Source organism: Tinamus guttatus, unplaced genomic scaffold (genome assembly GCF_059628265.1).
Source record: "Tinamus guttatus ecotype Peru unplaced genomic scaffold, ASM5962826v1 Tinamus_guttatus_pri_ptg000208l, whole genome shotgun sequence".
NCBI lineage: Eukaryota > Metazoa > Chordata > Aves > Tinamiformes > Tinamidae > Tinamus > Tinamus guttatus.
Window position 1 is genome coordinate 9,778,180 of NW_028288742.1, and position 116,052 is coordinate 9,894,231.

A 116,052-nucleotide genomic window follows, 5' to 3' on the forward strand; every position below is an offset into this window, starting at 1 on the left:
TAATGTATCCCAAAATAAATGTTTGTTTTTGTTGCAACGGCAGCGTACCTTACACTCATGTTTATTATACGATCCACTCTAATTCCTCCAGATCCTCTTTGTGCAAGTACTGCTGCTTAGCCAATTATTCCATGTCGTGCATTTGTGAATTTCTCCTTCCCAAACGTAGTGCTTTGCTTGTGTTTTTCTTGAATTCTATCCAGTTGATTTTAAGCAGCTTTTGCAATTTATTGAGATTACTTGTAATAATAATGTGCAGATTAATTGTTCAGAAAACCCTATGCACAAGCCCATGCCTGCACCCATAACTGGTTCCAGAGCTCAGTGTTTCTGTCTCAAAAACAAAGGCCTATAGCATTTGATGGCATTCTTGCAATATTCAGCTGAAATGTCAGGATGAAGCCTGGCAAGGCTGTGAGTTTTGGAAGGCTCTTTCAAAGAAAAAAAAAAAGAACAAGAGCATCTGTTCATCTGGCAGTGCCTTTTGGTCTCTGATCATCCAGTGTTGGTTTGAAACAGGGGTATTTTCTGTTATTGTTACTGGTCTGGTCTTCAAAGCATTCAGGCCCCTGGAAATATGCGAGCTTGACATCGGTTTCTGACTGTGAAGTAGGATACTGAGTTGTGGTTGTGCAGTAGTACAACCAGATCACTGAGGCTTGTTAAAGTAGTTGCTAGCAGATGTTGGGTGCATAGACCAGTTGACTTGTTTAATTAGATGTATTCCTCCCCCTCCTGCATAACAAGAAAGTGTAGATCATGTCTGCCAAGGAGGATTTGTGGTAGGACTGTGCCAACAGATCTATCTTCTTTCCTTCCTCCTCGTGGTCTTGTTGTGTAGCTGTGTCCACACACAGGTTTCCTGCTTCTACAGAAATTTCATCAAGGAACCCGAGGGCTTCCCCTCCTACGGATAGCTACAGGGCCCATGCCATAAAATTAGCTGAAGGGTCCCTGTTGAGTTTCGATTTAGACTGTTTTCGGGAGCGAAAATGTAGTAGGAATTTGGTGTCCTCTGGTGGCAACTATGAGAGTTACATCTGGAAAAAGCAAGTGTGACCCCTCTAAATTGAAATTGTTAGTCTAAAGAGCAGCCTTTACCTAGGCCGTGTGCTCTGTGTAGAGCCTAGATATTCCTTTGCAGCCTGCACTGTAAGTATTTTCATTCCAGTTAGGCTTCTCATGTTCCTGTACAGTCACTGCTCCTATTTATTTTAGGCCTTGGAAGCCACTCCCATTTCTGAAGTGCTGCCGTATGTGTGATTGTGAGTTTGGGGTTGACGTGATGGTGTCCACTTGCTTTTCAACTGCAAAAACTCACTTTTTCAACTTTTCAAACTTTTTTTGTCCAAACAAGAGAGAGAGAAAAAAAAAAAAAAAAAGGAAAGCTTCTGTATATACCTCGGCACACTAAATGAAAGCCTTTGCTACCTGCTCTTACATGATTCCCAAGCAAAATACTTGTGCCTATCTCCAAAGGCCTTTTAACTCATTTCTCTGCAGGTACTCCACTATCCCCAGGCTTGCTTGAATGCAGTTCCACTCACTCAGTAGGGAAACTTGTGAGCAAGAAGACACAAAGCACTCAGATGGCCCATGTTTGGTTCTGTTAGCCACAAAATAGGTGAGAGCAGCTTGGAACATTGCATAGGCAGTGAACACCATGGTGGATGTGTTTGCCACAACTTGTAGTGTATAAAGCAGGTAAAGAGAGCATGCTGAGTGTAAGCCCCTGGCTCCAGAGTCCGCTGCCAGGAATGGACAAAAAATGATCAGCCTCAGGGACTTTGGAGGAGAGGATCTATAATTGTTTGGTGCAACTGCAGCCAAAGGATCAAAAGGCTTCATCCCTTACAAAAGAAAAGTGGCCTTTCTTTCTTTCCTTATCCCATCCACTATGTTATTTGCCAGTTTCCTCTTTTCTAAGATGCAAGACGAATATGGCACATCTGGGGCTGGCTCATCGAGGTCAAGGGATATGTTTTCCAACATGTACGGGCAGGCTGAGGAGCAAACTGCTGTGCGGGGGAGTCAGGTAAACAGAGGATTTTTGAGGTGTGCGCAGACGGGTTAGCAAGTCTGGGACAAGGTGGCAGCCAGCCAGGCTGACCCCATGGAGTCTGTGGGTCTTACCTTCATGTGGGGAGAGCTTCAGGGAGCTCAGAAGAAGCAGGGCCTTCCCACACCGTTGCTACAGTTACAGCTGTGCTCAAAGGCCTTGGGTGAAAACAAATCTGCTTTGTGGTGTGAGCACAAATAGTGAACGGTGGGCACTGCTTTGGGAATTTTGTAGTTTCATGGGAGAAAGGAAATACTCATGTTTCCATCTTACAGAGAATCACAGCACTTTGAGATGTAGGCTTAAATTCATTACTTTTCATTAAAATCTTTGAAAAGTAGGTACTCTGGATTTAAGAGTCGGTTAATGTGCACAGAGACTCACAGGAAGAGAATCTGTATTTTGAGGTCCCTACTCTTAACACTGTCACTGCATATATCGGAGGAAGATTGCTTTCCTTTCCTATATGCCCCCTACCACTGCTGCTCCCTCATGACTCTTTAGCACTGGCTGCCTCTCCCAAGACTGTGGCTGCAAACAAGACTCTGTGGACATGAGTATTAGCTCCTGATATCTGAGAGGCCATCTAAAGAAGAGGCCATAGGAAGTACCTGCTGCCTAGCTCCTTGCTCCCTACAGACCCAAACATATCTTTATGCTGCAGTAAAGTGAGTAAAGAGCTTTTGCTGAGGATCTCTGAACCTTGGGGTCTGCTGTTCTCAGGGTGTTCGAGCCCTCAGATGGCTTGCAGCCCTCGCACCGTTCGGCTCCGACTGGCCCGCAGAAAGGCAGTGACCAGTGGGATGGCAGCCCACCCGCCTTGTTCCCCTCTTTCTTCTCCCTGATCCCTCCTTGGGATCAGAACACGGGAAAGGATTCATATTACCTGCTGAGTGAGATGCCCAGGCCTCGCCTTCCTTGTGAGCACAGTGACAACCTTTCCGGACTGACAGCTGGGAGGGGGACACAGTAGCTCTTCATATACCTCCTTACTTCAAGTCTCAAACTTTTCTCCTGGGCCAGCTGCCTCAGTCTTTCTGGATGTGAAGTTTGGTTTTCAGCCATTTATTGACCTTGGACTAAATGAAAGGCCCAGAACCCGCTACAGGAGGCAGTGAGAAGCAACTCCAGCTCTCCAGCTTTTGCTAGACATTCTTTGTGACAGAGGACAGGGACAGCCGCCTCCCAGGCAGGGCCCTGTGCTGGCTCCGCACGCTGGGATAGCGCCAGCCTTCATGCAGGGCCTGGCACAGCCCGTGGCGAGAGCGCGTGTGTGATCCCTTGCTGCCAGCCTCAGGTCAGCGTCTAAGGGGCCTGGGTCCTTGCCAGGCACTGAGACACAATCTGTGTGGGAGGCTGTGCCCTCCTGCAGGCACATGGAAAAAAACTTTGACTTTGACTTATTAGCGTTGGACCGGAGGTATCACTGCAATATTGCTGCCTGCAGCAACTGCTGGGTGGCTGCTACTTCATAGCTTAGCCAAAACATGGGCAGAGCTTCAGGGGTGAGCTGGCTTAGTTACTTATTTATTGCCACAGCTCAAGTCTCCCAGCAGCTCTGCCAACACCAGATATCCAAGGGAAGAGTCTGGTGCTCCAGTAATGTGATGAGTTCAGAAAAATACACTGTAAAGTGCATTCATAGCTTTGTGTTTGGAGTTTGCTTTTGAAAGGCATTTTATAAACAGCTATAATCCTCCTATAATCACCGACTCCAGAAGCCTGTTTTGTTTTTTAAAAAGGAACCAAGGCCATTTGACTTCAACCTCATCCAGAGTGGCAGTATTCAGCTCCTGCACAAAATGACTTAACCAGCGCTCGTTTCTCCCTTCCCACTGAATATTTGCATTCTCTCCAGCAGGTGGTAGCAATCTCCTGCAGCAGCTTTCCTGCCTGCAGCTGCAAAATTCCTGTGCTAGGATAAATGTCCCTGGCTGCCCTTGGTCTCACATCATCCTCTACCCTGCTGCTGTATGCCAGAATCTGCTCACGAAGAAAGAAATGCTGCTTAGGGCCCAGGCGAGCGCTAAATTTACCGTCAGTGTGAAGTGTAGAAACAGGAGGCAATGGCATAACTGCACAAGGGAAGGGGAAGATCTCACTGTTGTAATATGATTCTTACACTGTTTCATGGTGCTGTGCTGTAGTGTCCTTCTCTTTCTGCTTGGTGCTATAATAGCTGGAACAATGCAGGAATGTGCTGCCTAAATAATAATAATAATAAAAAAGCCAAGATCTAAGACCTTGTCTAGGTAGTAGGATTAGCTGAAGCATTCCCAGAGACACCCTGTATCTTCCAAGGAGCTGGAGAATTGGTCTGCTTTATATTTTAGCAGTAATCCTCTGCTATGCCAGTGTAATAGGATAGTTTGGTGGGTGCCAAAACATTATCCTCTGATATATCGCCTCCGCTTGTTAGCAGCTGAAAGAACTGCTTCCTCAGTGTACATGGGAAAGGGTTTGCTCTTCTGGCAGGTTTAGTAATAAATGGCTGAGTGCTAAGGGATCTTTTTTAATGTACAACTATAGATCCTTTACTTTTTATTGTAAAACATTAGTCCCATAGTTGAAGACATAAATTGGTTGTCAGAGTTACTGTTTTTCAATATTCTGTAAAAGTAGAAGAAATGCAAAAAAAAAAAAAAAAAAAAAAAAAAAGCTCTCCTGAAGTGAGCAGCTGAGGGGAAACTTGAAGACGAAAAGGAGAATCCATGGGCTTTCCCAACTATAGCTGTGATACTTAGTGACGGACTGGTGTATTACCAGTTACCTAGAAAGGCAGTAATGAGTCAGGCAGTGTGGCTAACATGGTTGAGTGCATGTAACTGAATATGTGTTTGGGTGTCCCTTCCTTCAGAGCTGACAGAGCGCGCTGAGTTTTGCTTTCTGCGGTGTAACGCTCTGTTGGGCCTAGACACTTGAGCCGGGGATGTGGTCACATTCACTTAAGAATATACAAAGGCACCAGACTGCTGTTCTTCGCCACCACCTTCCAGGCAGAGTCCTTCTGCATTGGGTGCCTTGTCAGCTTTGTCTGTCCGGGGTGGATGGCAAAGGAAATCACAGGAGCCAGGTGGGATAGGACACCAGGTCAAGCTACTGCCATGTCCTGCCTGGGCAGCACTGGTGGCTCAGGGAAGGCAGAGGACATCCTGTGCAAATCATTATCCCGTAAGCTGCATGGCTGCGATTCCCCAGGGTGCTCGTTCCTGAATAGACAGCTGGGAACTGTCTCAGGAAGTGGAGTTTTAAGGCAAAAGTCTTGATCCACCTCTGATACCTTCTGCATTGAAGATTTTTTATCATCTGATTTTCCCTGATGATTTTTTATCATCTTCTATTTGCAAACTTTTTTTTTTTTCATTTTCCTTTCTACCTGCCATGTGCTACTTGGTGGAGGAGCTGTTTTGACACTTGAGCACTGGGAAGGTGTGTTGATTTACAGGCCTTGCTGTTAGTGCCGCTTCCCTTCTGGAGCAGGTCACAGGCCCATTAAGGCCTTTGTGGCTGAACAGATCCTCTTGGAGCTGTGGTTTATTGCAAATGTATGAATTCTACCTTCCCCTCTTTCCCACCCTTTGCCTGATGTACAGTGAGTAGAGGAGCTTTCTCTCTGGGATTTGGGGCACTTCCAGTTCCCTAAGGAGACTGTTTCGCAGACACCCTGATAACTAGAGATTTCTCTGGAGGAGTAACATAGGGGAGTCATGGGCACTTGCATGTAATGACAGAAAAACACTAAAAAGTAATATCTTTTTACAACGAGAGTGCATAACACTGCATCAAGAGCCCCAAAGTTGAATGTTCAGGCTCTGCCCCAGCCCCCTCTTGTCCCTGCTGCCCTTGGGGTCTCCCCACCACCCCAGGCTGCATGTCTACCCAGTCCAGGGATGGAGCCTGGCACCACTTAGAGCATCATGGCCAGGACCCCCAACTCCAACTGGGGCAACTGCCCAGCCCCACCACACTGGTGCCTGACACTGGCCCTGCCACAGGCAGCCCCTGGCCTCATGGCACTGGGAAGCAGCTGCTTGCAGTGATGAGGCCTACACTGTGCTTTGCCTGGGATGCAACTAGAGACTTGGGAAGTAGAGGAAGTTTTTCCATTATTTTGACAGGTCGCTGCTTAAATGTTACCCTAAATAATATTTAGGCATGTTCACAATCAATGTTGCATTCTCATTTGTCAAAAGTTAATTCAGCATAAAGTCAATCTCCAATGCATTCCCTTAAACAATGAATTTCAGTCAAGAAACAACAAAAAGCCAGGAGAATCAGCCCTTTGAAGGGTGGATTAGATTTTCTGAGTCACCAGCTGTCAGAGGTTTAGTTAAGCACTTGAAGTTGTTTATTTAAGTCATCACCAAAAACCTGTGAAGGAACTTCAGAAGGGTATCAGTAGGCTCAGAAGAAAGGAAGGACATTACAAGACTTTATGTGAGGGCAGCAGGGTGTTTTTCAGAGGCTTGATGTTAGTGTTGTAATGGAGTTGTAGTGTTGTAGTGGAGTTGTAGTGTTGTAGTGGAGTTGTAGTGTTGTAGTGGAGTTGTAGTGTTGTAGTGGAGTTGTAGTGTTGTAGTGGAGTTTCACTTGAGGGTGTTATGTTACAGTCTCCCTAGCATTTGTGTAGACTTTTTCTATCTGCAGAAGTGACTAGGCTATTGTTGCAGCAATGTAACTGGGATTTTGGAGATCTAGGCATGCTGCTATGTACAAGCAACATGTGCAATTTTACCTATGGACTTGCTCAGTGCATATGCAGGAACTCTTACGCACTGCTTGCTGTGACTATGATGTCCTGTAATCTTAGTAAGTCCTCAGCTACACTTACTGAGATTTTACTGAGAGGCTGTGGAGCTGGTTTTGTCTGCAGAAACTTTACCATGAGTGTGATAATCTCAGGCTTTAAAACTGTACTAACTTATGGTCAGTTTAGGATGAAAGTTGGTATTTGTAGAAAATTCTCTGGTAGAATGGAGACAAAGTTACTTGCCCTACTTCTGGGCAGGTAGTCTATCTTTAAAATGATTTGTGAGGAATGCCTCACTATAGAAAAATTCTCCAGAACCAGATCTGCTCATCTCTCATGGGCTGTACCTTCACCTGGAGCTACTGAAGTCATGTTTAATTTGCTGGGACTGGTGGCCCTTGGGGCTTTGTGCTACTTTTCTCAGTACCTCGTTGTTTCTTCTCCCACAATTGAGAATCATGTGGGCTCAGGATATTTCTAGGAGCTTTAAATTTCCTCTTCACATCAGATAGTGATAGAAAGGTAACCTTCTGCCCTGCTTTCTAGGGCTTTCTTCTATGTGATTGCTGGTGCTTGCTCTGCTGGTTCCAGTGGTACAGATAACCCTAGGGGATCACTGAGCAGAGAAGCACCTCTAGGCTCTTTAGGAGTGGTAATGCATCCCTAAATAAGTTCTTGGCCTCAATTTTGAGAGAGGTATTTATACTGTCTTGCTCTAGAGCAAGGTTTCATAGTACAGGGTAGAGTAGCACTGCCTTGCACAACAGCTGACTTAAGCTCTGGCAGGAGGGCTTATTCATGAGCTTTCTATGCTCACCTGTGCTGAATCTGATGTGCTTCACACCTCTCTGGAAGTCAGTTAAACTTAGCTTTTGCAGCTTCAGTGAATTCAATCAATTCTTAAATGGATCTGGTGGCTCTGGAACTGATGGAGGAGAGACTAGCATACCATTGCATGAAGGTGAGGAAGGAGCAGAGGCAGGAAAGGAGAGAAGAGGAGGAGCAGAACCTTCCCCTTTTAGGTGGATGCAGGTTGTTTCAAAAGGCTCAGCTACCCCTGTAACCTCAAGAGCAGAGTCTCCTTCCATGGCTAATAGCGAAAGACTGCTGCCAACCTTGGGTGTAATACATGGCCTGGAGGAGCCTTCACTGTGCTGGAAAATGACTTACTGATGTGGGTGCTTGTATTTGGTGATCCTACCCCTGTGAAGTGGCCAACTGTCTCTGAAAACAAGGCAAATTCTCAGCAGGACACCTGATTTCATTATTTTCCCATGAGAGAGTTTGTATGGTATGTGTCATGTGATACAAGAAAACTGAAAGTGTAGACTAGGGTAGCATACACTTACACTGAGCATTTGCTTTACTAAGAGTTCATGTGTTGCATGAGCAATAAAACACACCTGCTATGCTTGTCATGTTCTGGAGTTTTTTTTAACGAAAAACTCCAGAGGCAGCAGCCCTCAAACTACTGCTACATTCAGTTGTGACCACAGCATAACTTGCTCAATAAACAACGTGGCTCATTTCTCATTGATACATGCAGGAAGGATGAGCAGAATGGGAAAGAAAGTGCATAGCAGAGGGCAAAGGTGGGAGAAGCTGTGCCAGTTCTGCTCCTCTGACCTGGCAATGTATAAACTTGGTTACACATCTTTGGAAACAAGGTATGAAAATGTTATCACTGTCAATTTGCTTTCTCAAGGTGAAGAGGCTAATAAAATTTATGGCTGCTGAGTTATCAACCTGGTAAAATATAAAGGAGGGAAAAAAAGTTCTTTGCAAACAGTAATAGAGCTTAAGGAACAGCACGCTAAGCTTATCAATTCATAGAGGCACTAATCATGAAGCTACTGTTAAGCCTGTTTTTCCTTCAGTTTCTCTCCTCAGAAGGTAAGATTTGAACGGTTCTTTGAAACTTTTCATGTTTCAATGTACCTAACACATACCAGTTACATGGTATGTAGGAAACTATGTATGCTATGTATGTATTTTTGAAGGGTAGTGTATATCAGAAATCTTAGAAGTGGGATGAAGAAAATCTGTGAGTAAAACTGATCTTATATGTTGCTTTGGTTACGGTTGTTCAGTTTAGGTACAAATACGTGCATTGAATTGTGTTGCTGTGGGGACTGATTTCACCTAAGGCAGGCACTAACCTTTTCTGTGGAGAAAAATATCAAATAATCTAGTAATAAGGTATGTCCCAAAATGGGACAGAGGAATAAGCTAGTGCTGGAGATCTCTGAATTCCTGTGTTATGACCATTTGTTTTTTCAGTTATGGAAGACTTTAAATAGGTTAGACAGTATCCTGGCATTCAGGGCATCTTGAGTCCTGCCTTCCCCTGGATTTTCTGTATGCTTTGAGCAAATTACTGTAGCCAAACAAAAATTATATTACCCATACTGTTTATTTTACCCTTTGGAGCAAGATGCTGACTTTGTAGGTGCTGTAGTACTGAAGATGCTTATTGGCTCTGTGCTTCACCCTCCATCTGTGAGAAAGCGATATGCAATAGTAGTTGATTATCTCACCAGTAGCTTGTGAGGATAAATATCTTCAGAGGATTATAAAGTCTTACGATAAAAAACTGTTAAGAGGTTCTAATTTAATTTGAGGAAAAAAATACGTGGTGACTGGCGGGGCTGTGAAAACTTGATTCGTGAAAAACCTGTGACTACTAGCAGCCTTATAGTTCTTATTTCTTGCTATAAGAGTAAGGGAGGGAAGAGAGCAAGAATTTTTCTCTATTCTTTCAGAAAAATTATCAGAGAAATACATTTATTGGGGAATAGTCAAGAAAATCAAAAGCTGGAAGAATTATTAGACTGTAGAGTAAGGGAGTAACTGTCATTCTGGGATCAGTAGAAGTTAAACGATATCCTATGGAAAACATAAATCCTGACTAAACAAGAAAAGCTGAAGAATATGTGCTCTGGTAAGTTAACTATACTCAGGCAAGCCAAAGAAATAGTCTGAGTGAAAGAACGAATCATTGCTGAAGGAATGAAAGCTAATCCTTTTTCAAATACACAATGGGCAATCCATAGGATGAATGAAGTATAAAAGAAAGCCCAAGCCCAGCAGAAAACTTTTTTTTAGAGTCCTCTGCAAATAAGTTCGAAACAGGCTTTGCACTTGGAATCTTTCTGTGTAGGGGACAAGCGTGAGAAAGAGTGAAATCCTTGAACAGATTGATAACACAGGAGGAAAAAGACTGCCAGGACTAGGTGACATTTACTCAAGAGCGCATGTCAAACTGTTAGCTCCGTTGCAAACTATTTCTTGAATGAGTGTTATTACCAGGAGAGGAAGATGGCAAATGGAAAACCAGTGTTTAAACTTGCCGCCACTTTAGGGGAACTGCAGTGGTAGTTGTGCACTAGTAAGGTTGACTTCTGCACAAGGCAAATTGGTGATACTAAAGAAGAGCATGAGCTCGCTGAGGGTAGGTATGATAGAGTGGGAAAGCTTAGTTGTGGAATTGAAGAAGAGAACACATGACTGTGGACACGTGTCCCTGGATAGTTCAGCTGAGGTTTGGTTTTAAAAATTCTTTTGACCAGAAACTTTTAAAGAAGCTAGACCCTAATGGGATGAGGGTGATGGGGACTTTTATGGGGCCCTAGTTTAAGGATGGGGGAATTAAAAATCAGACTAGCATGTAAGTTTTCAAACAGGAAAAAAGACAGGGGAGAGAATCAGCAAAGTCTTGTAGTAATCTGTGCTGGGACACAGATTTTCAGAAAGGATCCAGATAAGGGGGCAAACATGCATGCTGGTGCAAAATTATCCAGGATATTCAAAATAAAAACTCAGAAGTAATGTATATGGGGAAAAATTGTGTGTTGACAATTTCATGAACCAAGGGAAAAAACAGAGAACACTAAAATGTAATTCTCATTCTGTGTGTAAGTCTACAGTTCAACCCTGTTGTACCTAGTCTTTTCACCTTGAAAAAAAAATAACTGAGAGAAGGTTAAAGGAAAAGTTGCCTCATAACTTTGATCTCTTAACGTGAGGCAAGATTCAATAGGTTGATTGACTCTTCAACCTTGAAGAAAGACGGATGAGGCTGATAGAGGCATACAGAAGTATGCCACATCATGGGTTCTGTGGAAATGAGAATGACTACTCCATGAAAGTTCAACCAAGCACCAAATCAAAGTACTGACCAATAAGGAGTAATATTTTTTTCTCAGCATGTAATTTAATTCTGAAGATCCTTGGCTACAGGATTGAGGGGATGTCTCATGTGAATGAACTGGTAAGCAAATAGGGAATTTCACAGAAGAAAGATCTAGTGAAGGTTCTTCAACACAAACTGATTGCTTGCTCAGGAAGACCCAGGAGCGAAGCTAGTTGGGACGTGAGAGGATATAGCATCAAACTATATTTTTCTTATTAGTTCCTTGAGCATCAGTTCTGGCTGTTGTCCAAGATAGAGGCCCAGGTCAGATGGTCCTGAAGCCTGACATAGAACAGCCGTTCTTGTCTATTTGAAATATTAAGAAAGGCACAGTCTTTTCTTTTTTCTTAATCCTAGAACTTGGGCATGGACCCTCTTTCTCTCCCACTGTAACCCATGCATCTCCCAACAGATATGGTTGAAGTTTGTGTTAATCGGTGTTAAATGTCTTGGAGGTGCTGAGTTTTTATGACAAGTTAGCAGAATGCACATCTGCCTATCATGTACTTTCAGCATCTCGGGCAACAGAGCTGGGATTCTGGTTATTGTCCAAAATTGACTATCATCTAAAACCACAGTTAATATAAACATGCACTGGATAAAATATTACACAGCCTGGCAGTGGCAGTCTCTGTCCATCAAGTACAGTAAAAATAATAAAAATTCTCAAATAGCTCTCAGCTGAAACCTAAGGTGTGTGGGGGGGGAATTCATAGAAGTTACTGGCATTGAGCAAAATCATGCAATAGGGCTCGCGTATTTGGGCAGTGTCACGGCAGGACAAAGCTGCAGCAAGGGGAGGTGGGAAGGCCATGGGGCCGCTCAGGAAAGCGGCCCTGGTGCCTTGGTAGAGCCGCCACGGTGTGTGCGCTTTCTGGTACGTGAGGGGGAAGGTGCTGGTGGGCTGTGGAATAAAGCCTTGCGGCTCTGACTGCTTTGTATATGCCAAAAAAAAAAAAAAAAAGAGAATAACTAGCTCAAATAGCTGCAGGCTTGGCTTCTGGCTCCATGGGCTCTTTTATCTGTCAGCTCTCATCAAGAGATGAAAATGCAGCAGTTGCTGTATGGCCTCAGCAAGCTCTCACAACGTTGATATTGCTCACTGTCTGTGGAAGACGTAGACTAATATGAATTGCTCCTTTCCAGTGAGCTCTACCATGTATAGGTTTAAATCGTTCTATTTTTTTTTTATAGAATAAGCCTAGAGTGCACTCTTAATGCCTAAAAATTTAGGTCTGACTCATGCAGATATTTGTTGCTGATTGCAAAATCTCCTTTTGTTAATTGGAAGTTACACATTCATTTGCTGCCCTAAGTATATTGTCTTCACATAACAAATAGGTCACTATCTCTGAGAAACATAATTAAATTCAGTCATAACACAACAGAAAAGCTGTGTGCTGAAGAGGAAAGTGGATACAAAACTGAAAGCTTTTTTTAGGCCTGTGGCATATGTGGTTGGTAGATGATGCACAAGTGGTCCTTCACCCGTGTGTGTAGCTGTGTTCTATTCCACTCATTTCAGCAGACCTCATCGGCTTATAACAACCAGAAGTTTATTCCAGTAAACTAAAAACTGCCGAAATAGATTTGTTGGAATAAGCATCACTTTTGGAAAGTAGGGTAGAGGAGAAGGGTTACCTGCTTTTCAGTACTGTGTATTTGTAGGGGTGTTGTGTCTTCTGAAATATTTTTCTAAGGTAAGGAAAAAGTGCAATTCATTCTTTTATTTATTTATCTAAGGTAATGCAGATCAACTCCAGGAAGAACAGAAGCCTTTGAAGGTAAAGTATGAGGATGTCTTTAACTTTTTTCTTTATTTCGGTATTTATCAGCCTCTGTCTAGCTGTAACTTCCTCTGAGACAAATGAGAGAAAAATAGAGTTCCATGGTCTAAACTGTTTAGTTCTGCAAAAAGAAATACTAAGCAAATGAGTCAGCAATGTAACATTGTTGTTGCAAGACAACCCAATTGAATCAGGGAAATAAAGGTTTCTCTGAGCAACGTTTGTTTTTAGGTTGCGTATCCTGTACACAGACCTACTGCTGTTAGCGCTTGTTCTTGGACAGCCCTTTTTTAGAAAGGCAAGATTAAACTCATCCATGTGCTATAACAGTGCAAAGTGTGGACACCACTGAAGTCCTCCAAAGGAGGAGTAGTGTAGGAACTGTGGTGGCTCTTGACACAGTGCAAATTGTAGCGTACCTTCCAGTGACAGCCAACTGGCCACACTTGGTTATATTGCTGAGAAAAGCCTCAGGAAAGTTTCCCAGGTGACAAAGGAAGCTTCTGCGAGAGTGACAGGCCAAAGGAATAAAATGACCAGTGGCAGAGTGCACCTAAACCACTCCATTCAGATCACTCATGTCCTTGCATCAACCCAACTCATTTTAGCTTCTTTCCACCCCGCTCCTTTAGTGCATTCTATCATTACACAGAAATTCTGCCTGTTGCCAAGGTCCCAGAGTGCAGCTGATGCTTTAGGCTTGTTCTGCCTTGCCTGCTGCATATTGGACTTGTGGCTTTTCTTTTTATGCTTTGTGCCTTGTAGCATGTCAAGATGCAGGGAGTAGATATTCTTGTGAACTCTTCCAGATTAAGTATTCACTGTCTGCAACAATGAACATAACAGTAAAATGTGCTGAATGTGAACTGCTTCCATCCCAATTCTATGGGCATTCTATGAATCCCCATTCAAGCATTCTATGAATGCTTGAGAAAGGTGTACACTTTTGGAAGAGTTGGATGTGAAAATGCAGCCGTCATCTGCATTCCTATGTTTTTCTAGCAGAGGTTTAACTGCTGCTGCTGCCCCTGCTATGACCCTGCTTGTGAACAGAGACCCCGTCTTAGGCTCCTCAGTTTAGCACCTGTATGAACTCCAAATTTCCTTGTTACAATTAAGCAATCAACATTTTTGTTTTATGTCAAAGGATCTAAGAAGTTTCAAGTTTTCGTGTCAGCAGGCAACGTCACCTGGGACCCCATCGACTCCATCTTCAGGTTTGTGTCCAACATTACCCTTATATCAACTTTCTATCTCAAAACTATTGAGAACAGGAGGGCAGGGAGCAGCTGTTGAGGGGATGTATATGGGTGGGAGTTAGCTGAAGTCACAGTGGGTCAGTCCTCTGAAATGCCCAAGTTTTTAGTTCTATTTGTAATTACTTTTCTATCTTAGTTTCTTCAGCTGCTAACTGAGGATCCTGCTATTACTTAAGTCATACAAAATAGTGTTTGTGCTCTCTTACTGATTGATGGTTGAACACTTCAATGAATGCAGACACCTAAATGTTTTACTGAACACTGAAGAAAAATTTTACATTCTCTATGGCTGATTTAAAACAGCTGATAAAACAAAATCAGTACAGACTTCTTAATTTTAAAGTTACTGCTGTCTTCTAACCTGATGCTTTTCACTTTTCTACAGTGCATACCCTGAGGCCAGCGGACATAAAAGCAGTCACTGCAATAGGAAGTTTGCAAACAGTAAGTACAACGATGAAGTATGAGACCCATTTCCTCAGTTCTGACTCTGATGAGCTGATGATGAACTGAGCTGATGATACAGAACTTCAGCACTTGAAACTTCCCACAGTCATCAAAGATTTCTAGTGAGAAATGACTGGGAATAACTGCTGCTTGTTGTTCTATTATACTGTGAGTCTGAAAATTGCCAGGTGACTTCATGCGGGAGTAAATTCGATCACAGGGCTCTTGTAGGAAAGGATAATTTTTGATTAGAGTGCTGTGATTTCCCTAGCAGTAAGCATGACAGGTCAAATAAATAACTGGAAGAAGAGGCTGGGAAAATTCAAATCGAGGAAAAAAATATGTAATTTGGGTGCTCACCTTTAGAGTAATGATCATAGAGTAAAGTAGATATTTCCACCCTAATGAAGTGTTTTCTTTAGAGATTGTGTTCCAATCTGAAAAACCAGAGTTCTAGATGAATCACAAAGTTATACCTTTGAAATCACTGAGTAACTGTGCCTGTTTTAGCACAGTCAGGCTTGGATGAATGTTACTGATCTTAAGAAATAAATATTAGAAAGATAAGAAATAAATATTAGAAAGATAAGTGAAGCCCAACTAGAAGCATTTAATAAGAATCCTTAACCTTTGAGGAACTTTAGAAATATACTTTGGACAAAAAATGGGAGTCATTGTAAGCACTACAACTGCAAATAAATGAAGGAAATACCAACACAAATTTGAGAGTGTTTTGTGATAAAGAAGTATCCACAACAATGTCAAACATTTTTTTTGAGCTAAGCCTCTTCAGAAGAGCCTCTTTTGAGCCTCCCTCTTCAGAAAAGAGGGCTTGTAAACCCAAAGGTGCTTCATCCATATCAGATGAGTGGTCCTCTAGAGCAATCCCCTCTTTCTCCCCCTCCCCCCCCCCTTTTTTTTTCTTTTAAATGTCTTTATTACCTGTGGGTAGTGCTGTGCAAAAATGTATAAATGTTTTTAAGAAACGTCTACTTTCCTGGAGCAAAAATCTACCACTGTTTCCTCCTCAGACTCTAAAATCAATGAACTTCCTCTGTTTATCTTAATTTTAATCTTTTTACAGATGCCAGTGAGTCCCATTCATGCAAATTACCTAAATGATTTTAGGTCATATCCTGTGTCAAAAGAGAGCAGATCCAGAGAAATTCAATACTGTTTGGAAAATGAATTCATTGGATTGAATTTGATATCAACTAGTCAAGTTTTATTTTAAGCTATATTTAAACAAGAGATTGCTGGTTTGAGAACATTGTAATAAAATAATAAGGTAACTGCAATACATTGAAGAAAGGATACATATAAAATGATGCTACTGAGAAAAGGAGTTGAGTACAACAGGGCAACAGTGCACAGAGCTAGTCTGTGCTTTGTTTAATGGTATTTTTATTGCTGTCTCATTCACAGACACCAGGATCTAGCATGCATCATGAAGACTTACTCCAAAGGTAACAATGAATTTTTAAGGTTAGCACTGATGTATGTGAAGACACAAATTTATATGGTGCTACAGAGTAGGAATGAGGCCCAAGCAATTTTTATTTTTGCCATTTAGAGAGGAGGAGGCCTCTATGAAGATATAAAGGGTTTTGAGCCATTGACTCCTTTGCCATTCTTAGCAGAAATTCTTTGCACTTACAATGTGTGTCCTATCCCGGATGTGCAGCTATCTTAGAACTGCAATAACCTTGATTAAGCCTCATTACTACATGGTGAGCCATGTACAATAAATATCATGCGCTAGTTAAGAAAGAAGAGATTTGCCAAAGAGAACTCAGGAGATCTGATAACCTGCCCTCTGCTTGGCTGATTACCAGTGCTCTGTGGCCAAGTTTTACAGCATTTTTGTCTTCTACTCCCTCTTATCAGAACTACATTGTGAATAAGCTGCAGCTAATTTTTGTAGTTGCAGATCTGTTCAGTGCTCCTGAGTTGTAGCATAGACCCTGGCTGAGGTTCTAGCACTTCATAGGCAAACTCTGAAGGACTGATGTTTTTTGAATGTCTGAAGCAGCACTCCTGTCTGTATGTCTGTGCACACAGACAATGCTGCATTAATTCCTATGTGTAAATGCAGTTACTGCAGCATGCAGCATGTACAGAGACAAGAAGCTGAGACCCAGTGCACTGTTCCCACTCAGCTGTGCTGACATGAATGTCTGTTTTGGAGACAGAAAGGCCCCATTTGTAATTTTATCTGCTGCTGTGAATACATCCTCTAAGCTAATAAGAAATTGGGACTCTGTTGTAATATGCCTTTTATGTGAGAAATGGGATCACAGCAACTTCATGTTTTCTTTTTCTTCCCTGTAGCACAGAAAAGAGCTTCTTTGAAGTGAGCGTGGAAACTTTAGCAGGTGCGTTTTGCTGTCACACTGAGACTTGAGCAAATTGATTGAATGATGTGCTGATAAGTGATCCAGGGCTTTCCTGGGCAAGGGTGTAGGGGAAGCCTGAGGAAATGTGTATGCAGGGAACATGAGTGCAGGATAGGATATCCATGCTTGCTTAAAGCAGACCCTCGGCATAGATAAATTGCAGTAAAGAAGGGGTCTTGCATGCCCATCAGAGACCAGGAATACTGCTACCCACACCACACATCTTCGTTCTGACTGCTGTCATGCTGCCCAAGTGAAATCTTGCATGGGTTTTCTTACTCAGTACTCTTTCTGTTACTATGTGTTCAGGCAAACTCATATTTCAAATCTTTGCTTCCGAACTCACAATACTTAGGAACAAAGCTGGTGAGGATGGCTACTGTGGGTTACAGGCTGCACCTGTAATGCCAGGCAAGAGGCTCTTGGGTCTTGTTGTTTCTGGCTGGCTTAATTCCACTGTATTTATAGTGAAGTTGTAGAGTAGCAGTCCATTGTATGCAGAAACAGCCTAACCTCTGTGTATCTTTAGATCTCATTAGCAGTTTTAATCCCTCGGTCTGGCAGCAGTCTCCTCCATTTGGCACAAAGGAAGCAAAATCAGAAAGTCAAGCCAGGTAGGTCTGAGAGGTTTTTGGCTGAGGGGTTTGCTTTGGGTTGGAAAGGTGTAGGATGGAGGCCTTTGTTGCTGGAGCACTTCAGTGGACCCAGGATATGTTGAGCCCTGGTGGTGGGGTCACAAGCTGCTCCAGAGATGGACCCTACCACTATGGTTGGAGTGTGGAGCAGGAGGAATTGGATCCACTGTGTGCTTCAGGGACTAGATCATCTGACTTAACATTAGGTCTCCCTCTTTATAGCTGCAAAACATGTTTTTTTTTCTGGGCTCAAATGGAATGAGTGATATGCCTGTCAACCTATGTCTGTCAGCTTCATCTCTCTGAGCTGCACGTGTTTGAAAGTGAGATGTCAGAATACAAGCTAATCACTCCAGTCTCCCTGTGCAGCTCAGACAAGTATCTAATCTTTCTGCATTTAAGACAGACCAGATTAATCCCACCTGAAGTCTCAAGTACTGTTTGATTTAATGGTAAATATCAGCCAAAGCTTTATCTTTATTGATAGCTTGACAGTTTCTTCTTTCACTTCTGTTTTTTCAGAGACCTGCTGGATCAAGCTAAAGAAATATTGAAGGTCATGAAAGAGAATCAGGTTTGTGTAAAGCACAGCACAATTTAGAGAGCTTGATCTGAGGCAGAAAAAGGGGAAAATACAATGAAATACTTTAAAGACAACTCAAAGACCTCTTCAAAATAGAACATGCTGTTTCTTAAATTTAATGAACTTTGCTGTTTCACTTCAAATCTGCACATTTTTGAAAGTATGGAGTATTGTTCTTGAAACTATCCCACCTAGTATACATTAGCCAGAGTGGCTGAAGAGCCTAGCATGAAAACAAGCAGTTTTGTTTCCTGTTGGTTAAGGATGCAAGACCTTTACTAATTATACTCTTTAACTGCACCAGGATTTCTGAGAAGCCACCCAAAATTATAATGCTTAATATGTCTCTTTAGTTTTTTCTTAGTCTTTTAGGATGTTAGTCTCCAAAACGCTGGTAAAGATCTAAATAGACTTTTGCCTGTTGTCAGTGGTTAACACTGGTTATTGCTCATGGCTGAGTGCTTTGAAAATCCTACCCTAAAGTTTTATGCACTTGATTTTCTTGTATCCTAAACCCCTGAGGCATGTTATAGTTTTGTAAAACGGTGCTAACATAACTCTTTCCTCCACTGGGAGCCCAATGAACTACTTGAACATGAATGAATTTAGTGTAAGATTTTGAGGAATTGAATGTTTTCAGCCAATGCTCTTCGCCTTTGGAGTCTAATGTACCCAGTGTAGCTGAGCAATCCTCTGACTCCCAGATTTTTGCTCCAGTCCTCATCCCATTAGAGTGACCCAGGTGCAACAGTTCAGGCAGTTAAGCCTCTCAGTCTGCAGCAGTGATGGGAAGAAGCAGCATCAGAATTTGGGCAAAGTGTTCATGCCCATCTTCTCCATCGGGTTCTACAATGGCAGTAACAATTTCTGTTTTTAACCTGAGATTTTTATTGGTGTACATTCAGCTTTAATGGTAACATTTCCTGCCTAAACAACCTTTTGCTGTCTCCTCTGCTGAGTCAGGTGAAGGTCACGAGTGTGCCCAGAGCTGGGCTATGGGCTACTGCTTAATCATGCTGAGATAAACATATAACGAACCTTGGGTGGAAAAAAAAGTGAAAAAAATACAAATAGGGCTGTTATCATAATTATTTTCTATTTTATTTCCCTCCAGATGATGGACTTTCAAAATGACTGGAAGTTGATCACAGTTTTCTTTAGTGCTGAAAATCCATGTTCTTCCTGCGCCTCTGCGCAACCGGTAAGATTTCCATCGGGTGGTTTAGCAGTTGGAGCAGATCATTAGTGTTGGATGTTGGGATTACTCTATGCAGTGATGTAACTCCTTGGCAAAAAAATGTTTTGTGTTTATGAACAAGTGTACTTAATTTGAAGCCACCAGTCTGTGATTCCCTAGCAAAGGAATAGCACTCTTCCATCTTTAGGTCTATGGATACTTTTCTCTCCTTATTCTTGTGGTTTTTTTTTTTAAACATGATAAAATTGCCAGATGATAAAAAAAAAAAAAAAAAAGTGTGTGACAAGTTCCATGGTTGTCCTTGGTGCTGTTCAAGGCTGAATCTAGAATGTGATGGTTCTTAGTAACATATCAATACAGAGTTCCACGTATCAGTTTGTCAAAAGTAACAAACCTTGTAACTTTTTTCCCTGCTAGTTTTGATTGTATTTCTCATCTCATTTACAGAAGAACTGCATATTGGACAATTTAGAAAAACTTAAAGAGGTCTTGGACTTTTTATATCAACAAGTAAGACTTATTCATCAACCTTGAATACCTGAATTCTTTGCTGATTATCTCAGTCTCCCTTGCAGGGCTACAGTTTGTGGCAAAGTTCAAGTGACTTAGAACACTGATTCTATCTGCTGTCAATAAGTGTTTTATTCGTGCTTTTAAAAGCTGATGCATGCAAGCATGATGAGTGAACAAGTAACTGCTTAGCTTCGTAACGTGCTGATGTATCACTCAATCGATGTGTTTAGGACTACAGATGTACTCCATTATTAATGCAAACCACTTACAAGGCCTGAAATTCATTTTTGTTGAATGGGGAGGCCTGAAAAAAAAAATCTGCTTACTGGATACATGCAGCTACCTAGCCAATGTACTGACAGACAACTACCTAGTGATAATTTGTACATACTAGGGCAGTTACCCATTAAAAATATATATAGTGGGTCTTCCTTCCTAACCAATGTTCCTTTTAAGATCTTAGGATTATTGTGAGGCTTATCTAGCTGGCAGAGCTAGAACTCATCAGCTTCTCTAGACTGGTTTCTGGGAAATGCTCTGAGCCTGAGTGCTCTTGTAAAAAGTAGAATAGATGATGTATCACTGCTAAAGCAGATTGTTACCTGTTTATCTAAATTATTTCAATAGTATCCCTTAAGAACTTTGTTTTGCTCAAGTGAAGGCCTAAAGGGTATTCTCAGCGAGGCACATTTTGATTGCATCAGACCACATCCACTCATTTTTCTCAGACTCTCTTCTGAAAGTGTTGTCTGTGGGTGAAATTCCACCCACACATTCTCTTCAGATTCTCCCCACTATGATTTTTAGAATTTGTATATGTACACTTGTAAAAGTGAAAATATTATGTGAGTGGAAAGCTGCCTTCTGCTTTGGGGGCAGGTGGGGCAGGATATATGAAAATGAACTGCTTGTGCTATCACGAAGGATCTTTCATCTCCAAGCTTTTGCATTGGTACATTACCACATAAAGGGTAGTTCCTAGTTCATTTGAGTTTAATTTAGCTGTAATTGAAAGCTTTCAGCTGGTGGCCCCTTGAGTAAAGTAAAGTGAACTGCTGGTTCTCAGTCAAGAAGTATGGTCACGGATACTTCATGGATGATCACTAGCATTGTAGATGGCAGATACAGGAGTAGGGTTCAGGAGTGAATTGACAAAACTGAAATCCTTGATTTTGTAAAGCCAGAGTGCTAGGTCAGATAATACACACACAGCTTTGCAGGCATCCTTGCTTACCATTATCACTACTCTGTGATCTCCAATTGAAAATATGTGGGATTTTTTTTCTATTCCATCACTGCAGGTTCCCAAAGCCTTTGTAAATCTGGTGGATTCCACAGAGCTCACAACTTCCTCTCATATATGCCAGGATCATCATAATGCCAGGTAATGGAGGTTCCTTTAAACTGCTTGATCCTCATAGTCTCCTGCTGGTGTTCAGATACCTAGTTAGAATGCTACTTATTGACATTGTCACTATAAATCAGGGTCTTCTGCCCTTTATACATACTTAAAAATATGTACAGATTTTAGATCTCCATGTTTTTCTCATATACTCTCTCAGGTAGGCATTTACTGGGAAGAGTATGTGCTTTTAACTCTGCCCATTTGGATGATGTGTTTCAGTACTGCACACTGTGGCTATGGCCATAAGACTGTACAGTCCACACCTACCCTTTTATTTAGCGCTACTCCTTCTTTATTAGTAACAATTCTCAAAATTGTTCAGAAAATTCTTCAGAAGATTCTTCAGCAAAATCTTAGGTCTCTTAAAAAAAAAAAAAGCTTAAGTTTCTAGATATGAAGGTTCACAAAAGAAATATCTAACAAAACAGTTTATTATGCTATGATTCTGAAAACACTGCTGTTTGGTCGTAAAGAATCGTAGGATGAGGAACTTGTGACTTGTCAATTCCTCTGTGGTAATTGCATATATATATATATATGTGTGTGTGTGTGTTTTTTTTAGCCATCTCCCTCAGTAGTGCAAATAGCTCATATCCCAATTTAGCAAGGAGTAGGAGTGTGCACATGTACAGTTATGATAGTTTACAGCCCACAAGTTTACACTCCATCTTACTCCACAGTAATTTTTTTTCCTGTGCCTATGGCATAAGACTCCATGCATGCTAATATAGTCATCCTGAAGTTTCACATGTTTTGTGTATATACAGCTTCAGAGATATTCCATCAGTAAAGGGGAGAGTCTGGCTGCTGCTTAACCATGTGCTTAACAACAAGTATGAGCAGAGAATCTTTTCTAATCTAAAAGCAATTGCATGGAGCGTTCCAGCAAGCTTATTTACTCCTGCACAGGCACTGAAGTAAGGCAGGTAGATGAGATGTGGGAAGAGGGAATATGGACCTTGCCATATATTGAAATCTTTTTTTTTTTTTTTTTTTTTTTTTATATCTTTTCTTGGGTCATTCTTACATTTCCTTTTCAATTTTAGGTGATCAGCTTTCTCATTATCTATTTCATTATTGTTATCTCATTATTGTGCTCTTGTAGCTGTCTTTGGACAAACTGTTCCACAAGTTTGCACATCTTGCATTTTAGACTATTCAATTACATTTATGGGTTCATCTCAGATAGCAACAATAAAAGCACATTAACAAAAAGCTTCCAGGCTTAGCCAGAGTTCTGTAAAAAGGAGGAAGAGTCTGATCCTGACAGCCCCTTAGCACTTACACCTGCACATGTCACTGGAATTTCCTCAGATTCTGCTCCATCCATGCAACCAAGCGTAGCTTTTCTGAAACCAGGCAAATTTCAAATGCGCTTGGTATTGTTCCTGTCTGCAACTTAACAGAAACTCATATCCTCTCCCATCAGTTGCTGGAGTATGTGATATGCCCTTACAGGTCAAGAACTTGGCTGAAACAGATTAGCTGTTAGTGCATGGCCTGGCTTCTATCCACATTTCTAGATGGAGAGTTGTCACCAAATACTAAGGCAGAAGATATCTGAAGTGTTTGGTTTTCTGATGTGTCTGCAGAAGTAAATGTTTGCAAATCTACTGCAGCAGCTCCTTTAATTTTTGAGTATGCTACTAGCTTGAGAGACCTTGAGCTAACCCAAGTTTGGCACGTTCATCAGCCAAATAGGCATTTAGGCCAAGACGCTGCCCAAAGCACTGGACATGGAATTAAATAGCATTTGGTGATTTTTGTATTGAAAATCTGTGGTCTCCATATATATTTGGCAATGTACGCAACAAATTAGTGTTCAAAAGTGTGCTTGTCAGTGGCTTTATAACAGTACATGTTACAGGCCTAACTTGCAGAAGTTCACAATGTTGTCTTTTTTTTCCTCTGCAGCAATCCAGGCAGGCAGCAGTGCAATTGTTTGGGTGAACATTCTGCTGCTGTAGATAATAACATATTGAGATGGTCTTACCAGGTATGGTGTATTTTGTGTTGTTTGACTGTTGCATTGCGAGAGGTGTGGGTCTGTCTGTTTTCAAGGTAGCCGGAAGTGGGTAGTTACTCTACTGGTACTGACAGCCGTTTTACCACATGTCCACAATAATCTTTACCCCTTTTCTGGCATTGGAAGCATTGGAGAGACTCTGTAGAGATTATTCTGTATATCTGAGTAATTCCATTATCCTTTGTAATTACTAATGATTATATAGCTCTTGGCCACCTATGATTTGTCATATCCCAATGGAGGAGTGACCTATCTAGTACAGTAGCCTGTTGATAGTGGATGTGGATGTCGTATGTTTTAGAAGAAGGAATTTTTCCATATAGCAAGGATGGTTGTGCTGGAATTATGTTAAAAACGACAGGGAGGCAGTAAGCATGAGACTTCATTGCCTTGCCAAACTTGCTGTTCTTCCAAAGAAAATTATAATTCCATGTAGCTTTCTCCTAGCCACGAGCATTTTTCCAATTGTTGCATAAGAAGATTCCCTTAAATTACTCTCTTTGTTCTGGATTACAGGATTTGATTATTGTGGCTTATTATGGATGGGGATAATCTTAGCTGAGTTTAAGCCCTGGTGAATTGCATATATATTACACATTCTCCATAGTAATACCCATCTGATTAAATGGTTATCTTTTCAGGATGCTTGGGAAAAACTTCTGGAGTCTGAGAGGTATGATCAAAGGGATGACTTCACTGTTATTCTTCAGCCTTCTCTCCAAGAAGTAAATCTGCTGCTTAGACTGGTGAGCAAAACCCTGTTGCTCCATATTTTTTTTTCCTAGACTGTGTTTGGTGACACTGTGTGCGATATTCAGCTGTCTCTTTCCTGTCTAGTCTGTGTACAGTGCCAGAAGGCAAGGGTAGTCAGGCATGCAGAACATGCCTCAGGATGAGGAAGAGAGGTCCTGAGAGCAGAGCTCACTGCAAACACTGTCAGTCAGGGATCCTTAATTCTTAAATGTTATGTTCCTGGAAAGCTGAACTCACGCCTTTGCTGTACGTTAGGTCACAAGAGTCTGGAAACTATCAATCAGCTTTGCTAACTTTTTATTATGCCTCTGGTCATTTACTCATTCCTGATTAAACTTGCAGCTCGTGTTTGTAATCAGAAGATTTGACTGTGATTAGTGGAAACTAAGCCAAAAAGATGTAACAAAGTACTTTAAAATAGGTGGTGCGTGGGAGAGAAGTAAAGATTTTTGCAAAACATATTGCAGAGTAGAGTTGCCTCTCTGAAAACCCTTTGAGACTAATGCAGTCTAGGTTCCTGGGAACATGTTTTGCCCAGAATATGTATGTGGTGTGGAGCATCTATGGATTGGGCTGTCTGGGATTTCAGACAGCATTTTGCCACAGATGATTTAAAAGGAAAGTGTCACGGTTGTCTGAGACCCATCAATGGAAATTGAAAATGTGACTTTCTGGAGAATAGTTCACTCAGGTTAAGGGATCAAAATCTGTCAACATCTAACCGTTGGTGATTATAATAAAATGAGCTGGTGGCAGGTCACAGTCCATTCCTTGAGCATCATAACAGCTCGCTGAATTGCTCCTCAGAGCACAGAGTCAGCCTAAAGGAGACTGGGAGAAAGAAATTTCTCTTCCGTATTGGCTGGGATTTGCTGTGTTGCAAAACCTTTCTTTGCTTCTGTGCCTTTGTAAGCTGGGCTTGTTTCGTGGATGACTTGCCTGTCAAACACGTAGTAGACTTAGTTCTTGTGACAATATTGTTTTTAATGGATTGCTCTTACTGCTTCAGATGTCATCTCTTATCATAGCCACAGTATTTACTTCTTTTTTTTTGATACATCTGAAGGCTGCTATGTGCAGTATACTGAATTCTCCAGTCATTTTCTTAAAAGAAACAAGAAAACTTAGACAAATTCATCATGCTCTGATTTTTAATGCCTTTGTCAGCTAGAGAAAGTGCTGTTTATTCCATGTTGTTCATTTGATCGCAACCTGCATATTTCTCTGATCTCCTGCATGTCACTGTTGTAACTGTTTGTTGCTCTGCTCTTCCCACTGTCCCTTCACTGTGGCCTTATAGTGGTAGGTGCAGAGTTGCTTACAAAAACAGTTTTTGTTCTGTCTTGACATTATCAGCAGTAACTAAGGTCAGCAACCAATGAGTTATTGAGAATACCAGAGACAAATCCTTGCAGATATTAATATTGTTTTATGAAATATGGCCCTTAGTGTCATCATGAATATCTCATCTCTTTGTACTCTAAATGTTTTATCATGCTCTAAAATGCTTTCTCTTTCAGGAAAGGGATGGTTTCAATACCATATCAAAGACACAAATGAAAATTCTGGAAGAAGATTATATTTTCATGGCTGTGGGTCTCTGGAACAACATGGTGAGCAGTACTGCACATGCTGTGCTTACTAGCCTTAGTACAGATACCTGTACTAGCCTTAGTACAGATACATCTCCCTGCTAGCCAGGCTCTGAGTAGCAAGGAGGGAAGCAAAAATATAGAAGCAGAGTTGTCCCATAACTTCTCCTTTCTGCTGTGTGGAGATGCTGCTGTGTACTAACAGGAAAAGTCACGATATCTCTTCTGTAGAAATTTCCCAGAGGAAATTAAGATGTTACTGCTTAGTGCATATCGTGGTTCGATGTCCCCTGATACCAGTGTTTTTTAAAGACAACTTTTTAAACTATTATTATTATTTCTGGTTTAGACATTTTCAGAAATTTCCTATGTTTTCCTAATAACCATTTTCTAAAAAGATATTTATGAGAAAAAGCATATGTAATCTTATTTGAATTTTAAAAATCCACAGTGGGAAATGAGGTTAGATTAAAAATAAGACTTTTGTTCTTGCTTTGAAGGCGAGTTATTAATAAGCTTTTCTGAGAGCACCCACTGTTTCTGTGTCTGTGCAGATTATCATGTGTGTGAAGGAAAAAAGGATCTAGTGCAACAGTATTTTAATAAACAGATTTTTAAAATGAATCCATACAGATTAATAGGTTTTTGTTGCTTCTTAAGCTAATTCTTATAATTCTTGGTGCCTTCGTAATTTAAAGACAAGAGAAGTTGGGTTTACAATGAGAGGTTGTGTCTTATTAAACCAAATGACATAGCTAGAAAAATTGCCTTATAAACGGTGTTACCTCTTTCTATAGACCTGCCATTTTAGTTGGGTAGTAGCAGCTAAAGAGTTAAAAATTGATCCTCTGAAACTATAACCTTGGAACGAGCGCGCCACATCTAGTTATCTTGTTCTTTACTGTTGCCCGTAACATTCCTCATAATAATGCCAAAGTTCCCATCTCCTTATTTTACTGTATTGTAAAACAGACGCTATGATAAGATAGATACACGTTGACTCCTTTATCATTATTTGGCCTTACTTTCACCACGCAACTCGCTTCTCTGGTTAAATGAGCAAGCCTGAGACTCAAGTCAGGCTCCTGAATTCTGATTTGAATGTGGCGTCTCTGAATCTTCAAGGTCTCTCAGAAACTGGGCTGTTTGCCTGAGCTGCCCATGTCACAGGGTCACCATCGGTGGTGGTGGTAACTACCTAGGTCACCCAGCTGTTAGCATCACTGAAGCATGATTTGTAAGATGCTTCAAAAAGACAGCATATCTTCCTCAGATACTAACTATTACAAATCTTAAACTTAGAAGCAACTTGCATGAAGTAGAAATGTCCAAATCGGTGTCAAAAATGTTGCTTTACATCTGCTTATCCATGGTAATTTTTTATCAGCAAATTTCTGAAATGATGAGTATATATACTTGTTTATTAGTGCAGAGATATCAATACTTCTAACTGGAGAGGGACTAAAGTACTGTCACTTTACTATCCTACTTTGCTTTTCCAGCAGAAATTCTTTGGGGTCAGCTGAGCCAAATTTATCAGGACTTCTATTTACTTATGTCAATAGATCAACCTAAATTTTCAATAGATCAGCGTGTTTTCTAGGGCTTATCAGCCTGAGCCTGCCCTTCAGCTCTGAGTACTGTCCTTCTCTTTTACCGCTTTCTTCAGCTAGCAGGGCCCATTTTCTTCTAATGGGCTTTATTTTCATAACTCTAGCCTATAGTTCTTTTCTCTCTGTGGCCTCCTGAAGCTCAGCTTTTCTGGTATCGATTTATGTAGCATGTCAGTGCTAGGGATTTTGTGTTCTTTACAAGGAATTATGGTGGTATCCCTTCCCATTCTGAAAATGTTTTATTGCTTCCTCAAAATCCCATCCCTGTAGGAAGGATTTGATTCCTGGAGCTTAACAACTCATACAGGCACATTCAGTTAATTCGACACTGATTTTTCTTGCTCCTTGAATTCTTATGCTTCTTGCAGCAAACTCCTGTCCCTTCTGATGGTGTTGTTTCTTTGCATATTCTGTCATCGGAAGAACCTTCCTTTTCCACTCTGCTTCACCATTTTTTTTCTGCGTGTTTTGCATGAACCCTTTTCTGCCCTGACATTATTTAATCTGCTGGTCTCTGTCCTTCAGTGACCCGTTCTTTGGTGGCTTACCCTGTTGTCACTTTAAAACCCATTTTGTGGAAGCAGGAAGTGAAAGACTTATAAGCCAAATGAAGAGGTGCTTTCAAGCAGCAGCCTGGGTGAGCCGAGGGAAGAGCAAGATGTAGCAAAACGGCATGTTGCTTCTGGTTTGAAAGAGAGGCTGCAGGAATGGTGGAGTTCCCTGGACAACTCTCTCCCACCTCTGTTTTCCTGCTTTCCTGTCTTGTTAGTGGAATTTTCTTAGGAAAGGTGGAGACTGTCAGAAAGGCACCTCCCTGGGGAGCTTCGTTACCTACCTGAGATGGCAATCAGCCCTTGCACAAGAGCACATGATATGAAAGAGACGCTTTTGGTTTACAAAGTGCTGGCAGATTCACTTACCTGGTAAGACACACTGTAGCACAGCTAAGAATAACAGCGATTAATGCTCTCCGGGAGAAAGAAGAAGAAAAAAAAAAGAAAAAAGAGAAGAAAGAAATCACTAGGAAGTGATGTGAGAGCAAGATCACGGCAGATCAAGTCAGGCAGCAAACACAGCAGTGCGAGGAGGTACACACAAACTGCATCCAAAATATCTCCCTCCTCCCACAGGCTGCCAGGCCGTCTTTGTCGGCCGTGCTTGCTCTGAGACTTGGCACCAGCCTCCCGTTTGGAATGATTACCTGCCCATGGACCAAAGGGCAGAACCTTGGAAATCTAGTGGCAATTGACACTGAAATTTGCTCTTCCTGGAAAGAAGCTGGGCTGTCTGAAGTTTTGGCTTAGATATAACTGGATACTGCAGCATTCTTAATAAATTAGGGGCAGTGTGGTTCTTGCAGGGGAAATGCTGCAGGGAGAAGAGTCTGCTACAAGCCATTGAGGAGTTGGGCAATGCTGAGAGGGGTTGGTTTTTTATTTGGGGAACTTTGATGTGACCACAGGGTCTGATTAATTAATTTTGGCAATTCTACAATTTTTTCTCTAGAAATATATCCAGAGGCGAAGCTCCTTTCATGTGCGCAAAAGCTTTAGACAAAGCTGCTTTTTTTTCCTGGGTTGGAAGGTCTTTCATGCAATGGAAAAAAAAATAAATCCCCCAAAACAGCCTGGGTAGGAAATCAACAAGCACCTCCTGCAGCTCCCTCCAGAGGCTGTGTGTGCATCTCTGGGCTCAGGGGTTCACCGCTGCACTGGAGCACTGGGCTAGCACCTGGTCTGTACGGCAAGTGTGGGATGTCAGGGTAAACTTTAGCAGGGCTCAACGCAGAGTCAGTACCTGATTTTCTATGACCAGGATCTTCTGCCTCTGCCCTATGAGAAATGAGCTGCATGCGAGCTGAGAGTGCCTCTGTGTCCTGAGAAAACAGTAGTGTTGAGTGATAGGGGGAGAACTGCCTGCTGGAGAAATCCATTCTCATCACCCAACTTCTAGCAGCATCTACATGTCTGTCTTGCTTGATATTTATCCCCTGCCAGGAAAAAAACACTGTAGTCCCATGTTGGTGGGTTCATTCTGCAGGAAGAAGAAGATTTCCTTTTAAGAATGTCATTAAATAGCAACTCTGTCTTGTGAGGACAGGGAAGTACCATTTCCTGGTGTATCTTTTCTTTAGGGGTTTGTTTTGCAACTCTCACTGACATTACTTTTATTTCTTGCTTTGAAAAAAAGCACAGTCTTAGTTTCTTCAAATACCTCTTTAAAAAAAAATCTAATTTGGTAAACCTCTTCTCTACTTGTCTCTGAATTTTTCCGTTATTTTCATTGATGGAACAACCGAAATAGAATATAATATTCCTGCCCAGAATGTATCAGTGACGTCAAGCTTGTTATTGCCATACTTTGCAGTGCCTTCAATCATGTTTCTTATGTAGTCTGTTTTTCTAGAAGCAGCAGCTGCTGGTGCGAATGGAATAGAGATTCACTGAGAAATCTAAAACAGTGCCCAGATCTTTTGGGTGTGATTGCAATTTAACTGGCACCCAGCAAAGTGCAAGAGCAGATGAAAAGATTCTTCATAGTTTTTACCACTTTGTGTTGTCAGTAGTGAGTTTTGAGTCATTCCATAATTTGTCATTAAGAGCAACCTCCCTCACCTTCTTGTGGGAAGAGAAACAAAGGCCAACAAACATGAATATTATCAATCCTCTGCGCAGGATTGGAGTGCACGTGTTGTCTAATACATATAAAAAAGCAGGTAAACAGCTCTGCAAGTGGAATAAATTAGCAAGCTTTTAGCTAAGTATGCTGCAGTTGCCACAGGATCAGTGTGTATTTTTGAGAGAGACATTTACGCTGTTATATTCTCCATTTCTGGTTTTGTTGCAAAAAGCAGTTTGCAGCAAAGGGGTTACAAAAAGATAATCTTTCCAAGACAGAAAGACAGACTTACTGCATCATGAAATGAAAGTTGTTTTTTGTTTTGTTTTGGTTTCTTGTTGTTTTGGGTTTTTTTTTGCTTTGCTTTTCTCTTTATATTGGAGATTTTGTGCTTTTGGTTTTCCAGGTAAAGAAGTGTGGACTTACCCACACTTTCAAAGTACAAACTGAGTTAAACCTGAATTTTCTGAGGACCTTCAATAAAATTGTTTTTCTTCAAAATTTCAACCTACTAAAAATTGTTCTTTCTCCCCCACAAAGTCCATAACTTTCTTTTATATTTTTATATTAAAACCGCACAGTAAGCAAGGACTCCTAACTACGTCTTTCTCTCTCTGCGTTACTGAGCGTGGCTTTCATGGCCTAGGGGTAGCCAAAAAGTGTGTGACAGAGGAGGTTTAGGACAAGGGGGAGGCTGCCAAGAGTTGTTACCTGCCAGCTTCTTACGCTTGCTTGTACCCAACCAACTAGGGAAGTAAAACTGACCTGTTAATCCCCAAAGAGTTTAAGCTACATGCTGTAAGAGCGTGAAAACTAATTATAGAGATGGTTTAAGCTACTCTAGAGGGTGTCTGTATTTACCGCACTCGAGCTGATAAATAATAACTTGATGGCAAGCAGTCAAATAAGGTGTTATAAAATCACAACCTTAGTAATGTGGATGGTGGCTTTAATGCTGGTGGAGTGACAGTCGGATCATGTGAGAGGCCTTATTTTCACTTCCTTGTTTTGTAGATAAGCATGTGGCAGTTGTGCATAGATTAATACTAATCATAAGCAAAATAAGTTTTAATACGTATGAACCGATGGAAAACTCCAGGCCCTAAAGTCTTTGAATTATTGTTGCTTTCCCTTCTTTCTCTGTGATAAAACATGTAAAATTCTTGCATTTTGTCCTTTCCCAGTTGGAGCCAGTTGGACAGAAGAAGCCTTACAGTTTTACAAAAACGTTTCAAGTTCAGTGTCCATCTCAGGTAAATTTTTTCATCTCTTTGAAATTATTTATTTACTCTTTATAGAACTTTCAAGTTTTCAGATATTGTTGCCTTATTCTGAAGTTTTGCAGTGTGCACTTTCCCACTATTAGAGATTTATTATCACTGAATTTCCCTGACTACTTTATAAAGTAGTATTTCATCTTTTACTTTATAAAGATGAAATTTTAGGAAAACAAACAAAATTTTGACAAGGCTTACTGTGCAAGATTTTGGGAGGGGAGGGCAGAGAAGGAGGGGATTGAAAAAAATGATCAGTTAATCTGAATTAATTAATTGTGAATATCAGGGAAGCATTGTCAGAATTAAAATCATTTTCAGTGATAAAGTCGAGTCCGCGAATTTCATATATTTGGGCTGTGTGTGACTTGACTCTGTCTTCTGTCAGATTTGACTATTTTAGTCCTAGGAGCATTTAGTAGAGTGGTGCTGTCTTCAGATTTAAACATGAGTCTTGAGCTTTTTTGCATCTAAGCACAGACTTCAATAATTTGATAGTGATAAAGCATTACTGGTATCTAAACCTTCACTGAACAACAATTAAAGTAAACAATCAATTACAATATAAGAAACTTATTTATCTGTTTTGTTCAATGTTAGGTTTCAGGCAAGAAGTAGTGCTATTCCCAGGTCTTACCAGTACTTAATCTTTGGGTTTAACTCAGTTTAATTCACTAGCAAAATGTTCATTGAAAAATTATATTTTTATATATATATATATTCCCCTCCCCCAGAAAAACTGTCTAGAAGACTTCAGCGTAAAGCTGAGTGTATTTTTACTACTGTTGATAAAATTACTTTCTTGTTTCTGCAGAAAAATCCATATTTTTTCACATATAAGAATAGTAACTACTCATCTTTACCCGTGTCAAACACCAAAGCAACATCTCAGGTAGAGTAAGCCTGTTTGTTTGATGCTGGCAACAAGAATACAGAGCTCAAACTGCTTATTTGAATGCTTGTAAGTCACTAAATGCATAGTACAGACATGTAACAGCATGCTTTCTTGACGGATTTTGTAGAGTATGAGTCAAGGTAGATGTCTTCAGTCAGCATGAAGTCTTTTCTTTGTGGCTGAGAACCCTTTTTTAATCTTCTGAATAATAATGTTAACTTCCCTGTGATAAGAAGGTAGTGAGAACAGGGCTCTTGAGTCTTGCTGTGCAGGAAGCTAGATCAGATCAGTATGACACCGCTATGTGGGTCTCATTTGATCTATTTTGCTTGTTAGTCAAACAGAAGAATACACTTTTTAGTTTTTCAAGAGATAATTGTAGTTGTTTAGAGATAAAAAGCATGTTTTCTGTCATGAGGTATAAGGAGAATTTGGTGCTACACAGGGGGGTGATACTGCATGAAGATGAAACATTATTGTATTTATGCCCCTAGATATGGTAGGTAGGCTGCATATATGACATTGCACTGGCACTGTACATTTCTTCACTCATTTTGATGTAACTCTCTGTTTAGTTATGATGCAGACCTGCATATGGGGCAACAGTCCCTATTGATCTTATTCTTAATGCTAGCTGTGATGCAAGATGATAAGCAGCACTGTGTTTTGAGGCAGGGAAGAAAGAGATGAACTGGGGCAAGAGCCAAGAGTCTCCACAGGCAAGTTAACCTACCTGCCATGGAGTGGCGTGTCCCTGGGTCTTGTGCCACGTCCACTCACCTGAGCACGTGGAGACTGGAGCCCAGCACTTTCCTGCCAACGAGTCCAGCCTGCCGGTCGCGATTGAGCATGGCGTGTGGAGCAGGCAGACAAGCAGCCTGCTGGCAACGGGGTGGTTTCGTGCTGGTGTCGTCCAGGGGTGCCCATGAAGCTGTTAGCAGAAAGACATGGCCTCAATAAGTACGGGCCTGTGCCAAGTGTCGCAGCTGGGTGTAAGTGGGACAAGGTGTCTGGTGTAACCAGGGCTGCGCTGCTATCACTGTGTGGTTTCACACAGCCTGAGGAAAGGCCAAGTTGGGAGGATGTCTACAAATTACGGGGGAAATCCATTAATCTAATGCTATGAGGCACAAGTGGTTTGTCACAACCGGAGTGTAAAGGGTCTGATACAAAGTCTTGCACTGTCTGTCTTTCCAGGAAGGGAGTTATGGAACAAATATTCCCTGTTTTGGCCATGGTCCCTCTGCTACAGTTCCAACATCAGGTAAAGCATTATGCAACTGTTTTACAGAAACCCTTCAACCGATAATAGAAGGGGAGTAAGGACTGGTTTTGGTCAGGTTTTGTCACCTTTTTTTTTAAACAGTGCATTTTGTTTGTCTATTGTATCTTCAAAATGCTTTTTGAGCAGTGTAAATAATGGTATAGTAGAATTCAAGTCTTCCTTCAAGGACAGTGAAAGCTTATGCAGCTGCATGTTTTATGTATGAGCAAAAATAAATAAATAAATAAATAAATGGACAGTGGAAAAGCCAGAAGGGAGTTGGGTACTTCAGCTGAAGTGTGTGTGGAAGCGATGAAGCTGAGTATGACCCCAGCTCCTGCATTCGGTGATCTCAAAGCACAGTGTGGACCTTCTCAGGCATCAGTGCAATTTGGGATCCCTCAGAGTAGGAGCTCCTGAGGGCTGGTTTCTAGTTCTCTCAGGCAACCTTGTTTATAAATAACATGTCTTTCCATGCTTCCTCTGAAGTGGAGCTTAATTGGCAATGTGATCCTTAATGATCAGTTAAAGATAGCCATGCTGTTGAGGAAAGTATAGAATAGGGACTTGGTACTCCTGTCAGTCAAGCAAAAAAAGCCATGGGGAATCTAGTCTCAGGTGCATTTGTCTTCCTTTAGATAAACTGAAATGGTCTAGAAAATTTCACCCTGCACTGTCACTGCAGCTGTGCCTCCCTTTTAGCTATTTCCACAGCTTAAAACAAACTTGAGTGAATGTAGATATGACAGCGAAATCTCGCTGCACTCCCTATCACTGTAGCTAACGTGCAGCTATGGGACAAAGGGTCATCTCTGTTTTGATGACTGTCAGTATCTGTCACTCTAAGCTGATGCCATCATAAATATTAAAATATAGTTTTTGCAATGCTTTCTGCTTATCCTGAAGAAAAGTTCTGATATGCACCAAAATTTAAAATTTCTTTTCTTTCCTCCCTTACTTATACCATGTTTTTTTTAAGTTCATAATTTGAGACCAGCAGATATTCAGGTGATTGCTGCGCTGGGAGACTCCCTCACAGTAAGTAAAGATCACTCAGTAACTATGATGTAGGCAAGTAATAAAAAAGCAGTTTTGAATATTAACCAGAGAGAGAGTGAATGCGGCCCTATTGGGCCAAACGTGTTCTCATGCATTCTTTTTCCCTGCTCCACCTCGATCAACAGCTAATCAGTTCATGAGTCTGTGTGCACAGTTCCCATGTAAAGATCACCAGGGTGCTGCACAAGAAAAGCTGCAAGATTAGATTTTATAGCAGCAGAAACAGCCTACTAGAGTGAACTTGCAACAGTCGATTTTCGTTATTGATTCTAGGCAGCTCCCCAGGTATTTGCCTTTGAAGCTATTAGCAAGCAGCGTAAATAGAAAGAACAATTTCTGCAGTTAACAGGTATAGCTATATTACCAAAGCCTATAAAACCATGCCCATTTATGTTAACTAAATATTTGAGTCAAATTTGAGTAGATCATCATGTGTACTAAGTGTAACTTATCTAGAGATTTTTTTAGCACTGTTCCTAGGCTATCTATAGTGTTTACTCCTAGACTGGCTGCAATTCTCCAATCAGTGATTGTTTCACTGCTCATATCGTAGTTCTCATTTCTTATGTTTCGTGCTAATTGCTCCATTAAATACTTGTAATCTTTTTTTTTTTTTTTCAAGGAAATTGGGAGTGGGAAGCAGGAAAATCACTGTATTACTTTATGACATTTTTATTATAATAAATTATAAATTCAGAACACTGCTATGTTATTTATTCCTTATGTAAATTTAGAGTTATTTGAACCTTTCAAACTTTCTCAGTGACTTTTCTGCCACTTAATCTACTCAAGAAGTTGATAGAAGAGCACTGGAGCAGAGTTGAAATACCCTCAGGCCTTGATCCTCCTAAGAACAGAAATCTAGTATATTTGTGTAGCTTGCCCTGTTTACATTTCTTTTAATTATTTTTTCTGTGATCAGCTGGAGAGAATAGGTATTGTAGCAAGCCTCATTTTCTGAAGCTGAACTCTTCTTCTGCTTGCAGGCAGGTAATGGGGCAGGATCAAATCGCTATGACGTTCTGGATGTCCTCACTCAGTACCGAGGTCTTTCCTGGAGGTGAGTCCTCAGAATTCCCCCCAACCAGAATCCCTTTGTTTCGGGGAGTGAAAAGTCTCCATTTTCTTGGCTCATGATACGCTTGTTTATTCTGGTAACAAACACAGGCTTGTGAGTCAGAATGAGATTGACTTCACACCTTGCATGGAGGCTCCTGCTTCTCTTCCAGTCATGGCCAGCATTTTGTATCTGTCTTGTTTGAATGGGCTACAGAGTCCCCAAATGGACTCACGCTGCTGTTTCCTACACAGTCCCTAGTTTCTTGACCTTTTACCAGTTTTATTTACATCACATGGAACAGCTCATCGGTCAGCAGACTTCTACTTATGTGGAAATTGATTAGACAGGTCAAAAAGCTGTACCATAGACAGTCATGTTCATTTATTATTCTGCAACTGTGTGACCTAACGCTACACTGTCAAATTGATTTTTCTGCTCCTTTCTTACTCATGTGAGACACTGCAGCTTTATGGAGGTTTAAACAGGCACTAGAGTGCTTCAAACTATTCCTTTTTAAATTAAAGGAATATCATAGAGATACTTCCAGCTCTTTGTATTTCAGTCTTTAATAGTATTTCACTGATATCAGTGGAAAACCAGATATAATAGCATTACTTTATAATATGAGGAAGGATAAAGAACACACAGATGGTGAATTTTTCCAGTCTAGTATTCTTCCAATGGAGTGGAGTGGGAAAAGGTGTTCAGAACGCTTATCGCTCTACAATATCTACCTTTAGAACTTTACGAAAGTTCTTTATGAATATCTACGTTTAGCATGATTATGAAAGAGTTTCTAAGCTTGTGATCCCATTGCTATGCACACAAAGAACTTGCTTTGACTTACTTTCTTTTCTGGCTCTTAAAATCTTGTGATTTGAGGTGAAGGAGGTATACACCTATGTATTAACTGTATATATACAGAAACACCATAAGGGGGAGCTCTCTTACTTTTTCCATTACCTTAAAAAGTCAATCAAATTTCGGAATATTTGTCTTATTTCTTTTTAACAGTGTTGGAGGAAATGAGAACATAAGCACAGTCACGACACTAGCAAGTAAGTGTTTTCTTCTGTAAACTTGATACGTATGTGGAGTTGTCTATTAGTTCATAGAAAAGATGAGGGAAAATTTGCAGCGTGGCAGAACCAATTCCCTTTTTTTTTTTTTTTTTTTTTTTCAGTGTTGAGTGCTGAGCAGAAGTTACTTAACAGCCAGACTTTAATTTGTTGTGCATGACTTTAACAATGTAGTTTGTAATTTCCAGGGGAGTTGGTGGTTTCAGCATATTTCTGTTGGTTATAATTCTGCCCAAACTGTAGATGTATCAAATATCTTAGCTCATAGTCTAAAGGAAATATTTTGGCTGTAAGGAAAAGTTGGTTTAAGTAGCATCAGTTACAAGATCAGATTTTGCATGCTTTTAGAGATTGGGACATTATTGGATCTAGGGTGCTTGTAAGGCTTGTTTGCAACCTAAGATGTGAACCTAGAAGTTGCAACCTAGAAGTGAATTTAGACCTTTGGGGTTAATAAATCTGGGGCAATCAGACTAAAAGATTTGATTTGAATCCCTCTGCAGTTTGCGTGACAGCATGAGAGTCTCCTGGGTATAGGATTGCTTTACCTTGCTTACTAGGCAAAATGGCATTGCTGGCTGAGATGGTCATGTTAAGTCACAAGCATCTGAGTTCGTGCCACCGAGCAAGCTGAGGGCAAGAAAATCATTGTCATGATGAATCTCCACCTTTAGTGTACACAGAGGTTTATTTTTGATAGGTATCTGATAAAGCTGATCTTTTATTAAGGTCTAATCTTTATAACATGATTTGTTACCTGCTGAAGCAAGCAGCATTTTGGGATACTTTTTTCTGCAGATATCCTTCGTGCGTTCAATCCTTCCTTGAGAGGATATTCCACTGGCACTGGGAAGGCGACTACCGAGAACGCTGCCTTCAACCAAGCTGTGACAGGGGCTCAGGCAGAGTAAGAGGAAAATTATTCTAATAGAAGAATTCTTCTAATAACTTTTCTTTAAAAATCAATTACAACTGAAAAAGGACCAAATGCTGACCTTCAGCAGGAGTGCAATAAGGCAATTGGAGCTGATGATCTTGAAGGTCTTTTCCAACCATAATGATTATAGGATTCTAAGACTGATAGGCACACCTAAACGTATTTATTCAGCCCATATTTAAGACAAAGACTAAGAAATGCTCTGGGAGCTTTGCAGCTCTTCTCATCTTTGCCAAATAATGCATTGCCATGGCTGTTATTTTATTTAGCACTTTCTTCCAAGAAGCTCAAGATACTTTACAAAGGGCACTCAAAAAGACTCGCATCCCTTTGAGGTAGAGAAAAACAATCCATGTGTTACAGGAGGACTCTGAAGGATATTCAAATCCTGATATTGGTAGCACCAAGATTTCATTTGGTGAAACTAAGACTAAGTATGACTTACGTATGGTCAATCTACAGTAAAGCTGGAAATTAAGCAGAAGCAGCCACAAGGAGTCATCAGTGAAATTCCTATCAACCTTTTCCCCTTTGGGAAGACATTTTCCAAAACATGCCTCGAGGCTTGATGCTATGTATTGATATTGCCATACACACATATATGCTGCACGGTGATATGCGTATCAATAGTGTAAGTGGGACATTGGAGAGAAGCAAAGTAAACTTGTATTGTAGCACAGCATATTTTCTGCTATAACTTGTAAAAGTGCAGCTATGCATTATTTGCAAAGTGGTCTAGTCTAGTGCCTGATAGATGCTAAAATGTCTTTTTTTTTTTCTTTTTTTCTCACTCCCCTCCCTTGATAGCTTAAAATATATCCTTTCATTAATAATATCTATCATCCCGCAGACAAAAGTAACTGGAGATTCCCCTTTTTTCCAGCTATTATTTGAAGGATTCCCTTACATAAGCTTTTCTCCTTTCCCTGCTGTCTGTGTAAAGTTTCTTAACTTTCATTTATTTATTTATGTTTAGGGATCTCCCGGCACAGGTTAGAAGCCTGGTGGACCGAATGAAGAACGATACTGTGAGTGAGTTTAACATGTCACAGATACCTTTAGGAGGACAAAGTTAAGTGGTGCCATGATTTTCTAACAGTGTAACAGACCAGCAGTAGATGCCAAACCAGGCTTTGCACACAGCAGTGTGCGGTACCATGTCCTCAGTGCTGAGCGTGCCTGAACACACTCTCACCTATAGCTTTGTCTTAACTAGCTGTGTTACAAGCATGTGATAGTTATCTTGCTACAAAATCCAGCTAACTAATCATTTTCTATCATGAGCCAACCAGTAAATTCAATAAATCCCCACCCAAGCCACCTCACCCATTAAGACTACAGAAGCTTTTGTCTGCTAGGATTTTACTGTGATGCTCTTAATTGCCATGCAAGCATATGTTTTTGCTAGCTGTGATGCTGAGGACAACTTTTCCAAACTGTAATCGTATGGATTCAGTGTGTGAAGCGAACGGCTTGTTTTCTTTAAAAACAATTCAACCCCGTCTTTGCGAATGAGTCAGCAGCTGATTTTTGACATCCGCATTTGTTGTTAGGAATCATTTGATTAATGGCCTGTAAAACATACATCAGGCTGAGGATTGCCTACAGATTTTTCACCTCAACTGTGGCTGGGAGTGTTTACTGTTTGGAACTAGACAAACATGCGATGCAATCAGTGACCCAAGTTACACGATATTATTTTGGCTTCCCTAGCGTGCATTTGGAAGGCAGCCAGAAAGCTTTCAAGATAACTCTGTGTACGTGTCCAAGACAAATATCCTGGTGAAAACATATTGGCAAAAGTGTTTGCAGTACCTTTCTTTTCAGTGTACTTTCTTTAAACAAGATCTCACTCTCGTGGCTGTATCTGAAATGAGAATAAAGGGGAGAGCAGTTAACAGCTAAGCAGTTGGATGTTTTTCCTTTGAGGCTTCTAAGCTGTATTCTGTCATATTTATTAGCTTGAAAACAACACATGGAATAATAAGCGCAAATGTTTTTTCTTTTGACTAATTAACTAGAGAGAGTGCTCTATTAGAAGTGACATATCTTTGATTTTAGAGCTTTTTATCCTCTTTTTAAAGCACCTGTTTATGCCAGGAGAGAAAGTCTCAGACTGCTTGAAATTCCTAAGTAAGTTTTGAGACCAAACCACTAGAGAAGGGTTTTACCAGCTGGGATAGATAGTATTCTGTCTTGGAAGATAGGTACTTTTTGCTCTGTTGAGGCTCTCATACTGTTACTGCTTGTGTTGGGCACTGAAGTTCAAGTGTTAAGATACTGAGTACCACATCAGGTGCACAGTACTAAGCATATCTGTAATTTTGTTCATAACCAAGATCATTTGTGTTTACTGTGCTGTAATTGCTATACATTAGCTGTCCTTTGCGAAATCCCGCCACAGAAAAGGTGCTGTAATTTTTGCCAATATTGTTAGATAGAGTTGAAACCACCCCCTTCTTTGCAGTCTCCAAAAAAAAAAAAAAAAAGTCCTCCAGAATTTTCCAGCAGAACAGCTGCATTATTTATTAGGCAATGAAACATATGCCATCTTTTTTGCAATGAAGATATATTACCAGAATTGCTAGAGGAGTTGGTCAATGTATACATAAGATATTACTAAAAGAAGTGAATGACCTTGAGTATTTTTTTTCTGAAGTCAATAGTTTTGCATGGTATGACTGAAATTATGAAGCAACAATTGTAGATTTACTTATAGCATAGTGGTTTCTTCTCACAGTCACGACTGTAAATTCATTTTGTTGCGACTACATCTAGAAAGCTATAGCTGGACTCAAAAGAAATGTTAAATTTCTCTTGAGCATGTTGCCTGGCTAATTTTTTCCCTTCATAACTTCCATTGCATCTCTTTTTATTATTATTCTTTTTGTGTGTGTGCAGAGCATAAATTTTCAGACCGACTGGAAGCTTGTAACGCTCCTCATAGGAGGAAATGACCTATGCCGATACTGCAAGGATCCAGTAAGTCCTCAGCCGTGAGCAGGGCTGGCGGGTAACTGGATCCACGTGCCTTGCAGCACGTGGGAGGGCAGAACGCAGCAGGGTTGGGACTAAACCAGGGCAGACTGAGGCAGCTGTGCAGCAGCTCAGCACAAGGGGGACGTGGGACTTCTCAAGAGGGTCCAGCGTAGCGTGACAAAGATTATTAAGGAACTGGAGCATCTGTCTCACGAGGGAAAACCGAGCAAGCTGGGCCTCTTTAGCATGGAGAAGAGAAGATTGAGAGGGGATATGATCAATATGTGCAAATACCTGAGGGGAGAGTGTAAAGAGGATGAGGCCAAACTCTTCTTGGTGCTGGCTAGTGACAGGACAAGGGGTAAAGGGTATAAATTAAAATAAATTTCTCCATATCAGGAAGAACTTCTTTACTGTGATGGTGACAGAGCCCTGGAACAGGCTGCCCAGAGAGGCTGTGGAGTCTCCGTCTCTGGAGATCTTCAAAACGGGCCTGGATGCCACCCTGTGCCACGTGCTCTAGGTGACCCTGCTGGAACAGGCGGGCTGAGCTAGATGATCTCTAGAGGTCCCTTGCAACCTCAACCATTCCGTGATTGCTCTGTGGCCTTCAGGTCGTTCAACTTTTTGTTATGATAAAAGCAGCGATAACTTCCAGGCCCCTGCAGATTACATAACTGTGCCTGCTGCATTTGGCTGTTAACTCAAGATAACTTTCTGTTATCTGGCTGATCAGCCACCTGTAGATAGGGACTGTCACAGCTGTGCTCTCTTCCTTGGCCCAAGGCACGCTTGGAGGCTTCCCAGCATGCTGGCTTAAGTACTATGGGGTGGATCTGTCAGCAGCTCATGCTGATGCTGCTAAACCTTCCCATAACCTTTGCTCTGTGTGATTGGTCGGGGGGGTAAAAAGCTGTGGTAGATGTCTCATGTAGTGATGAGACCTTATTGTTTTACCTGCTTAAAAGCAGCAGAGCACATGATTTCCATTCCACACTATTAATTTCAGATAAGGGAAAACCACCAAAGCAGCATGATAAAAATGACCCTAAAGCAATGAATGAGTGTATTAACCATTCCTACCTTCTGCTCCCAACTCGGACAAAAAAAATGACTGTTGCACATAAAGATAAATGTCAGGGGGATGCCATTCAAAAGTCAAAATGATGCTTCCTTTATATTGCACAGCTGCCAACAGTACAATGGCAATGCTCCCTCCTGGTGATTTGGGAAATACATAGGGGATCTGAGCTATGTAACTTTATAGAGTAGACCAATGGGGTTCACAAGGAACATATGTATGAAATTAAATCAAGGAGAAGTAAGCCTGAAAATAAGGGGAGGGAAAAAAAAATCTAACACAGAAGTCTGACTGCAGAGTGCTGTCTTTTGCTCCTCATGTGAAATAAAAAGAATTCAAATTCTATTGGATTGAAAGCAGAGATGTGGCAGTGGTACTCAGGACTGTGTTACTCTTGACCCAAGAGTTATGAGTGAGAGGCTCCAGCCAGATGTTGTTGGGCCTGCTTGAATGAGCCAACTGATGGTAATGCAATCCTCTTGTTTCCACAGGCACGTTATTCTCCTGAGAACTACACCTATAACATACAAATAGCTTTGGACATGCTTCACAAAGAGGTAAAATAAGCTTTTCTGGTAATGGGGCACCCTGGAAGTATGTCACAGAAAACATAGGGAGATGCTGATTTCTAGCTGATGTGCTGCAGACAAATTGTGTTTAAAAAATAAAAAAAAAATGCACAAACATACAATATTTGGGCAGTGCTTCGCTGATCATTGAGAGAGGCTCTGATGCTCAAAACGAGGGTGAAGTTGGTGGTGAGACCGCTCAGAGTCAGCAAGTGCCTGAGCTGTGTACAGAAACCGCTATACCAGCACGTTGGGATCTTTCTGAAACCATCATCTCTAAATGTCTGACCACAAATATTGGAACTAGAATGAGCCTGCATAGGCAGAGGCTGTAATTTAGTGTTTTGGCTGTGTGGGATTAAGTATTAGTTCACATGTGCCTGTTATAAACAACACAAGCTGTTTCACTCAGCAGGCCTGTCATATTAGCAGCAATCTGAAGTCCTCTGTGGCAGTGGGAGGGCAAAGATGGCACTTGGTGCTCCCAATGCCAGCTCGGGGATTGCTTCTTCTTTCGGCAGGTTCCACGGACATTTGTGAATCTGGCGGTGATGTCTTCTGTATCAAGCCTCCAAGAAGTGTATGCGGAGAAGGGCGTTATCTGCCCAAGGCTGCTCATGAGGTTTGAAGATGATTTATGTTACAGCTCTTTGTTGCTCACAAATAGCTGCAAGGTCTTCTCGGGAAACTTTCTTGTTAAAGGGGAAAGGCTCTAGTATTCCCGGTCACTGAACACCTTTCTCTATGTATACGTGTGTATCCGCATGTTCATTTAAAAATGGCATTTAGAAATACCTGTCTGTTTCTATCTGTGAGCCCTGCTGCTATCATTTTTTGTGGAACTGCCATTTCAGTGACTCATCATTTGCCCTGCAGGAGTTCAAGGCCAAGCAGAAGGAGTTCAGCTGTGCACTTGCAGGGGAAAGACAGTAAAGATATTCAGATGCAGGATTTTAATTGATGGAACTTAAGACTTTCCCCTTGCTTATGTGGTTTCTGATCTCTGTGATCCCCTTGTGGGTTATTAGCTACATTGTTAGTTAGTCTCTTGGGTAGACGGCTGCAACACTTTGCTGTGCTCTTGCTCCTAGACCGAATGATCTTCATAGGTCAACACAAATGTCCAGGGCAGGTGGCAGGTCTGTGATGAGCTCCCTTCCTGGCTGTGGGCAAGAGGAGGGAGAAAAAAAGAAAGGGAAGGGAAGACTAGAGTCCAAACACAGGGGAACCAGGCAATTGCCTGAAGCAACAAATCACAGGTGGCCATGAAACAGCTGTAGCTCTGCTGCCCTCTTTACTCATGCAATGCCCTGTGAAACAGAGCTAGTAGCTGCTGTGACTGTAGCTAACCTGTGTGGGATTATAGCCAGTGCCAGGATGTCTGCTCCCCAAGGTGCCTTGGTAAAAGCCGCTCCTACCTACCACCGAGATGGGCGCCTGACTGGATTTTCTTAGTTTCAGAAAAGCAAGAACTCTGCACTTCACTAGGCAGACCTGCAGGACAATCTACAAGCTTGTGTCTGATATTGGGCAGAGCAGACAGCTGTGGTTAGCTTGGAGGCTAGAGTCTTAGAAGTCACAGAAGAGCTGCAGGGTCTCTTGAACCCAGCCACCCCACTACGACATCAGCTTGGCAGTCATCTGGCTGGGTCCCATCAGCTACAAGGGCCTCTGCAGGCTGACAGCCCCTGGCTGGGCTAGCAAAGACATCTCAAGGGTCTCACAGAAGAAGGTGGTTTTACAGGAGGAACACAGATGCAGATCTCTTGTTGCGATTTAAGGGCTCTGTGGTGACTGTGGACGGCGAATTAGCTCCTCAACTCAGAATACTGGTGCTTCAGTTGGGCTGTTGTGATTTTTCTTCAGATAAGGCCACTGGCTAGGTTGCATGCATATTTCAAGATCTAGTCATCAGGCAGGGATGTAGTTAGAGGAGCCTGGAGGATTAGATTATCATGAGATACCTGTAACCTTCCCCTTATCATTTCTAGTGTCAGGTTGAATTTGACATGTTCTTGTCTGGCAGCAAATATATACAAATATATATACTGAACTGGCTCTATGTGAAAAAATAAATGCCATGGAGCTGATTTGAAGAGCCTTGTGCCTGAAAGCTTGTGTCTTAATTTCAGAGAATAGCCAATAACCTTAATAAAGTCCCTGCCATTTTTGCCTTACTCACCAAAATACTTCTGAATATCCTACTTAGTGTTGTTCTATCTTTCATATAGATGTCCTATGAAAATAAATCATGTTGTTTTGTTAATTACTCTCCATTAATACTTGTCAATTTGCAGGCAGAGGTGCATATATTCTTGACACATAACTGCACCAATATAGGAGTATTTATTTATTTATTAAGTGTTCAGTTCTCATTTCGGTTTCTCAAGTGATAATGAGGTGTGCCCAGAATGGGAGAAAAGCAGGAGAAAAACACTCAAGTGCTTGAAGGGTCAAAACTATAAGGCATGTTAAAGGTGGTCATTGCTAGTTCATGAAAACTTAGAATAGCTCAGGTTGGAAGGCGTATCTGAGGTCGTCTCCTCCCAAACCCCTGAGTGCAGTACGGTCAGCTTCAAAGGTGAAGCAGGTTGCTCTGGGCTTTGTCTGGTCAAGCTGTGATCCCTCTAAGAACAGAGATTCTCCAGCATCTCTGGGCACTTGTTGTGGCACCACCACCCTTAGCATGAAACTCACTGCAACTTGTGACCATCAAACAGGTTAGAGCAAACTTGTGGAAGCTCCATCCTTAAGTATGCTCATATAATTCTATTGAAACAAGGTGCACAGATGCACCTAAAATTAGATTGTGCTCACATGTAACATTTTCCTTATTTTATATTCCTGAATCTGTCCCTAAAAATGCTTCTGCTCAATCTCCAGAAACTCAAAGCTGGGAGTTAATGTCAGTGAGTAGTCATTCAGAAAAATCTCCCTTCAGAGAAGCTTTTTACTCTGCAGCTTTTCAACTGTGAAAAGGAGCACAAAAAAAAATCTCAGCATATTGTTTTATTGTTTTATTCTGCAGGATGTTATGCCCTTGTGGGTTAAACTATGATGTCAATTCCAGTGAATTTGAGATGTTTCTCTCCTTGAATAAAAAGTATCAGGTAAGACAAATGGAATTTTAAGAGTAAATATAGTCCTTCTTCCCTAGCAATAGTCTCTTTTTGTTCTGTTGGGAATAATGAGCAGGCAGTTTTATTAGTAATACCAGGTCTGTTGGAAATGACTTTATCAAGGGACCACTGAGCAGGTATTTGAAGTTGGAGGACAGATTCTGTTCACTTTAATGACATTTTGCAGCAGTGATTGTAAAGGAGGGGAGGAGGAAGATGGGTGTAGGCTATCAGGTAATTGCACTGCTGAAGTTCTTTACAACTCCAGTTCAATAAAATAACAAAGCAGATAAGAAGCAATTTGTTAAAGAGCCATAGAAGAGTAGTGTATGTCAGGGAACCAGCAGTTTTTTGACAACTTATCTTGTTGGAAATCAGATTAAGTCAAAGAAAAGAACTTGATAACTCAGGAATGAAACTCAGGGATGGGATGACAGCCAAACTGAAAATCCTTTAGTGGTTCTGGAAGAAACTCTTTTGACACAAAGTCTAATTAATGAGCAGGGCGCTGCCTGTGTCAGGTAGTAGGCCACAGGCTGCCTTTTTGCAAAGAAATCTTCCATGAGTTTTTCAAACCTCTGCATTTGCTGCCTAGCACAGGCTGTAAGTCACAGTAACTTTGGGGCTCCTGCCCTGGGATGGGGGAATCTCTGGATGAGCTGTAAGTTAGAGGGCCCCAGTGATCTCAATGAGAGAGAAGGAACAGTAGTGACACTTTTTTTTTTTTTTTTTTAACTCTTTAGGAGAGAACTATGCAATTAGTGGAGACTGGAAGGTATGACACCAAGGAAGACTTCACAGTGGTTTTGCAGCCATTTTTGGTGAATATAAGTTTGCCAAGGACAGAGGTAAAAATAGCAACAACAGAAGAACTCCTATGTTAAATCCTAGTGTCATTCCCCTGACTTTTCAAGTTTACCTTGGCTGCAAATGTGACCAGCATTATTCTGGGTGCTACTATATTCAGTAGAGCTAACATCCAAAATTGCAGAAAACACTTAGGGCATAGCCTGGAGAAAATGAGAAATAGAAAAATGGGCCCTGAAGACACCATTGGGGGCACTGAAGCCACCCCCTTGCAATCATAAATAATAATGCAGTAAATATTGAATGACTCTAGAAATCGTATACTAAAAACCTTTAAAGGGCTTCTCATCTCTGAGTTTCTAGAGCTTTCTGGTCCAGCTCAGTTCTCCTCATCCATAAGGCCTTTGTGGCTTCTTGGTTCAAAGTCAACTGGGATATTGCATTGGAATAAAGAGAGGATAATCCAACCCTTGTTCCTTCCTCTAGGAAGGTTTACCTGACAACTCATATTTTGCCCCAGACTGTTTCCACTTCAGCCAGAAAGCTCATTCTCAGGCTGCACGTGGTTTGTGGAATAACATGGTAAGATTTTAAACCTTGTATTGCTTTTTCCTCATCTTTCCTGTCTTGCCTTTGGCAGTGAAAAAGAATTAGAGCAGCACTATGTGGATAGCCATATCTTTTCTGAACTGACAGTGGTGGTTGCAAAGGAAAAGAGGGCTCACCTGAAGGAAAGCGACCTGAAACCACCCATATCAAAATAACACATCCCAGAACATGTTAAGGCTGTGGTTGTTGGACTTCTCTCAGGAGATAATGCCTACCTGGTATTTTGATTATTACAGCACATTCCTGACATATCATGGGAATAGGATAGGCCATTTAGTATGTGAAAACAGCTTTCAAGATAAAATCTTGGGACATCAGGTACTGTGATTGGAGGGGGTGGTCAGGCAGAGGCACAGCATGGTAATCCTCTTGCTATGCTGTAGAGATGATTTCCAGTGGTTGGTAAAATGGTTACCTCTGCTGGCCAATACTCATCTGCTTTTCTTCTATTCTTCCTCCCCCCTGTTTTCCCCACAGCTGGAACCTGTAGGTCAGAAGACAGATAATCAACAAGTACAAGAGGAAATTGTTCTCAAATGTCCAAGTGAGGTAAATGATAAGGGCATTTGTGCTTTGTTATATGCAGTGCCGCTGGGAATGGCTGCGTTATCTGGGTGAGTCTTTGCCAGCAGCTTGGAGTACTGCCCTCCAGAGGGGTCTCAGTTTCTCCCCTGAGTATTTGGTGCCACCTAGTATAATCGCCCTTCCCACACCCCACAGGATGGAGGACAGGCTCTTCCTAGGAATAAGCTTCCTGATAGCCGTGCCTGGATTGATTGAAACATCGGGGCAGGGTCTCCAGCCTGCTTAGACCACTTAGACTTCAGTATCTGTACTGAATGGCATTGCTTCAGTGGGGAAACAAATCTCTACTTGTTGTTCTGATGCTTCACATTGACACAGATTGTCTTGCTTTGCAGGCTGAGCCATTCCTGCGGACGTATAAGAACAGTAATTACACATACCCTAGCCAAGCTCCAGTAAGTGTCAACAGCACCATCCCACTGCTGCTCTGCAGCACATGTTTCTGTGTGATAGCCAGATGAGTCATGTCTTGCATGACAGGCAAAATTGGTCTTCGGGAGGTGAAGAGCACAGCACAGAACAGGAAAGTGCTCCTTGAGTTAGGTAAAATGCATTTGTAAGACCTGTAAAAGCACATGTTCAGGTGGCACAATGATCAGGACAGGATGCTGCTCTAGTCTGATTGATACTGACTATGACTAGTGAAGCAAAGTCTGTCTCATATAATTACATAGTAAACCTGCTCTGGTTTACCCATTTGCTCTCTGTTAAGAGGTAAGTAGTTACTACTGACTATTTCCTAGCTAAATGCTATTCAGCTTTCTTCTGTCTCTCTCCTCTTTAGAGTTATGGAAGTGAGCTGCTATGTGAAGACTGGACTCCTTCCTCCCCTTCTCCAGCTTCAGGTAGTCTTGCCCGTTTTGTCTAGAGATTGAAATACTTTCAACTGTCTTTCTAGAATGTTTTTTGGTTTTGCTGAAATGACTGCTGGGCCATGAAAAATGCTGCTCAGCAAGATGTAGTGTTTTTCAGCAACAAGTTAATAGATATAATGCCAATTGATCACACAAGGACACATTCTGACTAAAGAGCTCCTCTTGACTTGCTGATAGTAGAGAGCTTCAAAATATCATATGAGAAAATTCAGACTTGCATGATGACATAGCCTATAAATGTCATCACCAACACTTCTGGGATGGGGGCTGGAAGTCCAGCTTCCAGCATGTTAGTCTGGGATGTCACAAGACTCAGTTTTTCAAAAAATACCATCTAGCTGTCTCCTTAGTCTTTTTCTGAATTTAGCATTTAGTATGGCATCCTGCTTTGTCTGATATTGCAGCGTTTCACTCTCATCTCAGTGCTCAATATTGCTTACAATGTGTTGTGATTTTTCTCCTTGCTCTTCTGTCTTGTTTTGGGTAGCAATGTTAGCCATTAAAAAAGATAACTAATGCACATATGATGCTGCTTTAACCATGTAAAATGAGCTGGAGAAAGCTTCTGTTTCATCATCTGGGTACTGCAAAAACAATGTAACTGAGCACCAGAATATACAATGGCAGATTTCAAACAGATAGTGGTGAAAACGCGTAATTATTTCCTGTGCGTATTCAACTGCACCTCTTTCCTTCTACAGTGCATGCCCTGAAGCCAGCTGATGTGAAAGTCATAGCAGCCCTTGGGGACTCTTTGACGGTAAGACGATGGTGTTTTTACTGTTTTCTTGGTAAAACTGCCAACATACACCTGCCGTGGTGTTACGGAAATAGCTGTTGTCCTGGAAGTAAAGATTCATTCATCCATGGATGATGATAGAGTTAGGAGCTAGAAAAGAAAGAGGTATCAATTCTCCAGCACTCTGTTCCCTCAGGCAAATATTCATGTACTTTTGAACACAGGCAAATAATTTAAGGACATGCTTAAAGTGTTCGTTGAATAGGAAACAGAAGAGATCGGATGAAGCTAATAGGAAACTAATAGGACTTTTCACAAGCCTTAAGTTACTGTGTGTTTTAATTTATTTATTTATTGTGGTGCGTGTGTATTTTTGTTTATTTTTCTGAATAAGAAAGAACTAGTGAACCTGTCCTTTTGCCTCAGTTCTTTCAGGAACAGTGTGACTAAGAGATGTTGGACAATGAGATATGTATCTACAAAGAAAGAGTGCTCTGGCTTCACCCATTTCAGAAATTATTCACTCTGTTGTTCCTGTTCTAACTCATAGCCAGTTTGTTCCTAAGATTTAATTCTCCCTGAGGAATCTCACCGTGTTTGGTAGGCTAGGAGGAACTTGTATCAAGTCAGACATCCTGAATTCTGATTACATCTTTTTGCCTAATTTACCATTGGCTAAAGCCTCCAAAATCCTACAGCCAGCCCATAGGAAATGCTGGGCAGAAAGATGTAACTGGAATCCAGGTTCCCCAGTTCTGAGCCTGAATAACAAAGACATGGTGCATACAAACTATGAAGTCTTTATAACTATCTGGCAGGCATGATGCTGAAACTCCTACACACAAGAGGCTACTGAAATAAATAGACGTATTTGAATGCAAAACTGCAATAATGACAAAGACGAGACGGTCAGTATCTGGTTGCGGTTGCCATATGATGATAACCAGGACTCTACAGGTGTTTCTGCTTCTAAGTATAGCATGCGGGAACTGAGAGTAACACCCTTTTTCATAGAAACAGCATTTGCGCGTTACTGTCTGGGCTGCATTTGGCCAATACACAGACATTTTGAACTCTGACTGTGTGTTTATTTGACAAAGCTCGTGTGTAGGAGAGTTCTACAGCACTGTTTAATCTGAGGCAGCAATGGACAGTCTGCCTGGTATTGTGCTGTTCTGCAGTACTACCCAGGTACTCGCGTTTAATATGACACCGTAGTATTACTGCAGGCAATCACTCGCCTTTTGAGTTCTGGTGGTTTTGAGAGGGATGTAACTGTCAATTTGTCCCCATTTTCATTGCAAGTATAGAGTGCTTCCTTCCTTGCTGTAATGCTATTATAAATTTCTCTGTGTAGCACAGCACTTCTGAAAACAGGATAATGTTATTACAGGACTTCTTGTTTCTGAGATACCTGTTTTTCTTGCCTGCATTGTCTTCATGTTGTGTCGTTATCCTGAATTTTCTTATGAGTTTAAGATGTTTTCATCTTTCATAACTAATACAGCTATAAATGTTATTCACTTCATCTAGAGCTATGTGAAGAAAGCCTTCAAACCTCTGCTTTGTCATTTATCTTGTGCATCATGCACAATACAATACTTGTGAATAAGCTTAAAAGAAGTTGATGCATTTTGCGGGGAGGAGGTTTTGGGAGAAGCCGGATGCCTCTAAAGCTTTTGAAGAGACCCATTCAGAAATGAATAAAGTGACTTTGAATGACTGTGGTATTAATAATTGTGCTTTCCTTTCATTTGGTTAATGAAAACTAATGTCCAGGCTGGTACAGGAATTGCCTCAGATAATCTCACAGATCTGAGCACTGAATACCGAGGACTCTCTTGGAGGTAAGCCTTTGTCCAAGGTGATGAGGAGATATGTCTCCCCTGCCATTAAAAGTATTGTTCTCTTCTCCATGGAACTTTCATATGACAGACAGTGGAAAGAGTTGTTTATCCGGCCAGCATTTCTTATGAAGAGTTCTGGTGTTGTTATAAAGGTGGTTCCACATGAAGAGCTTTCAGCAATAGACTTTCAGCCAGCCTTTTGGCTCCTCTCATGCTTTTGTTTTGGGCTGCTCATAACAGTTTGTCTCTCTGTGTGGAGAGGGGAAATTGGAGATCTACAGAACTAGAGAAAAATCACTAGACAAACAAGTCATATTTTTTGGCTTTTATTCTCAAAGTAGTAGTTTGCTATTCCCCTTCAGGCTTGCTGTTCCAGAACTTTCTGTTGGACCAGGGATAACTGGAGAACTTTTACCATATGCCACACACACGGCCATAAAAAGCTAGACTGTGTCCAGCTAAGACATAATTGACTGGCATTTCTCTTTCTCTTTTTAGTATTGGAGGGGATGCTTCCTTAAAAGATGTGACAACTCTACCTAGTAAGTAAATTGTTTTAGACCTGACTACTGAAATTAAAAAGAGGGAATGGGCCAAGTGGTAGGTTTGTAGAGAGATCTTTCTAAATGCCTTCAACGTATTGGAGAGTAATTCACAAGATATTCCTTTCAAAGAAACAATATCCTAAGACTAATTAAAAAAACATTTGCTTCATCAGTGATACTGAGAAGAAACTACAAAATCCCTACCTTTTCTCCCCTCTTTCGAAACTGCTTAATGGGTGTTACTTGACTTTCTAAATAAGCTCACTTTGTCCATATTTGTTATGCAATTAGTGTTTGCTTTTAATAAATTTCTAGCACAGGGTTTTTGTCTGCCCCCTGCCCGCAAGATGTATGTTTACAGGCATCGGCATTTTTGGTAAATACTACTTGTACATGTAATCTGAGGACAATAATTTTAACTCTCTTTTTACTAATACCCACAACTTTTCCTAACTTGGCTTGTTGTTAATGTAAAGCCACCAGTAAAGCCACTTTGGATGAGCTATAATAATAAATTCTACTTGAAGAGGGTCAATAAACTGTCCCTCTCTGCTCATTATTATGAGCAGAATTTAACAAGAATATCTTACTAATAAGCAATTTTAAATAATTGATTGTTTCACTAGGTGCTATTACTAGAGCACTAGATGCTATTAGCTATAGATGCTATTTTGATAAAGCCTTTTTAAATCATTAAAATAAGTTTAATTGAATCATGGAGGTTAAATTTACAATGTGGCTTTGTTTTCATTATCAGCTCAGAATGCTGCTGCCTACCTCCTCCTAGAAATTACTGTTGAGATGACAGTGCAAGGTGGAAGCACTTCTGAACCATGCATCGGGAGTTTTCTTTGAGTTTGTCAATAGTGTTGTCAAATGTTGCATAGCCACAGGGCTGACCCAAAATCTCTAGCTGAAGCCTAGAGCTTATTGCTCCTGCAATGACTGATATCCCTTTCAGAATTGCTGCACAAAGTTCCCATCAGGTGACTGAGCGGGTTTTAATTCGGGCTCTTCCCACTATAACAAGGAAGATAGCTGCACACAACAAAATCCTGAATTCCGCTCATCTTATTCGCTAGTGACAATACAGGACATGCAGGGTGACCCCGTGCTGTCTGAGTCACTGCTCGCTGGTTGCTCCTTTTGCTGCTGCTTGGTGGGTGTTAGTTAAATGGAGACTGCAGTGGCTGTACTATGCTGTCCATAAGCAAGAATGTGATGTGCTCATGTGCCCTGGTCCCAGGAGGAAGGGGATGGATAAGGTCATTTTCCTTTCATTGCTATCCCTCTTTTTTAGATCTCTTTCGAGAGTTCAATGCCGAGATCACGGGCTATTCAACTGGGACAGGACATGCAAATGAATCTGGTGCATTCCTTAACCAGGCAGTCCCTGGAGCCGAGGCTGAGTATGTAGCTCTTTGTTTCACCTTTCAGGTAGTGGATGTTTCATCTAATTCCCTTCCAGGGGCCTCATGCGCTGTCATGACTTGCTCTGAACAGCAGGCAAAACCAGTTGAGGCGGTGCAGAAACATGGGCTTAACTCAACTTTCAGATGAAACCAGCAGCCCTGGTTATATGCCCCATGAGCCAGAAATAGGTGGAAACTGGTGGTGGTGGTTTCTATCCTTTATGTTCAGTGTTGATAAATCTTTGCGAGCAGGGATGTTTTAAGAAAATAAGCATGTAGTGAGTTGGTAAAGAACTGACAGAAGAAAATCTCAGTGAAACCTTCCATAATCCCGGCCTCAGGCATCTGGAGAGACAGGCAAGATTGACAGGGAGGGGAAAAGAAAAAAAGAAAGAAGAAGTTGCAGACTGGAATATGAAGAAAGTAGAATTGCTGATAGTCACATTTGGGTTTTGGTGCATTGCAGACCTGGTGCAGTTGCAGGCAGCTCTGCCAATTTATTGGGTATGTAATGTCTTGCAGTCATCTGAATTTGGCCCTTTGTTTCTAATCATACCTGGGAGCCTATGTAAGTTGTACTCTGATAATGCACTTATCATGGAAATGCCTGGCTTCTTATTGAAAGAGTCATTGCTGTTTAATTAACAAAAGCAGATGGTTGCTGGGGTTCAGTGACAGTTTAGACAGGGGATCTGGCAGAGGATGCTTGCATTTGACACTGTTAGTTGATGAAACTCAGCTCTCCATATACATATATATGTACGTATGTGTATATATACATACGTACATATATATATAAAATCCTCTTGATTTCCAAAGAGCTCTTGGAAGTCAAATCCCGAAGCCAAGTGAAATGTTTGAGTTTGCTGCATCTGAGTGATGTCACTTAGGATTTGTCAGGTATTATTTATGGCTCTTCTGCAGTCCTTGAGTAACTTGTGAGTCATACTACCATTCTCAGGAAATGTTTATTTTTCTGGACAGAAAGTGTGTGCTAGATGCCCTGAAGTATCAAACAGCCTCTGTATCTGAATGTACCATTTTGTGGTGGTGACAGATTTTTTTTTTCAGTTCATGTTAGTGAAATACGTGCATGGATTATGGCTGTCATTGAGCCATTCATGAGAATACATGAACAGAGTGCTATATGGACCATGTTAACTTCTGATTTTGTTTGTTATAGGAAGGAATGAAATAGGTGATTGCCTTGCATTTTGCATTTGTTAAAACCTAGAGAGGCTGTTTGGAGTGGGAGGAGGATTGAAAGAGGATAGTATTTCATTTCAAGTCACCAATATGCATGCCATTATTATCAGTAGCAACCAAGGCATTACTGTTAAAATGGCTGCTGAATTACTATCTAAATTAATTGATGGATGTTAATTCAAAGGACGACTGTCTCTTGTCCATACCGATTAGTCTTATCCCTTCCCAAGTATCCAGGTTGGATACTTATTGACTGTTGACTCGGAATGTATATCAACAGTTCAATGACTGCATGAGAAATCTAAGGTGTTGCAGGTTGTCTGCTCAACATGCAGTGTTTCCTCTTGGTGATTACTGAAATCAGTGCCTTAACCTACGGGCTTCTGCAGGGAGAACAGAAAGAATATCTTGACAGCTTGTGGCCTGTGATAGTTTTGGGACATAAATAAGTAGGTTAAGACATTGGACAAAAGCAAGAGTGAACAAAACTACTAGATTCATACAGTGTCTCTGTCACAGATAGATGTATGCCAGGGCTTGTTCTCCAGTAAATAGGCTTATATTAGTGTTAGATCAATATTCAGCTGAAGGGAGGTGGTGAGAAATACCTCCTGCTTCTGTAATAAATAGAGCATCGCGAAGGAGAGCTGGGCTCTGGTTACCGTACAAAACAAGTGTGTCATGCTTATCAACGTCAGCTGATGGGCTTCCAGAAACGATACACAGTCAGCAAAGTGTTTATAACAGCCAGGAGAGCGATGCTGCACATCCCAGACCACAGAGCTACCTGGAAGGCTAAAGCTTTCCAGACATGTTCTTCATGCATATATGAGGACCGATGTATCGGAGCAGAGGACAAGTTTGAAGTGCTCAGTCTAGTAATTCAAAATTTATGGCAGTTTTATATATGTTTGTATGCATGTAAAAGGGAGAGAGAGTGTGCTTGCATGGCTATTGCAAAAATAGCAAAGTTGTCAGCTTATCTGAGGAATCTTGAAAGTTGCTTGGATTGTTATTAAAAAATAGAAATAGGCTAGAAAAACAGAGTGCCCAAAGGTGTTTGTACACAGCTGAAAGTTTAGGTATTGACTCTGGGTGCAAGCTCCAGAAAGCAAGAAGACCACAGAGTTGCATGTGCATAAACTTGCTCAGGAGGCCAGTTAACTCATGCAACTCCTTTTTTGATTTAGTCCATGAGAAATCATAGCAGCCCAGTTCTAATCAGACCATCTGCAAACATACAGGATGCTATGCACTGTCTGGCATTTCAGCTGTTGTAGGCACTAAACACCGTAATAAGCTGATCTTACTATAAATCAAAAGTATAAAAATTATAAATCCAGACTAACTACTGAATCTGCACAAGATCTGTATCAATCAGTTTGACATTTACTTTCCATAAAATGTAAACATGTAATTTGATAACTGTGAAATGGAAACTGTAGTTTCTCTTCACTTGACTCATCTGATATCTAATAATGCATAGAATTTAAGTCATCCGAAGAACATAATTTTGCCCTCTACCTAAGAGTGTTTCTTTCACTTATTGATTGTCTTTCTTCGCAGGCATTTACCTGAGCAAGCCAGAACTCTCCTGAGACTAATGAAAGCTGATCCTGTAAGTTATCTAGGACTTGAATGTTACAGCATGAAAAGAAACATGTGTTACTTCTCATGATAGATTCATCTTTAAGGATACCATGTACATACCATCAAAGAAAATCAGGCTCGTTATTTTCTTCTTCATTACACAGAGAATTGACCTCAGTGCTGACTGGAAGATCATAACGGTGAATATTGGAGGCAATGATCTGTGCAACTATTGCAAAAACCCTGTAAGTAGTAGAAAGTGTTAAGTAAGTAAAGCAGTAGTGGGACTATGATGTTAATGTAGAAAGACCTTGCGGGAAACACGTTGATCCTTAGAGCCTTTAACAGGGACAATCATGTGCTGCATGTAGTGTGTGTTTTGATGGGGGTGCTGCTGACAGTAGCCTGATGTGGAAATAGTCACTGACAGAAACTGTCTTTGCTCATGGTCATAAAAGATAGTAAAAAATGGAAGGGCTAAAGGGAAGAAAACCTCCATTCCTCTAATACAGTAACTCTTCTCCTGACAGCCGTGCCTCATTAGACATTCAAAAAAGAATTATGCTGCTTTGAACCATTAACAGTCCATTCCAGCAATGTTTTTCATTGCCTGATAACTCAGTGCAGGAGCTGCTAGGAGCAGGTGAGGTGTGTATTGAAAGTTGCTGTGGTGCTCAGTACCCTTTGAGCTGATGCTTCTTTAGGCTGTCTGGAGGACTGTCTTAAGGAGATCATCGCTGCTGAATAGGCAGATGCTGAGGAGAGGCCACTTTCCTCTGACAGCTCTTGCTCTTTCTCCTTCTGTACACTAACTTCCAACTTGTGAACACTTTCATTTCCCCTGCAGCTGTTGCGCTTGGGGGATTTCCTTCTTCTGTAGGAGCCTTGATAGGTGTTTTTGTTGCTGCTGCCAAATATTAATTATAGCTATATTTATTGCTGTGTCCTTGCCTAGTAAAGATTTCATCTAAGTTTATGAGAGCTTATCAGTTGGCTGTGGGCATGCCTATGTCTGGTTTATGCCTCATGTCTTGCATAAGGTTCCTTCCTCCATTGTTACATGAAGGACCCAGTGCTTCAAGGGGATTTAATTTAAACCCCCAAATAACGGAGACTTTGAACATTTTAGATTAACTGATAGGCTTAAAGCTCCTGGTCTCTAGAAAGGAAAAAGAAAGCTTCACTAAACATATTGCTTGCTGTATCACAGAAAAAGGGCATTCATGTGCATTTCCATCCTCACAACCCAAATGTCTTATCTTTGTTAGCAGTAACCTTTTTATTTATTTATTAAAAAACAGGATCATTACTCAGCTGTAAATTTCACCAGACGAATTCAAGAAACCCTTGATATTCTGCATGAGCAGGCAAGTGCTGTGAAACTGTCCTGGTATTCTAGCTTTTACTAGTATATAACTGTTGGAGACTAGCATTTGTCATTCCTTCCATTCTAGTACCAAATATATTCTATTGGCTTCCATAAAAACATTTTATTTTGTCCACCTGAGGGTAGTGAGATGCTGTCTGAAAAGACAGACAGGAATACTGGACCGTGGGGCTGGGTAAGGATCAACAGCTGGACTGGAGAAGTTGAACTTTTTTTTTTTCTCTCACAAGTCAGAAAAGAAAAGAGAGAGGAATCTTTGTACTTGGTGATATAAAATGAATGCATTTAAGGCTGTCTAAATAGTTCTTTCTAAGCAAAGGTCTGATTTTCCTTTCAGGTTCCCAAAGCTCTAGTGAATCTGGTTGAAGTAATGGACCTCCTACCTCTGAGGCAGTTGTTTGTGGATACTCAAGCTCAGTGCCCCACTTACTTGGCAGAGTAAGGCTTGCTGTACTTCCTAGTGCCCTCACTGTCTGTGATGATAAAGCACATTCTTGTTCCATTTTTCTCCTTGTTTGAGCTGGTGTTCAATGATAGCATTAGTGTCCTATGGACATCCCATTCGCTACTAACACCATCCTGTCTGAAGAAGCTGCCTCTCTTGTTTTTCACCTAAAAGAACACTTCCCAAGAACAAATACAGTTTCTACAGCTATTTCAGGCTGCTCCTTATACTAATTCGAGTTACAGAGTTTAAGCAACTCTGGACCAGTGTTGATACAGTGGCATGAACATGGTCTTTGGAAAAGTTTATGGCTCTGGAGGGTTGAATTATCTGTGCTAAATAGTAGATTGGAATTTCTAGCTGGGATGCATGAGGACTCCTGATGCTATGGCTGGGTCATATAAGGCACCTTGGGCTATGATTAAGGTAGCAGAAGTTTTAGATACCTGGACTATGGTTATACTTGGGTTAGACTAGGGGTGAAAAGGTGGCGATCGGAGATTAAAGCATCCCTATCTGGAGTTTGCGTCGTAGATAATAGGGATTGCTTGAAACTAAGGGCTGGGGCTGGAGAGGAGCTATCTGCATTTTATTAGGGCCTGAGAGGGATTTACAGGGTTAGGGCCAGAACCAGGCTTGTTAGAGGTCAGTGGTCTAAACTACTAAACTGTGCCTGAAAGTTACAGATCTCTCTGTGACTCCAAAGGTGTTGGCTAAGGCAGTGCATGAGACAGTATTTAACTTGAGCAAAGTGGTCGAGTCCCCTGTCAAAAGAATGAAAGTGGGCCTGATATGATCAGAAGGGGTGAGGCTTAACTTTTTGCTCAAGGATTGGTGTAACAAGTTTAGACTCAAGGCAGGGTTTTATTAAAGGTAGCTTACCCTTGTATAACTATGTTTTGATTTGGGCTGCTGTGTTCCCTTCCAGGTCAGACTAGGAGCACCTTCTTAGGCTGGTTAAGTTAGGCTTTGCATAATATTTCCTTCATCTTTGGTTAAGATGGGGGCAGATTTGATTTGTAGATCAGCATTCCCTTTCTGGCTGAAAGCCTTATGGGGCTGTTTCACCTTCAAGCATGATACAAGAGCTGGGGCCATTCCATTTTTGTGACCTCAGACTAGCAAACTAAGCACTCCACAGACAATTAGTTTTAGGAAAGCTTCACTCACCTAATAATCTTTATTTAGCATTTGAATAAATAGAATTCTCTGAGTTAGGGCTGCTGTGGCATTATAGGTCTCAAAGGAACAGAATTTGCCACACTAGAGCAGTTTATAATGAACTATGCTTCTTTTTCTAAGATTATAGATGCCTGTGACTTAGATTAGGGTTTTTAGAGATGTATGTGAAGTATCTTCCTATGGAAGGCTTCTTGTGATACATAAGGTAGACTTATGGGGCTTGGGTTCAAGTTATTGATACAAGGTTTCTTGAAGCAGGATTGAAATGTAGGATTATCTGGATTTTCAGGCCTTTTGAGAAAATGGGAAGTATTTGCAGAGTAGGCAGGTTTCTCTCAGAGACTTTATTGAGATGGGTAGTTTGCATTTTTTGCTGTCCCTCTAGACAACGACACATTCTGTGTCTCAGGAATGCAAAAGGAATTGCTGCCTGGAAAGGCTCAGAGGCAATGCAGCCAGTAAATTTTACAGATCTGTCTTCTAGATCCAGAGGCAATGCGTGTCTGTCGGGCTGCAGGGGCTTTGGATGCCTGGATGCAATGAATGGGACGTAAACTGGCACAGTAGAGTGATCGCTATCTCAATATGCCTGGGGGTGAAATAAACTGATATTAGAGCAGCATCACTCATGTGAGGCAGAAAAAGGCTTGAAATGTTGAAAGATGGCAAGGACCATCAGACACTTTCACAGAAACAGTAGAGTGTAGATCTTGTTACTCCTGTGTTAGAGGGCTTTGGGTGGCACAGGGTGACTTCTGTGTTCTCAGGTTTTAACTGTCTCTGTTTCTGTTCACTCCTTTAACCTCTCCCTCAGTTACCTATGTAACTGTGTCCTCCTAGGAGAAGAAAACTCACAAAATGTGACAATGGTGAGAGAAGCTACCAGAGCTTATCAGGTACGTTCATCAGGAGTGGTGCAATCACTTTACTTTCAGATGAGGAGAGCCCAGCAACCTGTCTGATTGCAAATCATAGCAATGTTTTATCCAAATGGGCCCTGTAAGCTATCCAGGGGATAATTCGATATTATCCAAAATATCATATGACAGCAGCAAAGCTGTTCAGCAAAATTCTGTTCCCTGATACAGATGGATAGGTGAGATTTTAGTTAACAAAATCCTGTCCCCCCCGCAATCAGTCGCAGTAGTGTACTGGCACGCTGCAAAGGCTCTCCTTTTTGTCAGTGCCCCTTGGTATTTCAGCTAAAAAGCAAATGCCTCCCACTGATACTTGCAATTTCAAAGAAAAATGATGATGGAGAAATGTTGATTTATCACTAGTCAATTCTGTTTCTTGCAGCTTGGCATTCAGGAATTGGTTGAATCTGGCAGATATGACACTCATGAAAATTTTACAGTGGTAGTTCAGTCTTTCCTTCGAAATTCCAAGATTCCTCTTCATCAGGTATGGTTTGAAGACACTGCATGAAAAGGACTAAGTGCAAGTATCCAGGCTCGATATACAACATAGTTTCAGCTTGTCATGATTAATCTTTATTAGAGTTTGTTGATTTTTGGTATAATAGATTATCAGGCTTCTTCGTATGGTTATCATTTCTTTGTTTTACACATCAGGCTGTCATTATGAATTACTGCTTTGAAATATGAATCGAAACTTGAATTAAGAGCCTGTTCTCTGCCCATTTTCAAGGTTCTGTAAATATTTTTCTTTCTGAAAATATAACATGATTAATAAAGATGAAGAGCAACATAGGTGCTCACTGGGGACTACATCATCACCTCCTTTTCATGTCCCCTAACCTACTTTTCTGTGTCTGTACAGAAAGAGAAGTTTATACAAGATCTAATGGAGATAGATGTATGCATAATTCATTCTCAGGAGTTTTGGTACCAAAAGAACACAGAAACAAAACATGGGAGGAGAAAGATATCCCTGAACTTTTTAGTCTCACAGTTATTTTTCATAGTTTAAGAAAGCTTTTTCTGTTGTTTGTTTTTAATACCTTAGAAAAAATTCAGATGTTCCCAAACAGAAAATTCTGCCTTTCAGCGTGGCAGAAGATCAAATATGGATCCAAATTTTGGTAGTAGACTTCTAATGAGCTAGCCCAAACATACTGGGTCAAAACTTGCTAAGATTTGAGGAAGCAATGCTCTGAAAAAAATGTCATTTCAGCCATATGTAATCTAGTCTTTCTCATCTTGGTAGACTTGCATAAAAGTCAAGATATTTAAATTTCCGCACTGTAAGTCCTTCAGATGTCCCAGGGGCTGTATTAACGTACAGCTGTACTCAAAAGGAAACTGTGTTGGTATATTCAGTCATTTTGGCTGCTTTCACTCAAAAGCATTTTAGTTGCTTTTTGCTTCTTTCAGAACTGATACAGCTGTGAGAAATGGGATGGATTCTGTTCCTTCTGGTACATCATCAGTAATATGCTTGTTTACCATGTGAAAGTAACTGCACAGCGTAGTGTTGCCTATAGAGCAGTATCAAGGAGAAGAACCCATCCTTATTGGAGAACCTTAAGAGAATAACCACCAAGCTCCAAATCTCATTTTTTTTGCTGTTTCTGTGTGGATTGTACCTCAAAGAACTTCAGCTTCTAGGCACAGAGACTAAGCATTTCTAACAGCTGTTGTATACTTTGTATTGTTAGATAAACAGGAGACTCTCTGCACTGAAGCATTAAACACACATAGCGTCCAGCTTTCATTGGTGGCTCTGCTTTGGCCTGAAGTTGGAGCCCTGTGGCTTCTTCTGCGTTCAGCTGTTCTCTTATGTTTTCATTTTCAGGATGGGAATCCAGACATTTCCTACTTTGCACCTGACTGTTTCCATCCAAGTCAGAAAGGTCACTCTCAGCTTGCCAGGGCTCTCTGGAACGCTATGGTAAGGGGACGTTCATGGCGCATAATACAGGCCTTAGTTAGAACTACTACCATCCTTTAGGTAATTATTAATGTAATAAACATTACAATGAAGGCCAAGACAACTTTGGATCTTGGTGATGAGCTCTCAGTGTTTATGTTTCTAGTTTACTAGTCAGATGCCTTCAAGTTTAGAAATAAACTCAACCTAGAAGGTCTTGATTCTGAAAGTGGATAGGGAGAGGTGGTACAAGTGTATCATCTGAGTCTCTGAGGATTTCAACTGAGTATCTTCCAGTTTAGTTCATCAGTTGTCACTAGAGGTAAGATAATGCTTATCAAGAATGATGTTTTAGTGGATTCATTTGGGGGAAGCACAAAAAAGGAATCCTAACTATGTATGCCAATTTAGAATGGGTTGCTGAAATTGCTTTAAAACCTAGGTTTTCTCATTAGGAATTAAAGTGTCTTTAATGAGTAAAACTCAATTAAGTTAAAGGTTGCTTAAGCAAACCCATTTGCCCGATTTTGCAGTGCAGTAGGAATGTGTGTGCAGTTAGAGATGGTGTTTCAGATCTTGGAGGGTAACTTCTGTATGTTTGTGTGTATCGTCTTAAATTGCTAACATGATTGCCTGCAGTCAAGCAGTACCTCTAAATAAATTTGTTTCTATCTTCTGTGGATAGACAGCCTTTTTTTTGGAATTGGTAACATTCTCCTCAGCCATAAAAATTGAGGGACTCTTAGTACCATCTTTTGTGCAGGAGAGGATAGTTTATGACCTTGTATTCTGGCGTAATTCCAAAAGAATTGCATGTGCCTGCCAAAATCCTCCTGTGGAGTTTAAACTGATGCAGTGTAGTTTTCCACTTCCCATTTTAAACATCTTTCTAGAGTTGCTGTTTTATTATACAGTTGTCATATTCTTTCTGAGAAGCAGATGCATTTCAGTCTTGGGTAAATCAAGATCTGTAAATACAGGCGGCTTTATATAAATTTGAAAGGTGTATTTAGATTCTTTTAGAATCTAAATTCTAAGGGTTAGAATTTTTATACAAATGTAAGATGAGAAGACACAGCTACAGACTTTTTTTTGTCTTCCTTTCCAGTTGCAACCTGTAGGACAGAAAACTGACTCCTTTGACTTCACATCTAGCATCACCCTCAGCTGTCCAACTCAGGTAAACACCCCCACACTGTGGAGGCCAGGTATCAGCTCTCTGTGTTTGTGCTTGCTGCAGAGAGCAGGAACTGGGTATGTCTGGAACAAGTCTGCTAAAATTTTCACTCGCTGCTTAACTCTGTGTGAGCAGGTGCTCTGGTGTTTCTTGCTCTTTAACTGTGCAGTTAATACTGATGGATAGTGTGCTGATTTGTGTGTCTTCAGTTGCAGCAGATTTTGTTTTGCTACGTTCTTTAGTAGTAAGGCAGTACTAAAGATGCAAGTACTTTTACGTCATACAAGGGGATTTTTGTCCATATCATGTCCATTGTGCGGGTAAAGGAAGATCTACTGGGTTTTTAATGAACATGTTTCTAAAAGTTCCCAGATTCACTTAAATCTTTATTTCAGTATAGTGTGTGTGTGTTTTTTTTAAGGGATCTTAAATTTACTTATTGATGTTTTCAGTGACAAATAATGTGGGTTTTTATATTTCTTGCCTTTCATCCAATCCCATTCAGAGGTGATGGTGCTGCTGAGAAATAGCCACAAAGTTTTTACATCCCTTGCAAATAATATATAGACATTATTTTCAGAAATGATATGCCCACAGTGCTTTGAAAAAGGCATTAATATTAATCACCATAGCTTTCCCTACTCAGAGGGCTGTAAGGTAAAGACTATAAAAGTGCAAAGCAACAGAATTGGCTGTTTTCAGGGAATTCTACTTCAGGGCATGGTAAACAATTTTCAGGTTCTGATACACACAAATCCATTGCTTGTTCCCATAATTTCTTAAAATAAATAAATAAATAAACTAATGCTTGAGGTGTTCATGAAAATACAGAATGTGCCAGATTGTAATGATCTATCAGGCTAAGAAAAATTATTTGTATTAAGACAACTTAAAGTAGGATAAAATAACTATAGCAGGTCAGAGGCATTTACAGTCAATTAAATATCCTTTATGATTCTAGTATTTTGTGTTGCTATGACTGGAATTGCTCTTGTCTGAGGTCAGTGGGCATCCCAGTGAAGATTTTAGCCTATAAAATGTACATATCTCCATGAATCCTGCAGGAGGAGGGGGCAGAAATAACCATGCAATTTATACAGTCTTTCTTGCAGGCGATAAGTCAGTCCTGTGGGATTTAATGTTCCTTACTCCTTTTCTGATGCAGGCAGATCTGCCCAGTTTTTTTTCTGGGTTTTACATCTGGATGTCTTTTGGAAGGACTTGGCATCCAATTAAGCCAAAGTAATTTGTGGAAAAGCTAAGAGAGGGAGAGAGGGGAATGTTAGATCGCTATGCAGGATCTGAATGTCTGGTACATGTCATTCTTACTATAATATGCTAAACAAAAATCTCACTTGTGAATTTTAAGGTCAGAGCATGGTTTAAAAATCTAGATTCCAATTTTTCAGCTTAGGCAATTACTAATTATGTGGGTGGTTTGGTTGTTTTTGTTTTTGTTTCTTTATTTTTTTGGTTACATTCTGTCTTGATGTCACTTGCTTTGGGCTGTGCTATATGTTCATTGCTTGATTTGATTTTTTTTTTTTTTTGTCTGCTTTCACCAGAGCATCCCCTTCCTGGGAACTTCTAAGAATAGCAACTACACGCACTCCACTGTGGATACTACAACCAGGCCAATTGAGGTAACTGTAGCTTCTTTTGCTTGGGTTTGTACAAACTGTGCAAAACTGCCCCTGTGTAGGGACTTCACATCATTCTGAGTTTATAAATAAGATAACTTATTACCAGTTTTGAGATATGGGTGTGTCTCTTACATAGCATTTCTTCTCATTAAACTCTTCTTTGTTTTTTTTTTTAATCTAAAACCATGTAAAGTCCACTGTATTGAATGGGGCAATTGGTGCTCAACAGGAAGTAGTCTGGGATGCACCACCATAGCAAAAAATAAGTTGCTCATAACAGGGGGAAGAGGATTTAGAACCGTGAGACCCCAGACAATGTACACAGGTTTGTGTCCTACTGGCTTGCAATGAAGGGGGCTGAGCCTGTAGAGGGCAGTCACTCATGTCTATCCAACATGTTTTCCACAGCAAGGGAAGTGGTAGGGATCTACAGGCAGGGATCCACTCTCACAGGGAGCTTTTCACTTTCCATCATGACTGAGCAACTAGCACAGGGAAGATAAACTGCTGGAACACACTTTCCATGGGACTTAACAGGGAAGCTACTTGCTTGTGATAAATAGCTGCAGGCATGCAGAATTCCTGCAAATGGATGCCATTTTTTGGAGGGTAGTAGTAGTTGGAGATGGCTGTCCAAATGGCTTAGGCTAGCTAGTTTTTGCTGTCTAGCAAAATTATGAAATGTTCTTTATGCCTTGAGTTTATGAAGAACAACAGTTATCTGTTGAACAACAAACTTCAGCAAGCCATAATTTGCAGTGTTTATTGGGGAACTAACAGGAGTTAGTTTTAGTGGTTAATTCTTGCACTTCAAGAACTATTGTTGAGACAGTGAGAATGATAAAGCTGAGACACAGTAGACAGTAAGAAGAAGGTTCCTCTCATCTAAAAATAAACCCAACTGTCGATTCTAGCCTCTTGAAGCAGCTTTTAACTAGATGGTTGATTGCATAGTCTCTTATATTGTGTTATATATAAGAACCTTTTTGGCTTTTTTCCCCCTCTTTTGATGCTAAACTCATGAGACTCTTACACTTACTGAAGACCACTAGTCTGTGTAGCTTTTGTCTTAATGATCATATCATAGAATAACTCAAGTTGGAAAGTACTTCAGGAGATCCTTAGTCCAACGTCTGGCTCGAAGCAGAGTCACCTCTAAGATCAGAATGAACCGATTTCTCTGCTCCTACAGGGAGCTGCCCTTCACAACAATCACAATTTTTCCCTTGTGACGTTTTCAGCTAATATTATTTTTGTCATTATGAAAGAGTGTAGGGTAGGACATTCATCAGCTGCCTCTGTGTGAACCAGGATGTTTCTGCAGTTTCCTCATTGGTGGAGTAAGCATAATAGCTATGATATCATTTGTGAGTATATAGTAAATTATAATTACTAAATCTGATTGGAGGTTGACAGCTCTATTTGAAACATTTGAGGCTTTTTAAAAAAAAAAATAATATTAAGTTAGAGCAAAAGACTGTGTGCACTTTTTTAATGTTTCCAGGTAAAGAGGAGGCTCCTATTAAGGTATGTGGGAAATAATAGAGCTTTGCAGAAAGTTTTTGTTTTTGTTGTTGCTTGTTTCTTGAAATCTGAGGTTTCCTCAGATCAGAACAGGACTTCAAATGTGGAGTCCCAACCTCCTAGGACAAGGACAAAATTTCCAGTCTTTAAAGAGGGGAAAAAAAAGTTATCACTCCTGACAAACTTTTCATAAGCAAGATGCATCTAGATGAAATGCTTGACGCTGGAAAATGGTATGTTTGGAAAATTTCACCAAAGGCATTTAATATTTGGTCAGTACTCCACAAAGAGAAAGGGAAGGACTCTCAGTTATGTAGCACCAAACTAGAATATACATCTTGATTTTGTTTTGCTCTTAATTGTGAAATTCAACTGCATAAATATTTCATATAATCTTATAACCATAAAGTGACCAGGCTTGTTATTTATCACTTCAGAACTGGGGTAGCGACCTGCTGTGTTTTGACCAGACTTTATCCAGACCTGCCCCAACATCAGGTGAGAAAGAACTTGTAAGCCAAAATCAAAAATAGCAAAGATTTCTCATTTTATTTTTAAAACTAGTAAGGTCTTGAAGCTGCAAATCCTAGACGGAAGGGAAGCAGTAAAGGCTGGCACCCTTAGCAGCATGGCAAGGAAGTCTGTCTTGCCATACACTGCAAGCTCTGCAGCCTGGCAGGTGTTTCTGCATGCATACATGCCATCATACAGCAGTATGATTAAAGTCTCCTAGGCGAGTTAGTGGCTTGGCAAGCCTGACCTACCTGGCCAACCCACCGTGCTGAGCAGCGCCAAAGATGCACTCTGCATAGCTAGTATGCTTTGCAGGAATATAGCTAATGGGAAATATTGATCTATGGGCCAAACCTTAAAAGCAATTAAAAGAGAATGGATGTATGCATCTCTAAATACATCTAATCTGTTTTCATTTCTTCCTAACATGACATGTGGAAGCTGTTTTAAGGTCCATTTATTTTCTTGTTAGTTGAGGATATTATAAGCTCTTGGAATTTGCTTGCAATGCCTTTTGCTTAGTTGAGGGATGGAACATTTTTAGGCTTATTCTCCTTAAAAATCTGTAAAAAAATATCGTCAGGTTGGAACTGATGATTTGGTTCTTTATTTTGATGAGCAGCATTTTGTGTGTTAGTTAGCAATAATTCTGCCTTTTTTATTTTTTCCCCCTACTCTAGTACATGAGCTGAGTCCTGTTGACATCAAAGTCATAGGAGCACTGGGAGATTCTCTGACTGTGAGTACTGCCGTATTCCTAAGTTGAAAACAAGGAAAGAGGTAGGAGGGGAGTTATTTTCCACCTTTTGTCATGTCAGACCCCTGTCACTCAAAAAGCACATTGCTTTGACTTGGCAAAGCAAAACTCATCCACCTGTATCCCTTCACAAAAGAAATAGTCAGCCTGAAGGGAGGTGAGTGACTTGGGAATTGTGTAATCCAGTAATGAATAACTTGGGCTATAGCAGAAATGGTATCACGTTTTGTATTTCAAGAGGTTTTTCATGTGTTTTTGAAAAAAAAAAAAAAAGGAGTGTCCAGTTTGAAGGAATAATCTTTTCTGAAATAAAATCAAGAACAAACAATTGGGAATTTTCATGCAATGAAAAATATTCATGAAAATTCCTGTGGAAATAACTGACTGCAAGATGGAATGTTTCTCATGTAAGATCATTCTGACATTAAGTATTTCAGAGGTTTGCATTCAAATATTGCTTCTGCGGTTAAGCACCTTCCATTTAAAACTCTGATATATTTTGTGTACTGAGAAAATGCAAATCAAAATGAACAACAGTCACAGAAAAGAGTCAGTGAAAAAGAACAGCAGAGAATACTGCAGATCTGCGCTGAAGCTCTTTAAGGAAAAAGTTTCAGAATTGCCCAGCAGTATAGAATTGTTCTGGCATGGGATGAAAGGAAATCTTGGTGTTAACAGTCCTGATGACTGCCTCCTGAGCAAAACCAGTGCTTGTTCTAGCAGCTTCAGCTCTGGTGGAGTTCAGAGGGAGTGGAAGGGACTGAGGCCCTCAAATGATCAGGCTTATCTACAAGCAGGTGTGCATGTCTTCACCTCCCCATTAGCTCTGATAACTGCTTGTGTGTGACCTGAGATAACCCTGGCCTTGCCCCCTGATGAGCTTTGAGCTTTTCTTAGAAGACCTCAGCAGTGACCCTGTGAGCCTCCCTCCTATCAATTGCCACGACTCCTAAAATTAATTGCTTGACCTCCTCCCACCGGCGCACATGTCTTTTCTAAATTTTCATTCTCTTAAACTCAGAAACATCTGAGTGTGCCACAGTCATGAGGGCCAAGACTCTGGTGCTTGAGGTCCTTGTCTCGAGAGCAAGCGAGACCCCTCTGGGTGGAAAGTGGCTGTTGTATTTCATGTTGCTCCTGCCAGCTGCACCTGGCACTTGTCACTGCAATGTGACTGGGACTTTTGTTTAGGAATTTAAGTGTTACTGACACTTACTGGCACAGAGGGAGGTGGAAATTAACAGGTCTCCTGAGGGCCCTGAATGCAGTCGGTGTTTATGACTGCATTTGCACCATGTTTTTTTGAAGAGTATGAAATGAAGTGAAACCTAGTAAACTATAAAGCTTTGCAAGATCCTGTTTGCATGATTTCTGTCCTGAATACAGTCAAGGTGCTGACCTTGCTAGAGGTTAAATTAAGTGTGTGTGTATATATATATATATATATATATATATATATATATGTATCTTTTAAAAGCCCTTGAGTTACTCAAATCCATCACCTATCTTTTCTGTTTTGATGTCTTTCCATTGTTAAAAGAAGAGATATTGAAGTTCACGCTGCAGGAAGGCCAGTCTAAGTCTGGGTGCAGCTGGAGATTAATGAAATGTGGAGCAATTTAGTCATGCAACTGGCTGGAGCGTGTGTCTGTTTTTGACTTTTCAGTACTCTAGTGCACAGTGAAAGCTATAGATTTGTCAACACACAATAGATTTGCCCACACTATTGGAAAAAATATATATACATAATCCCACTTATACATCATCAAGTCTGTGGGTTAAACTAGCAGACTGGATCTAGCAGAGAAAAGTGGATTTTACACCAAGGATTTGTTTCTCTGGGAGATTAAAAAAACAACTCCTCTGACTGGGATTTTTTTTTTCCTTCTTTGGATTATAAAGTCTTGTTCAAAACAGCTTTTCTTTCTAGGATATGCCAAATCAAAGCATTTTCCATTAGGAGGGAAAAAATGCTGTTGATATTTGAGTCCCCTTGGCTTGATGAAATAGCTTTACTAGAGGAGTAATTTCCAAGCTATATGTTCCTGATCTTGTGGTCTGATGCCTTGTGGCGGGACTGCATCTCCTCTGATGGTCTGTTATCTAGTTGAGCTGCTCTTGCATATGAGAAGACCATGGATTTGAACCATAGGAGACATAGGGTTGCCTAGGGGCCAAGAATATTGGTGAACCAGGGAATGGAGTATGTAAGCCCCCAATGAGTACTCGAAAAGCTTTGCTGAACGCGGAGGGAAAATGCTTTCTGCACTTTAAAATCACAACATCTGTAGGGTGGTTTTTTCTTTTTTTTTTCCTTCTAGTAGTAAATAATTTTTCCCATCTTTTTCAGGCTGCTGTAGGAGCCCAAGCAATGGACCCACTAGGAGAATGGAGGGGAGTTTCTTGGAGGTAAAAACACTCTGGTATTTTTGTCCACAGACACAATTAGAAGTATGAGTCACCTGAGTGTATGTAGTCACATACGTGAGAAGATGAGAATGAGATGTCCCAAATAAGGACCTGCTGCCACAGCTGTAGTAACTGAATCCTTCTCCTAGCAACCAATGCCTACCTAGAGAGAGTAAATGTGGGGATAGGAGTTTAAGAGCAAGTATTGCGTGGTGAAGACTAGCAGAGGGAGAAAGAAACAGCTGCTTGTCAAGACTAGATGGAAGAGGAGAGATTCTTGCAGGAGATGGTTCTCAACTAGGTCTGACTGCTGTCAGTGTGCCCCAGTCTGATAGTGTTAGATTATTAATACTAGTGTGTTTTCAGCCTCCTGCTGATTCCTCTGGAGGTGATTCAAAACATTCCTGATACTGTGATTATCTACTGCCATGTCTAATAATAGAGATAATGGATATGAGCGTGGATTGTCCTGGAGCACTACATGTATATTCAGAACATGTATATTCAAAAAATAAATAATTGTCTTGTGTGTTTCATGACTAAATTTGTTTGAAGGTAATTGCAAAGTGGTCAAATATATGTCTAGGTAGGTGTAAACCTCGACGTCTCTGATAGCAGGCAGTTTTCTTCCACTGTGTGTTTCCTTGGCAGTGGCAGTTTCTTTCTACTATGTATAGAAGTACATAGAAAAGCACATGCATGTATACATACACTCTTCCTCTCTCTTTTTTTTTTTTTTTTTTTTAATTCCCCCCTTATGTGTATAATGCAGAGATAGGTCTGTTCAGGAGAGCCTAATAAGGGAGGTATAGAAATGTGTTGCTCATGCAGACAGGTACATAGACAAGCTTTAAACTGTAGAAGCAGAAGCTTTTTTCATAATCTATATTTCAGGCTCCCAGATAGGTCATTAATGAGCATTTAATGCAGTCTCCTAAGCAAGTGTTTTTGCAGGAAGGTCACAAGGTCACATGGAGTAACTTTGGTGAGGAAATACTTCGGGAGGGGGCAAGATGTGGGTATTTTTTTCCTTTTTTTTAATGATGGGATCCCGCCACATGTGTATGAGAAAGCTATTTCTCACAGCATTTTCTATTGCTAGGGTGTAGTCATAGTGTCTGTTTTAGCAGTTTGATTTAATCCAAAATCTCCTTTCAGTACTTTCCCTGAGTTCTTATTGGTGTTGTGGTTTATCTTCTTAGTCCTGTTCAAGGTTTGTCTTTTCCTTTCTTGGCTGCTACAGCAACAACATATGGTGACAATAAGACAGATGGCTGCAGGATTAGTTTTACTTAGTGCTTCTGTTCTTTCTCTTTGTAGTATTGGAGGTGATGGGACCCTGGAGACCCGGACTACTTTACCCAGTGAGTATCCTGGAAAACCAACATGAGAAAAGAGGAAGGCATGTATTACTTTGCAAGTAGTTCAGGCAGATGCTAGGAAACATCTGGGAATGGTCACGCTTTCCTCCCAAACAGTGTGGGATGCCTGACAATTATGGATACAAGCAGATCATCTGAGTCACAGCTGCAACACAGACTGACCTTATTAGCTGTAAACTCCGCCACACTAGAGATCTGCATGTAATTGTAACATCTTTTTGGCAAAACTGATGGAGGAGCAAATGTGCTGAAAGGTGATAGAAGTTCAAGGCAGACCTGCCCCTCCTTTATTTTGGCTTGTGCTTTCCAATGTCTGATGGTAATGACTGTGGGCAAATGAAGGGTTGTGAAGCAATTAGTGGTCCATCTAGTGAAGGCTGTTGACAGGGTTATGGTTCCTCCCAACAATTTCAAGTTGCTAAATTGCACTGAAAAAAATCTAAAATTACTATAAATTTCCTGTCCTAGTGTTCTGCATAACCAGTGGCTGTACAGTTGCCATGGAAACTGTAAGTGGCCAGCGTGACCATAAATTAGAGGGCACCTGGTTCACAACAGTTCATCTCTTTGTATGTGATCCATGCTGTGAAGTGGTCTTGACAATACCTGTCATTGTTGGGAGTATAATTTCTTATGCTCTGGCTTGTATCACACGCATCTTTGTCTAAAGAAGAATAGAAGGCACATTTTATTACGTATGCAACATTGTAAATATGACTATAAAGAGGCTTCAGACAGAGCTACTTCATGCTTCCCCACGGAGGGTTTCAGGGAAATCTCTAAATGCAAGATAAGACTTCTTTGCATTAAATATGGGTAGTTGGAGAAGCGTGAGGCAGATCTCTGTGTTCAGAGCATCTGAATGAAGCGAAATATTAAGGGAGATAGTGGTGATCACTCCGGCACACATACTGAGGAACGGCACACGTGACTTTCCAGGTCTGCCAGATCCTGGCCTTTGGGAGACCCTTAAGGAGATATTGTTGCAGCACTTAAGCTTGGACGCGGTTTGGAGCCCCCAAGGCAGGGGTGTCTCTAGCTGAGTTAAGGTGACAACAAATCAAGAGAAAACCCAGGCCTGTGTTTTCAGCACAAGATTGGTTTGCACTCCTGTGCGAAGCAATGCTGTACTGCAGCTGGCTAACCATCCTGTCTTCTGCTCCTTTTCAGATATCCTGAAAAAATTCAATCCCAACCTCGTTGGCTTTTCCACTGGCAACACTAAGGAAACAGCTGGATTCAATGTAGCAGAGAGTGGTGCCAAAGCAATGTAAGCATGAGTGCAACCAAGGGAGGGCAAAGAGGGGTGAGAACCCATGGACTGGCAGGTTATCTTTGAGCTGCATGTTAAGGCTGAGTTAATACTGATGATCTTGTCCTGTGTGTGTATCTGTGGTCTGACTGTTGTCTTTTAATTAAAAAATTGGGAGATTTGTTTCCATCTTTTTCTAAATTAGGGGCAGAGAGAAACCTCCCATCACCTGGCTTCTGCCCAGCACCTCCAAGCCAATGCCTTAGTGATAATATGCTTCTAATTCTATCAGTCCCTTTTTCTACACCACCTTTGGTATGCGGGTTCCTCATTCACTGTCAGGTCATGTCTTTAATTGGACAAAATTCATGATCATCTCTCAGTTGGGACATGTGCCTCAAATTATCACTTAGAAGCCCACTGCTGCCCTAATTTGCAGTGCAAAGCAGAACAGAATGAGCGGTTGGGATTTCTTTCTCTTCTTAAAGAAGAGCTCTGCTAGTCTGAGAGCCAAAGTACATGAGAATTTAAATTGCTTATGCTGTACCTCCCCTATGGATGCTCGTGGAGTCTGTTTCCAAGACTTTGTCACTGCATTTACTGTAAGAGAGTCTCAGGGTAGCTAGCAAAGCATGTGTGGTTGTGAAATACTTTGAGGATGTACCGAGCAAGGACTTGGGTCAATCAGTGTGCTTCTAGGACTGCAAACCAGTGCAGCCACATCTGCAGAGCTGCTGGAGAGAGGCAGGGCTTGTTCGGCCAAGTGTCTCTCTCCTGCTAATATGTCAGGTTTCCACCTGCTGCCTCAAAATGATTTGTGGTTCACTCCATGGATGTTGCATCCTCCTCTGAGATGGGCTGGGACTCTCCAGCTGGGAAGTTTCACAGTGCTGTCTCCCAGCTCTAAGGCATAAAAATTTAAGGGTAGATCAAGAAAGCTGTTTAGGTCCCTAGCTTAGGAGTAAGCATCAAACTCCCTTTCTGGATTTCGAAGGAAGTTATGCAGCTAAATGTCTCTGTGTCTACGGCTAAGTGATTTTCTTCAAACAAGATAGACTTGAGCAAATTCTGAAATGGGAAGAATTCACTCCAGTTCCCTGCCACTTGGCAGCCATCCTAACTGAAGCCCTTTCAGGTCAGATTATTCACTTGTTCAGCTGCTGCTGTGTTTAGTCCCTGTTTGTTTGCACTCTCTCTTGAGGCATTGCTTTCCCTGTACTGATTTCTGCTGCTCTTAAGGTTCCCTGAAAGGAGGAATGGGAGAGCAGGAAGATGTTGCACTTTCAGAGTATGCATCTAAAGCACTTCTCTCCCCTCTCTGCAGCAATATGTCATCCCAAGCACGTGAACTGGTGAAGCTAATGAGAAGCAGCTCGGTAAGCGGATTGCTCCTCTAGGCCATCAGGGTTGGGAACTCAAAGCACCACTCAGTGATCATGTGGTCTCTGGGAGATAACCGTAACTGATGGGGCATTTGAGTGGTAAAGAGTGTTTTACAGAGGGGGAAAAAAATGGTGTTTTTCTCTGGTGTGCCTTCCAATGTGAAAGCACAATGGATCAGTCGCTACCATTAGGAGATTAGAATTTACCTATATACATCCATGTAGGTAGTGTGCAAGCACACACAAGGAAAGGGATAAGGCAGAGACTTGTGTGATTCATCCAGGGATTGTAAGAACTGCAGTGGGGGGAGGGGAGGATGAGAAGATGGAGGAAATCATAGGACTGTACAGGTTAGCAGTAGCCTTGAAAGTGGAAGTTGTAAAGCCTAAGCACAAGGCTGCTTGAGTGGGGACCTGGTAACCAACACCAATACCACCTGGTTTTGGGTTTGGGTCTGGGGAATGGCGATGCTAGGGAGGCAGATAACCGAACCCCCTCTGGGAGAGTAGGACCCCCAGAACCCTGGTCCTTACCTGGCAAATCATAATCCCTGACCAAGATGTTTGGGGTGAGGGCTGAATCCCTGCAATGACACAGGGTCTGGGGGAATCGGTAAGGGCTGCAGAGTCCTGAGGGTGAGACATGGAGGGCAGCCTCAGTGGGCTTCCACAAGGGCTGGCTGCATTTGGCCCAGCACATGGCTGTCTGGGTGTCATCTTTTGGGTCAGGGACAGGGCTGTGTAAGGGAGGGAAGTGCCTGGTGCTCCTTGGCGCAGGCTGAATGGGAAAGGAAGGTAGTGAATAAGCAGGATTCGTCGAAGCACGTGTCTCCCGGCGCCAGCACGCTTGACAGATGCTGCGTGCTGGCCCCACTGTCAGTTACTGCACGTCACTGACTCTCTGGCAGAGTGAGGGGAGCTGGCACTGGAGTAAAAGAATAGGTAGTGTTGGATCTTTGCTTTATTCCTTGCTTTTTTTGCTGGCCCAAAAGGAGTGGGGGGAAGTCCCTGCTGCACTTTGCCCCTTGTAAAAGGCTTCCTGAGCACAGCCTGGGGTTAAGGAGGAGGATTCGGAGCAGTAGGCAATTCCCAGGCCCTTCCTCTATTTGTGGGCCCCTCTCACAGATGTTTGTTATGTAAACGCACCACTCCAAAAATAGTTGCCTCGGAGTCCTTGCTTCGTGCTGAACGTTACAAAACACCCCGGGTTCCAGCTCTCTCCTATTGTTAGCCGCGCTGACGTGGATGCTGCAGCTGCCCTTATATGAGCTGGCTGAAGTCACCCGCCTCCTGGCCGCTCTTCTATTTCCATCCAGCTGCCTGTCCCCCGGGGCACCCCTCTCCCTCCCTGGCAGCCAGCGCAGCGCTGGCAGCTCCGGCAGCTCCCGTGCGTCACGCGCGCCCGCTCCCTGCCCCGTGCAGCGCCGCTGCCGGCGGTGTCTGCCCGTGCCTGGCGGATCCCGCCTGGCCACCCCTGTCCTGGAGCGAGCATCTGTCCTGGCGGGCTTCCTCGCGCAGAAACGCGTCTCCCGCCTCGGCTACCCTGACAATTTTTTGTCTGCCAAGGGGAATTTCTTTCTGAAAGAAAAAGTGAATTGGGGCCAGGCCTAGCGAACAGTTAATATTTTCCCCTCGGACTGTTTTCTTCTGCCTTCTTAACTCAGAGCCTCCTTTCTGCTGTTCTGACCTGCTACCTGTAGCCTATTTCACCCTAGTTGTAATGTTACCTCTGCATGGCTAAGCAATTCTGAGCCTGGAAGAGACTGCAATCTGTTTTTTATGTGCCACTAGGAAATTAACTTCAAGGAGGACTGGAAGCTGATCACTGTCTTTGTTGGAAGCAACGACCTGTGTCAGTACTGCTTGGACAAGGTTGGTATCTCTGAATCAGGCATGCCAGTCGAGCACTTGGCAGGTGACCAGCCTTGGAAATTTAGCCTGCTTCTCTTTCGGTCAGCCAAAGCTCCTCTTTGTCTAAAAAAGCACTTAGACCTGCTGTTCCTTTCATCTGTATTGTACCAGAAAGGAGTGTGCAGCGTTTAGTATTGGGGCTATATAGCTCTGGGCTGATGCATTATTTAAGAGCCAGAAATCTGCACCATACTGAACAAAACACAGAGTATAAAGGGAAGAGATCTCCCAGCCTAGCTAGGCAAAGCATTCAAGACAGTATGGTGTCTTATGTGTGTTCTTAGAGACATGTATGAGGTTTTATTCTGGAAAGAGTCTCCATGCAAAAATTCTTGGTTATTGCATCAAAATGACACCCATTAAAACTCAACAGTTCCTAGGGAAAAGCATGACTTTTTGGCAGCTATCACCCCTTCTAGAAAGGTTCACTTAGCGCAGGCTGTGGGCCTGGACCCCAGCCCATGGAAATGACACGTATTGCTCTGTCAGTTTTGCTTTTCTTTCCTTTAGAGGACACTAACGTGCACTTCTGCCCCCCTTCCCCATTCAGTTACAGCTCCACAGCTACCCTCACAAAGTTGTTTTGCCCAAGAGTTTTGTGGGGCCTGACTGTCTCCATCTCCACTTCCCTAAATTGACAATTTAAGGAAAAAAAAATGACTTTGTTCATAAACCAAATACCTCTGGCCTCGGCCCCATGAAAGACACCATGAAATCGCGAGGTGTGATTTATGGAGTCATTCATCATGGAAAGACTCTGCCAAGAATTATTATAAACCTGGGGGGGATGGGTCTGCAGAGATTAAGGGAATGTCTTAGTTACTTGGAAAAACAAACACTATATAACCTCTATGTGTGTGGCAATAAATCTCTTGATCCAAAAAAATATTATCTATGCTATCAGAGACATAAAGGAGCATTGAATCAGTGTATCTTCTCACGGGGCTCTGTTCAGTTCAGGCAGTTAGGCTCCTTGATTACTGAAAGGAGACTGATCTTTTGTTGCTGTTGGCTTTTATTTGCACAGGAAACCTATTCAGTAAAAAAGTATATAAAGCACCTTCAGGATACTTTGGATATCTTCTACGAGGAGGTAAGGTTTTAAGATATGTTAGCAGGCCATGTTCCTGGCAAGCTTGGTGACGTTTGGCTCATCCCAATAGACTGTCAGTGCTTGTGTTTCCTCCAAGGTCATCTTCCCAATAGCTGCAGTTGTAATGCAGCACTGAGGAACAGTCTAACAAGCATGTTAAATAATGTCCTGAGAAAGAGGGCTGCTGTTTCAGGAAAAACAAAAACAAAAACAAAAAAACCCTTGTGTTTCACAGTGTTTTTTGCTGTGAGTCTAATGTCCCACTACCAATTTTGATGGCTAGACCAACTGCCCAAGGTGTTACTTACAGTAGGGAAAATGGAAATGCCCCAGGGAGTGAAGCCACATTTCAGCCAGTTTTTACGAGCTGCCACTACCTCCTCGCCCTGGTACGTTACCCTTCCACATGCCGTTGGGTGCACTCGGTGCAGTTTGCACCCATGCTCTGACCTACCCGTCTCACTTCTTCCTCGCTTCGTAGCGATATCGCGTTCACTGACTCGCTCTGACTGTTTGTTCTAATCCCTGCAGCTCCCCAGAGTCTTTGTCAACATGGTGGAGATCCTAGAGCTGTCTGGGCTGCGTCAGGTAGCAGCAAGCTCTTCAGAGTGTGCCTTGGCAGAAATGTGAGTGAGTAGAACAGATCTTCACCTTTCAAAAGGCTCTTTTTTTTAAACAATCTAAACCACTGCTATAGCAGGACATCCACACTGAGCTTTTCAAGCTGCTTTCATTGCTGCCTTTAAGTGAATGCATTAGTTCCCACCAACTTACTATTGCTTCTTTCAATACTCTGGCTAAAAGGCATGCAACTCTAGTTGTACATCATCACTTTTCTTCTCAGCTCTGAGGTACATGTTGCATAATTGTCATTTTACTAAGCTTCAAAGCCTCTTCACAGAGGCATTTGCTGCTCAGCTATAAAGGCTGGCATTCCCTCCAGCGCTGCCTACCCTATGGTGCAGGTTGTGCTCAGTACAGCAGAATGAAGAACCAGAAGCTGCTTTTCACACCCAAGGGAGGAGACTCAAAGAAGACTTCTTCTCTCTCAGTCTTCTTTGAGTTATGATTTACAGAGCAGTGGTCACTTCATGGGAGCCAGTACAGGCATGAAAAAGCTCTTTAGTGAAGCAGAGACAGGTATAACAAAGGCCAGTGGCTGGAAGCTGATGCCTAATGAAGTTAGGCACACATTTTATAATGAAAGCAGTTAACTCCTGGAAGACAGTAGAAAGGAAAACGGCGAATTGACTGTCCTGCTTGATGTCTTCACATTAATACGAGATCCCCCTCTCTGTATACATTTCAGTCAAGCAGACATAATTATCCCTCGATACAGGGGTAACAGAATGAAACAGAGTAGTTTCAGGAGTCAGACTTCATGAACAATTTACCTTCGTTCTTTAACGTTTAAAACTTTAAATTTCTGAAATTCTCTTGTAAGCAGAGTAGTTTTTTTTTATTATTATTGTTTCATATCATATGCTCATTCTAACATGTAGTGATTTAGTAATGTGTGACACAATATACACTTTGTTCCTGGTTCTCAAGAGTTCTTAATCGTGCATTTCTTAGTTATTTTAACTGGACAGGAGAGGTGTTCAATAGGGATATTTTTCTGATCTGTCTGCCTATCTCAAAGCCAGTGGGGTGACTGTCCTCTATCTGAGCTTTTGAGCCTTGTTGTGAGCTTCTTGAAACCAAATATGTTGCTAAACATAGACTGTTCCATGTTAACTATTAATTTTAGCATTTCTTTCTCTGAAGGAATTTTTGCCCTTGTTTCTTAACCCCCAAAGAAGACTCTTCTGAACTGCAAGAAATAAAAAGAGTCAACAGAGATTTTCAGGTAACACCTTAATTCTGTAATTGATCACCTTCACCTGTGTCTCCATTTAATTTTTTTTTAAACTGTTTCCCTCATTTCTGTTCCTCTCAAACATACCTTAGTAGTACAGATGGGTAGGGTTAAGTGTGGCTCCAGTCCAAAACCCCAGCAAGCTACCTGGTTAGCAGCAGTACAAATCTTTGTGCTGCCTTATTATTTGACCCCAGTTCTGAGATGGAAGCCAACTGAGACCTTTTCTGTTTCCGGTTACTGTTTGGGCAGCTGAAAGGGACTTACTGACAACATCTGTTTTGTTATGTGTTTTTGTCCATCATGAATCTGATGAATAGCTTTCGTGAATTAACACATCACTATAAGGGTGACAAATTAACTTGCATCAGCTGTTTTGTGGTAACACTTAGTAAGGGAAACAAACTGAACTAGCCTGACACTCCTTTCTTTTGACATGAGCTGAAAGTGTATGCATAGATATTTTACCATGGGTCAGCTTGTAATTTGATAGTAACTTGTCATAACCTAAGGCATAAGATGCACTCCAGTCTAACAAAAGCTCTAAGTAGCTGCTGGAGCAGAAGAATCTTTCATCATTATTCATATGAACACAGGAATTGCTGTATCAGGTCAAATCATGTTCTCTAGTTCACTGTTCTGTCTCTAGCAGGGGATGTTGCCTGATGAGTCTGACAATGCTCAAAAAATCCATCCTAAAAATATTCATATAACCCTGCCCAGGGGGACGTTTCTTAGCTAAGGAAGCAGAGTTGAGAATATTTGGAGATATGACCAGAAGCATGAGAGCTTATACCCATAAACTGCCAAGTAGTAATGAGATGCTTTCATTATCTGCATGAATGTCCATGGCCATAACTTTAAAAAGTAGCAGCTGACTTCAGTGCTTGCTTTGCTTTCTGAAGGAGTGGGCAGATTTCTACAGTCTCAGATTGACACTCTGAACTCATTTGTAACTGTTAAAAAAAAAGGGGGGGGGGGATTTATTCCTCTATTTAAATTCTCCATAAACTTTAAATCTTGTTGCACAGTTGTGCAGCACTGGTTTTATAAGCTATAAACTATGTTTAAAAAAATGTCATCCCTACATTTCAGATAAATTATCATAGGCTCTTTGCATTTTCCTCATGAAAAATCTCTTCATGAACCAGATTTATTTTCTTTGCCACACTCTGGAATGCTTTACACTATCCAGCTGAATTTATATGAATGATTTATGGTTGTCTACAGTGAGAGAAGTGTAATATGCATGGTTTTGTGATTGCTGACAAAAGTTAGACGAACCCTCTAAGTTACTTTTCTGCGTTTGGCCATGCAACTCCACACAGGCTGAAGCCTCACAGATGGTCAACAGTGGTCGATACGAACAGCGTGAAGACTTTGCAGTTGTCATGCAACCATTTTTCCGAAACACCTTTGTGCCCCTGGATAGTGTGAGTGTTTTTTCTTGTTCATCATTCAGGGGCCAGTTTCTTGTTCTATTTAAATTAGTAAGATCCATGGAATGAGGACTGAGTTGTCCTCTTCTCTGCATAGTCTAGCAGTTCAACTGAGGGTAACAAGGGGAAAAAATAGGAAGGACTATAGTTCCTGTGAGTTAACATGGCTTTGGGAAACATTCAACGTGTGCATGCATTAAACAGGAGCACTCTGTGGCTTAATCTTGATTATATTTTAATTCCCCTTTTGTTTCCCCTGTGGCCTGCATATGGGACTAGGGCTGGTATATGCCAGAATTCCCTTCTGCTCTAAGTTGTGAAATGTGTTTGTGTTTTCTTCACGTGCAGACCAGATCACTTATTGGAAAATGCTATATCGTTTGTCCCATCATAGAAATAGGAAGCAGCTTTGGAACCTAAGCCTGATTCTCTTGTTCTTGAGCCTTAACACTTTGTATGCTGTGCCATTTGGTAAACACAGACTAAACACGAACCCTAGTTCAAATCACCCAATTGTGCATAATTCTTTTGTTATTTCACTACCATTGTGTTCTGGCGGACTTGAAGTGCAACATTTTGACAGTGATAAGGCATTTTTTCCCTAGGAAAGACACTTGCCACAGCTGGATAAGCCCACAATTTTGAACATTCACCTGAAATACAGCACAAATTTCAAATTCTGAGGCTGAGCTATAGAAACCCAAGTGAAAACAAGCATCCAGTTTCTTACCAGTTCTTTGTGGGGTGGGTTACGGGTCAATGGCAGTGTCCTTGTAAGAGCTATGGTTGTCAGTTCAATGACAAGTTTAGTTTTGGTATGGAAACTCCTGTTTGAAGTCGAGTAGCCTGCGTTACACAGAAGGTCTCAAGATGCAGCACCGAGCTTGTGGTTAGATAGTACTTAAGTTTATGTACAGTGTCAAAATAAGAATATATTGCCACTAAGAAGATTCTAAAATAGCGATGGGAATATACCAACCTCAGCGTGGTTTTAGATACAGTATGTCAGATGTCTAAGTTTAATAAGTGCTGAGAAAACTATTTCACTTTTTGTTGCAGAATGGAAAGCCAGATTTGAGTTTCTTTTCTACAGATTGCTTTCATTTCAGTGAAAGAGGCTATGCTGAGATGGCTGCGGCTCTCTGGAATAATATGGTAAGAGATTACAGTATAGAACCTTGTGTGTTTGTGATCGGAGTCCCCACAAAAAGATCATGAGAAAGGTGTTTGGAATAAAACGATAAGGAATATAAGGAGGGGGAATCCTGAGCTTCTAAGAAAATGTCCTGATTTGGCAAATGTTCTGCATTAAATCAGATTCAGTCTAGCCAAATATTCAATCCTGCAGGTTTCCTAAAAATGCCAATGTTCAATTGCCCTTCTACAGTGAATTGTTAGATTTATCAGGAGACATACACGCGATTAAATTTTTGCTGCCATTAATAGTATGGACGTGTTGTACCGCCCACTCTAGCAACTGAGGCGATTCTAGTAGTCACTGAAACTAATGGTGAGCTGAGATTGCACCTAGGCTTCCTCTGCAGTCACATCCCTTCTGTCATTTGGGGAGGAAATGACAGTTTTTGAGTAGTACTGGCAGTGTGTGTGAAGGGCATATGATGAACTTGGCGACTCCAAGGTTGCAGTCGCTTTCAGAGCAATATTTTTTCCCACTGTGGAAGGAATACTATGGCATTTTTATGCTGCAGCTGCATTTCTTCCTCTTCTCTCATAAACACTATTTCGCAAACACACTGTGCATGGTGTCATAGGTCCTGTACCCTGGATAATGCAAGAAACAGGCAGAATTGGAGGCGAATTGCTTTTCAATTTAATAAAAAGGTTGAGTGAGACAAGAAACTTGCAGGATCCTCTGGAGTGAACTCGAGCTCAAGGATGGGGAAATACAGAGCAGAAATCCATGCAGTTGCTCAGCACAGCATATTAGCAGAGGGCCCAGGTTATAGGAAGCAATATGTGGACAGTGCATGCACTTGCAGTAAACCATTGATCTGTGCACACACAAATCTGCCTATTTTTCCATGTCAACCTTCACTCTCTAGGCTTCCAGGTGCACAGTAAAGCCTGTCAGGCTGCTGGCATTGGGGCTAACAGTGGCCTGAAAGCCCCAAACAAATGTAGAAAACACTCGAATTATGCATGGCTGTAGATGTCAAGAAGGAGGAAAAAAAAAAAAAAAAAGTACCTAGGCATCTGGTAGCAGTAAGTTGGGCTTCTGTTGCCACGTGGTGTTTCTGCTGGCCATTACTCATTCCTGAATCATGATCAGTCCCTTTTCTATGCCACCCAAGGTTTATCCTGTCCAGGCTGTCACTCATTTCCTACGCACATAAGAATATTGATACAAAGCCTTCTACTGGGGTGGTGGGAACCAGCTTCGTACTAATGTAAAGCAAAATTATTTACTCCAACAGAGCTCTGTTGATCCGCGTTAGCTGAAGGTTTGGCTGTTTATTATTTAAATGCAGTTCTGGTAGCCCATCTCTGCTTTCTCCCTCGCCGTCCTTGTACGGAGAGGTTGTGCAGGCGTGCTCTGAGGCTGCATTGTTTTCTTGTTCCCTGGAAAGCTCAGCAGGCTGCAGGCTCCCGGCCAAGTGACAGTGCACAGAAAGGGCAGGACTGTGCCTGGCCGTGGCGTGGGCCTGCAGGGATGGCGATGCCTTAAAGGGCCTCTCCTTCCCCTCGTGGTCTCTGCCCTGCCCTGCCTCACGCACAGCAAAACACTTACAAGGCCGAAGGTCCTGTTGTTTGAGGGACCCACCGGTCGCATGCCCACCTCTGTTTACTGGCCGAGGAGAAGAGCCCATGGACAGTGCATTTAGCTTGCATTTATCTCCAGGATTGCTGCAAGGCTCTGCAGGAGCTGCGTGCTGCTTTCTTCCAAAAATTATCCTTTAAACGCAGGGACTTGGTGAGGCAGTTATCCTCAGAGGGCAGAAGCTCATGCCTCTGAGGTAGAGGGTGCAGAGAGAAGAGGCAAATGCTGGCTACAGAATTTTGCACCTTTATTATCCTTGCCTGGGCTCCACGCCAGACTCCTTACCAAATGCTTTGGCATGGGAAGTGTTACAATTATCTACAAATAACCAGTTGGACTGCAGGCAGAACGCTGTAGGATGCAAGCCATGTAGCCTGCAAATAATACCAGAATTTTGGCTGTTCCCTTTAAGATGGAACAAAGCTACCACATTCAGCCTTCTCAACATTTGCTAGCAGGGATGTCGAATTGTTATGACTTTCATGCTGCATTTGCCTTTATCCAGCAGCAGAACTCCGTGGCAATCGGCAAAACAGTTGTTTTGCATCTCATCTTTTCCACATTTGTTAACTTTCTTTCCCTACTTACATTTTTCATATAAAAGATGCTACCTTCCACATCTCATCTAGTTTCATTGCTCTCATTTTGTTTTCAGGGTGTACTTCCACTTTTTTTTATCACCAGACTAGAGAGTATTCCCAGTGTTTCCATAGGGAAATCTTATTAGTAGAATTTCTCTGTGAGGCATTCCTCTTCCCCACAGTGTATGTAGTGGAGAAACTGTTTCTTTTCAGCATACAGCTGATGCTTTAATCTCCTGAGGACAGTAAATGCCTGTATAGATAAAAGCAGAGGCAACAGCACTCCTCTGCACTGGATTCCCTGAAGTGCTGGATGACAATTCTGCTATTCTCTGTAGACCACTCCTGAAGTCTTTATTTGAGGCGTGTTCGTACACAGTTGTAAACACTCTGGCTAACACGGCTGAGCAAGCTGCTGCTTGCTGGCTTAGCCATGGTAACTGATGGCATGTGTGCTCCCAGCCAGCCACGAATGCCTGGACCTGCTTTATTCTGCATTTGAAATGCACTCAGGGTGAGCCCTAGTCAGAGAGTGCAGCTTAGCTGATAACGTGAAAGGCTCTGCCTAATGCAGCTCTTTCCATGTGGTGAACATAGCCTTAGCTAAAGCCGCTAGGAAATTTCTTGTCTGAATAAAAGCTGCAAAGATTGGTATTATCTTGTCCCACCTCTATAACCTTGTATCATTTCTGAAGCATCTAAGCGTCTTTCTTTCAGTGCTGTTCTAAGTAACATAACTGACATCTGTCCCGCAGTTGGCTCCCTCTGGCTTTTACTGTCATTTGGGATGTGTGTGTCAAGGGAGAACTGAGTATAAACTAAATCGCTTGTAGCGATTGTATCCTGCTAAATAGCAGGATATTTCACGTACATTATATTCAGTGTTATTTTCTCCTACATGGGGCACAAAAGGAAGGTTTCTCATGCCCCTCATTCCTAGGGAACTCTTCAAGAGACAGGCAGATTCTCAGTGTCTTTGGTTCACAAGTGCCAGAACATTTAGAAACTTTCCTGTAGTCTACCTTCTCCCACATTTCTTCATTGTTCCAAGCATTAAAAGTTTGGATAAGAAGTTGTAATTACCCAAGTCATGAGAGTTTGGGGAAGCAATCATCAGCATTATGTTTACTATTGCTTTTCTATTCCTCAGCTGGAGCCAGTTGGTGAGAAGCAGAGTTACAACGACTTTGTCCATGACAGATCAAAACTCAAGTGTCCAACCCCGGTAAGTAAAGGCCAAGATGCACATACTCCTTTGGGAGTGTTTGCTTTTTCTCCTTTCTCCTTGTTGGTAGTCTTTATTAAAAGAGTATCTTTTTGAAGGTTTAAAGCAGCAAAAATACCTTCCTGTTCTATAACAGAACATCACATGGGAGGTCTTTGGGAAAAACTACTTAAGACTTAATGCAAAAAAAAAAAAAAAAATCTTCCTCTCTGTGTTGGAAAGCCTTTCACTTAAGCCTGTTTTACCTAGTCTGTGTGTTTCCATTTGACTGCAGCAAGCGAACTGGGAATTGATGCCACCGCTGCTGGTTCTAAAGCAGCTCCTCTTTTGTTCTTTCAAGAGCTTTCAGCCTACAAAGTAGCAAATAGTTTTAATTCTTTTGGGCTAAAATAGTCAGAAGGAGAAATGGTTGATAATCTGCCGAAGACTGACATTTCTTCTTTGGGAAAGGGTGATGGCATGTTGTGTGAATGCTGCCTGTTGAGTCATCTGTGGTCAGTAAAACTCTTTTGTTACCTCTTTGTAGGAGAACCCCTTTCTTTTCACAGTAAGAAACAGTGGATTTCGAAATGCAGTTCCCACCTTGGCAAAAGCTGAACCTTCAGTTCCCTACTGGGCTGTCATCGTGGCAGCGATGGCAGGAGTCCTGGCAGGTTCGCTGCTCATCTGGGTTGTGTCAGCAAGAAGAGCCAAGAGATTCCTACATGAGGCTGGCACAGCAATGAATTTGAAATCAACCCCTCTGTGAACCTGAGGCAAGGGGAATGAATATCTGTCTCCATTGAGGTTGCTCTGGTGTTATGCAGAGAGCAGCAGGGAAAAAAATGCTGAATATTAATCAAGTTTCTTTGTTGGCCAGTGATTTGTGGGTCCAGCATTTTAATCAGAAACATACTGTAGCATGAACTTCTGCAGATCAGCCAGAAGCTGAAAGCATTAAAACTTTTTCATGATGGGATACCTTTCATGATGGGATACCTTTCTCCATTTCATGAGAAATGGTCATTTTACCTGGAAAATACAAAGTCATGACAAGGTGTTCAAGCCACTTTGTGAACAACCTAGAACATCCACGTGGCAACCATCGTGCAGTGCTGGGCACTAATGCCTTGGACTCTGGGTTCTGTCGACTTGGGTTTAGAATGGAGCTGTGCTCCACTTGCAGCTTCTTTCTTTGGACTAAGTAGCCTGTGCTAGTCCAGTCTTTCCTTGGCCACGGCTGTACTTGTTCCAGAATGATTCCTCAGGAATATTGACACAAGCCTGAAGTTAAGAGATCTAAACAAGCGTAAGGTACCTGACCGGCACCTACACTGCATGACCCTTCTTACTGGTTTTGTAGCGTTTTCAGGTCCCACAGACTGGAGTCTCCTTGGTTGTTCTCCAGGAAATAGTTTGTTGAGTTCTTTCAAAATTCTGATTAGGAGTTCAGAAGAGCTCTTTCCTGGAATTTAGACCTTCCTTGTCTTATACTTTGAGGTTGATAGAGGTTCTCTGCAGTCTTGTTTTCTCATATCATTGTAATTTCCTATGTTTTAATAAATACTGTGGTCTTTTTTTTTTTAAATTTGAAGCCAAAGCGTGCTTTGTTCTGGTGTGATTTTTGTGGAGCGTGCTACATTCCCACTTCAGAAATGCAAATGAGCTGAAAATTAAATGGTTTTAGGGAAAAAAATTGTGCCAAGATTCCTAAATCTACTCATTGTGCATACAGACGGTAATTTGGAGACCATTCTCCAGTTTCACTCTCATCTTTGTCTTTGCTGGGAGAGGAGAGGAGAAAAATAATAAAAAAGAGTGAGTAAAATGCAGATGATATAGTTGAGTTTCAGGAACTGTAGATGCATTTGCCATTAATTTGATCTGCTCTCTCAGCTTGGGCTTTTACTAGTAGAAATTTTGTTTGCTTAAATGTTACTCGGAGGTGTGTGTGGGAGTTTCACTGGGAGCCCTATGCGCAGCCCTAACAGAGAAGCACCTGGAAGGCAAAACAGAAGCATCCACATACAACTTGGGCATAAGCTCAGGCAACCCATCTCTCCTGCCCTTTCTGTCCCCATTTGCATTGCTTGTGCTGCGCTTCCCTTGGGAGGAAAATAAGAAGATACCATTCTCTGCAGAACCTTTCATCAATACTGGGCATCTCCAAGTAAGCTCAAACAGTTCAGTGCTGATTTACCTTTCTAAAGGATGTGCTCGTGTGTGCAGGGAGTAGGACGGAAGTTTTAGAGCATGAGTCAGAGCTGCAAAATATTATACAGTTTCTCATACTGGGTTTTTCCTGCCTCCTGGAGATGGGTACAAGAGTGCTTTGGGATTCATGCTGGTGTCCCTTGCTAGAATAACTGTTTCCGCTCTTAAAAGGCTTTATTTTGTTCTCAGCTTCTGAAAGCCAAAATATCAGAGATGAAGTCTGTTGGGAAGTGAAGAGAATAGGAGGCTCCCAGCTCCCTTAACATCCTAAAGTCCAGATTCCTCCCAGAGTGGAAATAAGTCTTGTGTGGGACTGCAAGACTGTAAGTAGTCAGTTCCATTCAGCAGCCAGCTCTGCAAGGAATGTCTTCTCTATAGATCCTATAGAGCTTATCTTGTGTTTGCTCCATGCTTCTCCAGCACACAGGACTCTTCCTTCAGTTTTGTTTAGTTTCTGTGGCTGTGGCATAGCCCTACTGCACCACATAGGAACTGAAGCAGGAATTGGTGGGCCCCATAATTTAGTCTCCAGAAATACCTTCTGGCATTTTGCTTGTATAGACTGAAGTGATGAACTGCACTGACATTTAAAAATAAAATTGAGAGTCATGCAGTTTGCAGCTGCTTCACAAGCAAAATTGTTTTCTTGAAAATACTGAAGCAGAGCATTCCCTCCGTGCTCATTAAGTAGAGGGAACATTAAGCTGGAATGAATGACGGATTGTTGGGTCTCAATCTTAGTCCAACTTCATTCAGCGCAACATTAAATCAGAATGTAATCTATGCCTCCTGATGTGTTAGTTCTTCATTTCCCTTCCCCCCCTCCTTTTTTTTTTTTTTTTTTTTTAATAATAGCTTGTCTTTTGTTTCAACTGCTCTATGGCATTTCCCCTCACTGGACTGCTAAATAGTCCACACTGACTAATGAAACAAAACAAGAAGAGGTGCTTAGAAGCACCTTCCGAGTCTGTTATGGAAAAATGCCTTAAATAGCCACTACGTTAGCCCAGGATTATGTTCTGGCTGTTTTTGATTTTTACCTGCTATGGAAAAGCATCTTTTCAGAGGGATCAGTGATTTTGCAGTCTCCTGTAAAAACCTGCTTCATGGACCCTTGCTTTGGAGGAGACCTGCAGCTCCATCCTTGGGAGCAAGAACTGTTCCCAGCATGTTTTAGGGTACAGGCCTCGCCGCCTGGCCCAGTTCATCGTGAAGGGGTGGAGGAGCAAGTGCTACGCTCTTCTTTTGCCTTAGGAAGTAGTCCAGACTTCAAATGTGAGATGGAGCCTCACAAATGTTTGCCATAGCTTGCTTACAGTGGAGTTTAGCGATAGAAATTGAATTTCTAGCCCCCTTTTCACTGCTGATGGACCTCCCTATTGTAATGGTACAGTGTCTGCATTTTGTTTTGCATAATCAAATGGTGCGAGAGAATTTCACCTAGCATCAGTTTGCCCCAAAATCCAGTTTAGATGCGCAGCAAGCTTAGGAGAGAGAGAGGAAAAACTCTGAAAAGTAGCTGCAAAGAAAAGTTCTGCATCACTTTGGCAATTGCTGATATTTCCTAGATAACATATATAACAATCTGTCCTGGCTGGTTAGATAAAAATAAAATAACTGCAAGTATTCAGTTTTAACTGTTTATCAGCATGTTTGATGTTGGGACATCTGGGCAGGAGATATGTTATTTGAAGGGGAATTTAGCTGAACTTTTGAGGTGAAACAATCCTCTCCATCCCTGAGAGAGGGACTTCGGGAATTTCGCCACACAGGTATGGAAAAATTCTAGGTTCTCACAGCTCTGCAATCACATGATCGATGTTCCTTGCGGAAATTAAAGAATTTGCTGTTGCTTGTTCATTTTTAGTGTCTCCAGAGGTGCCTGGGATTTGGGAAGGAGTGAGACTAAGGTCCTTCCAAGAGTGACCTGCAAGTTACTGGAATGAAACGAAGGGAGAGGCGTTTGTATCAGCACTAGCCTGTGGCCGGAAAATAGGGTGGTGGAAGAGAGGAGAGAGGTGGTTGTGCTTCAGCTTAGCACGGGCTTCTGTTTAACTATAACTGACCGTCCTCACCACAACTTAGCTTTTCTGCATACCATATGTGACACCATCTTTTGCTTGTTGGACTCCTATCTGAAATCAGTAAGGTTCTCTGACACACTTTGAAACCCAGTGCTATCAATATCAATACCTGCTTAACAGGGTAGGGAGAAGAGAAAAAAAATGGCTTATCTGCTTAGGTGGATTTTACTGAGAAACTTCATCTTTCTGGGATCAGGCCCTTACTAATTAATTGAGCTGTGCTTTCCTTTCCAATCAGAGCCTGCTAGCAGGATTTATCGAAGTCTGCCAAGAAACTGTGCTGGAGAGCAGTATCAGAAGGAGTTCGGGATCTGTGAACGTGTTTCTGTGTCGGCTTCTTGTGCTCTCCAAGACTTCTGCTTTGAAGGGGAGAAAGTGTCGTGCTGCGTCCCATGAATATACATTCTTATAGGAAGGATTTATTAGCCTCTTGGGACTAGCAGAGTTTGTGGATGTGGGTCAGCAAGCACCAAAAAGTGTATTCTGCTATTGATCCACAGGCTGGCCCTGGAGTGAGTTATTTCAGTTAGAGACACTGGCTGCTCCTACTAGTGTTTCCTCATCTGTGTAAAATGGTAATTGATGGCAAGAAGGAAAGTGCACTATTACCTTTAAGGTGTCCATGTTACAGCTTTCAAGGATTTTTTTTTTAAATTCCTCTTTGGCCCTTTTTAACCCTATGCTCCCCTGGAGGCTGGAGGGGAATGGAAGCCCCACCAGTGGGTGCTGAGGGCCTCAGGCTGCAACAGGATAAAATGCCCAGAGCAAAGCTGCTGCTGCAGCCGCTTGGCCGAGCTTTGGGTTAGGAGCAGCAGATAACATGGGCCCTTCAGGAAAATACATTTCACAGCTTCACAGTGGGTGAGTGACGCAGAATACACTTTCTTAAACCAACATGGTTCTGCAGTCAGTGCTCTCTGCTAGTCACAGGAGCCAGAGCTTTGTGTGCACTTGCCAGGTTGCCCCACGAGTATCCTCGTTGGAATCATCTTCTGGATCAAAGTAAACCAGGGGAGTTGCAATAGTGGTGAAGACACGTTCTAGGTAGGTTAGATAGCACAAGTCAAGTATCTTCTGAAGATTTCTCAGGTTTCTCTGTATACTGCTCTGCTTTCAGCAGCGCCCTTGCATCACTTGAGAGCTGTCATGGGACGGCCAGAAAACTCACCTGGGCAAATACTGCCTCTAGGGGCAGGAGCGCAGCAACCCTTTACCATCCCACAGCAAAACTGGGTCATCACATGGGGTGAGGCAAGGAAAAGTATTGAAACAGCAGGGAGACTTCACAGGTTGCAAAGCTGAGCCTCAATTCCTGCAAAATCCAGAGAATGAGGGAAAGGAGAGGTGACAGGCTACTGATGGAATTGCTGGCCTACACTACCTCTTTGGAAGGTACCAGGGGATGACTAGTATGTTCCTAGGACTGCTTATGTGTTACAGATTAAAGTTAAAATACAGGGATGGTGGGAATGGGGCCTAGAACCTAGCAATACCCTCTGATGAGAAGAAACAGAAGAGAAGCCCATGACTATAGTCTGTTTCTCCCCTCTCTACGTGTGTTTTACATTGGTTTCTGCATAGTAGCTTGGTTTCCAACTACCACCCCCCTTTCAGCCTAGCCTGGTGTCTAGAGCATCCTTCCAACACGTATAAAATGTCCATTTGAATTTGCATTAAATGGAGCACTGCATGTGGATTCCTTAATTCCTGGGAAGAGCCAGACTGTGGAAACGCCCCATCCTCTTTCTGAGCAAAGGTCACTGACTCCTGAGGCTGCCCTAAACTTAACACCAACATCGTATTTCAGATACGATCCGAATAACCCTCTCTGCTCAGCTCCCCTGAGAGTCTGAGGCACTAGCACAGCTGGACTGTGAATCCCAGATGGCCTCGGACATCAGACAGACAAGGAGATGGTCCCTGTGAGCAAGGTCGTGACGTGCAGTAGCAGAACTTGTGCTGCCTGAATACTTTCCAAACCCGAAATCAGCAATGTCTATGGATTCTGAAAAAGTTACATGGATTTTTGTGAATTGCACGTGTAGGATTAGGTGTCTCAACCCCACCATCATTAAGAGTCCACTACAAAACATTTTCTCTAACACTTGTATGAATACCACACAAATGCCTCTCACTGCTCCCTCCGTATAATGTTTATCCATTACGCACAAGCTGTTTTTTTTTTCTGCTGCTGCTTATATGGCTGTAGCTCTACAACCTCTTTACCCTTTTCCCCAATGGACACGTCCTTTAGGACATGCACCAATGGTGCAAGGTACATAAATAAGCCAGCCTTGCAACTGGGACATTCCCCCGGCTGCTTCTTATTCCGTAGTGAAATACTTGATGCCTTTGTTGAAGTATCATCTACAGCATTTTGCAAATGATCGTGAGGGTAATTTCTGTGTCCTCGCATTCCTAGGAGATAGTCTTATTACCTCCACACTAAACATGATGAAATTTGTGTGCAGAGAGGTGAAGTGATGTGCCCCGGGCTCTGTGATGAGTCAGTGACTGAGCAGGAAATTAAACCCAGCACTCCTGGCTCCACGGACACAGCCCAGTTGTGTAACCAAGACACAACACGTTGCTCCAGCGCCGGCGTAGCCGCGCTCGTAGCTGAACCGACCTAATGCCTCCTTGCCCCTTGGCTGGAAGGCAAACGCAGCAAAGCGCTGCCGGTCCGTGTCCGTGGACCCCGAGAGCCCCCACATCCCCCATGCGCATGGGGCACCGGGACAGGGCCCCAACCCACCCCGGCCGCAGGGGAAGGGAGCGCGTGGGGAAGCGACCGACCTGCTCGTGGGCCGAGCTCCCGTGCACGGCTCCACAGCCAGCAAGGTGATACCCGGCTGCCCCCCGGGGTGCCCTGACACGCTCTCAAATCTGCTGTATGTGGGCAAGCGATATCCTGTGGGATTGAATTTTTACTTTTCTTTCCCTCAGAGAAGTATTCTCTTGGGAGGAAAAAATGATGCTGTTGAAAGGGATGACCTTTTTTCTTGTAGAAGGTTATTAGTCTGTGTTTTTTTTTTAATTCTGTGGAAGAAAAATGGTGAGGAAAAGTTCACTTGAAGTGAAATTTTTCATTTCAGAATGATATTTCAAAGCCTATTGGGTTTCAGAATATTTAGAAGCTCAGGATGTTTGCCTCTGGATTTATTTTTCCAGTTGAAAACATACAGTTGAAGAATGTTAGTGCTTTAGGACCTTTTGATTTTTTTGTGGGTTGCCATCCTGATTTTGAAATGGGAGCTAATTTTAAAATGTCAGTGTGTGCCAACAGAAGGAAAACTTTTTCTTCAGGAAAGTTCAGCCGATTCAAAGTCATCTTGTAAAAGACGCGCTCAGCATCCGCCCAGCTCGAGGTGAGGATCCAGCTGTGCTCCCTGAGCCCGAGAGTTGTGAGTAAATACCCATCCTCAGAGTTTTTGTCTGTTTTCTTGGTACATGGAGGAAACAGACCCACCAGCCCATTGACTGCAGCTTGTCCTGGCCAGCAAACTGCTCCACGTGACCCAGTGCCAGGGATGGGATCAGGGGCTCCAAACAACCACCTGGGAGCTGCTCAGGGGCTTCCTCCCGCTTTCCCCTCGGACCATTCTCAGCAGAAACCTCATACTTTCCTTTTAGCTTTTTATTTCTTGAATGCTCAGGCCTCTGTACGAAAGCAGTTGTGAGGTGGGATGACTCAGGGTGACAGGAAGCAGGTTTGCCTCTGCAAATTACTGAATCCCGGGATTATGTGATCTGCCCGGGCGCTTTCCTTCAGTCATCCCTGGAGCTGTACCAGCCGCCTGTTTGCCATGGCAGGCTAATTACGATTTAGTTTGGCCACCGGCACCAGCTGCCTTTGATTTCTTTTATCTAATGGAGCTGGGCAATCACAGCGAGGTGCTTCGGGACCTTCTCCTTGCGGGAAGCTGAAGGAATCCAGAAGCGTTTTAGAAAGGCATTAGCCTCTCCTTTTCTCTCTTCTTTTTTTTTTTTCCCCCTGGAGCTGGTCCAGCTGGAGCCCAAACAAGGAGAGGATGAGCGCAAAGGGCTCTGCCTCCCCGAAAGCACGCGCTGACGTCAGCCTCCCCAAGCCGGCGCTTTAATCACCGCGGGGGGAACGTTCCTCGCGCGCTCCGCAGCCTCACTGCACAAACATCAGCATTTATGGCAACAGGGATTTAGTGTCTTTACTGGTTAGAGGAGTAGTAAACTGGTAATGCTTCTACAAGTTGCTAGGCTGGGAAGCCTGGAGATCTGAATTCCTGCCGGCTCAGCCTAGGTACGGTCAGGAGAGCAAAAGGGCCGGTGTCTTCCCCTATATATTTCCACCTGCACTGAAAGCTGGAGATGAGAGGCTAGTCCAGCCACTATTTGCAGTAATACTGATAGCCCCTCTAGCCAAAACTGGGCAAAACGCTCTGGAAAAAACATGTATAGGGCAGCAGACATCAGAGACAGATGACCTAGGGACCTCTGAATGTCTTTATGAGGCACCTGAAGTGCTGAAAATTAGCAGACTTGGTTCTTGTTTCTCCTCATGTACTCCAAGCAGTTATATTCTCTGCATATGTTGTGTGTGAGCATGTGGGAAGCAAGAGTACGGCGGAGCCACCCTGCCTTGGCTCTTTGCCATAGGTGTGCCTATATGTGAGATTCCGGCACAATAGCTGCCACAATGCACGAGCCAGGACGGATCTCGGTGGTGCAATTTGAAGAGGGATTTCAGGGTGCAGGGAGGTTACCGCCCTCCAAACAGAGCTGTCCTGGAGAAGAAGGGGGAGGATGACAGATACTAGCGATACTAGCAGGCTGCTGTCAGTGTAAATGCAGTCAGCTGGCCCCATCAGCTGCTCTCATTAGACCGCCTGCTTCACAATAAAGTGGTTTCCTAATTATAGCCTTTGCTTTAGCCTCCATACTGTAGTGCTGTGCGTCATCAGGTGCTGCTGCCGCTTCCTCTGTGCCTCCTGGAGCACGCTGCCGTGGAGAGCTGTCTCAGCACTAATGCCCTGCTCGCCAGCATAATTAAGGAGGATTACGGATGGATTTGTGGCGGCTGGATTTCTGCTTCACGGTTCCTGCATGCTGTGGCTCTTGCCTCTTACAAGGCCTTAGGTGGCTAAGAGGCTTGAAGGCATTTAAAACATACACATGTACGCATGCATACTCGAAAATGTGTGTAAAAATATATACCTCCGTTTCCCAGTTAGTGAACACTTCCCAGATATATGAAAATTTCTGTGGTGCTAGGTAGGAAAGACAGAGAGGGAGCAACTGCAAACACTGTCATTACAGATTCAGCTAGACTCCATTCTTGGTCTTTCTCCCAGCTCCATCTGTCTCACCAAAAAAACACGAAAACCATGGTCGATCCTGCAGAACACCAACCACAGAGCCACCACACTTTACTCTCTTATCTTATGAAAACAGATACTCCCTCTTAGTTGCCTCCCCCTCAAGGAAACCAAAATTACTCCTGGAGTCGAACAGCCCGCAGCTATCGGCTAAATTCAGACCACCACACAGCACGAGCTGTCCCCTGGAAAATGCTCACAGCTTTGGGGTTTTTAATAATTAGCTTGAGGTGCTTTTTTTGTATGCCTTTTTGGATTTGGAAAGCTTGCTTAATGTTTTTAAACTCTGGAGGCTGGAAACGTTTTTTTTACTTTTAGATGAGAAAAGCAATTCTCATGTAATGGGAGTTGCAGAAGCTAGGGCCATATAAACAACACCAAATATTGTGAAATTCGTGATAAAATCATCACATTGTTGCTGACGTCAGCCCACGATTTGACTTGCTAACAAGGGAACCCTGACTCTGTTTTCCTGGTCTCTCTAAACCTGCCGCTTTGCCCGTCTTTTTTGAAATAATGTTGCTCAAAATGACCAACATGCCCCAGTATAGAAATTTGATAGAGCCTCCTGCTCCCTAGGAAAGATTTGGTGGTATGACCCTCCCAGCACTTCTTCCAGACAAGGCTCAGCTACTGCAAACCAGCTTACTGCCACTATTTCACATTAGCTCCCCATGTGAAATAAGCTACCCAAGGAAACACATTCTTTTCCCAGTATCAATACCTCAAAAGTAGGGTTTCTACAGAAACATGATGTGATTTTTCTTTATACATTTGCTGGATATTGCTCTATTGATCAGAACTAGACACAAAAGCAATAACCAACCACGGTTGCTGCAATCCAACAGGAAATAGAGTTCCACAGGAGCCCACTTTTTTTGCAATTTTGGACAATGGTGAAGTGTCCTAATTTAACTTTCAGGGACTTTCTTGGAATAAACATTTCAGTTTTCTACGCGAAAGGCTTGTTTTCATAATGTCATAGAAATACTCAGAAGGCAGGTTACAAAAACAAGCAATCGAACAAATTTCATTCACCTGAAATATTATGATCAATTCTAGAAAAAAAAAAAGATTTTTTTTTTCAGAATTTTGCAACATTCAGATTTTTCTCCCAGGATGAAGTGAAATGAAGGTAAGTTGCGAACGCACATTTCGTCCCACAGCTGAAGGCTTGGTCTCGATTAGAAGACAGCCCCACTGAAGGCAAAGGTTTCTGATAAGCTGGTATCGTGTGGGTAAGCGGCAGAGGAGCCGCGTTCCTGACCCTCCCTGACTCCTGCCAGGTACCGCTCCTGTGGGGCGGTATCGCACACTCCTTTCCAAGCCTGCTGTGCCCATTCCCTGCGCTGGCAGCTTCCACGTCTAGGAGGTACGGAAGTGCTCCGGCTGGAGCTGCAGACTGGCTGGTGACTCACTGCGCTGCGAGCTGCTTTCCGAGCTCTCCTAACCCGTTCTCAGAAACAAACGTCTGAAACCGTCGTATCCACCCTGCTCTCCGCCCAGTTTGTATCGCATGCCTCAGGAGAGAGGTCTTTGCTCCTTCCTCCATTCTTGGTCTCCAGTTTTCTGGATGACAGAACTCCAGACAGGGTAGGATCAAGCAGGAGGAATCACCCACGCTGTACGTGCACCTGCCTGCCTACCCCCTGCACCTGCTTGCACCCCCTCTTGTTGGCTTTCCAAAATCCTAAGAATTCTTCATCGAGGAGTTTTTCCTTCCTAACAGGAGCCAAGATGGCAGGAGCAGGTGCACAAGGTTCTCCTTCAGGTTGTGGGCCCCACTGTGGTCCCTGGTCTGGCTGTCCTGGACCAGGACAGCCCTCGTCCAAGGGTTCTACTTGCAGGTGCCTGGGCATCCTCCTCTCACCCAAGGCACTGCATGTGGGCCACTGCTCAGGTCCTTTCTATATGAAACAGCAATCTGCATACCTGCCCTTGCCTGTAATTGGTTATAGCTTGGGGTGAATGACCTTCCCTTTTCTAAGAGTGATAATAAAGCAGAAACCTTCAATTTTCTGTGGGGGTCTCCACCCACCAAACCCTAAGTTAAGGGCACTGCAACGTTTGATTCTTTTCTATGCGTTTGATTGCTTTTTAATGAAAAGTAACCTAAACAATTTCCATCTAGACTTCTCTATGGAGTCTGAATCTGTCCACGATCTCTACTAATTGGATTGGTTTATAGAAGAAAGTTGCTGCTGGTTTGGATTTCTGTAGAATAGTTAACAAAGAAAGGGGGGGAAGAGATGGGATCTAATTGCAATTCTAAAGAAAAAGCAACCTGCCTCACAGCTTACCCTGTTGCACAATGGGTATAGACATTGCCCAAATTTGCAGAAGTGGTTTTGCATGCATAAGCAAATCTGTTGACTATGTGGTGCTTAATATTGCTCTGCCCTTGTATGTCAGTTGTGCAAGGAATAGGCAGCAGCATTCCTGCAATGCATCATGCTTTCTTACACCTAAGTTCTGCTTCTGGCACTACTGTTCTGATAAAATTCAGAATGCAAAATGCCTATCCTGAGAACGTCTTACATACAGTACCCAACTTTTGGAAATACCACTGACAAATTGGTAAATTTAAATGAAAACTCTTACCGCCTGGGAAGCCTAAGCTCAGAGAGTAAATAACTTACTTCAGGCCCAAGAGTCAACATCAATATGACTACACATGCTTCCATTGACCACGGAGGTACCGTGCCCACCACGTTTTGCTCTGTTGGTTTGTTTACCAGGGCTACCTGTTGTTATCCCTATGTCCTAGCCACTGGGGCGTGTGCTATGGCTGTATAAATTATGTTTGGATGACTAAAAAGAGCGTTTTCCCAGGAAGCTGCAATCCCAATAAAAACACTCTAATGCTCCTTAAAATGCCACCACATCAAGAATGAAAAATGCTGCTTGCGACTCATTTAACAAGGTCTGTAGTTCACATATGTTTTCTGTTTCGTACTCCAGACTTGCTTCTAGCTGAAGGCAACCAGAGGGAGCCCAGCTGTGACCAATTATGGTCAGAGATGCATGGAGGTTAGAGTTTAAAAGTGGTGTAACAGCTCAGTCATTCACTCTAGCTTGGGGAAGCAGTTAAGTCTTTTCTTTATGCTTTGATTTTTCATGAGCTCTGGGTGTTTTGAGGCTGATTCTGTCTTATTTTATGTTAGCTTCATTCTGATGTCATGCTGCTGAATCTTGATTTATAAAGGTAAGGTTACTTTGAGACCTGTTTAGTAAAATCTGAAAGGCCAATCTGTGATTTGCTCCTGATTGTGTCTGTCTAGCTGTGTGGTGAATACAAAGAGCGTGGCCTAACTGCAGGGATAGTCTGGCCCTGCTGAATATTATAGACCTAACTGAGTTTACAAGATTTAGTTGAAGACTGTAGCAGTTTCATTTCTCTTTACAGGGATCGAGGAGAGCCTTAGTCTTTCAATGGCTGTGGATTTAATATTTTTAGGGCCTGGCTGTCTCGGTCCTATAATCACAGTTTAAGCACACAGCAGAACATGTAATGTACCATATCTGACAGGCTCCCAGGTGGACCTGCTGCAGCAGGGGCAGCCCATGGGTATCCCACAGCTCCTGGGCACCAGCAGGAGCGTGGGCAAGTTCCCCACGAGCCCCTGCTGTAGGAACTTCCAGCATGGCCAGCAGTGCTGGGCATGGGCGAAAACACATTGTGTCTGTTGTGTGTGTGGGTAATGTTTGCTCCCTCCCAAGAAGAAGGTGAAACAACCCAGAGGAGAGTAGAGGGAAAAGTGGGGAAAGAGCCTCCAGGCAGTTTATGGTGGAAGGCACAAAAAAAGCAAGGTGGATGCCCTTGTTCTTCCTAATCTCAGAGATGCCTGTGGGGTTATTCATAGTATTAATGCTTTTCTTGGAGGAAAAATGGGCATTTGTAAGAACTACATATTTCTACACTTCACAAGGGAGTAGTTTTTTTTACTTTAAGATAGGGAAAATATCAGTTTATTGTATTAAATTTGCAAGTACTTTGTGTAATTTAGTGACTGAAGCTGTCTTCTGCTGGAGTGCTGGTAAACCCTAGGTGCCCGTTGCAGGAAAGCTCAGGTGGCCCTTTGCCGGTTAACCCTTGTGTGCTTTGCTGTTGGTCACAATCTCAGTGTTTGGGCTGCTCCTGAATTTATTTATTTGTTTCTGTTAATGAAACGCTTGCCCTTTGAAATACCCAGTGCTCAGCGTAGCTGCTTCAGGCCCCTGTGTGCCTGCAACACTCGTGTCTTGCAGATCACAGAAGAAGCCCAAGCTCATTAGTAAGGAGATGGTAAATAAACTTTCGAAAAGAAAGCAAATGAACTCGGCCATATGAAGACACTGAGGTTTGGGCTCAGCTGCTAGCAGGGGTGTGCTAGATGTGAACTTAGTGAGCTGGTATGGAGAGAGGGAAACAAGTTTATCCTGCCCACCCAGCACCTGCCTTTCTGCAGGGTCCCGACTCATCCCCACGGCCACTGCGTGTGTGAGTCTGTCCGTGTTTGGTTTGACTTTGCTTGCCTTGGCCTACTCTATGTCTTGCCTTCACCAGTAAGAGGATAAGGTATTGTATTTACCCTTCTTCCTCTTCACCCGTACATGGTCCTGAGGTCAAGGGAGACATTGGTTGAGGCGGAAAATATTTTAAGATAAAAAGCTTTTTATAGAGATTGAGTATTCTTTAGTAAGTTGAATATACATTCTGTAAACTGTAGTCTATAATTAATGACTGTGAGATAGTTGAGAAATATGAAGCAAATTTGCTCCCTGTTTTCAGCATTTCTTAGAGCAGGTCTCAGTCCCCAGTCTAAAAGGTCACTTGCAGTCTGTAAGCAGCTTTAAAGCCTGCATGGGCCTTAAAGCACTGGGCTTAGCCAGTGGAAAAAATCTCCTGGAACAAGGTAAGGTAACTCTGCCAGGAGAAAGCTGGAGAGGGGCTCTCTGATCAGTCTGTCATCTCCTCCTGATAACGAGCAGAGGAAGGAGAGCAGAAGGTTTTCTAGAGGCAGAGCATATGTCTGATTCTTCAGAGCTTCAGCTAATAATTTGCAGATTTATCCATTTCAGGCTTTCCTCCAAATGACCAAATGTAAAACTTCACATTGCCTTATGGTTAACAGAATCTTGCACAAACTGGCAGCTAGTCCCAGCATGAGAGTCTGATATTCCCCTGTAATCTAGCCCATCTCCCACCTTTCTTGGTCACCGTGGCCTATACCTGCCACCACCTGACCACCGGGACTGGTGGTCTGCTGCTTCTCACCAAACCCTTGTCAGCCAAAGCGTGCCACAGGCTTAGCATATTTCTTTAAATTCACCTTTTTCTTTCCATCCCAAGGAAAGGTGAGAGCCTAACAGTCTCCTACAACAAAAACAATGCCACAAAACAATGTGTTGGGAGGTGTTGCAACACAAGGATCTCTTCCCTCCCCTTCTACACATTAAAATCCAAGCTTTGTGCTATTGTGATGAAGGTGTTGAAAGCACAGCTTCACCCAGACCAAGGCTGTGGACAGACACCCCTTCTCCCAGCAGCTGGGGGGTGGAAAAGGTTCTGCCCCTCTTGCCTGGTAGAATCACAGTCAGTCCCTTCATGTGAGGATGAGCTCCAGCTGAAGCAGGAGGAAGATGCGCAGGAGCCTGGCTGGAGGACCGGGGCCCAGAACACCAGTGTGGGGCAGGGATGGTTTGGAATGGGAGAGGCTGGAGGGAGCCCAGCATGACCAAATGCAGCGGGAAAGGCCTGGTTGCTGTTGATTTCACATTATGCCCTTCACTCGTGCTAGGTAACTCTTCAGGTATTTAACATGCTGCCTTACACCTGTTAGAAAATCTGGGACAAAAAGGCACCTTGCTGCCTCCATCCTGACTTCCTGTGCTCCATTTGGACACCTCTCCAGGATGCTGTGCTGATGCCAGCTGTCAGTGATGGGCTGTAGCTCCAGCCCTTCTGCCATCCTCTGTTTGTGTTTCCCCACTTATTGCATGCATCCATTGCAAGTGATTAGCTCTTAGAAGCAGGAATTGCTAGTCTGGTTTCCTCAGGAAATGAGGCTTCTGCGATAATGCTACATATGTCCTCAGATAACTGTTGAGTGCACTGGTTGGTGTCATTTGGCTGATGGAAAGAGGGCTCAAAGGTAATTGAATTCCTGCAAGTTTTGTGGAAGGAGGCAGCTGGCTGGAGGGAGAGAGCAGCCATGCAGTCACACAACAGAAAGGCAAAAGATTAGTAGACACCAAAGAATTCATAAGGAAGAGATATAATAAATGTCAAGAAAATTCAAGAAAGCACCTCAGTTTGTACCTGCAAATGACCACAAGACACAAAGCCATAAGGAACCTGGACTTTTTTAGATGTGTTACTGTGGACTATGAAATAATAGTAATAAAGGCAGCGTGTGCTAATGTGTTTTCCATCCAAGAGGGTATTTTCAGGGCAGCATCTTTCTGCAGTCTTGCTGAGTTTGGCACTTCCCTACAGATTTCTCTGGCACTGTCTTGTAAAAATCTTATTCAGCCTTAATGCTCTAATTTTGCTTTCATTTGAAATGGTGGCATAAGAGGGCTCGGAAGGACGTTTGGGTTTTCTTCTTTGTTCCTGGTACCTCTTTACAACTTGGATTCTAGAGGCTAAGGGCAATCTCCATGTCACATCATTGGGATCCACCAGAATGACAGTTCGGGAATAATGTCTTTCCTGGCTGCCTCTTACCCAGATCTGTGCAACTGAGGAGGCCTGATCATCCATAAGCTCATCTGACCTTTGCAGCACTTGAGAACCCACAGAACACAAAATTTTCCTCCTAGCTTTTCATGCCCTGTCAATGCCAGATTCCCAGCTCTCTCCTACCCTGTTCCAGGGACAAATTCCTCAAAGGGGTGAGATGACACGTAATCATGGGTAACGCCCATTTAAAAAAAAATAATTAAAAAAATCAACTGTTTTCAAAATGGCAGGTAACAGATCCAAACTTGGCTCAAGATTTCTGGCTCCTAATGGCATACAGAGCAAAAGAGATAAGTGTAGTACTGAAAGTCAGTGCAAGGTTAATTCTTTCTCTGTCTGCTTCTATTTTTTTTTCTCCTCTCTCTTGCAGAAAGGCTCCTTTGCACTGCAAGAGACTTCTTAAAAGAAAAAAAAAAAAAAAGCCTTGTGCAGTAGTTCACCTGTCATGTTTCATGGACTGGTGCCATGTTACAGAGATAAACATCAGTGCTTAGCTTACAGATTGTCTCAACACCAGGAAGGCTGTTATAGGGACAGGTTTAATAATTAATTGCTGCTTTCCCTAGACTATGCATCCTGGGTACCTTACAGAGCATATTGCACACTGGGTAACAGGAGGAGGCCGGGGAGACAAAGTGCTAGAAAAGGTAGAGAGACTGAGATCAAATGACATGATTCCTCGTGCCAGGGTAGAAACTGGTATATACTTACCTGACCCTGAGAAAAGAGTGCCTGGAGCTGCTAACAAGTTTTTGAGGCCAAAATATTTGTATGCCAGGGTTGTAGTTAAGTAAATGACTCTTATAGAGCTGGTATCAGGAGAAATGGGAGAGATCAATTCCTTGGTGTTCCTCTGTTGTACCAGCCTGAGCAGATGTTGACCTTATGCTTTTCTTAATTAGTAGGTTTTGGAGTGCGGGGGGGTGGATGTCACCGCTCCTACCCTTGCTGCTGCTGCCTCTCCTCCTGGAGCAGCCCCTACCCCTGCTGCTGGCCCCGTTGTTGCTGCCGGCTGCTCCTGGCAGGCTGCCCTGCCACGGGGCCACCGCTGGCCTCCCCCTGCGCCATGGGGCCTCCTGTGCCACTGACCTGATGGGCCTGGGCGGTTTGGCTTGTGGTGGGGCCTGTCTGTGCCTCGAGAGGGCCCCTTGAGCGGCCCTAACCCTGGGTGCAAGGGGGCTGCCTTATAAGCAGAAGACTGTGGTGCCTAAAAATGGTCCTGAAATGTTATGCTGTATATTCTTCTCATCTGTGATTAGCACTCTATTTTTCTATGAAAGCCACAGACCTAATGAAATTCAATGCCGCAGAGAGTAATAGGAAAAATATTGCTGCATCGAGCCCCTTAGTGACCACAAGCCAAAGAGCAAACACAAACTCTGCTCTGGCCATGGCTGAGCATCTGCATGTATTTCTGTGTCTGCCTGGGGCATTTTCCCATGACAGTTGCCATCACTTAGCAGCTCCCTGGGGGCCTGCGTGTTATGACAGAGGTGCCAATAAGAAAGGTTAATGTGAGCCCACACGGTGGGGATGACAGCAGAGGGTCACAGGCTTGGCCAAGGAGGTGGCAATCAGGAGAGGACCAGTCCAGCTTGGGGAGCATGAGGTTTCTAGGGAAAGATAGACCCCCAACATGTCAACTGCACCTTTCTACAACTAATGCTTGTTTTCTAAATAGCTGCAAACACATAAAGGGTTTCTGCTGAAAGCTTATTAATGATGTGTTATTAATATTATGTTTATGTCAGAGTACAGATATAACCTTGTTAGCAGTGCTTGTTTGTTAAAATGGGTGGAAAAATGTATAACATGTGTATATCAGTTAATAGCATAGAGTTGCATGTTTTGGCAAACCTGTGGTTAGCAATGCTATCTTGCAAACTCCAGTACAGTGGCATGACCCTACCATGCAGGTTTATTTGATCACATGTGCACATTTACTCATGTGAATAGTTCGATTAATGAAAGGAACAAATGATGGATGTGTTTGAAACTCCTGCAAGGATGAGACTTGCGATAGCTGCTGATGCCATGCTGTGAGCTTAGGCGGCTGCTGATCAGTGCATGTGCTACCCTTGTTTGAAGCTTATTAATGTTCTGGGTAAGATGCAAAGCCTATTTTTCTCACGTCTTTTTTCTTTTGCTGAAGAGAATCTTGATTTCAATGAGTCAGAAAGTGTTCTTTACTAAACATGTCAACTCAGATGGATTTGAAAAATACGTTTCCTTATGAATTGTAGATGGGTCTCAAGCTTCTTTGACAAGTACATTACGCAAATTGAAATAATAATAATAGATTTGGGCAGTTAACTTGCTTTTGCAGATGGGTATGATGCTGTTGGGCACATTTTCCTACTGCTCTTGCAAAAGGAAGGAACTCCTGAGCTTGAAAGGGGATTTAATAGAGGACATTTACTAGGGATTGGACTGACTTCTGTAAGGAACACAGATTGCAAGGTAAAGCTGTGCTTGGCAAGCATTCTTTTATGGCAGGATCCTCAAAGTATAAATCATTCTGGGCCAACTGAAGCTGCTTTTATACTACTTGAGTTTCTTGCCTTCCATTTTCTAATCATTTTTGGTAGGTTTTATCAGCTAAACTGCCATGGAAAACCAGCCTGGTTTGAAGCACAGCAATCTCTAACGCTCTCCACCATAAGACATTTGACCTCATTAAGTGCCTCTGGCATAAAGGGACATTTTAAAAATACATAATGGCAAACTGTGTGCGAAGAAGCCATAAAAGCAAGGATGAGATGTGTTTGAGGAGATGAGGGAGTCGTACTCTCAGGGTCTGAAAGGCAGCAAACGCCCTGTGTGACTCCACGATGTCTGAGGTCTTAGGCAAGTGCCAGGACACGCAATTGTGAGCCCGTAATTGGCTTGTAAGATTAAATGCATTTGAACGTCAGTTCCATCTCTGATAAAACAGCTTTACCCTGTCCCTTCCTTTGCTATAAGTGCTCATGCTCTCACTATCCTCCAGTGCGCTTTCCCTCATGATAACTGTTCAACAAATGTTGTATGTTTATATACATGTGAATAGTGTGGGGAGAAAAAAAGCATTAGCTCACTAAATCTTTCAGTGTTTTCGTAGGAAGAGCAGTCATTAAAATTGTCCTCCTTTTACCTGTGGGAATAAGGGAGAACAAGGAGTGTAAGTGGCTTAACCCCAGCAAATTAGCAGCAAAGCTATGATGGTGCTCTGGATTTCCACAGATCCTCTAAAGACTCTTAAACATCGCAGTCCTTATACACTGAGTTGAACAGCTTTGGTCTATCTCTTATGGCATGTATATGGACTTGGATAGAGGGTGTAATAGTATTTAAATTTTCCGGCTTTTTTTTTTTTTCCTTTCCAAACTCTTTGAAAATAACTGCGAAACACTGGGAAACGTTAAGGCTGTTGAGTTTTCAAGTCTCAATTTCCTCGTGCTTGAAGGGCGTAAATGAAACCCGAGTGGCTGACCCGCTTTGCTCATCAGCATTTGTAAAGCCCGTCTTTGCCTGCTGCAGTGACGCGGCGGTGCAGCTGCTTCCCCGCTGTGCCGCAGCGAACGCGCACGCCGCGCCGAGCAGCGCTCGTAGCGCTGGAAGGAGCGCGGTCCTGCCCTTTGGTGCTGCAGAATCTCCCCTGTACAGCAGGCTCCGTAGATGGAAGCATTTGAGAAGAACCATCTTAGTATTCATGGCTGTGTCCAGGAGCCTAAGGCTCTTCCCCATCCTCTTTACATTTACCGGGTACTTTGCAGTAACCATAATGGTGATGTTCTGCCCTGAATTGCTAAGCGACGGCAAAATTTGATTTATTGAGAATTTTCCCTTGATTCCATGTGACATCATGGTTCAGTGTCATAATCTTCCTTGGAACTGATTTTTTAATGGGTGCCAAACCCAAAGCAAATGCTGGATTAGATTTTCTGCATTTTCGTTCATTTGGCAATGACACGTGATGGACATGCAACTCTGTGCCTAGATCAGAAACCAGGGCAACAGCCCTGGACAGGCACTCCTTGTCTCATGCATCCTGGAACAACCACAAACTACATTAAAGCAAAAATTACTTAGAAGCATGGGGATACTTTCAAATCAATGCAACATCTTCCAACTATTCATTTTGATGGGTTCTATGAAAAAATGAATTTTAAAGTTTGATTGCTATTCCAAGGTCATTTGTATTTTGTATTGAAGCCTGTGCAATGACTCACTCCTTACTCCATTTACCATTGATAAGAATAGATCAACTCTAGAATTTCATTTCTGCTGAGGAGTTTTCTAGGAGCTGGATATTGGGTAATTAATTTTATTGGGACAATAAATTAAAAAAAGGACCATGTCATTCTTTTTCAGCGATACTTCTTCCAACGGATGACAGTGTAATAATTTACAAGCATACAGCAAACTCCTAAGTATAATCCATTGACTTGTTGTGCTGGTTGGATGGAACAATAATAGCAGTATGGATATATACAGCCACTGAAGAAGCTTAGACACTTCATTGCAGCCTTAAATCAGTGATACACATTTGACAGCCATTTGAGCCAAAAAGCTCATATGAGAAACCTTCCTTGGACATGGTAGCTACTCTGTGCATTTCTAAAAGCTCTTGCATCTAAATGATCAAAAAGCAGAGATTTTGTCTGCCATAACTAGAGGCATCTTGGACCTGAGGAGGCCAGAGATGTGGCTGCTGGCTTGAATTCTAGGCTTTTAACTCCTTAGCGTGTGCTATTGGCAGAATTAACCAACATGAACAGTATTGCCTGCATGGTAGCTACTGGCCAGCAAGCCAAGAAAGCTGATGGAGCATCTTTTTTTGTTGGTCTTTCTAAGGTAGCTTCCCACTGATCCATATGCAAAGGCATCACAACTTAGCTCATCAGCTGTGATTTCAGACTAGGGAACACATGCGCACACGTCTGTCCATTTTAGGGACCATAATGTGTTCTTGAGAATTTGGGCCACAGGTTTTGAAGGGAAAATCTGCTCAGAGGCTCAGATATTCATAAAACTCCTAGCAAATATAAAGAGAGAGTCTGCATGACAAGATGGGCACACACAGTTAGAAGGAATTGCTGCAGATGAGACTCGCTTGTCATGGGTGAACATTTCCTGCTTGTGGTGCAATATTCTGCCCTGTGTAGGGAATTTTCTGTTGTTTGGTTCTGTGTTTTTTAGGCAATGACCTAGAGCACCCTGCTTTGAGAGTATTATCATTGGGAAGTGTTAATCTTTCTCTGGATAGTGCTGAAATCAGCCTTCCTCCAGTCCAGCTCCACTAGAGGAGACAAAAGTATTAAAGTTGTAAAGGAGAAGGGAGATCCGTGCCTCCTTGAGATTCTCAGGGGCTGAATGCATCTGTGCAGGAGTTCAAGGTAACAAGCCAGAACTTGGGTAGGGCAAGGTGAAGGTCTTTGATTCCAAAGCAAATCAGAAGTCAAAAGCAGGAGGGGAAAGTGAGATGGGTGTAGTGGAGCCCCTGTGTTGTTTATTTAGGTTCTGCCCACTGCAAAATCCCTTATCTGGAGCCTTCTCTAGGCCCTGCCAGTGAGCCGGCTTTTGTGGAGCTACAAAAACAATCACTGTGCAGAGTCATGGGCACCAAGTTTCCATGAAGCTCAGGGCCTTTTGGTGTCTAAAGTTGAGTACAGTATTTTAGTACTGATCAATTTGGCAGAAAAGGAACACCCTTAACTTGATTTCTTCCCTATTCCTCTAATCATTGATTAAATCTCTTTGGCCAAAGCACCATCTCAGGGGCTGATCATCCACCACAATTTCAAATCTTCTTCAAGCTCATGGCGTTCAGGATAAAATAGCCCAACATCTGGCACATACGGACAAGGTTCCTTGCTCCAGGTTTTTACTTTCACTGTTTGCCACACGGGAGTTCATATTGCTTGTTTATGCCAGCTTCTTCTTCACGTAAATAATCTTGGCAGAGTCTCTTAATAGTCTTTTTGTTTGCTGAGGAGAAACTTATTTCAAATTCTTCTTTTCTTCCTTCTCGTTTGTTTCTTTATTATTCCATACTTGGTTAAACGAGGAGAGGAGGACCTTTTCCTTGCAGAAAATTGAATGGGCTCTTCAAATACTGACTCTGAGCCACACATTTAGACTCCCCTAATGCTTTCAATACACTGGCCCTGGGACTCATGTGGGCAGGGGCTGTGAGTCACAGGTTTGTCTTGCCTGGATTAAACTGAAAATATTGTAAACACAGTTCGAAAAGTAAACGGTCCTAAAATGTAGTGAATATACAGAACTTACGTATTGTCACAAAATAGTACCAAAGCAAGCACATCAAACCATAAAAACATTCCCCGCCCCTGACACAGCTTCCTGAGAAAGCAAAGAGTTCAGCATCCTTCTGTGATTAAAATTCCCTCTAGGAACAAGAAATATTGTATAACGTAGCTGCATAACAGCAGGGAAAAACTGCACACAAAGGAACCCGGCTTTCTAAGGGCTAAAGTGCTGAGCTGGCCATTGTGTCCTGGCAGGGGCAGAGGATCATTCCCTCTTTGGAATGAGACCAAAGAGCCAAATTTTGTCATGGCTTCACCTGAACGAGAAAAATACAGCACAAAGTTGCAGAGCAAGTAGATTTAAAAGTATAAAGGAATAGAAATGCATCATAGGACTAGACTCAAAGTCTGTGGAAAGGAATGCTGTCTACGAGGGAGAACGAGAGGAGAAAAAGAATGGAGAATTGGAGGGAAAAAGGGAAAAAAATAGACTAAAATGTCAGGTTAATGAGAATGGTGCAACGGCTTTCCCTCCCTGTTGCCATGTGCATTTCCCCCATTACTGTTGTTATTTACTGAGGTATCCTTTGCAGTAGAGCCACATCTGGGACCCTGATCTTGGAAGAGAACTGGGTGCTTGGAGAGCTGGCTGCAGGGCTCTCACCAGAGATTCAGAGCTGATCTCAGCGTCATCTGGTCAGTACAGAAGGAAGGAAATTCCTCTGCATGAGGCTGGCTGAAAAAGATCCACACGAACGCTTATCTGATGCAGCAGCTTTCCTTAGAACACATCATGGGTTATTCTTCAAGCCAAGGCATATTTTATGTTTTCTTTTCTTCAAAGCCAGCATTCAACACAGGTGAAATTTACTTTCCTCTCTATCACAATCATGAGATTTTGGCTGAGTGAACTTTTTCCCTTGAAGCCAAAGTCAGTTCTTTGTTTCACCCACTTATAAAAACACCCAGTGTTCCTAACACAAACAAATGTGAATTTGGCCCATGGTGCAGCCAAGGGCACTAAGGAGCCTGGAATTTCTAGTCATGGAGATAGAGGTCTGCAAAAGAAGTGGCTTCTTGAAAAAGCTGCCCGTTCCTCAAGTGAACCTGCTGATAGGAGCCCAGGTTGCTAAGCTCCTGGGAAAGTAGGGCAGGCAGCAATAAAGCGGCTTTGGGGAGTTCAGCGTGATCACTCACATCGTTTGTCAGTAAAGTCTGTAGATCAGTAAGTTTCCCCTACCTCTTTCCCCCAGAGAAATATTTATTTGCTGGAAAAATACAAGCTGGGTAAATGTCAAGAAGCCACTTACCACTGTGGCTGAGATGTTCTGGGCTTGGGGGTTAATTTATATCTAAAATATGTAGTGTATATATAAAAACATATAATTTAATATGTTTTATGTCTTAAAGACTCAGGGTGGATGAAAAGGTATGTGGCAGCCTGTTAATACGAAGTGCTAATGGCACTCAGAGCCAGGTTGGCACGGACCAGGGGTAGGGAAACGGGGGAGTTGTGCTAAGATCTGGAGGATGGTGTGTTTTTTTAAAATCTAATGTTTAAATATTCAAGGAATATATGTAAAACTCAGACATAATGAATTATTTATTACTACTTTTAATTCATTACAGTAGCCCTTGACGCTTTTTAACATGAAAATCAAGCAACTCCTTTGATTAACCAAGTGCTCATATCAGGTTGGAGAAGGTTTTAATTAGTTAAATTTGGTAATCACAAAGTCTGTTCAGTGCTTACCTGCTGTGGAGCAATAGAAGAGTTTATTATTTTGCAATAAGATTGCAACAGAGATTCCTTTTTGGATTTTTTTTAAGTTCTATATTTTTAGTAGGCAATGACATGCGTTTTTTTCTTGTGTTTTTGCCTTAGAATTTAATATCTAGCATGTCATTTACTGGGAAAATATATCTTACACTACTAGGAGAATGGATGACTAGGAGAATAGCTGAAAGTTACAAGTTTACAGTTAATGGGAATTCTCTTTCTACTGTGGTGTATTCTGCTGATATCTCCCAAAGATTGAAAAGGACAAAATATCAGAATTTGGGGCTGTATTAGTGAATAAAGGCTCAGGAAAATGATCAAAAAACAAGACCATTTAAAAGTATTTTTCAAGGAAAAAATGACATAAAGCACTATAAAGAAATCTATCTGTGATGTTCCAATAAATGAAACTATAAAATGAATTTCAAGTCTGGTACAGTGTGAGAATGGGGGAAAAATCCAATGCAATTCATCTGAGAAGCCTATTTTGTAACTTTAAAAGATGGGACAATTAATCTGCAGTAAAGTCATGTTCAAGAAATATATGCAGCGCTCAAGAGCTCCAGCCTGACATCGGTGTGTATTGTGTATGAGCTCTATTAGTAGACTCCTCTGCAGGGTAAATGAGGGTAATTGCTCTGAAATCAATGACCCAAAATCTGACAATTTCTCCAGGCAGATGATTTGCCTGTACATGTTTTTGATAAGACAGGTACAGAATGGCTGAAGTGCCCATGTTTCTCCCTCCCTGCTCTATCTAAAGGTCTCGCCTCTTGGTAGAAGCTGGAAGAGGTATTTAATCCACATGTAATGCTCAGTGCTGGAGCTTGGCGTTGAGGTCAGTAGTTCACGAAATACCTGCAAACTGCCTCTTTTTTCCTTGTCTGTCAGGTAGTAAAAACCTTCGGTCAGTGCTCACCTGCTCTAGACTCAAACAGCAGCCTGGAGGTAGAAGGGACATAACCACGAAGAAATCAAGTTCCTGCTTCTTCATCTAATTATGATGTTTAAAGATATTTTGCAAAAGTACTGAGCATTCTTTTAATAAGCCAGTTCCTGCCTTTTATAGGCTTCCCACCCCCTCCCCCTTTAGAAAACTGCAGATGCATTATATCAGTGCTAGGAGTGTTATTTATTATTATCTCTACTGGGAAATCAGTTGGTGCTGCAGAGGATAACAACAGACACTTAGAGCAAAGAGGAGATGATATTCTCCTGTGGTGATATTGATTGACACGAATAAATGGTAAATACATGGTCAGAGAAAACCCCACTGTTAACTTAGCAGGATTGACCTTAAACGGCTGTGTGGGCCTATTTATATTCTGGTTTCAGCCTGCCATCAAAGCAAAAGCAATGGGTGCAGTATGCATGTGGGCTGAGTGCTAGCATTAAACTTGCATTTGCATCACTTTTGTTTGTTTTTATAAAAATGCTCTTGGGTCTGTTTGCTTGAGCAGCGAAGCAAGAATTTCATTATTTAATATGAGACTCTGAGGCCTGGAGTGGAATAGCAGCCACTCCTTTAGTGATCCTGCGGTCAAAAAACAATGTTAAAGTAGAGCGATATTTCTTCTCTCTGAAAGCCTCGCCGTGCATGGAGTCTGCTGTGTGTCCCTCAAGCAAAAGCACCTGCCAGGGCTCCCCTGCACTTCTGGACCCTGCTTTGGCCTGTAGATTTGTCTGTTTTGTAGCATTTGGTGCTGGTGGAGGTGCTTTCTCGTGCGATTATTCTAATTTACAGCTCCAGAGGTTACAGTAACATTAGCAAGGCTCTGTGCTGGGTGCTGCACAAACACCTCATGAGCTGCTGTACCTGCCCTGGACGAGACACAATCCCAATCTCGGGCAATTAGGAATCCCCTGATACTCTCTGTAATGAGGATGCAGTGCCCCAGCTTAATTCCGACATGGATAACCACTTTGTCTATTCACGTTTGCTGGTGGTCGCCAGGACACAGCATGCTCTGTTCACGAGCTGCTCAGCAGCGCTTAGAGCCCAACCAAGGGCACTTCCAACCTACCAAACGAGCAGAGCCCACCGAGCTGCTCCGCGTTGCACCGCAGAATTAGCTGCAGCTTGGATGAAGCTTCTCTTCCACGCAGTGAAAAACCTAAATCTGCTTCCTCCAGCCTCAGTAATAAATTGTCGCAGCTTCCAGGGCGAATCTGGTTGCAGCCTTTCACTAGCAGATGTGCTTTGGAGTTAGGGGATAAAATCCGCTAGGAGAATTAGAGAATGTTTCCATATATAATTTAACACGAAACTTTCTTGAGGTGCTAACCCTGTCAATATTAAAAACGTTGGTTGTTGTTTTCTGGATGGGGACCATTTGCATTTTTGAGGGAACCTAGCAACAGTCTTATAAAAGAAAAATAATTTAAATGAGGTACACTATTGGAAATGCAAGGCTGAATTACAATCTACTGGGGGAAACTATTGTGTGTGTCTCTAATGATATCCCTTAGCAACTGATTCTCTACAAGAAGATACATTAATGTCATTTTTAAATAATTATCTATGTTAGTGCTTGCAAATAGTTCAATTTAAGCTGTTCAGGAAATTTTAGGGAGACAATATTTAAAGATTTAACAAAGTATCAGTCAAAGTGATGGACATTTTCTCTTGGGTAGGTCAGATATGTTTACATTTCATGGTGTCAAAAATTGAAAATGAATATGAGAAATTTAAAAGGAAAAATTACACTTAACACATGTTACTGAGAAGACAACCACATAATATATATTGGAAGAAATATGGAGGTAAGGCCCAGGGAAAAATACTCTGAGGTGAAGCAAATTCGCCACTGCCCCTGTTAATACATGGTATATTTTAAGGCATAGAACGGCCCCAGCTCAACCACAACTATGCAGAAAGCAAATCAGATCACACGACACCAGATGCATGGCAGGTACTGTGATGCTGAATGGGATTCTCTCTGCCTGTGCTGACGGCTGAGCTGTGGTCAGCGCGTCCCAGCAAACCTACCCAGGCCTCCCGTAACCGCGTTAGAGCGCAGCGACAGCCGGTGGGGTAGGCAACGTTGGAGATTTCGCTTTGCACTTCATTGCTTTGTGTTGTGTCAAGAGATTTTTATGACCTAACCACTGCAACAAAAGCCCCAGTGTGGATGCAGTTATGCCAGCACAAAACGGGGTTTGATGTTATGGCTTATATGGCTTGCCAAGCCAGAACACATTTTCCAGGCAGAAAGCGTTCTAATGACGTAGGAGGAGTTTGCTGGAGTAGCTCCGCCAGCATGACAAAACTTCCAAGTGTAAACAGCAGCTCGGCTGTTATTTAAGCCAGTCAGTGTGTCTTTAACCATGCGGGAAGGTGAAATTTGTTTTCCCGAGCCTCCCCTTCCCTGCTCGCGCTCTGGGCCCGATTCCCACCCACGGCGGGAGTGCCGGAGGTTTGCCAGGTGCTGGCGCAAGGCGGCTGGGCCTTCTGCAGGCTGCTTGGCTACAAGAGGGCAGAATAACGAGAGAAGCAACCCAGGAGGAAGTACAGAACCATGCAAACAGTAATCCTTTTCCTGCTTTTATTTCCACGTTCGTATGACTTCTGACACTCTCCAGCATGTGGGTGCCATGGGGACAAAAGGGAAATACCTCTGCAGCTTCTATATTAAAAAGTGGGTGTTTGGGATCATGTAGGCAGGTAAACCAAGAGATATCTTTCAGACTGTGCCATGGGTATTCTGGAAATCCTTAGGTTTAGCAAGAGAGGAGATGCAAGCACATGACTGGCTGTCACTCGCAAGTCAGCGTGTGAGGAAAAGGCTTTTACAGTTTCTGAAGTAAATGATCGTGCAACGATATAGATAGCCAAAACTTTGGGCAAAAGGTGTTTAATTAGAGCGGGAAAAGTCTTTGTTCTGAATAATTGAAGTTGGAATTCCAGAGCAGATGAGGGAAATCCTAACTCCTGAACATCTGACAGCTCTAAAGAGAAATCCGCAGGGCTTCTGAGATAAGCAAGGAGAGCACTCGTGCCTGTTGCTAAAAGCCGAGTGCTGAGGCTGCAGCCTGGGAGCGAGGGAGATGTTTCCTCGGGCCGCTGTGGCCAGCGGCCTGCGCGTGTCTGGGGCTGCCCAGTTGTGCTGGGGCCTGCGCTAGGGGCCGAGGCGCCCGGCCTGGCCTGGCCTGGCCCGGCCTGGCCTGGCAGCAGCCCCCTGGCTGCCGTCCTCGACTCTCAGAGCTGTTTGTGTGTCTTATATCAGACAGCAGACCCTTTATATAAGATGCTAAATAATTCTGGCAGCAGGGATAAGCAATACGGACACAGGAAAGATAAGTGCATCGATTCCCATGAAGCAGAGCAAGCCCGAGGCACCTACGTGTTTTTGGAGGTCTAACCATAAGCATATACGCACTATAGTGACTGTTTTACAGGACAAAAGGTTTTATGTGATGGAGTTCAATCTGCTTGATGGAAGAAATTTGAAAAAAAAAAAAAAAAGCTTTTAATGCACTGTAATCTAAAAATGCCTTTTTTTCTTCCGTGTTTGCCTTTTATCATTTGTTCTGGGCTCAACAGAAAGCAAGGTATTAGCAGCGTAATCTTTTGATTCTGATTGTTTTCAGTAAAATCCGTACTTTGCAACGAGCTTTGCTGCATGAGTCATGACTAAGCTTTGAATAATTTGTATTCTACTACAATTTCTAATAGCATTTTCCAGTTTAGTGCTTTCTTCCTTCTCTGTTGTGGTTGCCATTATAACCTGACAAGAGGATTTCTTGCTGCCCAGGGCTTTCCTATGCAGATATTTGGTGATATGAGCAATTGCTTTGGGAATTTTATTTTTAACACAATTGTGCAGCTACCAGATGCACTGCATCTCTCTTCATTAACAAATTCACTGCTGTTTACTGAAATGTATTTTATTGGATTTTATGTGTAGAAAAGAGGGCAATGTCAGAGCTGTCCGTGGCTGGTCAAGACCAAAAACTGTTGAACTTGCAGCCTCACACCTGGGAATGGAATCATAAATATCTGCCCAAAACCACAAAACATCTTCCTAGGCATAGCCATTTTTAAAGGGCTTGCCAAATCTAAAATGTGGTTACCTAAGATTATGCAGAGGGAGCTAATCATCTACAGCAAGTACCAAAAGGCATAACAAATACACAGATGGCTAGTGGGAATCTTCCCTTCCTAAACGAGTGAGAAAAATAATTTATTGTACACTTTAGCAAACAAAGTTAGCTAACTCAGAAGAAAAGGACAAAGCTGAGTCATAGCAGAGAATTTGCAGTGGTATTTTTGACCCCTGTGAAAGAGTTAAACTGCGTGGTTCTTGAGGAAAGCCTGCTGCCACGATCCCTGATCAGCCAGTGAAAGCTCCTTAGGATTAGGGAGCGCTCATATTTTAACAACGTGCTCATATTTGACACCATGAAACTATCCATGTCTCCAGCTTTTCTGGTCACCCAGTTGGAATTAGGATGCTCAGTAATGTCTTTAATTTTTGAAGGTCCAGGGGGACAGCCCACAAAGGAGCTGAGCTTGGAAGGTGGGTTCACATGGCTTAGCTCCAAAACCCCTCTCGGCAAGGGCAACGTTTGCAAATCGTCACACTTGGAAGGGCCATGTCAAGCACATGGCCTTGCTTTTCCATACTGCCGTATGTGTCTAAAGGGACAAGCAGAAGTGTCCTAACTCCAGAATGCAAAACCGAGGCAAAGGTCTTAGGGAGGGGAATATTTGTTTGTTTTTTTACTAGCTACATCATCTCTCTCTCTCCATATCTACCTCAGTTTTGTGTATCTTGTTTCTCTGGATCCCATTCACTGACTCAGCTGCCCATATGCCGGGTGCAAGACCTAATCCAGGGCCGGAAGGTTGCAGTGCTCCCACCCCTCGTGCCTTTGGGGTGGTACAAAAGCAGTTTTATCCTTCTACTTCTGCCACCTGGAAACCGTGGAAGCTCTGATAATAAAGTATCTTATCTTCCAGTTGTGATAAAGCCTCAATCACTCAGCTGAAACTGCCTGGATGTTCTAAACTTAGGAGCATCATCCCGCCAGGGATGTGTTCCTGAATAGTAAATTTAGGCTAATTGGAGGCATCTCCTTTAATTTAGCAAGCTGAGATTACTAATACAAATCAAGAGCTAAAAATTATCAGTGGAGATGATGTATGCTAAATGCCTAAGTGATATCTTAACCTATAATTATATGAGTTCTGTTAATAGTGAATAATTCAAATCTGTGGGGATTTCAACAGTCTAATGGGCTGTAGTTATTTTCAATTTACATTATGGTTGCCAGGTTTCATTAAAAAACAAGAGAAAAAAAGAAAGCTGTACAGTGTGGCAGAGGAAAATTGGTGTTTGAAGTTATCACCCAGGAATCAAAATATGAAATGTAAATTAGAAGATGTCCAAGCAACACACGGACACCAAGGCTGAGTGTTGATAAGAAAGCAAGTAGGAAGCGAGCAGGTTTGCAGGGACTATTAAAGGCAGGCGGCAACGTGCTCCGTCGTGGCAGTACCTTAAAGGCAGCCCTTGTGTATCACGGAAGGAGTCCAGACTACGTTATCAACCCCAGCTAAGCCTTGCAGCATCCCGTGGAACTATTTGCACCCTGTTATCGCTGCGTTGCAGGTGGCAGCCGTGGCCTGAGGGAGCTCCGGGTGCCCCCAGGGCTGCGCGAGGTCTCCGGCGGCCCTCGGGGACCCGCTCGCCCGTCCCCTCCCCGCTTTGCACTTCACATCTTGGTCCCCGCGCCGCCGCGGGAGCGGAGCCGCCTTGGGGTTTGCAGCCCGGGCCCTGGGCACGCTCTCCGGCTCCTTCCGGCCTTTCTGCCTGCAGAGCAGCTATTTCAGGATCAGCCGGCATCAACTGGATTACCTGATAGCCAATAATAAAAAAAAAAAACCACACAAATAAGCCCATAAGAAAGATCACCCCATCTTGACAGTTTGGTCTAAGCCAAGCTGTCTGGCATGTTTTGATTCCTAAATTTGACTCTAAATTTCTTGCTATTTCTCCCAAAGTGTACTTTAAATATAAGGAATATCCACTCTTATAAGCAGACTAATGGCTAAAATAAATGTTCTTCTGTACCTAAAAATTAGATATGTCATCATATTTTAATAACAGTGATTCATGGTTACTTCTCCTAAATTCAGCTTCAAACTCCTCTCACACATATCATCTCACTTTTTGAATCTAAATTAAATATCTAATTTTCTCTGAAAAGATAATAATACTATGAGTCTTTTTAATTTCAATAGCATGAAGTGCTGCAGTTTCCACGTTAGCGAATAAGCCACAGGATGAAAAGATACAGCTAAATATTTATTTCTTATGAAATAGGTTTTCCCAACAGCTGCCTTTTTTTTTCCCCCATGAATCAAAACAACCTCTTGCATCCAGCACTGAAATACACGCATCCATTTTGTAACATATTGCTAAATATCTCCTGATTTACATAAGAAGCAGCAGCAGAACTCCAGACACTTACATGGTGTTTGTTAAATTATTATTATTATTATTACTAGGTAATTACATCATGCAGAAATAGCAAA

General features: G+C 42.3%; 1 protein-coding gene across 1 annotated transcript; it reads left to right on the forward strand.

Annotated features, from left to right (window-relative positions):
* Positions 1–5,163: 5,163 nt before the first annotated feature.
* PLB1 (phospholipase B1) lies at positions 5,164–85,059 on the forward strand. The gene is made up of 56 exons (XM_088524311.1): positions 5,164–5,230; positions 14,433–14,491; positions 15,920–15,960; positions 16,826–16,869; positions 17,420–17,504; positions 18,048–18,099; positions 19,223–19,309; positions 19,754–19,816; positions 21,121–21,203; positions 23,139–23,220; positions 23,892–23,996; positions 25,524–25,616; positions 31,012–31,080; positions 31,916–31,993; positions 33,194–33,260; positions 34,240–34,298; positions 35,306–35,379; positions 36,394–36,437; positions 37,257–37,365; positions 38,372–38,423; positions 40,297–40,377; positions 41,947–42,012; positions 42,546–42,646; positions 45,053–45,134; positions 45,887–45,991; positions 46,437–46,532; positions 47,037–47,108; positions 47,480–47,539; positions 47,929–47,989; positions 48,721–48,779; positions 50,538–50,605; positions 51,104–51,147; positions 52,451–52,559; positions 55,335–55,386; positions 55,523–55,603; positions 56,660–56,725; positions 57,083–57,183; positions 59,187–59,268; positions 59,672–59,776; positions 61,130–61,225; positions 62,313–62,384; positions 63,947–64,024; positions 65,986–66,046; positions 66,742–66,800; positions 69,169–69,227; positions 70,548–70,591; positions 71,780–71,879; positions 73,186–73,237; positions 75,035–75,115; positions 76,182–76,247; positions 76,779–76,873; positions 78,015–78,096; positions 79,434–79,538; positions 80,604–80,699; positions 84,055–84,129; positions 84,656–85,059. Exons 1-56 carry the CDS (start codon positions 5,164–5,166, stop codon positions 84,875–84,877), a joined length of 4,347 nt encoding a protein of 1,448 aa, XP_088380437.1. The 3' UTR covers positions 84,878–85,059.
* Positions 85,060–116,052: the final 30,993 nt, after the last annotated feature.

Bases quoted from the DNA above. Each gene is read 5' to 3' on its own strand.
- PLB1 (XM_088524311.1), top strand. From the start codon at position 5,164: ATGTCCTGCCTGGGCAGCACTGGTGGCTCAGGGAAGGCAGAGGACATC. The intron at 66,801-69,168 runs GTGAGTACTGCC...CATCTTTTTCAG, and splicing joins CACTGGGAGATTCTCTGACT to GCTGCTGTAGGAGCCCAAGC. The intron at 73,238-75,034 runs GTAAGCGGATTG...ATGTGCCACTAG, and splicing joins AGCTAATGAGAAGCAGCTCG to GAAATTAACTTCAAGGAGGA.